The sequence below is a fragment of the Pituophis catenifer genome, unplaced genomic scaffold, assembly GCF_029215685.1.
Source record: "Pituophis catenifer annectens isolate HBS135680 unplaced genomic scaffold, rPitCat1.0.hap2 SCAF_5, whole genome shotgun sequence".
Taxonomy (NCBI): domain Eukaryota; kingdom Metazoa; phylum Chordata; class Lepidosauria; order Squamata; family Colubridae; genus Pituophis; species Pituophis catenifer.
Window position 1 is genome coordinate 95,584,512 of NW_027256885.1, and position 107,461 is coordinate 95,691,972.

The 107,461-nt window shown below is 41.5% G+C and overlaps 1 protein-coding gene across 1 annotated transcript; it reads right to left on the minus strand.

Moving 5' to 3' along the window:
* Positions 1-11,113: 11,113 nt before the first annotated feature.
* LOC139317742 (vomeronasal type-2 receptor 26-like) lies at positions 11,114-88,689 on the minus strand. Its single transcript, XM_070944810.1, has 4 exons — positions 88,461-88,689; positions 85,681-85,796; positions 16,486-16,612; positions 11,114-12,009 (listed from the first exon to the last, which is right to left on the minus strand). The coding sequence occupies exons 1-4, from the start codon at positions 88,687-88,689 to the stop codon at positions 11,114-11,116; spliced, it is 1,368 nt and encodes a 455-aa protein (XP_070800911.1).
* Positions 88,690-107,461: the final 18,772 nt, after the last annotated feature.

Sequence of the window (107,461 nt, forward strand, 5' to 3'; positions counted from 1 at the left end):
GCTGTACGGGACCCCTCCTTATGTGTGACGGCTGAACTGGCTGGATCAAGATGCAGTGGAAGACTGAATGTGTTTTCCCCAATAATTGAGGCAATTTTAACCACACCGTGATGGGGTTAATCACCTTCACAATAGGAAATGGTCCAATGAATTTAGGGCCAAGTTTCCTACAGGGGACAGATAACTTTAGGTATTTGGTAAAAAGGAAAACCATCTGCCCTGATTGACATTCAAACATCCATATCACTGGACAACCAGGGCATGGGTTTTTTGTTTTTTGTTTTTTTTGAGATGTTTTGTTTTCAAGAGATCAGTCAGCAGGAGAGCTACTTGGGCAAAGGACAGGATGAACTGGTGATAGAAATTAGAGAACCCAAAAAAACTCTGTAGCTGTTTACGAGTTTTTGGGGCTTGCCAGTCGAAAGCTGCCTTTACCTTCGAGGATCCATTTCAACACCCTTAGGTGAGATACAGAATCCAAGATAATCCAGCCATGGCCGGTGGAATTCACATTTTGGAAATTTTACGTATAAGTGCACTGCTAGTAGCTTTTTTAGGACCTGACACACTAGGGAGACATGTTCCTCCATTGTCCTGGTATATATCAAAATATCGACTAGGTAGGCAAGCACTCCTTTGTATAAATGTTCATGCAACACCTCATTGATGAGCTGCATGAACACAGCTGAAGCTTCCTGGAGGCCAAAGGGCATATCTCTGAGCTGATAGATGCCCAGGGGGCAATTAAAGGCTGTTTTCCATTCATTCCCTGCTCATATTCTTATCTGGTAATACACCTCCCTTAGATCTAATTTAGTAAAAACATGGCCCTCTGCCAACCGGGCCAATATATCCTTCATCAACGGGAGAGGATATAAGTGCTCTATTCAGACCGTGTTAATCCCTTGGAAGTCAAAATAAAGGTGTAGGCCCCCATCTTTCTTTTCTCAGCAGGACCTTGCTGACTGAATGAATCTCCTTTTTAGATGTTTTTCTATGTACACCCTGATCTCTGTCAGTTCCTGTGGAGTCATAGAATACATTTTGGGCTTGGGTAGTTTAGCCCCAGGGAGGATCTCAATAGCGCAATCCATGGACCATTGAGGTAGGGTGTTACACTCTCATTCGCTAAATACCTCCTTCAGGTCTGCATATACTCTAGGGAATTCTCCATCATCTGTTTATTTAACATGGGGTGGTGCAATACTTTGTCTATCTGGTCTTGGTTTTTGGGGTTTCTCCTCATGGGATGGTGGGTCAGGGCCAATCCCTATCTACAGGTGGCGAGAGCCAACCCCCCCCCCCAACCATATAATTGGCCCCTACTTATCTAACCATGCTAGGCCAAGTAATATCTCCTCCGTAATGCTCGGGATGACGATAAACTTCAGTGTCTCTCAATGTTGCCCTATCTCTGTGACATGCATGGCCGGTTGACCCCCAACAATGATCCCTCCATTTGCTCAAAGTGTATTGGCTTTCCCAATAACCTAAGGCCTACCCCCAAACTGGCGGCTACTGTAGCACTCATCAAACAATGAGTACACCCTGAATCAATCAGGGATGTACAGTTCCATCGAACTGCACAGAATCTTAGCTAGAGGTTCTCCCAAACTCCTGCAAATCCCCAGCAGCCCACCTCTGCATGCACCTTCATAACCAACAGGACTCATAAGATGCCACTTCTGTGTATTGATTATATCTCATCACATGGCAACCAAAGAGATCACCTAGCAGACTCATTTAGCTATTGAAGATGAACCAAGAAAGTATGATTACTGCAAAACACCACACAACAAGAACCCAGGGCAGGATCTTACTCCAAATCACCACTGATTGGAATATACCCAGGAAAAGTTGGCAAAGCAGCATAATATAGTGCTGCCCATACTAATCCTGTGAGTTGATATGGAAGGGTAGAATGGTTGCTTGTTTCAAAAACCACATTGATCTAAAGAATGTGTGGGGGGGGGAGCAGCTCACAGACCTAAGGATCTATCCACTGCTTCAGGCTGCATGGGTTCAAATTATTTCCAAATATTGGAGCAAGATTTGTCCAAAGGCATCAACCCCCACCTTGACTTGCAATAATTCTTGGCTCCAACTGAGAATTATGTTTCAGAAATTTTGTCTGATAGATGCTAACAAATAATTTCACATGCCCATGCAAGGATTTCTCTGGATCGCCTACATCCAGGAGTGCAGGTGGCAATCAAAACAGGGCTACAGAATGATATATTGTCAGAATATTCATGAAGTGGGATAGACATGGAAACAGGTCAGCCAATGTATAGGCATAGCAACTAAGTCAGCCAATGAGGGCTGTTTGGGAGCTGAGACTGGAAGGAGCCTGGCCATGGATCTGTAGTTCCGAGGTCTGTGCTGAAAACTAAACTATTCTGGTCCTGTCTCTCTGCTGAGAATTGAAATTAAAACTAGTCTGCTGTACTCTGCTTGTGTTTTGCTTGTAACTGCTACCATGTTGGAAGAATCTGCTGTTGGAATTGTACTTGCGGCACCGCAGGCGCCAGCAGCAGCTCCTTTAGGAGCGCTAACCCCTGTGATCTCGTAAAGCCGCTAGAGCAGCAAAAATCAGCTGTTCTAGCGGCTCGGAACTTTCCCCTCGGGAGAAGAGAGGAAGGCGAGCAGGCAGGTGTGGGTAGAGCTCCCCAAAACCTCCAGGACTAATCCTGGGGTGCGGAGGGTGAGAGCTCCCCAAGCACCTGAAGAAGCTCCGGATCCGGGACATTTCTGTTTTAACAGGACAAGGTGCCGTGACCACCCCTGCCAACTAAATGAATTTACATCGATTGGATTTTAAAGCAGGCAGAGCAAAGACAGGAGAAATCACAACTGTAAGTACTAAACTTTAACTCTAATAAATTACTACTTCCTTCGGAGTTTGAGATGGGAGAAAGCTTAAAAAAGATGGCGCTGAGTTGCTTAAGGGCGTGAAAATGAAAGTTAAAAGAGAAAGTGCTTGTTAACGCTCATTAACGCTCATTAAAGCTGTTAGTACCTTTTAAAAGACTTTGTTGGAGAATTTTGAGGATTGGAAATTAAAGAATACAATATTGATTATTAAGGACTGAGATTAAGAAGACCTGTTGGTTCTGCTGAGGGGCTGGTGGGAAAGTGCAGTTTGGAGATGGCTGCGAAGCAAATAAAAACTGTTGTGACTAAAAGTGTGGGGATTCCTCCAGCTCAAACATCAAAAATGCAGTCTTTGTTAGCCCCACCAGATACACAAACATTGACACTAGAAGTTCTTCAGGGAGCTTTAAAGAAACTGTCCACTGATTTGGAAGAAAAAAATCACACTCTGTTTTGAGGAAAAAATTAAAGAAGTGTCTGAGGAACTGCTTGAAATTAAAGAAACAATTCAAACCCAAAATGATGCAATAAGAGAAGATATTGTGGAAGCATTTAAGGGACTGGTGAGTCATGTTACATCATTGGAAGAAAAGGTGGATGAAATTGATCAGTTTAATTTGAATGTGGAAGCTAAATTGGGAGAGGCTCAAAACAAGATGGAAAAGGTGGAAGCAGAACTCATAATGACACAATACAGAGTGATGGAATGGGCAGTGAGGGTCAGAGGCTTGAAAGAAAATAACCAGGAAAATCTCAGAGAGATTTTTGCAGAAGCCCTTGCTCAGTTTACTGGAGAATCTAAAGCAGAGTGTGACTGGCAAATAGACAAAATTTATTGTGTTAATTCATGGATTGCCAGACAGAGACAACTACCAAGAGATATTGTGATCTACTTTGTTACAAGGAGAACAAGAAATGGAGTTTTACAAGTTTCTTATAAGAAGAAACTTCAAGTGGCAGGACAGGAGGTTTCAGTAATGAAGGAAATCCCCCCCCCCCAAATGCTGAGATCTTGAAAGGACTATGCATTTTTAGTTGATGAATTTAGAAGGCGTCAGTTGCAGTACAGATGGGAAGCTCCAGCCGGATTAGTGGTCAATTATTTGGGTGAGAGACATTGTCTCAACTCAGTTTGGAAGGCAAGAGATTTTTATACTACCATACTAAAGGCTGGAAACCCACCATCTCCAGAAGTCAGAAGAAGGAAAGAAGCAGGAGAGGCCAGAAAGAGGGAAAAGGAAATTATGCTGGCACAAGCTCAAGGAGGTGTTTTGACTACTCAACAAGAATCATTGCAACTTTCAGAGGAAGTTCAACTTTTGGATTTATTTGAAAAAATGGAAGACCCCAAGGACCAAAGACAAACTTGAGCAGCAACCAGACGTAAAGAACAAGAATTAAAGAAGCCAGATAATAACCCAAGAAATTGCAATTACAAATATGGAAGCTGTGGGAGGAGCTAGACCAAAGAGGAAATTCCAGGAGTACTTCCAGTCGGTGCTCCATAAACTTTCAGGGGCCAAGGATGGCAAATAAATTTTTGACCTGGAATGTTAATGGCTTAAACTCACCACAAAAGAGGAAGAAAATATTTCACTATTTGAAACAGTTTAAAAATGATGTAAGTTGTTTGCAAGAAACACACATTAGAACAAGTGATCAGAAATACCTAATAAATGCTAGACTGGGCAAACATTTTGTTGCATCAGCTCCTGAGAAGAAAAATGGTATAGTTATATACCTAAGAACAGATTTAATGGCTAAATTAATTGAAGTAGATCTACAAGGAAGATATATAATGATTGAGTTATTAATAGAAGGGAAGAAAATACTTTTAATGGGAGTATATGCACCTAATCAACAACAAGAGAAATTTTATAAACTTTTGCATAAAAAATTAATACAAATGGATTACAAATCATGTATAATGATGGGTGATTGGAATGGTGTATTGGACACTAAAAAAGACAAAAAAACTCTTTCGCCGAACATTCAAACACGGGCTAAATTGCCTAAATCTTTTTCTGACATGATGGATGATATGGAGTTGAGAGATATATGGCGTGAACGAAACTTTAAAGAACAGGATTTTACTTTTTTTTCTGATAGGCACCAATCTTTTTCTAGAATTGATTTTATACTAATTACAAATGATTTTCTTTCCAGGGTAAAGAAGACGAAGATATGTCCAAGAACTTTAACAGACCATAATCCGGTGTGGATGGAATTAGAGCTTGGGGAGGGGTCTAGGAGATCTTGGAGATTGAATGAAAACTTATTTCGATATGAGGCAAATGTGATAGAATGTAAAAAGTTAATGAAAGAATTTTTTGTCTTAAATATGCATAAGGGTACACCTGTGGAAATGGTATGGGACCCAAGTAAAGCATATATGAGAGGAGTTTTAATAAGTTTGAATAACTCCTACAGACGTAGACAGGGGAAAAAACGGAGGGAATTGGAAGAGGAAATAAAAAAGGAACAGGCGTTAGTAGATAAACCAGATGACAAGAATATAAAAGAAGCCATTACAATATTGCGAGGACAGTTTAATATGTTGATGTCAGACCAAGTTGCAACAAACTTGCAATATGCTAAACATAATACTTTTTGCAATGCAAATAAACCAGGCAGGTGGTTAGCATGCATGTTAAGGAAAAAACAAAAATCTCGTACAATAGAAAAAATAGAGTATAAAGGTAAAGAGGTATATCAACAGAATATGATTAAAAAAGCATTTCTAGATTTTTATATGAGGTTGTATGCTGGTGATAATATACAAGGTAATGATATAGAGAGATATTTGCAGAAGGAGAATATTCTTGCAATTACTGATGAACAAAGGGAAAGACTGAATGTATTAATAACCACTGAGGAAATTCTTTTGGCAATTAAACAATTAAAAAGTGGAAAGGCTCCTGGCACAGATGGTTTGACAGCAGTGTATTATAAAAATTTTCAATTAGAAATGGTAGAACCTCTTAAGGAGTTATTTGCAAAAATACAACGGGGAGGAGAGGTGCCACCATCCTGGAGAACAGCTTTTATTTCCCTGATTCCGAAAGAAGATCAAGATCATAGTCAACCCAAAAATTACAGACCCATATCATTGCTTAATACAGATTATAAGATCTTTGCAAAAATTTTGGCAAACAGACTAATATCAGTTATGCAATAAGTGATTCATAAAGATCAAACTGGATTTATACAAGGGAGACAAATGAAAAGTAATGTAAGACAAATTGTTAATATACTGGAGTATTTGGGGAAGAACAACCAAGTCCCTGCAGTGCTTATATATTTGGATGCAGAGAAAGCATTTGATCGATTGAACTGGCAGTTTTTAGTGAAAGTAGCACAAAAGATGCAGTTGGGAGAGCATTTCATACAATCTATTAAGGCAATATACCAGAAACAAACAGCACAAATAATAGTTAATGGTAGTCTCACAGAAACTTTTAAAATTGAGAAAGGAACAAGACAGGGATGTCCCTTGTCTCCACTATTGTTTATTTTAACTTTGGAAGTATTGTTGAATAAAATACGGGACTCGGATAACATACAGGGTATTAAGATTAGGCAACATGATTATAGATTACGAGCATTTGCAGATGATTTGGTTGTAACTTTAACCCAACCAGTAAATTCAGTTACAGGTTTAATGGATATAATTAGGCAATATGGTCAAGTGTCAGGGTTTAAAATAAATATAGGGAAAACAAAGATGTTAGTTAAGAATATGCATACAAATCAAAAAGAAGAACTGGAAAGAGTAACAGGATGCGAGATAGTGAAAAAGGTTAAGTACTTAGGAATTTTTATTACAATGTCAAATGGGAAATTATACAAGTATAATTATGAATTGTTATGGCATAAAATACAGATAGAGATGGATAAATGGAAAAAATTACAACTGTCCCTCTTGGAAAGAATAGCAGTAGTTAAAATGAATGTTCTGCCCAAGTTTCTATTTCTCTTTCAAATGATACCAATACTTAAAAAGGATGCAAATTTGGAGGAATGGCAGAAAGGCATCAATAGCTTTGTTTGGGCAGGGAAGAGACCGAGAGTTAAATTAAAAATAATGCAGGATACACGTGAAAGAGGAGGTTTGAAATTGCCCAATCTAAAATTGTATTTGTTGCTTTGTCAGCAATTAGTGACTGGATTAATTTAACAGATGAAAGAATATTGAATATTGAAGGGTATGATTTGCTATATGGCTGGCATGCCTACTTAGTTTATGAGAAGAAGGTGGATAGGACTTTTAAAAGTCACATATTAAGGAATGCTCTCCTGCGTGTTTGGAAAAAATACCAATACAAATTGAATGGCAAGATACCCATGTGGGTAGTACCCAGACATGCGATAGAAAATATAAGTATAGAACAAAGACAGGATGTAATTACTTATAAAGAACTTCTGATTACAGAAAGAAATGTACTACAGTTAAAGCCTCTGAATGTATTAAGAGAGGAAAGGGCAATTCAAACCTGGTTTCAGTATGTACAGCTGCAGAATAGATGGAAAAAAGATCAGAAAATTGGTATTACACAAAGTGAAGAAACTTTGATAAAACAAATTAGGGACCAGAGTCAAATGCACATAAAAAGGTTGTATAATATATTGATAGAAATAGACTCGGAGACAGAGTTAGTTAAAGATTGTATGATAAAATGGGCACAAAATTTTGAGGAACCAATAATGATGGAAACATGGGAAAGGATCTGGGTAAGAAATGTAAAATTTACACAAGCTCAAAATTTGAGAGAAAATTTTTATAAAATGTTTTATAGATGGCATTTGGATCCTAAAAAGTTAGCTTGTATGTACCCAAACTTACAACCCAAATGTTGGAGATGTGGTTGTGTTGATGCTACCTATTTTCATGTTTGGTGGACTTGTAAAAAAGTTAAAGCATTTTGGATAAAAATATGGTGGATTATTCAAAATATTTTTTAAAAAAGGATAAAAATTACTCCACAGTTGTTTTTGTTAGGTATCATTACAGATTGTACGGCTATAGAGACTAATTTGATTTTGAACTAAATAACTGCAGCAAGACTCTTGGTGGTGCAGTACTGGAAGAAGGAAGATTTACCTACTATTCAAGAATGGACATTAAAAGTAGTAAATTTAGCAGAAATGGTGAAAATTTCAGCATAACTAAAGGACCATTCAAACAAGAAATATATGTTAGAATGGAGAAGATGGATTGATTATATTCAAGGCAAATATCGGACTAAAAAATTTCAAATAGCTTACGAATGATCCAAGAGATTTTATAAAGTACTTAAACTTAGTTTAGTAAAAGGGGAGTTAAAAGTTCAAGAGGGGGATAGGAGGCTATAGATAATTAGCTTATGCTAGTTTATGATTGTCAAATGTCATACCCTGTATTTTGCTCTGGGAAGCGGGGGGGGGGGGAGGGGAAGGGGAGGGTTGAAAGGGGAGGAGGGAGGGGGAAGGGGAAATGTTTGTAAAACTTTTAAAACTTTTCAATTAAAAAAAAAGGAATTGTACATTTATTCATGTGTTATGTATATAAAGAGAAGTTAATGAATCCTGCTCCATCAGTTATCTGTGTGTGCTTTCTGGATGTGATTTCTGCAACAAACTCTGACATGTGTGCAGATGAAATAAGGATGGAGAAGTATTGAAAGGGCAATATCTTTTCTGCCACAATATAAAACTTAATAACAGCTCTAGCTCACATTTGGTAGAGTTAGTCATTTGTGAAGTCCCAGTTATGCACTAGACATCTCTTGTTTCCCTTAATTCTTCAGTGAAACATGGGTAACAATGAATTCTATGAAAGAGGATAGGTTGTATGGGTGCAATTTGGTTCAAAGCCTCCTCTTTCTCACTTTCTCCTCTTCCTCCAAGTTTGGTGTTTCTGGACAATGTTGTAGAAATGCTTTGACATTTCTTCTCCTGGGATGTTTTTTCAACTTTCCAATTCGAGATTGCATCTAGGAATTCTGCATTCCAGATCAACATCAACAACTTCATATAAGAACTGCTGTGAGTCCTCCTCCAATTCCTCTTGTGCATTCTCCTCCTCCTCCTCCTTTTCCTTTGTCTTAGTCAAATCTTAAAATAGGTTGTGTGAATCTGAAAACAGTAACTGTGAGAATGACCTTAAGGGTCCTAATGGATGATAATTTAAATACAAGCTAGCAGTGTGTGGCGGCAGTCAAAGAAACTAAATGTTTGTTGTATAAAAAGCTAAATGTTTGTTGTATAAAGAAGCATAAAATTGGTTGCAGGACTTGGGTTTGGTTAATCTAGAGAAAAGGATTAGGGGAGAGATGCTAGAACTATTCCAGTATTCGAGAGTTTGCCACAAAGGGTGTGTGTGTGTGTGTGTGTGTGTGTGTGTGTGTGTGTCAATTTATTTTCCAGCACATTAGAAGGCAGGACAAGAAACAATGGATGGAAACTAATCAAGGAGAGAAGCAACCTGGAATTAAGGAGAAACTTCCTAACAGTGAGAACAATTAACCAGTGGAATAGCTTGCCGACAGCAGTTGCGGGTGTTTCAACACTGGAGTTTTTTAAGAAGAGCCTGGATAGTCAATTGTCTGGAATGGTGTATGATCTCCTGTTTGAGCAGGGAGCTGGACTAGAAGACTTCCAAGGTCTCTTCCAGCACTATGCTGATTGATTGAGATATAAATATTTATGCACAGTTTTGCTGAGCTTTGGCATTTACTACTTATTATGGTTTAATTAGTTGCATCTGTTAAATGATTATATTGGCAAGCAGGTATTATTATGTAGATGTCAGTTTGCTACAATATTTAAATGCAATTCCTAACTCTACAAATAAATTTATTTTTTTGAGCCACGGTGGCACAGTGGTTAGAGTGTAATACTGCAGGCTACTTCTGCTGAGCGCTGGCTACCTGCAATTTGGCAGTTCAAATCTCACCAGGCTCAAGGTTGACTCAATCTTCCATCCTTCCGAGGTGGGTAAAATGAGGACCCAGATTGTTGGGGGCGATATGCTGACTCTATAAACCACTTAGAGTGGGCTGGAAAGCACTGTGAAGTGGTATATAAGTCGAAGTGCTATTGCTATTGGTATTTATATCCTCTTTTCATTCCTCTGAGTTCACTTTTAGTTGTTAACTTATCCCCAAAGTTTTGGGCAGCTTATGATAACAAAAAAGAAGGAAAATGAAAAGAAAGTAAACAGAACAGAAGTAAAATAATAAAACCATAAAATAAACAATGACAAAGGAACACAGGGAAATAATACATCGATATGAAAACCAAAACGATGGATGGGTGGAGAGCAGAGACAAGCAGTGGGAAGTTGGAGTCTGCCATCAATCTACCTCCTGTGTTAAACTCCCATTTGGTCCCAAGCCAATTGGCAGAGTCATGTCTTAAGGCTTTTATGAAACGACAGGAGGGGGTGGGCGGATCTTACCTTACAGGGTTAAAAGGTTCCAAAGGGTAGGTGCTGCAGCAGAGAAGGCTCCTCTTCTGGATCCCGATAATCAGAATTCTTTGAACGGGATCCAAAATAGGTGCTCTCTGCTGGCACAAGCAGGACAGACTTATTCTAACAGGATAAGGCAGTTCATCAGAGAGCCTGGACCTATGCCCTTAAGGACTTTAATGGTCATAACTAACACCTTGAACTGCAGTCAGAAGCACATTGATAGCCAGTGAAGTTTTTGGAACAGAGATGGATCACCCTTGAGGACCCAAAGACTACTGCTGCTGCTGCATTATGCACATGCTAAAGCTTTTGAGCAGATCTCAAGGGTAGCTTCATGTAGATGGAGTAGTCCAGATGAGTGATAACCAGGGCTTGAGTAACAAAGCACAGGGAGTCATGATCCAGGAAAAGTCACAACTGGTGAAGAAACTGGAGCCATGCAAAAGCTCCCGTGCTTACACCTGCCGTCTGTTCTTCAAGCTGGAGTTGTGACTTCAAGAGAACCCCCAGCTTGCAAACTGGATTTGAATAGATAATGCAGAACTAAGGATGAAAAATTCTCACATCCTGCAGCTCCTTGTACCCAAAGCCACTCAGTTTTGCCAGGGTTATATAGGAAACATGGTATAAGAATTGAATTCAAAATGTTATATTTCACAACTGCATATTTTTGGTTTAAAAAACCAAAGAACTAGTTTTCAATCAGTTCTTCAAGATGGTCAGTAGCCCTTTAATTAAGCAAATGAGGATTCTGTCACAATTTAGAGAGGAGCAAGTAAATCAGTTTCATTTCTTTGTCAGATGTTCCTTTCTGTTCAAATCAGGCCTCAGAATAATAATGTAACATTTGGGGGGAAAGATGCAACCCAGTAATCCAGCTGCAGAAGCCAAAATGGAAAAGATCTCCACAGCTACCATATATTTTCCCTTGGTGCTCAGATAGGTGGGAACAAAGGATATCCAGACACTACAAAAGACCAACATGCTGAAGGTGATAAATTTGGCTTCATTAAAGCTGTCGGGTAACTTCCTAGCAAGGAAGGCTACTGAGATGCTGACAGCAGTCAAGAATCCCAAGAAACCAAGAACAGTATAAAACATAGTGGTTGAACCTTCTTTACATTCTAGGACAATTTCTTCAGCCATGGAGTGCATGTCAGAATCTGGGAATGTGGGGGGAATTGCCAACCACACTGTACAAATGGAGAATTGTGTCAAAGAGCATGAAAGAACTATCGCATTGGTCAGCCTTTTCCCCACCCATTTCCTCATTTTGGATCCAGGTTTGGTGGCCATGAAAGCAAGGACCACTATGATTGTTTTCCCCAATATACAAGAAAGAGCTACAGAGAAGATGATGCCAAAAGAAGTTTGTCGCATGAGACATTTCACCTGATCTGGTTGCCCAATGAAGAGCAAAGTGCAGAGGAAGGAGAGGAGGAGAGCAATGAGAAAAATGTAGGTGAGGTTCCGGTTGTTGGCTTTGACAATGGGGGTGTCCCGATGCTTAATGAAGATTCCCAGGACCATAACTGAGATGAAAGAAAAGAAGGAAGTAATAGCTGTCAAGGTAATTCCCGGAGGCTCTTCATGAGACAAAAATGTGATGTGTTTTGGAATGCAAAGGTTGTGAGCTTGGTTTGGGTACTGATCTTCTGAACATGGGAAACAATCATCTGCATCTGGAAAACAAATTATTGCAGTCAAGTGTTTAATGTTATAGACAACAACCCATTACCGAATTAGTCGTCATTTCAGAGATATTTCCTTTCCTGATAATGAGCATTTGAAAATTAACTTCCTTCCTTCCTTCCTTCCTTCCTTCCTTCCTTCCTTCCTTCCTTCCTTCCTTCCTTCCTTCCTTCCCTCCCTCCCTCCCTCCCTCCCTCCCCCCTCCCTCCAACCATCCATCCCTGATACATGACGCCCTGGTGTCCTTGAGATTTTTCTATGCTAACCCCTTTTGCAAGACATATTCAATTGGTCCCATGATTAATGGGCCCAGTGAGGTTGGAAAGTTGTTTCATAGGATCTGCTTTATGGGCTTGCCAAATCCCTCATTGTTACTGGAATAGAAAGGTAGCAGAGGGCTTGGATTGATTTGAATAGGGTCAGGCCCATGCAACTTTTTTCATCCCATTGAACCAGCCATTCTCTGTGCTTCATGGAGGATTTGAGAGAGTTGAAAAGAGTCAAGAGACATCTAGTGCATTGCTGGAGAAAGACGAGGGATGAATCAGAACAATAACAAACTAGAGTCACTATTAAGTGTGTATCATTTTTCAAAAAGGTATTGCTGAACACAAACAATTCATAACTTTGGTTCAGTCTCCCACCTGCCCTTTTTAGAGAAGGTGGTTGAACTGCAGCTCCTGAAGATCCTTGATTAAATGAATTATCTGGATCACTACAGAGCCTGTAGTACAGTGGACTAAAGCACTGTTATTAACAGATTAACATCTGCTGCTTGCAATTACTGCAAGTTCAAATCTCACCAGGCTCAAGGTTGACTCAGCCTTCCATCCTTTCAAAGGTAGGTGAAATGAGGACCCAGATTGTGGGGGCAATAATCTGACTTTGTATAAATATACAAAAGTATGAAGACTATTGCTAAATGCATTGTAAGCCGCCCTGAGTCTCCGGAGAAGGGTGGCATATAAATTAAAGCAAAAAAAAAAAAATATCTGTGTCAGTCAGGTTTCTGGCTTGGATATGAGATGGAAATGGCCTTGGTCATTCTTTTGGATGATCTCTGGAGGGAATGGGTAGGGATAGTATATCCATCCTGGCTCTTCTTGATCATGGTAGGATTTGAGCTGGCTTTGGGAATTGTGAGAGGGAAAAAAATACTTCTGGTCTGGTTCACCTCCTCCCTCTTTGACCAGTTCCAAAGGGAGCAAGAGGTCCAGCCCGCAACACCAACTATGGGGTGCTATATGACTCGGTGCTTTCTCTGTATCTTTTTAGTATCTACATAAAAGTGCTCAGTGACTTCATTTGTCATCACAAATAAAGTGTATCATCAGCATGCTGAGGATACTCAAGTGAATATCTTCCTCTTGGGCAAAGTAACTTGGGCAAAGTAAAGTGCATGTTCTTTCATAGCATTTGGATGTTGTGGGGGATTAGATGAAGAAAACAGGCTTCACCTGAACCCTGGTTATTTTGAGTGGCTATGAGATTGAAGGCTCCTCTATATCCAGGGGTTGGCCATTTTTGTTCTGGATAATATTGCACTGCCCCAGCAGACCTATTGTGTAATTTAGGGATTCCCCATGGACTCATGAGTCCTGCTTGAGGATCAGGTGTCAGTCATGTTTAGAAAAGCCTTCACTGAACTTCACCTTCTAAGCAATAGCACTTAGACTTATATACCACTTCACAGTGCTTTGCAGCTCTCTCTAAGCAGTTTACAGGGTCAGCATATTGCATATCCTTATTTTACCAACCTCAGAAGGATGGAAGTCTGAGTCAACCTTGAGCTGGTGAGAATTGAACTACCAAACTGCTGGCAGTCATCAGTCAGCAGAATTAGCCTGAAATCCTGCATTCTAACCACGTGCTACCACGGCTCTCATGCACCAGTTGTGGCCTTCTCATCCCTACTCTCTCTAACTTGTATCCTGGTCATCTCCCATAGGCAGTGATGGGCTTCAGCCAGTTCAGGATGGTTTGGGTGAACTGATTGTTAAATTGCTGGCTGGCCCAGCCCCTTCCTGCTCCGCTCCTTCCAGGAATCCCCATGCACCCTGTTTTGGCTCCAAGGTAAGTGTAGGGAAGCCTGCTAGGCCCAAAATGGGGCATGGGGGTGCAGCCCATTTTTGCTCCCAGGAGGCTGCAGGTTGGCCTACTAGGCCCAAAATGGGCCACGGGGGCATCCCCAGCCTGTTTTTGTTCCCGGGGGGGGGGGGGTGCAGGAGGCCACGTGCTGCCTGTCACACCTCCCGACCATGCCCACCATGGCCATGCTAACCCAGCCAGTCATTAGGATAGGGAACCGGTTGTTAAATTATTTGAATCCCACCATTGCTCATGTGGATTGTTGCAATGCAATCTATATGGGGCTGTAGCAGAATGCAGCATCACAAACAATATTGTGTACCCCTAGGGTTCCACATATAACACCTCTGCTATACAAACTCCAATTTTTCTCAGTTGCTTTTGTGTCCAATTCAAGGTATTTGCTATTACCTTAAAAATCCTTTTGCTGATTACTTGAGAAACCATCATCCCCACTATATGATCCCATCCCACCTAATCGGGCAGGGAGAGTATATTGCAGATTCTGTCATTTAAGGAATTTTGGCTGGCAGGTCGCAGGTAGAAAGCCTTTTCTGCTGTTGCTCCTGCTCTGTGGAACACCTTACTCTGAGCTGTGAGGTCGGTCCTTGGTCTTCATCAGCATTGGAGTTGAAGACTGATATGCAACCCTGGGTGTCATGAGGGCATTCCTTTCGCCTTAATATTTTAACATTTAATGCTGCAACCCTACTTTTAAATTTTGTTTTTAACTTTATTCTTACTTATATCTTTATACGAAGATATGCTTTTATGCATATAGTCTTGTGAAAAGAAATCAGGGGTGTCATGATAACAGTGTTCCAATATTTGAGGGGATGATGCAAGGAAGAGGTGCTGAATCTATTCTCCAAAGCACCTGAAGGCAGGACAAGAAACAATGGATGGAAACTAATCAAGGAGAGAAACAACCTAGAACTAAGGAGAAATTTCCTGACGGGGATAACAATTAATCCAGTAGGAGCTTCAGCATTGGAAGTTTTTAAGAAGATATTAGATAATCACTTGTCTGAAAAGGTATAGGGTTTCCTGTTTGAGCAGGGATTAGGACTAGAAGACCTCCAAGGTCCCTTCAAACTTTGTTATTCTGTTATACTAACAAATTTATTCATTTATTTAGGAATTTTTTATTGCCGCCTATTCACATATGGCAACTCAAGGCAGCTTACAAGAATATAAAAACCTTATATAAAAACAATAAAATTAATAAAAGAGACAATTTTATAATACATTAATAAAATAATAAAATAAAATAACCCCCACCCCCCAACTCGGTGACAATATATCATACAAACGGGCTGCATCCCACTCTGGGTTCCCCAGACCCGCTGGCAGAACCAGGTCTTCAGTGCCTTCCAGAAGAGTGTTAGAGTGGGGGCCATTCTGATCTCTGGGGGAATGATGTTCCAGAGAGAGGGAGCCACCATGGAGAAGGCCCTTCTTCTGGGTTCCACCAGATGTATCTCCCTAGGGGATGGGACCCACAATATTCCTTTCCTCCCTGCTCTGATGGGTCAGGTAGATGTGATTGGCAAGAGACGGTCCCTCTGATAACCTGGTCCCAAGCCATTAAAGGTTTTAAAGGTGACAACCAGTACCTTGAATTGCACACAAAAGCAGATTGGCAACCAATGCAGCTCCTGCAGGAGAAGTAATACATATGCACATTGAGGTCTGCAGAAAACCATGCAGGCCCTTGAATTTTACACCAACTGGAGCTTCTGGATGCTCTTCAAGGGCAGCCCCATGTTGAGTACATTGCAATAGTCAAGACAGGAAGTGACCAGGGCATGAGTGATAGTGAGTAGGGATTGTTGGTCCAGGAAAGGGCATAACTGGTGCCCAACTCACAGTTGCGCAAAGGCCCTCCTGGCCATGACCACCACTTGCTCTTTGAGGAGGAGTTGCAAGTCCAAAAGAACCTTCAGATTATGCACAGGGTCTGTCTGGAGTAGTGCCACCCCATCCAATTCTCTCTGGGCCAAAGAACCCCAAACCCAGAGCCACTTGGTCTTGCGAGAGTTTAGTTTCAACCCGTTTCTCCCCATCCAGCCCCTAACAGCCTCCAGGCACTGTCAGAGGGAGGACACCGCATCGCTGAACTCACCACGGGCTGAGACATACAGCTGAGTATCATCAGCATATTGAACACAAAAAGATTTATTTTTATGGTCTGGTTTATCTTTCCCAGAGTAAAAAAAGATGGCATGATATTTGAATAGACTCCTAAGTAATCAACATCTCTCCTGTATTAAAGACACATTTGTAAAGAGATGGTAAACTATTGTTTATAATTAAAGAGTAATATAAGGCATCACACAAAATACATAGCAACGAAATCTCTACTTTAGATCTCTTACCTGTCTTGTTTGAAATTTTCCCTTCTGGGCATTTAAGGCAATCATAGCAGCAAAAGGGCTTTCCTTCTATTTTTATTTTGCTCCAACCTGATGAGCATGGAGGATTGCACATAGAAAAGGGTTGTACCTATTGGACATTATGAAAGAAAATTGAGAAATTATTACTTAATGTTTCAGGAATTCTTGCATCTGAAGAATTGGATTTGACTAGTACTTAAGGCATATACAGTGGTACCTTGGAACTCAGCTGCTTTGAAACTCATTGAATTCATTGTTTGGTTGATACTCAATGAAGAAGCTAGAACTTGTTGATATCAGCTACCTTGTGACTCACAACCGTATTTCTTATGAGAACAATTTGTTTGATACTCATCATTTTTGGTACTTGTTGGATGCTTATCCTACGGTTGGGTAGATAATATATAGAAAACTATGTTCTGTAACTTTAACTGCTACAAGATGACTAATTGGCTGTGCTAAGCAGACATAAAAGAAGGCAGGAAGTTCATTCACTTCTGCTCCTGCTATTAGAAGGTTGAACTGCTGAAAGGAACTGTGTCGGTGTTACTGAAGAGAACTGGAATTGTAAGCAAACTATGTTTTTGTGTTGAACCTTGATTATTTAAAGAAGTGTTATCTTTGTTTTGAGAAGCCAAGTTTGTTTTGTTTTACTACAAGTAAAGACTGTTTATTTTCTTACTACATTCAGGGTCTGTGAGTATCTGTGTGTTTTGCTAAGCAACGTATCTATTCGCTGTCTGGTCCGTTGCACCACTTTGCAGAGGGCAGTTTTACCCTCAACACTGGTTATGGGCCCAGTACCAGAGTGTGTGTACCAGTTACAGCAATATGAGAGTTGCGACACACATTATTGCTCCAGACGTTCTGGTACGTATTTAATATCCTGGTGAGGATGGCACAAGGTCAAGCTCCCAATTTATCACTGGTTACCCGGCTGGATGGCACCAACTACAAATCCTGGTCCACCAAGTGCAGTCTCATGTTGCACAAAGAAGGGCTATGGGATGTAGTGCAGAATCCACCAGATGTGACCTCTTGGAATTCTGACGATGCCGAGGATGCCAGGAAGATAGCCGAGTTCCAGAGGAAGAATGAGAGTGCATTGTGTATTATTGGTTTGTCTCTAGACGATACCCAGCTTGTTCACATCAAGGGTGAACAGTCTGCTGCAAGATGCTGGGGCAATTTGAAACATCTTTATGTTCGTGACACTGTGGGGGTGCAAATTAACATTACACGAAGGTTGTTTCACACACAACTCCTTAAGGGTGGTGACATGTTAACACACCTGAATTGCATAAAAAGCATTTTTAGAGAGCTACATCAGAAGGAGGTGGTTTTTTCCGAGCAGCAACAGGTTTATATACTGTTATCATCGCTAGATGAGAGCTACGACGACGTAGTAACATCATTTGAAGTTCTCACACAGCAGGAACTAACTTTGGCCAATGTAACCTCACGGCTACTAGAAGAGGCCAGAAGGAGAGAAGAAAGAAAACAACTAAGGGAAGAACCTGAGTCGATTAATGTAAATGTAAAGGCAAATAACCATGTATATGCTGTAAAACATTGTTTTAATTGTGGCAAGAAGGGTCATATAGCCAGGTTTTGCAGAAGGCTGAAACAAAAAACCATGGCTAAAAATAAAAAACAATGTAATGTAGCTATGTCTGATAAGAAACCGGTTAACCACGATTCGTGGGTTATTGATAGTGGCGCATAGCTATGCATTGTCAGAACACAAAGCTATTTTGTGAAAATGTTGCCTAGTAATAATAAGATTTCTTTAGCAAATGGGTGGAAGCTAAAGGCATGTGGTGAGGGAACGGCAATATGTCCATATGTAAAAGAAAAAATGCATATGTTATATGTTCCAAATCTAAACTTTAATTTGATTTTGGTTAGAGTATTGGTTAAGCTAGGATATACAGTAACGTTTAGAACCAATGATTGTTTAATTGAAAAAGGTGAAACCAAGATTATTGGAAAACTGAAAGATGGTTTATATGTATTATCTAGTAACCATGTTACAAATGTTGTATGCTCAAATGTCAAACCACATGATGAATGTGTTCACTTGCTTCACAGATGTATGGGGCATATCAGTTTTAAGATGTTACAGAAAACTGTAAAATTAGTTGATGGGTTGAAGCTGAAACCATGTAACCAGTATTTAAATTGCAATATTTGTAATCAGCAGAAAAGTAGAACAATCCCTGTTTGACGGGTTTAAAATGAAGAGACCACTGGAAGTGGTATTTGCTGATTTAATAGGGCCAATGAAGGCTAGTTTAGGGGGTGCTTGCTATGTTCTCAGTATAGTTGACCATTATTCCAGGTATGGTTTTTGTTACCTCTTGAAGACTAAGGTAGATACTTTTCGGTATTTTGTTCAATGGATTAAGTTTGTGGAGAGAAAAACAAATCAAAAAATAGTTACCATTGTAACTGACAATGGTACTGAGTTTGTAAACACAAGGTTTAAATCAATGTTTGATAATTTATTTATTTTATTTATTTATTTATTTATTAAATTTTTATACCGCCCCCTCTCCCGAAGGACTCGGGGCGGTGAACAGCCAAAATTAAAAACACACAATACAAATATTAAAATACATTAAAACAGAATTAAATTATCTTAGGCTTCTCCAATTTAAAACCCCGTTACCCATAAAATTCACCAATTAAAAATTTTTTAACCCAGCCCGGCTTGCTGAAATAAAAACGTCTTCAGGGCCCGGCGGAAGGTCCGGAGATCCGGGATTAGTCGTATCCCTGGGGGCAGCTCATTCCAGAGGGCGGGTGCCCCCACAGAGAAGGCTCTTCCCCGGGGGGTCGCCAGCCGACATTGCCTGACAGACGGCACCCTGGTATAATGCTGGTATAAAGCACAAATGTTCAGCTCCATATAGACCACAACATAACTCATATGTTGAAAGGAGAGGACAAACCCTACAAGCAATGATGAGATCAATGTTAGCTGATTCAGGTTTACCAGCTAATTTATGGGGAGAAGCAATTATGTGTGCAAATACACTCTTAAACAGCACCATAAATACAACCGCTAACAAAATTCCATATACCATATGGCATGGAAGGAAGCCAGATTTGAGCTACATACACACATTTGGATCACCTGCATGGGTACATATTCCATCGCAGTTAAGGCGTAAGGGCCAGAGCAGGGCACAACAATTAATATTTGTTGGTTATAATTCAAACCACAGGTCCTACAGATTTTGGGTAAAAGGAACAGCAACGGTAGTTAACAGTGCAAATGCCAGGTTTATGGAGCATGTAGGATGGAATAAATTAGGTAGTGAAAATGAGGTTATCATTGAAACTCAGACTGAAGCTACCAATGAAATGCCAGAGATCCAGAGCGAAGAGGTAGAGAAAGACGTAGTACAAGAATAGGTAACGGTGGAGAGGCAATCTGTAAGTCCTGAACTCCCAAGAAGGTCGAGCAAAGTAACAAGACCACCTGATAGGTATCAGGCAACTACAGTCTATCAAGTAAATAAAGTCCCTACTACATTTAATGAGTTGACCACATTTCCACCTGAAGACCAGAAAGTGTGGAGAGGTGCAATGACTAAAGAACTATAATCTTTGCAGAATTTGAAAGTATATGAGTCTGTAACAATATCATACATGTAAACATACATAATGTATGTTTATCATACATTAGCAATTGGTCTAGACCCGATATTTCTTATAGCGTGAACCAATTAGCTAGATTCAACACAGAACCTACAGAAAGACACTGGCAAGGAGCAAAACATATTCTTAGATATCTGAAATATACCATGCATCATGCATTATATCTACAACCATCAGAAAAATTGCATGTAACCACTTATGCAGATGCTAGTTTCGCAACAGATGTGGATACAAGGAAATCAAACTCAGGAATCACTGTATTTCTGGGAAAATCTTTGATATGGTGGCGTTCAATAAGACAGAAGCATTTAAGTATGTCTACAATGGAAGCAGAGTTTTCTTGTTTATCTTTGTTATGTACGGATTTGATCAGTATTAAACAGCTGATGCTAGATTTAGGAATAGATATACAAGATCCTATAATAGTATACGAAGAAAATCAGGCAGCGATAAAAATGGCGACAAATATAGCTGTAAAGACTAGAACAAAACATCTCAATGTAAGAGAATGTATAATGAACAAGATGATAGAACTTGTATATTGTGCATCAGAAAACAATGTGGCTGATCATTTCACAAAAGCACAGGGAAGTAGGAAACATAGATACACGTGAACAGTATGGTTTAAGATTGTAAATATATTAGTCTACCCAAAGGGGAGAATGTTGGAGGCTTATCCTACGGTTGGGTAGATAATATATAGAAAACTATGTTCTGTAACTTTAACTGCTACAAGATGACTAATTGGCTGTGCTAAGCAGACATAAAGGAAGGCAGGAAGTTCATTCACTTCTGCTCCTGCTATTAGAAGGTTGAACTGCTGAAAGGAACTGTGTCGGTGTTACTGAAGAGAACTGGAATTGTAAGCAAACTATGTTTTTGTGTTGAACCTTGATTATTTGAAGAAGTGTTATCTTTGTTTTGAGAAGCCAAGTTTGGTTTGTTTTACTACAAGTAAAGACTGTTTATTTTCTTACTACATTCAGGGTCTGTGAGTATCTGTGTGTTTTGCTAAGCAACGTATCTATTCGCTGTCTGGTCCGTTGCACCACTTTGCAGAGGGCAGTTTTACCCTCAACACTACTCATCGTGCCTTTCAGAACCAATTAGCAATGACTACCAAGGTCCCACTGTATTAACAAAATATTGTCAAACAGGCCAGAAACACACATTGGGAGAAGCAAGCAGCCTTAGTCATCTTACAAACAACACTTAAGATATGAGAAATGCAACTCTATTGTAAAAACATGATGTTGAGTAAATGTTTACCAATTAAATAAGGACCCAGGCTGGATGGTAGGTTGGCCATGTTGTACGAAGCATACATCCTTAAGTAACCATGTGAGAGAAACTGGTATAATTTAGGAAGTGCAGCCATATTGATTATTTGTAAGAGTCTTTTGTTATTCATATAATCAAGCACTATGTTCTTTGCCACAATTGGTGTGACTGCAAATAGAATCCCCAGAAAGGATTCATTTCTAAAATAAAATTATGCCTCCAAGGATGTTCTATACTGTCTACTTGAAAGAATGTTTAATTGCTTCTTTGGAAGAATCTCCCTTTATAGAAATCTCTCTTCTAATCACTGCAAATTTTTTATGTTGGTTTTTTATTTTAGGGTAATCATGTTCACGAGTCACTTTGAGAAAAGAGTCATTATATGCCTGTAATTCTTGAAAGAACTTTCTGATCATTGAAGCAGTAAGTAAAAATAAAATAAATTATTCACTGTGGTTTGATATTGGTGCAAAAACTACCTGGTTAAACATGGTGGGCCAGATGATCTCCTCTGCAGAAAGAGTAAGGAGATTTTCAGGGGAAGTCACTGGAGCTATGTTTCCAATTTTGATTCAATGAAATGATTGGTTGCGAAAGGTAACCCAGTTGATAACATCAAATCCAGTTGCTAGTTCTCCTCTTTTATCAAAGGAAACCATGTCTCCAGCACTGTTGTTAAATTAAACAGCTTTCAGATACCAATGAAACTAAATGGAAATCATTAAAAGAAATTTAAAACAATTGTTAGCAATGAGCAAGTATGAATGTAGGATCTTTCATAAATTAGGTGTTGTTCTTTTAAGGCAGACCGATCAACAAATATAATATGAGGAATATTTTTTGTTATGGGGTATGGCAACAGAAACTTGAATACCTGCAGGAATTTCCTTCTAAGGCAGAATTAGTCTCTCTCACACTGTCTTCTTTCCTGGGACTAAATTGGCATTTATTTTCTCTTAACAGTCCTTGTAATGACTATTTCTAAAAAGCATTTAGGTATTTAGAATTCCTTTAGTATTCCCTTGCATGTTGGCAGCAATATTATCATCTATGTCAGCTAGACCAATAATATTGACTCTTAATGACACCCTGGTTACTTGCTGTTGTTCACAAGGTCTGGTGTACTAAAATATTGTGAGCATTTGCTTTATGAAGAGCCAACAAAAAATTTCTGTGGTCTGTATATTGATCACTCTTCAATCCTTTCTTTTTCTCTTATGTATCTCATACTCTTCTCTTCACTGTGGAAGCAAAATGGAGGACCCCAAGCAAATAATCAAGACTCACTGCACCTCAATGTCCTTCCTTCCTTCCTTCCTTCCTTCCTTCCTTCCTTCCTTCCTTCCTTCCTTCCTTCCTTCCTCCCTCTCTCCCTCCCTCTCTTCCTCCCTCCCTCCCCCCTTCCTTCCACATCTCATAATCTTCTCCTGACTATGGAATCAAAACTCAGAATCCAAGCAAATAATCAAAGATCATTACAGTATTCATTGTTAAGTTAGGACACTGAAAAAACATCCATTCAGAAATTAGTGGAAGGAACTTCTGCAGAGAACTTATATTTCAAAAAGGAGGGCAAAAATGATTCATAAGCAATTATATAATAGATCTCAAGTTACTTCCAGCTCTTCTGTTATTTAAACAGAACAATGGTTTTAGAAGAAGCATTTGCATCATAAGATTAAGAGGTTCCTTGTGGAATGTTTTGATAGAACTATCACAAACCACTGTGGGATACAAGGACACATTCCTTATATCCTATTAAACAGTTCCATTCATTTGGAAACTGATTTACCCCACACTCCTTCCAAAACTTCTCTTGAATTAACATTTGACATTGCCACCTTCTCATTGTGCATTGTTGCACCCCATGTTTAGTGTTATCCGGAATTATTATTTGAAGTTCTGACATATCACTTATGAGTTAGTTCAGCTTCAGAATGCTCTTATTAGCTATACAATTCCAAAATCCTAGCTGAACATTTTCATTTCATTTCATTTCATTTTATTAGATTTGTATACCGCCCTACTCCCGAAGGACTCAGGGCGGTGAACAGCCATAAAATAAAACATATAGATACAAAATTTAAAATAGAGATAAAACTAATTAAATAAATTTGGCTGAACCATTTTAAAACCCCAATAAATTAAAACCAAATTTAAAATTCCATTTAAAAAGAGGAAAAGTTTATTTATATAACTGGCCCTTACATAAAGGGGTATTTACATTTACATTCATGTCGTTTTTACCTGCCACGACTGTTGACTGAGTTCCCAAGCATTTCGTCTTTTTCTGCTCTTAGATGAAAGCATGGCTTGTAGAGCATGGGCCACTGCATAGACAGCATTGTAAATGCTATAACTTTGCCCAGTTATACTAGATTCAATCACAGATTCAGGAAGGGTCTCCAGTGACTCCTCACCAGTGCATTGATTGTCATTGTTTTCATCTAACCCAGCATTTGAGAAAGAACATTCAAATGCATTTTCCCAAAACACTCTTGTCAAACTGTCTTCTTCTGAAGAAGAAGGCTTTCTCATCTGAGTAAATTTCTTAAACCCTAATATTTCCTTTGAAGAAACTGCCAATGATAGGGCACCGTGGATGAAATCCATGCCCCTGTATCTTTGAAAGGGGATTGATGTGAATTCCATCTGTGCTGGCATGACCCAAACTTTATCTTTTCTCTTCATTTGCATGTCTTCATATTCTGAAATAAATGGAAACATTCTAAAAACAGCCATGTCCTGACTTTCACCATATATGATTACAACATTGGCAGTACTTTTCATAATAGTCTTATACAGCAAAATATAACCATTAAGTTGAATTTCAACATCATTCGTAACGGATTCCTTTGGCATTTCTTCCATGAAATCAAAACAAATGCCTTTCTTAGAAAATATATGAAGTCTATTCTGTATGAACCTCTTCCCATTTTCAGGGTTCTGGACAATGAGCCCAATCCATTTCCACTGGAAGTGAAGCAACAATTGGACCAGCCCCATAATTTGAAGGTCTTCATTTGGAAATAATTGACAGAAAAAAGCAGCTTGTATGTTGTCATCTATCTCTGCAGTTGAACCATACATGAGCTAAAAAAAGAGAAGAAATTAGAGTATATACTTCCAAATCACTTTTGTCTAATTTTAGGATCTTATTTAAATATTAATGTTCTCCAGGAAAGGACAGAATTGATCACTATTTGCATATTCCAATATAAATTCTATGATAATTGTTTAGGCTTTTTTTAAATAAACAAAGCTCCAGAAATGTAAGAACTTCAAGAATGAATATGGACCTCTGGATTATGCTATGCTTACACATGTTTCCATGACATGATTTACCCCGTAGATTAGATATACGTAACTTTCTAGCATTTTGAATCATTCCTCTCTATTCTACCCTGGATGAAAAAGATTTTGATGTTTAGCTTGATTGTGATTTTAACTATATGAGGCGATGTTATCCCTTTGTTTTGAATGTTTCTGACACTAATAGATTCATAAAGATAAAAGTTTGGAATAGAAATTAAACTAAATCAAATTAGAAATACTGTATTTAGATTTGAGTCCTTTCTTTATGGGATGGCTCTTACCTGTGGGATCTTATATATACTCAGAATGTTTGACATGAACTGACCAATGAAAGCATTATGTCCTGCAATCACAGATATTACATTGTCCTTGAGGTCACATTTGTAGTTTGGGATGAACCTTCCTTTTGTAGTGAGAAGCTCCAAGGTAGCCAGATAAATTCATCTTGCCAGGAAATAGCTATTGGAGATATGGATACCGAGGGTGATGTTAGGCAAGATCCTGGAATTCTTATTGATTTCTTTGATTGCAAATTCCAAAGCCAAGATGTGCTGGTAGTTTTGCATATTAAACCTGAAGTGAGTTTTAGAACAACAAACAAATCTGGAATTGGCTGCATTCTAATTGTATCACACAAATTTAGATTGTGCATAGCATGAACACTGGTAAAGGTGGATGCACTAGAGTCAAACAAACCATTTGTTTAAAATATTCAAGGAAGAGGTCAAAGCAATATAACAATCCATATGCATTCAGGCAGCCCAATTGCAAAATGCCATAAACATCAATAATCAGTGTTTTTTTTTTCTTCTTAATTTGGAGGTCTATATTTAATTTTACTTCCTACCCCAATTTTCTACTTTCCTTATTCAATACACTGGAAATTTCTGATGAATATTGGATATAATATATGCATGTAGGACTAACTGCAATCATGCATACCTTAACATATCGCTGATATGAAGCAATGCTCTTCAGCAATTTATTTCATTTGAACTTCATCAAGTTATAGCCATATGAAAAAAGTGTATAAAAATTAAACTGATACCTGCTAGAATGGTACCAAAGCCATAGAAATAAAAACACATTGGAAAATAACTTGTGTAAGAGATGGAAATTGAAGCAATATTATTGAGAAATAATAGTGCAGGATAGGCAATTTAACATTCATCCTCCATCCTAATTTAAACATGTCACAGCTTTAACTATTTTCTGTATTTGCATTACTGAAAAACAGGAATTCCATACATTAAATCACCAAACAGTTCATCTGATGGATTTCTTCTGAATGTTACTTCATCAGATATCATGTAAATTTGAAAAGAAATGCCCGCAATGACCAAATCTTCTGAATGATATCGCTTGTGCTTAATAAAAGGCTGATTTCCTACAGAACATTTAGCAAGGGTTGTATCAGCTTCTACATAGAAGGACAATATTGCTACAGATGCAAAGAATAATATCATTTTGTAGAGCCATTTTTCTCTGAGCCATCTGTTCACTCCATGAGTATTAGGCATTTGAAATAGGACAGCCTGAGATACAGTGTTCCATGAGGCTGCTTTAAAGTAGAGGTTTACTTTTTTAAAAATCAGAATGACAAGACTTTGTCCTCTAGCTGTACCCTTGGAGAAAGAGGAAAATTGCATTTTTGTTGCTGTTGAAATACATTGCTTTTAATATTTTCTCTAACTCCTTAGAGATTGAAAATAAGAATGCATAATTGATCATGATCGTAGAGAACTAGACATGCTCAGGTGAACAAACCAACTTGTGATACACAGGGTATTGTAACCTGCAATTAAGGACCAAATAATAGTGATGGGGGACAGAAAGAACTAAATGAGAAATGTAAAAAGTTTTGTTCTCCAGGATCTGCAGTTGGCTTCCAACTGAGAAAACAACTGGATTCAAATGAAAATTTCAGTCATGATTAATTAAACAACAAATTAAACTGCATTAAATGAAATTTGGATCTCCATGTTAAGAAGCATCTTTCTCTTCAGATATTCTAAAAATAATACAATTAATCAAAATACTAGTATTGTCTGAATTTTGTTTGATATGCCTGTTGGTCAATAATGTGCTTATTTGTGTATTATAATATTATAATACTTATAATATTAGCATTAGCACTGCATACATAATTCTACAATGCAGATTTTCCCTTTTAATTTGATTTAATTTGATTTATATGCCGCCCTTCTCCGGAGACTCAGGGCGGCTTACAATGCTTTAAGCAATAGCCTTCATTCTTTTGTATATTTTATACAAAGTCAGCTTATTGCCCCCACAAACTGGGTCCTCATTTCACCTACCTTAGAAAGGATGGAAGGCTGAGTCAACCTTGAGCCTTGGAGAGATTCGAACCAGCAGAAATTGCAGGCAGCTGTGTTAATAACAGGGTGCACTAAACCCTTGTACTATCAAGGCTCTTTTGGGGAAATCAGTAACAGAAGTAGGATAACTTCTACTTCTTGGCACATTTGGGGCATTTCTTCCTCTTCTATATGGGTCTTTGATTGAAGCCCAATTTCTTTCTTATTTTCTTTCCTTCCTTCCTTTCCTTCCTTCCTTCCTTCCTTCCTTCCTTCCTTCCGAGAGAGACCCATACACTTTATGTGTATATACATACACATAAATATAAATGTACTATACATACATAGATTTTTTTCCAAACTTTGCTGTTTCAGTAAAAGAGAGTATTTGTAACTGAGGGTTGAACTGTCTGGACCTTAGTACTCTCTGAGCTTGATTGTTTTCTTGAAGATTTTTCATTGGATTAGTAGATAACATCATCTGTACCACAAAGGAGTGGGGTTTGCTCTCATTGTATCTAGTGGCTTTCCTGTCATGGTTCCTGTCATGGATCTTCATGGTTCCTTGATTAAGCTGTTGTTTAATGTTAGCTTGTTTGACTGCCTTATTAGTTTCTTGACTGGACTTGTTTACTTGATTGTTGATCTTTCTGTTGATTGCTGATAAAGAGGTATTTTGAACTTTTTGTTTTCTTTTTGGCTTTTTGATTGTCTCTTTTGAATGAGATATAGTTGCTGTTACCTCTATAACCATTTTTGGACTTGCTTGGTCTCTGATTCTCAGTTGAAATTGGTTTCCCATTTGAACCTATGGTTAAGTCATTCCATGTATTCTGACATGGAAATCAGCATGGAAATTAAGGCACATCTATCATGTCTTCTGATGATGATTGCTAGTTGGTGTTCATGGATGTGATCTACTAGTCTTCTGACTTTTGACCTACACAGGGCCTGTTACAGTCCTTACACTATATGTTGTATATACTATATGTTTTATTTCTACTCTGGGACAGCTGGGTCTTTTGATTTACTTTGGATACTTTAGAGGGCTTTAATTGGCTTATACGCTTCAGTAAATCCATGTGGTTTCCCCTTTGCTGTATATTATTTACTCTTGTAAATAATTGTATGTTGTGTTAGTTATTTGTTTTATGAAATTTTCATTGACAAGTAGATAATATTATGGAAATGTCAAAACTGCTGAAAGATTTAAATCCCTAATCCTAAAAATACTTCAACATATATCCCCGGTGGGCACATTTCTACGAGGGGGACCCCCCCCGTCATGGTGATGACAGAAAAGAAAAGACTAACAGTGGTCAAGGTGAGTCCCAGTGGCTCATTGTAAGACAAGAAGGTTATTTCTTTTGGAATGCATAGAGTTTTAGCCTTGTTTGGATATCAATCTTCTGGACATTGGAAGCAATCAACTGCATCTGGAAAAAGAAAAGTTGATGGCCAATTTCAAGAAATAGTCATGAGGCAGAACTGAATGTTAATTAAGGGGATTGATTTATTCCTAATTGAGCAATGCCTGTTTGCATTTAGTTCCTGACTATAAATGTGCCAGATGTTAAGAAATTTACAGACTTCTGGTGGCACTGCAGGCATTGGCGGCAGCTCCCTTTGGAGTGCTAACCCCCGTGATCTCGTAAAGCCGCTAGAGCAGCAAAAATCAGCTGTTCTAGCGGCTCGGAACTTTCCCCTCAGGAGAAGAGAGGAAGGCGAGCAGGCAGGTGTGGGTAGAGCTCCCCAAGACCTCCAGGATCAATCCTGGGGTGCAGAGGGTGAGAGCTCTCCAAGCACCTGAAGAAGCTCCGGATCCGGGACGTGTCTGTTTTTTTAACAGAACAAGGTGCCGCGACCACCCCTGCGAACTAAATGAATTTACATCGATTGGTTTGAAAGCAGGCAGAACAAGACAGGAGAAATCACAATTGCAAGTACTCAACTTTAACTCTAATAAACTACCACTTCCTTCGGAGCTTGAGATGGGAGAAAGTTTAAAAAAGATGGCGCTGAGTTGCTTAAGGGCGTGAAACCGAAAGTTAAAAGAGAAAGTGCTTGTTAATGCTCATTAACGCTCATTAACGCTGTCAGTACCTCTTAAAAGACTTTTTTGGGGATTTTTGAGGATTGGAAATTAAAGAATACAATATTGACTTATCAATAAGCCATAATAATTATTAAGGACTGAGATTAAGAAGATCTGTTGGTTCTGCTAAGTGGCTGGTGGGAAAGTGCAGTTTGGAGATGGCTGCGAAGCAAATAAAAACTGTTGTGACTAAAAGTGCGGGGACTTCTCCAGCTCAAACATCAAAAATGCAGTCTTTGTTAGCCCCACCAGACACACAAACACTGACACTAGAAGTTCTTCAGGGAGCTTTAAAGAAACTGTCTACTGATTTGTCTACTGATTTGGAAGAAAAAATCACACTCTGTTTTGAGGAAAAAAATAAAGGAGTGTCTGAGGAATTACTTGAAATTAAAGAAACAATTCAAACCCAAAATGATGCAATAAGAGAAGATATTGTGGAAGCATTTAAGGGACTGGTGGGTCATGTTACATCATTGGAAGAAAGGTTGTATGAAATTGATCAGTTTAATTTGAATGTGGAAGCTAAATTGGGAGAGGCTCAAAACAAGATGGAAAAGGCGGAAGCAGAACTCATAATGACACAATACAGAGCGATGGAATGGGCAGTGAGGGTTAGAGACTTGAAAGAAAATAACCAGGAAAATCTCAGAGAGATTTTTGCAGAAGCCCTTGCTCAGTTTACTGGAGAGTCTAAAACAGAGTGTGACTGGCAAATAGACAAAATTTATTGCGTTAATTCATGGATTGCCAGACAGAGACAACTACCAAGAGATATTGTGATTTACTTTGTTACAAGGAGAACAAGAAATGGAGTTTTACAAGTCTCTTATAAGAAGAAACTTCAAGTGGCAGGACAGGAGGTTTCAGTAATGAAGGAAATTCCCCGCAAAATGTTGAGATCTCGAAAGGACTATGCATTTTTAATTGATGAACTTAGAAGGCGTCAGTTACAGTACAGATGGGAAGCTCCAGCCAGATTAGTGGTGAATTATTTGGGTGAGAGACATCGTCTCACTTCAGTTTGGAAGGCAAGAGATTTTTACACTACCATACTAAAGGCTGGAAACCCACCATCTCCAGATGTCAAAAGAAGGAAAGAACCAGGAGAGGTCAGAAAGGGGGAAAAGGAAATAATGCAGGCACAAGCTCAAGGAGGTGTTTTGACTACTCAACAAGAATCATTGCAACTTTCAGAGGATGTTCAACTTCTGGATCTATCTGAAAAAATGGAAGACCTCAAGGATCAAAGACAAACTCGAGCAGCAACTAAATGTAAAGAACAAGAATTAAAGAAGCAACAAAGTCAGATAATAACCCAAGAAATTGCAACTACAAATTTGGAAGCTGTGGGAGGAGCTAGACCGAAGAGGAAATTCCAGGAGGACTTCCAGTCGGTGCTCCATAAGCTTTCAGGGCCAAGGATGGCAAATAAATTTTTGACCTGGAATGTTAATGGCCTAAAGTCACCACAAAAGAGAAAGAAAATATTTCACTATTTGAAACAGTTTAAAAATGATGTAATCTGGATTTCCGCTGGCTCCGCGGACGTCGAGGACGGTCTCCATTGACCGCCAGCCACCCGATCTGTCAAAACCGCCCTGACAGCGTTAAACTGCTGTCCGGCGGTTTGAAAAAACTCTCCTTTGGGCAAAGAAGGAGAGGAGAGTCAGAGGGGGTGGGTAGAGCTCCCCGAAAGTCCCTGGATTAATCCCAGGGACTCGGAGGGTTAGAGCTCCCCAGTTTAGCCCTCCCATTGCTCTGGATCGCTGGTGCCTCTGCTAGCCAGAGCCAGACGTCGCGTCCAATTCTGCCGGCAAACAGTGAGTTTTAATGATTTCTAACAAGGCAGACAGAGCGGAAGCAAGAGTGCAAGCCTTAAAAAGAAACAGAGCTTAACTCCGTGAATACATTGTTGCAAACGGAACTTTCCTGAGCTGGAGGCTGGAGAGGAAGCCTTTGTTATGGGCAGAAGGGAAAGTGAAAGTTAAAGGGAAATTGCTTGTTAAGAGTCTTCTGCTTGAAGAGAAAATTGCTGGGGACTGAGAACAGATTGGAGAGAGGATTGTTTATTCTGAAAAACTCTGAAATAAACACTGTAAGACTGTTTATAAGACTTTGTGGCTGTGAAAGGAAAAAACTCATTTTAAAATAAAATGGCTGCTAAACAACTAAAGCCACCAACTTCTAAAGGGGGAGGAGGTTCCCCTGTAGTGACTCAAAAGCAACAACTTCTAGCTGATACACAGTCACAAGACCTTAAAGAATTTATAATGGGTGCCTTGTATAATCAGGCAGAAATGATGAAAGAACTCTCGGAGGAGTTAAAGAAAATTAAAGATGTGGTGGAGGAAAAACATGATGCAATAAGAGATGACATTGTCTTTGCAGTTTCAGGACTGGCTAATCATATGTTAAAGATTGAGGAGAGAGTACGGGAAGTTGATGAAGCTAATTTGGAGCTAGCAATTAAATTAGGAGAGGTTATGATACAAACAGAGAAAGTGGATGATGAAATGGTCATGCTACAATACAGATCAATGGAATTTGCCCTGAGACTGAGAGATTTGAAAGAAAAGAGTGGTGAAAACTTAAAAGATATTTGTTCCAATGCTTTAGCAGAGCAGATTTCAGAAAGGCCAGAGGATGTGGCAATTCAAATGGACAAAATCTATAGGGTTAACTCCTGGCTGGCAAAACAAAAGCAGCTACCAAGAGATGTGGTGATCTATTTCACAACAAGGAGAATTAGAAATGATATTTTGCAAGCTTCTTACAGAAACAAGATTCAAGTGGATGGACAAGAGCTGGTGGTCCTGAAAGAGCTTCCTCCTAAAATGTTAAGAGACAGAAAGCAGTTTGGTTTTTTGGTGAACAAATTAAGAAACCAGCAGCTCCAGTACAGATGGGACGTCCCATTTGGGATAATAGTGACATACGCTGGGCAAAGATATCGCTTAAACACAGTTGGAAAGGCAAAAGATTTTTATGCCAATGTCTTAAAGGCTGGACGGCCACCCTCACCAGGGGGTGCTAGAAAGCAATTGGAAATGATACAACAGGAGAAAGATGGAGGGCAACCACAAACCTATGCTCAAGCTTTAGCTGGAGGAGCTAATTTGGAAGAAGATTTATTGTTGAGTGGGGGTCCACCACCAACCCTTGAGCCATTAAAGATGATAGAGTTGCCAAAAGATCAATGATTGACAAGAGCCACTTACAAACAGCATCTGGCACAACAGCCTCAAGATTCAACCCAACAAGTCCAAAAAACACAAGCAGTGGGAGGAGCTAGGCTGAAGTCCAAAATGGCGGAGGAGGTTCAGCTGATGCTTTCAAAGCTTGGAGGGCCCAGAGATGGCAAATAAATTTTTATCTTGGAATGTCAATGGTTTAAATTCTCCACAAAAAAGAAAGAAAATATTTCACTACTTGAAGCAATTTCAGAATGATGTTATTTGTTTGCAAGAAACGCATATTAAATCCTCAGATCAAAAGTACTTGATAAATTCGAAATTAGGTACACATTTTGTGGCATCAGCACCAGAGAAGAAAAATGGCCTAGTTATATATGTTAAAAGAGGCTTATTGGCCAATTGAGGCTGATACTCAAGGTAGATATATTGCAATTGAATTAACAACACAGAACGGGAAGCTGCTTGTAATTGGAGTATATGCACCTAATCAACAGCAAGACAAATTTTATAAATTTTTACATACTAAAATACTACAATGGGATTATAGATCTTTACTTTTAATGGGTGATTGGAATGGGGTAATAAATACCCAGAAAGATAAAAAAAGTCTTTCCAAGATATCCATGCGTGCCAAGTTGCCTAAATCTTTTTTTGATATTTTGGAGGATATGGAGCTGAGAGATATTTGGAGAGAAAGGAACGTATTGGAAAGTGATTTTACTTTTTTTTCAGATAGGCATCAATCTTTTTCTAGGATTGATTTTATATTAACCACAAATGATCTTTTTTCTAGGGTGAAGAAGACGAAGATATGTCCAAGAACTTTAACTGATCATAGCCCGGTTTGGGTGGAACTAGAACAGGAAAGAGGGGAAAGGAGGTCTTGGAGGTTAAATGAGAATTTATTTAGATATGAAGATAACTTGAGTGAACTTAAAATACAAATGAAAGAATTTTTTGTTAACAATATGAATAAAGGTACCTCGATGGAAATGGTATGGGATGCGAGTAAGGCATATATGAGGGGAACATTAATTTTTCTGAACAATAAATATAGATTAAAACAACAAAACAGACGGAAAGAGATAGAGGAGGAAATTAAAAAGAAAGAACAATTGCTTATAACTAATCCGGGAGACAAAAAGGCAAAAGATATGATAAATATCTTAAGAGAGCAATTTAATATGTTAATGGCTGGGCAAGTAGCAACCAGCATACAATATGCCAGACATAATACATTCTGTAATGCCAATAAACCTGGGAGATGGTTGGCTTACACAATGAGAAAAAAACAAAAATCACGTGTTATAGACAAGATAGAATTTAGAGGTAAGGAGATTTACCAACAGAATTTAATAAAAAAGGCTTTTTTGGAGTTCTATACAAAGCTATATGCTAAAGACTCAATTCAAGATGTTGATATTGATAGATATTTAAAGATAGATATTCCTGAACTAACGCTGGAACAGAGAGAAAGATTGAATCAGCCAATAACTTCCGAGGAAATTGTTGGGGTAATTAAACAATTAAAAATAGGTAAGGCTCCGGGAACAGATGGACTAACAGCTGTTTATTATAAACATTTACAATCAGAAATGCTAGAACCACTTAAAATCTTATTTAATAAAATACAGGTAGGAGGAGGAGTACCACCTTCTTGGAAAACAGCTTTTGTCTCACTAATCCCAAAGGAGGATCAAAATTCCATCAAACCTGAGAATTTTAGGCCAATTTCACTTTTGAATACCGATTATAAGATTTTTGCTAAGATACTAGCTAATAGATTAATGCCAGTTATACAACAAATAATTCATAATGACCAATCAGGATTTATAAAAGGGAGACAAATGAAATATAATGTTAGACAAATTGTAAACCTACTGGAATATTTGGAAAAAAATAATCAAGTCCCTGCAGCGTTTATATTTTTGGATGCAGAGAAAGCATTTGATCGCTTGAACTGGCAATTTTTGTTTAAAATAATAGAGAAAATGCATTTTGGGGAATATTTTACACAATCAATTAGAGCGATATACCAGCAGCAAACAGCACAAATAATAGTTAATGGAGGTTTAACAGAGATTTTTAGAATTGAGAAAGGAACAAGGCAGGGGTGTCCTCTGTCCCCATTGTTGTTTATCTTGACTTTGGAAGTGCTATTGAATAAGATACGTGACTCAGAAAAATTGAAGGGTATAGTAATTAGACATCAAGATTATAGATTAAGAGCATTTGCAGGTGATTTGGTTGTTACCTTATCCCAACCTATAGAGTCGGCTCCATATATATTGGATATTATTGATCAATACGGGAAAGTATCAGGATTTAAAGTTAATTCACATAAGACAAAGATGATAATTAAAAATATGTCTGTATTTGAAAGAGATGAACTAGCAAGAATAATAGGGTTTGAAATAGCTAAAAAGGTTAAATATCTAGGAGTGTATATAGCAGCTTCAAATACAAAATTATACAAAAATAACTATGAGGATCTCTGGCAGAAGGTACAGAAGGATATGGAGAATTGGAAAAAATTACAGTTGTCTTTATTGGGAAGAATTGCAGCAATTAAAATGAATGTGTTACCTAGATTCTATTTAAGGCCTATATACTTAGAAATGCTTTGTTGAGGGTTTGGAAAAAATATCAATATAAGTTAAATTATAAGATACCTGTATGGGCAAATCCAAGACATGCAATAGAAAATATAAGTATAGAACAAAAACAGGAGGTGATTACCTATAAAGAGCTTCTTATTATGGAAAGGGGGGTAATGTATTTGAAATCTTTAGATACATTGAGAGAAGAAGGTATAATTTATACATGGTTTCAGTACGGCCAGCTTCAAGCTAGATGGAAGGAGGATCAAAAAACTGTCTTTGTGCAAAATGAGGAGAATTTGGTAAAACAAATTAGAGATCAAAAACAAATGCATATTAAAAGGCTGTATAATGCTTTATTGGAAATAGACTCTGAGACGGAACTGGTTAAACACTGCATGATTAAATGGGCGCAAAATTTTCAAGAGCCAGTGATGATGGAGACTTGGGAAAAGATTTGGACTAGAAATGTGAAATTTACACAAGCACAAAATTTAAGAGAAAACTTTTATAAAATGTTTTATAGATGGCATTTAGATCCAAAAAAATTATCATGTATGTATCCTAATGTGCAAGCTAAATGTTGGAGATGTGACTGTGATGATGCAACTTATTATCATATATGGTGGACTTGTAGAAAAATCAAAGCATTTTGGATAAAGATTTGGTGGGTGATGCAGAATATTTTTAAAAAAAGACTGAAATTTACTCCGCAGTTGTTTTTACTGGGTATAACTACGGATTGTACAGTTGCAGAGACTAAACTGATTTTGAACTTGATAACAGCAGCAAGATTGTTGATAGCACAACATTGGAAGAAGGATTTTTTGCCTACTATTGATGACTGGATAGTGAAAGTAACTAATTTAGCTGAAATGGCTAAAATTTCAGCATATTTGAAGGATCACACACAAGAAAGGTATATACAGGACTGGAGAAGATGGATTGATTATATTCAAAATAAGTATCAGACTAAAAAATATCAAATAGCTTATGAATGATTTATTTTAACTGTATAAGCGCTATTGTCAGGTTTCGGTTCTGTCTTAAATAAGTTCCATTATCAAGCGCAGAGTCTCTAATAAATCACTTTTTATTAAGAACAGAAATAGCCGACATTCCTGATTCTAATTGCAGCCCAACTGGCCCCTCCTTCCAACCCCCTCCTCTTCCGCTCTCCAACCCCAATGTCCCATTGGCCATCATGCAGATCCATCTCTACCTCCCGGCACGTTCTTTTCACAGGAACGTAGCCCCCACCCTCGTCTCCCAGGAAACACTATCTGTGCATACAAAACTAGGTAAAAGTTCATCTTGTTATGTCAGCACTGGAAGAGAGCCTAATTTGGAACGCTGACATCCGGCCCCTCTCCCTTCACTTCTGCGACATCACCTATCCCATAGGAAAAACACAACAAGATTAGTCTCATCAGCCCCTCCCCGGCTGTGCACCCCCCCCCTCCCGGCTTTCCCGGGTGGTCTGCATGGAATTTTGCTATAAGGCGATCAGCTTGGATGTTTGCGCTCTTCACCCAGGAAGCCTCTGACAATGGGTAACCCTTCCATTTAATTAAGTACTGGAGGCGCCCCCTGTGCCATCTTGAATCAAGAATCCGCTGCACCTCGTAGTGCGTTTGACCCCCAACAACCAGGGGCCCAGGGGGTTCACGTGGAGTTGGCCTTAAAGTAGACCCCACTACAGGTTTTAGAAGGCTACTGTGAAAAACGGGGTGAATTTTCCCCAAAAGCCGTGGCAACTGCAATTGCACTGTAACGGGGTTGATTATTTTTATTATAGGAAATGGTCCTATGAATTTTGGGCCCAATTTCCTGCTCGGGAGTCTAAGTCTCAAGTACTTGGTGGAGAGGTAAACTTTCTCTCCCAGCTGAAATGGTCTTTGGGGAGTTCGGTGCTTGTCTGCTTGGTCCTTATAAGATTGAGCCGCCTTTGCCAGCGCCCTCTTAATATTTTCCCAAGTTTGTCTCAACATTGCCATCCAGTCGGTCAAACTGACTGAGGAAGGGGGCTCCCTCGGGTATTCTGGCATGGGAACAAAATCCATGCCACTCACTATTTTGAACGGGGTTAGCCCCGTGCTGCTGTGGACAGCATTATTATATGCAACCTCCGCAAAAGATAGGAGGTCTGCCCAATTGGACTGCTGGTAGTCGACGTAGCATCTTAAATATTGTTCTATCATAGCGTTCAGTCTTTCTGCCCCCCCATTGGTGCTCGGGTGAAATGCTGAGCTGAGTCCTTGGGATGAACCTATGGATCGTAGAAACTCCCTCCAGAACTTTGCTGTGAACTGGACCCCTCTGTCGGAAATGATTCTCCTGGGGACTCCATGTAGGCGGTAAATGTGTTTCAGGAACAGTTTGGATAACTGACGGGCTGAAGGCAGTCCACTACAAGGAATGAAGTGTGCCTGTTTGGAGAATAAGTCTATTACAGTCCAGATCACTGTATTTCCACTGCTCCTTGGTAGGTCTACTATAAAGTCCATTGCAATCTCCTCCCATGGTCTTGTTGGCTCAGCTACTGGTTGCAACAATCCAGGCGGGCACCCTGGCCTTGTCTTCATCGTGGCACAAATGGTGCAGCTTTTTACATAACTGTCTACGTCCTTTCTCATATGTGGCCACCAGAACTGCCTTCGTACTAGGTGCAGAGTCTTTAGGAACCCGAAGTGTCCTGCTGGTTTAACATCGTGGCTCCTCTTGAGAATCAGGATGCGTAAACTCTGTGGGACATAGAGCTTTGTCCCCCTCCATGCTAGTTCATCTCTTTTTGTCAAGAGATGTTGATTGTCCCGATACCAGGGGTCTGTCAGCGTTTCATTTTTTAATTTCGCAGTTAAGTCACTTGCAAGTTGGCCTTGCTGGTCACGTCGTTGCCGTCTGGTGACCACTTGGGCCGCAGCTTGGGTGGAGGGGATGATGGCATTCACTACCTGCTCCCGCTCACTGTTGTATTGGGGCATCCGGGAGAGGGCATCAGCCAGGAAATTTCTCCCACCTGGGATGTGCTTAAGCTCGAAATTGAAACGATTGAAGTATTGTGCCCACCGCACTTGCCTGGGCGACAGTTTTCGTGGGGTTTTTAGGGCCTCTAGGTTTTTATGATCAGTCCAGACTTCAAATGGTTTCTGGCCTCCCTCTAGAAGGTGCCGCCAGGTCAACAAGGCCCACCTTACTGCAAACGCTTCCTTCTCCCACGCCGCCCATCGCCTCTCCGTATCGGTGAGTTTGTGGGAGGTGTAGGCGCAGGGTTGTAGATCACCTTGGTTGTTCTTTTGGAGTAACACGGCTCCTACTGCCACATCACTTGCGTCTGCTTGGATGACAAAAGGCTGTTCCGGATCCGGGTGTTTTAAGACAGGTTCTTTCGCGAACAGTCCTTTTAGCGTCTCAAATGCCTGTTGGCAGGTCAGGTCCCACTGTAGGGGTTGTCCCGGGCGAGGTTTCATCGCTGGGCTTCCTGTCTTTAGGAGGTCCGTCAAAGGTTTGGCAATCTTCGCGAACGAGGGGATGAATTGTCTGTAGAAATTCGCAAAGCCTAGAAAACTTTGCAATTGTCTGCGGGTGCGAGGGGGCTGCCATTGTAGAACTGATTGGACCTTGGCTGGGTCCATCTCTATCCCCTCATTTGATACTCGGTAGCCCAGGTAGTCTAGCCGTGATTGGTGGAAATCGCATTTTGGCAGTTTGACATATAGGTTTGCCCGTAGCAGTTTTTTCAGTACTTGGCGGACGAGGGGTATGTGTTCGTCTATGGTCTCCGTGTAGATAAGAATATCATCCAGGTAGACGAGGACCCCTTTGTAAAGGTGTTCATGTAAGACTTCGTTTATTAACTGCATGAATACTGCCGGGGCTCCTTGCAATCCAAAAGGCATTACTTTAAACTGGAAACTACCCAGGGGGCAGTTGAATGCTGTTTTCCATTCATCTCCTGCCTTTATGCGTACTCGGTAATAAGCTTCTCGAAGGTCTAGTTTGGTGAAAACCTTCCCTTTAGCTAGGTGGGCTAACATGTCTTTCATGAGGGGGAGGGGGTACAAGTTGTGTACGCAAACAGCGTTGATATTTCGAAAGTCGACCACCAGTCTCATGGAGCCGTCCTTTTTCTCTTTAAACATGACCAGCGCCGCTACCCTTGGTTTCACTGGCTCAATAAATCCCCTTTGTAAGTTTTTGTCTATGTAGTCCCGCATTTCCTGCATTTCTCGGGGCGTCATGGCATACATTTTAGGTTTGGGTAGTTTCGCTCCTGGGATAATCTCGATGGCACAATCGGTCTCGCGGTGGGGGGGCAGAATGTCACACTCGGCCTCGCTGAATACCCCTGCAAGGTCTTGGTACTCCCTTGGGATCTGGTTTGCGTTACAAGCGGTGGTGGGTGCGGCTGCCAATTGCTTTGCTGCACCTTCTGGGAGGGACCCTTGTGTTGGTGGTGTTTTCTTCTGTAGTGGAGGTTTCAGCGTGGGAGGGAATTCTTCTGGTCGGGGCGGCAGGGGTTGCTATCCTCAGCCTGCGGGTTCCCTCTTGCCACCAAATGATTGGGCCCCATTTGTCGAGCCATGAGAGTCCCAATATGACTGGTTCTGTCATCTTGGGGGCTATTATGAAGCGGATCGTTTTCCAGTGATCTGCTAGTTCCAGTCTCACGGGTTCAGTCAAGTGTGTGGCGTACGTTCCTCCCACTAGGGACCCATCAACTTGCTCGAAGCGAATTGGTTGTTTGAGCTGTTTAGCTCGGATTCCCAATTTTAGAACTGTGGGTAGGTTGATTAGGCACCGTGTGCTACCCGAGTCTATTAGGGCTTGGAAAGTCTCTTGGGCCCCTGTTTTGGGGGCTGTTAGGCGTATGGGGAAAAGAAAAGGATGGACGGGTCCACTCACCATCGGGTCATCCTCGCCTTCGTCTTCCATGTCATAGGGTTCGGGGAACTGATCTCCCTCATCTGGGATTCCTCTGGTTTCGGTCAGATGAGCGAAAAACTCAGGGATTTGGGGAGCTTCCTGCGGTACGTGGGCCCTCGTTCCGGTCGTGCTTTGGGCGGTGGAGCTGGTCCCGGTCTAGGCGTTCCACATCTTGCTGCTATGTGGCCGCTTCCCCCACATCTGTAGCATTTCAGTGGGCTCCGTGGGGCAGTTGGTCTGTAGGAGGGCTGTGATGTTGGGGTTTCTCGTCTGTTGAGTGGCCCCTGGTCTGGTCGGCCTCTCTCCTTTCCCTCTGGTGGTTTTGACGTGTCACTCGCCCGCAGCCCTCTGTCAACTTTTATCGCTACCCGGAACCATTCAGCGAGTCGGTTTGGGATGTCACGATAGGCAGTCACTTGGGAAATTCTTTTATCTAGGCTTGTTCTAAAAAAATACACCAGCAATCGCTCTGGTAGGGGAGGCAGTGTCCCAATGACTCTCCTGAATTCACGGATATGCTCTCTGATAGGCTTCCCCCTCTGCATTAGGTTTCTGAGCTCGTCTTCCACATAGGGGTCCTCCTCCTCCTCCTCATAACGGGCTCTCAATAGTTGCAAGAACCCATCCACATTTTGTAGCTGGGGGGCCCTGTATTTGTAGAGTGATGCTGACCACCTCTTTGCTTCTCCCTCCAGCCCTTCCGAGATGGCATTCACTAGGGCTCTGGGGAAAGGGTAGAGGTGTCCGAACCGCTCTATGTATATCTCAGCTGAATCGAGGAATTGGGCGAGGTTGTCTGGGTCACCATCGAACTTCCCTCTGAACTGGGGTGGCTCCTCCCTCTCTGCCCTCTCCTCTCTGTGCTGAGCTCTGGAGGGCCAGCCTTGGTGTTGATAGTCCTCTGCCTCGTCTCTCATCCTGGGGTGGGGAGGTGCTGCCTTGTCTGGGCTTCGCTGCCATTCCCATCCCCAGCTCGCCCTTCCCAATTCACTTAGGGGTTTTTCTTTATCTTTTACCTTTGTATTTTCCAAGTTGGCTGGAATCACGACCGCTTCTGCTCCTCCCGTTTCTTGAAGCAGGCTTTCCTCCGAGAGCTTGGCTTCAGCCATAGTCCGTCTGCCCAGATGTCTGGGAGGGAACGGGATGATTTAAACTCAGCCAGCCTGGATTTGGAGGAGAGTTGGGCTGTCTGTCAGGTTTCGGTTCTGTCTTAAATAAGTTCCATTATCAAGCGCAGAGTCTCTAATAAATCACTTTTTATTAAGAACAGAAATAGCCGACATTCCTGATTCTAATTGCAGCCCAACTGGCCCCTCCTTCCAACCCCCTCCTCTTCCGCTCTCCAACCCCAATGTCCCATTGGCCATCATGCAGATCCATCTCTACCTCCCGGCACGTTCTTTTCACAGGAATGTAGCCCCCACCCTCGTCTCCCAGGAAACACTATCTGTGCATACAAAACTAGGTAAAAGTTCATCTTGTTATGTCAGCACTGGAAGAGAGCCTAATTTGGAACGCTGACATCTATATAAGTGATATTAGAAGTATTATGTCTAAGAAGTAGGATTTTATCTATGGGGGGTTAAGAATTTTTTTAGGGGGTGTTAGTTTAATGGTTGGTTAAGCAATTTAGTTTATTGTTAAAAGTTAATAGAAATACCTTGTGTTCTGCTCTGGGAAGTCGGGGAGGGGGAGGGGGGGTTGGGTGGGAGGGTTGTGGGGAAATTGTGTTTGTTTCACTAATAAAACTTTTTCAATAAAAAAAAATGATGTAATCTGTTTGCAAGAAACACATATTAGAAAAAGTGATCAGAAATACCTAATAAATGCTAGATTGGGCAAACACTTTGTTGCATCAGCTCCTGAGAAGAAAAATTGTATAGTTATATACCTAAGAACAGATTTAATGGCTAAATTAATTGAAGCAGATCCACAAGGAAGATATATAATGATTGAACTATTAATAGAAGGGAAGAAAATACTTTTAGTGGGAGTATATGCACCTAACCAACAACAAGAGAAATTTTATAAACTTTTGCATAAAAAATTAATACAAATGGATTACAAATCATGCATAATGATGGGTGATTGGAATGGTGTATTGGATACCAAAAAAGACAAAAAGACTCTTTTGCCAAATGTTCAAACACAGGCTAAATTGCCTAAATCCTTTTTTGACATGATGGATGATATGGAGTTGAGAGATATATGGCGTGAACGAAACTTTAAAGAACAGGATTTTACTTTTTTTTCTGATAGGCACCAATCTTTTTCTAGAATTGATTTTATACTAATTACAAATGATTTTCTTTCCAGGGTAAAGAAGATGAAGATATGTCCAAGAACTTTAATAGACCATAATCCGGTGTGGATGGAATTAGAGCTTGGGGAGGGGTCTAGGAGACTGAATGAAAACTTGTTTTGATATGAGGCAAATGTGATAGAATGTACAAATTTAATGAAAGATTTTTTTGTTTTAAATATGCATAAGGGTACACCTGTGGAAATGATATGGGATGCAAGTAAAGCATATATGAGAGGAGTTTTAATAAATTTGAACAATTCTTACAGACGTAGACAGGGGAAAAAATGGAGGGAATTGGAAGAGGAAATAAAAAAGAAGGAACAGGCATTAATGGATAAACCAGATGACAAGAATATAAAAGAAACCATTACAATATTGCAAGGACAGTTTAATATGTTGATGTCAGATCAAGTTGCAACGAACTTGCAATATGCTAAACATAATACTTTTTGTAACACAAATAAACCAGGCAGGTGGTTAGCATATATGTTAAGGAAAAAACAAAAATCTCGTACAATAGAAAAAATAGAGTATAAAGGTAAAGAGGTATATCAACAGAATATGATTAAGAAAGCATTTTTAGATTTTTATACGAGGTTATATGCTGGTGATAATATACAAGGTAATGATATAGAGAGATATTTGCAGAAGGAAAATATCCTTGCAATTACTGATGAACAAAGGGAAAGACTGAATGTATTAATAACCACTGAGGAAATTCTTTTGGCAATTAAACAATTAAAAAGTGGAAAGGCTCCTGGCACAGATGGTTTGACAGCAGTGTATTATAAAAATTTTCAATTAGAAATGGTAGAACCTCTTAAGGAGTTATTTGTTAAAATACAACGGGGAGGAGAAGTGCCACCACCCTGGAGAACAGCTTTTATTTCCCTGATTCCGAAAGAAGATCAAGATCATAGTCAACCCAAAAATTACAGACCCATATCATTGCTTAATACAGATTATAAGATCTTTGCAAAAATTTTGGCAAATAGATTAATGTCAGTTATGCAACAAGTGATTCATAAAGATCAAACTGGATTTATACAAGGGAGACAAATGAAAAGCAATATAAGACAAATTGTTAATATTCTGGAGTATTTGGGAAGAACAACCAAGTCCCTGCAGTACTTATGTTTTTGGATGCAGAGAAAACGTTTGATCGATTGAATTGGCAGTTTTTAGTGAAAGTAGCACAAAAGATGCAGTTGGGAGAGCATTTTATACAATCTATTATGGCAATGTACCAGAAACAGACAGCACAAATAATAGTTAATGGTAGTCTCACAGAAATCTTTAAAATTGAGAAAGGAACAAGACAGGGATGTCCCTTGTCTCCACTACTGTTTATATGTGGATAACATACAGGGTATTAAGATTAGGCAACATGATTATAGACTACGAGCATTTGCAGATGATTTGGTTGTAACTTTAACCCAACCAGTAAATTCAGTTACAGGTTTGATGGAGATAATTAGGCAATATGGTCAAGTGTCAGGGTTTAAAATAAATATAGGGAAAACAAAGATGATAGCTAAGAATATGAATACAAATCAAAAAGAAGAAATGGAAAGAGTAACAGGATGCGAGATAGTGAAAAAGGTTAAGTACTTAGGAATTTTTATTACAATGTCAAATGGGAAATTATACAAGTATAATTATGAATTGTTATGGCATAAAATACAGATAGAGATGGATAAATGGAAAAAATTACAACTGTCCCTCTTGGGAAGAATAGCAGTAGTTAAAATGAATGTTCTGCCCAAGTTTCTATTTCTTTTTCAAATGATACCAATACTTAAAAAGGATGCAAATCTGGAGGAATGGCAGAGAGGCATTAACAATTTTTTGGGTAGGGAAGAGACCGAGAGTTAAATTAAAAATAATTCAGGATACACGTGAAAGAGGAGGTTTGAAATTGCCCAATCTAAAATTGTACTATGAAGCAGCTGTTTTGTCAGCAATTGGTGATTGGATTAATTTAACAGATGAAAGAATACTGAATATTGAAGGGTATGATTTGCTTTATGGTTGGCATGCCTACTTAGTCTATGAGAAGAAGGTGGATAGGACTTTTAAAAGTCACATATTAAGGAATGCCCTCCTGCATGTTTGGAAAAAATACCAATATAAATTGAATGGTAAGATACCCATGTGGGTAGTACCCAGACATGCGATAGAAAATATAAGCATAGAACAAAGACAGGATGTAACTACTTATAAAGAACTTCTGATTACAGAAAGAAATGTACTACAGTTAAAGCCTCTGAATGTACTAAGAGAGGAAAGGGCAATTCAAACCTGGTTTCAGTATGTACAGCTGCAGAATAGATGGAAAAAAGATCAGAAAATTGGTATTATACAAAGTGAAGAAAATTTGATAAAACAAATTAGGGACCAGACAGAGTTAGTTAAAGATTGTATGATAAAATGGGCACAAAATTTTGAGGAACCAATAATGATGGAAACATGGGAAAGGATCTGGGTAAGAAATGTAAAATTTACACAAGCTCAAAATTTGAGAGAAAATTTTTATAAAATGTTTTATAGATGGCATTTGGATCCTAAAAAGTTAGCTTGTATGTACCCAAACTTGCAACCCAAATGTTGGAGATGTGATTGTGTTGATGCTACCTATTTTCATGTTTGGTGGACTTGTAAAAAAGCTAAAGCATTTTGGATAAAAATATGGTGGATTATTCAAAATATCTTTAAAAAAAGGATAAAGTTTACTCCACAGTTGTTTTTGTTAGGTATCATTACAGATTGTACGGCTATAGAGACTAAGTTGATTCTGAACTTAATAACTGCAGCAAGACTTTTGGTGGCGCAGTACTGGAAGAAGGAAGATTTACCTACTATTCAAGAATGGACATTAAAAGTAGTAAATTTAGCAGAAATGGCGAAAATTTCAGCATATCTGAAGGACCAATCAAATGAGAAATATATGTTAGAATGGAAAAGATGGATTGATTATATTCAAGGCAAATATCGGACTAAAAAATTTCAAATAGCTTATGAATGATCAAAGAGATTTTATAAAGTACTTAAATTTAGTTTAGTAAAAGGGGAGTTAAAAGTTCAAGAGGGGGATAGGAGACTATAGATAATTAGCTTATGTTAGCTTATGATTGTCAAATGTTATACCCTGTATTTTGCTCTGGGAAGTGGGGGGGGGGGAGGGAGGGGAAGGGGAGGGTTGGAAGGGGAGGAAGGAGGGGGAAGGGGAAATGTTTGTAAAAATTTTTAAAACTTTTCAATAAAAAAAAAGAAATTTACATATTACTTGGCAGTAATTCTCCTATTATAAAATCTAATAATGATTCAAATAAGAATCTTATATCATGGTGCTTATATTGGTGCTTTCTGAGCTTGATTGTTTTCTTCCAGATGTTTCATTATGCAAAATAGGCAACATCATCAGTGTCAGTCCTAGAGTAGCACTGATGATGTTACTGAGTTTGGGTAATGAAATGTCTACAAGAAAACAACCAAGTTTAGAGACCACCAATGACTCCTATTTCAACCCTGACCTGCAGATATTCTTCATTATTAGAATATTTTATCATTTAAACTTTTTTTTGGAAATAATGAAAAGCAAAAATATGGTTCCATTAGGAGGAGGAAAATGTATACTATGTGGTATATTATTATTTAATGGGATTAAACTCCTAAATTCAGCAACTGCAATCCAGTTCTATTCCTTTCCTTTTATACACATACTGTATATACTAACACAGGAGGGATGCGGTGGCTCAGTGGCTAAGACACTGAGCTTGTTGATCGAAAGTTTGGCAGTTCAGCAGTTTGAATCCCTAGTGCCGCCTTATGGGGTGAGCTCCCATTACTTGTCCCAGCTCCAACCTAGCAGTTCGAAAGCACGTAAAAAATACAAGTAGAAAAATAGGGACCACCTTTGGTGGGAAGGTAACAATGTTCCATGCGCTTTTGGCATTTAGTCATGCTGGCCACATGACCATGGAGACATCTTCGGACAGCGCTGGCTCTTCGGCTTTGAAACGGAGATGAGCACCGTCCCCTAGAGTCGGGAATGACTAGCACATATATGCGAGGGGAACATTTACCTTTACCTTATACTAACATAAGCTCCTTTATCTTGGAAAACAACATTTTAGCATCAATTAGAAGCCATAGTTGGGAACAATCTAGAACAAATGAGATTGGAAGTTTATTTTTCGATTCTCTGAAATATTCTTTCACTTTTGTTATTTATAAAGCAATATCATTGAATAGAAGCTATTTGTAGTTTAAATATTAGCATTTTGAACCATGTTTAAGAAGACTGAATAGTCTTGCACTGGACCACTCTTACCCTTCTGGTTTGAAATTTTCCCTTTTGCACATGGAAGGCAATCATAACAGCAAAATGGCTTCCCTTCTATTTTCATCTTTCTGTATCCTGGATAGCAATTGTCATTGCATACAGAAAGCAGCTGAACCTATCAAGAAGTGAAAGCAGGGTTTATTACAAGGCATGCATTTTTCTTCATAATATTCTATCTCAGTATGGATTTTACTTTTACATAATAAATGTTGGATGTGGATGTTCCAAAATCTCCTTGATTTAGAGAAATTATAGTGAATTACAGGTAATGAGAGATAGATTCAAAGGTGAAGGTGGGTAACCTAAGAATTGGAGAGGTGAAGATAGCATCATTTGGCCAGGCCAAAGTCAAGATCCAGAAGAAATTAGTTAGAAATCGAGATGTATATATTTTCTTTGAGTTTCAATTTCTTTCTTTCCTTTTGCCCCCAAAACGACCAAGGGTTCTGTTTCAACTAGGGTTAACATGATCATTGATATGGGATTCCTGATCTCTTTTTGCTTCCCAGCAATATCAGACAAGTAAACACCATGTAGGATACGACCACATTTAATGTGAGAGTCCAGTCAAAAGCATAAACTATCTGGGTTCATTTTCCGATGAAAGAGACATAAGTCCAACTTCAAACTGAAGACCCATTGACTCTTATCTTGGGCCAAATTGTCTTGGCAGTAATAAGATCACATTCTTGTTCATAGATAGCACAAAATAAACTTTTAGTACTTTTGAACCTCATCTTTGTTCCTGACTTCTTGCCCCTGACAGCTAGTTACCGTTCTCTGATGGTCATATCTTTCAAGTATTGATGGAAAAAAAGAAAATTATCAGCAACAATTTTATCCTTCTTTACTGTCTTGATACTTGGTACTCTTTACGTACTGATAGATGGTCTGCAGTGTCAGGGTGGCAATTAATCCCATTCTGCTTTTGGGTAATTGCACCTTGATTTATAGAAGTGGATCGAGACTTTTCCCTTGAAGCATACTTTAAGAAAATAAACCCGAAGATATATCTTCTAAGAAAAACTCATTTATTTGTTATAAAAAAAATAAAACATCTTACTATCTAAAATAGATTACATCTTGGCAACGTTTTCCCGGCCACCTTTCCTGGCCGGAGAACAAAGAAAAATTAGAAGAAAGTGAAAGAATGTAGACATGCGCAGATAGCTTAGAGATAAGAACTTGGCAAGCTACGGTAAGTCTGAAAGTCCAAAAATAAGAGCTCATCTGGTAAATACAAAAAAGCAGTGACATGCAGAAGACATGCAGAGGACATTAACATTAGAAAACAAACCAACAGCAACTTTATAAAGAAGATGAAGGATCAGGATATTTCAGTGGCTATTTTGATAAATCAATCAGTTCAAATGACTGAATTATTTCCAAGTGTTTGGAAAGAAGGACTCTGAAGATAAGCAAGAAAAAAAAAGATAGACCCCAGTAGATGTTAATGATTTTCAGAGAACTAAAAAAAGAACTCAATACTTTGAAAGAAGAACGAGTCAATCTCCTGGATCTAATAGAGATGGCTTTCCAGATACAATGATTAGCAAAATGGAAACTGTGAAAATCAGGATAGACTATTAAAGGAAAGGGAAGACTAGAAAAGAAAAACTATGTTTCACAAGGCTGAAGAAAAATAGGAAGACAACAGATTAGCTGAAAGGAAGAGATCAAAGCAATTTCTTGAATATCTGTGGAGTGATGAGTTATTATATCAGAATGGTGAGCATATATCCATATAATGATTGTTGTTTCAACAATAATAACATTCTATAAACATGACTCCTCCTTTAAAATTAAAATAACTTCAAATTGAATGGAATCTGGAAATACAATTTGAATCAAATCAGTGTCACTGTTTATTAATTAGTTAAGGATTTTCCAGAAAGTACCCTGTTGTATTATGGAACGTCTGCAGCATATGCAATAGTCGTTAAACTGCATCCTTTAAATTCAGCCTACCTTGAAATCCTAGCAAAAACAGACAGCAGCAATTGAATTAAGTTACTGTTGAAATCTATATTGATGAAAACAAGATGGGAAGGGAAAGAAAGTGCACAGTTTGAAATCTGAGCAGGAAATACCTGGTTAAACATGGCAGGCCAGATGATGTCCTCTGTAGATATGACAACTAGCTTATCCGGACAATTGGTTGGGTCGATCTTTCCAACTTTGACTTTAACAAAGCTCTTGTTTGGGAAGGTGACCCAGTTGATAATATCAAATCCAGTGTTCAAGTCTCCATTTTCATTAAAGGAGACTTGCTGTCCTGCAGTGTTATTAAAAGAGATGGTTTTCAAATAGTGGTGGAGCTAAACAGAAGCAATGGCAGAAAATTAATGGGAAAAAAGGAAGGAAGGATAGCAGTATAATTAAGTTGTAGGTCATCCATTTAATATAACTGGACACATCAATAGATGATCACACCCTCTTATCTTTTTTGGTGACCTCAATCTACCTCTTATTAATTGGACCATAAACAACTGAACCCATACATGCAATCCTGTACAATTCTCAGCCCCTGTGGAGCCGCCAATGCTTCACCGGGCGCAAACGAACATGCACAGATGAAAAGGAGGATTCGTTCCAAAACCCGGTTTAATGGAGGCAACACAGCAGCGTACAGTAGAGACTGAGCTGCTAAGCAAAACAAGGTCAGAGATGCCCTAGCTCTCTGCCTGTACTGTTTTATAGGGCGTGGATACAGTTAACTATCATTAGGCAGGCAATGATTTCTCACAACTGTCACAATCAAAGCTGCCACTTGTTCCGTTCATGCTCATCGCAGGCATAGGACATCATTCCCCTCCACACTATTATCTCTTCAGCAGCTGATTTACGTTCCCATTCCACCCCCCCCCTCTTCTTGCCTTCCATCCATCACCCACTATTAGTGTACATGGTGTCCTAACGCAACACCCCCCTCCATCGTGTTTTGTTGCTGGAATCCGTCAGTATTCTCCGGATCCCCTTCATGGTCTTCAATACCATCCATCAAGGTGATGTGTTGTCGAGGGGCTTTTGAAACTCGACAACAGTACTGTTACTAATCTGGGACTGGATCAACTAGTAACTAACAATACTAGACTCAACAACTGCCTTTTTCTCATCATCTGCAACAGTTTAAACTCCATTTATGGTTTACAAATAAAAGAACCTTTTTCCAACAATGCCCTCAGCATGATTGACTTTTGTCTCAATATATGTCCTTACAAAGATTATCATAATGATGGGATCCCCAAATATAACTTTAAAAAAGCCAACTATGATCTCATAAACACCAACCTCTCATCTCTTGATTGGCAAATTCTGTTCATTGGCTGTAATACTGCCAAAGACTATTTTAACATTTTTTTGCTCAAAATCAAAAGAGTCATTAAACTATATGTACCAATACCAGAAAAAAACAAATTTCCCATAACAATAAGGAAGCTTCAAACAAACAAAAAAAAAATCTCTTTGGTGAAAAAACAAAACTGGCTATATAGTTAACTTTAAAAGCCATTACAAAACCTTATGCTGCCAGAATCAATTACCACACTAAACAAGAGGAAAACCTTCTACGAAAGGTGCACTAAATCTACCCGCGCCTTCTATAATTTTGTGAACAACAAACTTAAACACTCGAGATCCATCCCACCCCTAAAAAGGCCTAACGGTAAAGACTGTAATGGTGAAGCCGTTAAAGCCAACCTCCTTAACACTTTCTTCGGTTCAGTCTTTGTAAACAGCAATGGCTCATGCCCCACATTTCCTAGTCGTACCACAACTAATTGCAACGATCAACTACATATCAATTTTACAAAAGATAACGTTGAAAAGGCACTATGCAACCTAAAACCATGTCTATCTATTGGACCTGATGGATTACATACCTACTTCTTAAAAGAACTTTCCACTACCATAGCAGAACCTCTAAGCATAATCTATGAAAAATCTTTCAGGACCAGCTCCTTGCCCAACCTATGGTCAATAGCCACCGTCATCCCTATCTTCAAAAAGGGTGACCCCAGATTAGCTGAAAATTACAGACCAATCTTTTTATGTTGCATCAGCTGCAAAGTCATGGAATCAATCATAAACCAATCCATTACCCTCCACTTAGAGACAAACAACCTACTCTCTAACAAACAATTTGGTTTCAAGAAAAAATTATCCTGTAATCTGCAACTCCTACACTGCAAAAAACATATGGAGTACACAACTCAATCAGGGCAAAGCAATAGACACAATTTACATAGACTTTTGTAAAGCCTTTGGTTCAGTGGTACACGACAAACTACTTCTAAAACTAAAATCTTATAGCATTTCTGGATCCCTGCATAAGTGGATAGCTGCATTCCTATCAAACAGGCAACAAGTACTCAAAATCGGGAGTGCCCTATCAAACCCTGCATCTGTTAACAGAAGTGTCTCCCAAAGCAGCATTCTAGGACCAACACTCTTCATACTATACATAATGACCTTTGCACTCATATTATAAGCAACTGCATTTTCTTCGCTAATGATGTAAAACTATTCAACACCACCGACAATGCTGCTAAGAGACCTTGACTATGTGTCAGAATGGTCAAACAATTGGCAACTCCAAATCTCAACCAACAAATTGGCAAAAAGAAAAAAAAAAAGCAGAACCCAAAATATAGCTGGGCGAATACGACCTCATAGACAACCGTCACTCTGTCCAGGACCTTGGAGCACACATCTTTAATAATCTAAGTGCCAGAGCTCACTGTAACAGCATCACAAAAAAGGAATTAAGAGTTGTTATTTGTTGATATTTAATAAGGTATAAATTAGAGGAGGAAACAGTGAAAGAGAACATGGTAAGCTGGGCAAGAAATATAGGTCACAATATAGAGTTGGATAGATGGGACAAGCTATGGGCAGAAAATTATAAGATGACACTGTCGATTCCATACAAAGAAAATTTATACAAGATATTTTATAGATGGCACCTTCCTCCGGCACGTTTGGCTAAAATGTTTCCAAACACATCACCAATGTGTTGGAAGTGCAAGACACAAATGGGGACATATTACCATCTCTGGTGGTCTTGCAGGAAGGCACAACGCTACTGGCAAGAGATTAAGAGAATAATCGAAGAAACAACGAGGCAAAGTGTAGAAATGAAACCAGAATTCTTTCTATTTGGAATGACTACACCACAGTGTACCAAGGAGATAAAATATCTTACCATCCACATATTGACAGCGGCACGTATAGTGTACGCTCAGAATTGGAAATCCGAGATAATACCAACAGAAGAAAAAATAATAACAAAAATAAATGAATGCGCAGAGATGGATAGGCTCACAAAAGAGCTCCAAGATAAAGAGAACACTGACTTTTATTTAGTTTGGCAAAAATGGTACACATGGTTAGAAAGAAGGATAGGGCCAACAACATAGGACATTAGGACAACATAACTCAAGAATTGTAGAAATAGATACATGAGATGAGCCATAGGATTGTATAAATAAATGGTTAATATGTTTGTAGAAAGATACTGCTGAACTTCAATGAATATATTAAGGTATAAGCAAGTGAATTTGTAAATAGTATGATTAAGGAAAATTGGTTAAATGGACATTAATCACCGATGCGAAGGTTTTCTAGAAGTTAGTCGATTGACTCTTTGTTAATGTATAAGTGTTTACATGTATTTGTGTTTTACGTTTGTTTATGTTAATAATTTTTTTTTTTTTTAAAAAAAAGAAATTTTGGGTTTAGACAATTTAGAACTACTCTGCCTTCGGTCTGACCTAAACATAGTACACAAAATTATCTGCTACAATGTCCTAACTGTCAATGACTACTTCAGCTTCAACCACAACAATACACGAACACACAATAGATACAAACTTAAGGTAAACTGTTTCAAACTCGATTGCAGAAAATATGACTTCAGCAACAGTGGTCAATGCCTGGAATGCACTACCTGATTCTTTGGTTTCATCCCCTAACCCCCATAACTTTAACATTAGACTGTCTACTATTGACCTCACCCCATTCCTAAGAGGTCTGTAAGGGGTGTGCATAAGTGCACCAATGTTCCTACCGCCCCTGTCCTATTGTCCCCATTTATTCCTATCCATTTCCTGTATTCATAATCACGTTTATACTTATATCTGTTATTTATTATTTATTTATTATTATTTAAATTATTATTATTATTATTTAAATTTGTATACCGCCCTTCTCCCGAAGGACTCAGTTATCTTATACATGCTTGACAAAATAAATAAAATAGAATAAAATAAAAATAAATTTTATTCCTCCAACACTCATCCTGGTTTCTTCTCTGCCACAGAGGTTTGAAGCTCTGACAACCACACAGATTCTGCAGCATCTAAAACCTTTCCTCCACATTATCTATTCACCATTGCAAAAAATTTTAAATCTTGGAAAGATGAGGAAAATGGAGAGATAGGAGACTTAAAATCTTTATTCCAGTGTTCTCATTGTTCTGCAGCTCATGGAATTACAGAGAGAACTGCAATGGGAAATGTTCATTCATTCTCTAATTACCTGCCATGCTTTTTGAATCAGAAATGTTTCTCTCCCGACTTCTCTTGTTCTGTGTTTCAACGTGGGGGAAAGCATGGCTTGTAAAGCATGTGCCACAGCATAGACTGCATTATAGATGCTATAACTCTGCCCAGTCAGGGTGGTGTCAAACACAGACTTAGGTACATTCTCAAACTTCTCTTCTCCAGTGCACAGCTTCCCAGTGTCTTCATCTAAATTATCTTTAGGAAAAGAACATTCAAAAACCTGTTCCCAAAACACTCTAAATAAATGCTCTTCCTCTACTGAAGTTGGCTTTATCATCTGAAGGAATTTATTGAATCCAGGGATCTCATTGGAAGAAACTTCAAAAGTTATAGCACCATGGAAAGCATCCATATTCAACATTTTGAGAAGGGAAACTGATGTAAACTCCATCTGAGCTGGCATTATCCAAACTTTATCTTTTCTCTTGACTGGTACCTCTATTAATTCTTCAAAATAGGGCAACAATGCAATAGTGAAAGTGTAATGGTTTTCATAATATATGATAATCACGTTGGCAGTGCTCTTCATGAAAGTCACATATATTTTATGGAAATCATTCATTATAGTTTCAACATAATTGGTAAATGTTGGCTGGACCGTCTCTTCCATGAAGTCAAAGCAGATACCTTTCTCAGAAAACAAAGTAACAGCATTTTCTATTAATTGTTCACCACTCTTTTCAACTTGGAAATTCAGTCCAATCCATGTCCACTGTAAATGCATCAGCAGCTGGAGAAGACCGACAATCTCTTGGTCACCATTTGGGAAAAATCGATGATAGAAAACACCTTGTGTCCCGCCCTCTATCGCTGGAGAAGATCCATAAATGAGCTAAACATGGGAGAAAGAGGGAACACTGTTTTCCAAAATGAAATATTCATTCTTATTTTTGAAAATTCTATTCTTAATTTATTTATTTTTGTTGCAAATATTGAAAGATATCTATTCACGTTCAGAAAGAATTTGCAGAATTTTTATGCAACAGCTGTTAATGTAGTATATGTTCAAAGGCAGAGTCATCAGAAATGCAATAATTAATTCAGGAAATTTTTACCACAGGCTTTCAGGTCTAAAGCTTCTAGCTAAGCTAACTAAAAAAGGAAACCCATAACTACATTTCACTAGTTTTCTCCTCATAGGAAATGGAAGAAGTTTGAAGAAATAAAAATCATGATATCTTTATCTTATGCAGATAAGATAGGATGAGTAATTGAATAATATAGTTCTTGAAGAATATAAACTATGTACCACATCCCCCTTCCAGCTTTGCTTCATTTTTACCTCAAATCTTTAAGCATCCTGATATGAATGCATACCAATATGGATGCTTATATGGATATAATTTGCAATCTAACAAGTACTGAACAGGCACAATCATTTAACCCCTTCTTTTTTAATTGTTTCATTTTTTTGTGTGTGTAATATGCCTCCTAGTACTCATTGTATCCTATCTGAATTTCAGAAACAAGTAAACTACAGATCAGAAGTAGAAAATATACAGCTCCCTAGCAACCAACATTGTCAACCAACATATTTCAGTGGTTTGAAATACAACTAGTGCTAAACCTTTGGATGCATTCCTCATATTCAGAATTTGGCAGATGCAAAAATAGTATCTTATGCTTTAAAGCAATGGTGGGTTTCAAATTTTTTTACTACCGGTTCTGTGGGTGTGGCTTTGTTGGCGTGGCATGGCTTTGTGGGCGTGTATTTGTGGGTGTGGCAGGGGGAGGATATTGTAAAATGTCCATTTCCACCCAACTCCAGGGGAAGGATACTGCAAAAAAAGAGCCTTGGTAGTACAGTGGTCTAAAGCACCCTGTTATTAAGAACAGCTGCCTGCAATTACTGCAGGTTCGAATCTCGCCAAGGCTCAAGGTTGACTCAGCCTTCCATCCTTTCTAAGGTAGGTAAATTGAGGACCCAGTTGTGGGGGCAATAAGCTGACTTTGTATAAATATACAAAAGAATGAAGGCTATTGCTTAGCACATTGTAAGCCGCCCTGAGTCTCCGGAGAAGGGCGGCATATAAATCAAATTAAAAAAAAAAATCCCCATTTCCTCCCAATAAGCTGGGACTTGGGAGGCAGAGAATGGATGGGGGCGGGGCCAGTCAGAGGTGGTATTTACCAGTTCTCCGAACTACTCAAAATTTCTGCTACTGGTTCTCCAGAACTGGTCAGAACCTGCTGAAACCCACCTCTGCTTTGAAGTGATTTAATGCTATCACATTCAAGTTGATAGAGAAACCCTGATAAAACATTCTAGCGGATGAAACTGCCCATGTCTACCTGGGATTTAATAATCTATTGATTACTCTAATTTCAGGAGGAGGAGGAGAGGAAGAAATATATAATAATTATAATAACACTTATAACACTGTATTTAGCAAATATTAGCAAATATTAGCAACATATGCAATAAGTATTATAGTAACTCAGTCAGCTAATTATCTTTTACTTCAAGTAGTTTTCCTAGATACTTCATGCATTTTACAGTATAGTGAAAGAGCTATGTTTGGATAAGTTATAAGGTAAAATAAATAGAACATTTTATTTGAATTTCTGTGAAATTATGATTCACTTGTAGCACATCACTACATTATTTTGTCATCATGAAAAATTCATGGAGAGGAAGGAAGGAAGGAAGGAAGGAAGGAAGGAAGGAAGGAAGGAAGGAAGGAAGGAAGGAAGGAAACCCTACACCACTTCAGACAAATGGTTATCCAACATCTTCTTAAAAACTTCCAGTGTTGGAGAATTCACAACTTCTGGAGGCAAGTTGTTCCACTGATTAATTGTTTTCACTGTCAGGAAATTTCTCCTTAGTTCTAAGTTGCTTCTGTCCTTGATTAGTTTCCACCCATTGCTTCTTGTTCTACCCTCAGGTGCTTTGGAGAATATTAACAGTTAGCTACAAAGAGTGATATGATAGTAGAGCACTGATGATTCATTTAAACAGTAAGAAAATGGAAAAAATCACTGAGGTGACAGCTGTCATAAGTGTGTTTGTGTGAAGTATTTATTTGCCCAGTTAGAAATGTCAGCGTAATTGATCTATATTGGTTTAGGAATGAAGAAACTAATAGCAAGAAACAGAATAAATAATTGTTGCTGCAAGTAATACCAGTAATCAGCTATGCCCTATTCAAGAGAGAGATATGGTTTAAGATATACTACTGTTAAGAAGTTAAAGTCTTTACACAATCTCATCAACCAGGTCTTCAGATGGGTGCCTTGTGAAAGCAACTGGATCCGATACCATGTAGAATTGAGATAGTATCCCAGCCGTTATGAAATCCCACGGCGGAAAATACTTATGCTTAATAAGGGGAGGTTTCCCCACATTGCATGCTTTAGTACAAAGAATAAGGCATGTAATTCCTGACAGCAACACTGACAATATTTTCATTACTGCCATGGAAAATACCATGAACCAGATCCACCTGCAACATAAGAGAGAAAAAAACCTCTCACTAATTAGACTAGCCTGTATAAATATCCTTTCCTAAAAAGCAAATTTTTGCAGCTGTAGCATTTTGGTCACACATTTAATAGCACATTTCAATCCTGAGCTGTTCTTTCATGTTTCCCCTTGGAATTCCTCAAGGATTTGAGAAGCAGCTACTGTACTTAGATTATTTGGGTAATTACAGGTAAATCAAGGGGCAGTCAGTGATGCTCCTCAGAGATTTTGAGTAGAAATGAGAATGAAGATATTTATGGTCTGGGAAAAGATGCTCATAACTGAAAATTTTATAGGAGCTAGAGAGGGGAAAAAAAGAAAATGCAAATCAACAAATGCTAGTTTTGTAGCTGTAAAGATTTAATTCTTTGGAACAATAGAACTACCCAATTTTCCCCTGTTAGGAAACACATTAATGTGTGATTTTTACAAACCTCCCCCCAAAAAAACGGACCCATCCAAAAGACCCAAAAAGAAATAGGATCCCAATCATATTTTTTATTATTTTGAGAGGTCTTTAAGCACTTTCCTTATTGCATTTGTGATTTAATTTTATCATGACATTCCTTTTTAATATTCCCAATGAGAGTACATGGGAACAGTCCATAATGCCAAGTAATAAACAAGCAAATAATCAAATAAAAAGAAATTTCATTGTAGACAAGTTTTTAATTAACCCACCTTTATCGAGTGAATCAATTTCAGAAGAGAAGTTCTTAATAATAAGAGGGCCCTATTTTTGAACGCTGTATTGCAAAATAAATAATAAATAGTAAAAATATCACTTGGTTCTTTTCACTCATTTCAAATGATTTTTAATCCATATCCTCAAAATCAAAATGATTTGAGCCATATTTTTTTCACGTTTGATGACTGACATGAGCCTCCACCTGCTCAAACCAATCAATTATCCACCATTGATATTTTGTAGCCCTGCAAACAAATCTTTTTGATTACAAAAGAGGGGAAATGGGAAATCATCTTTCCCCTTTAATTGTGAAATCTAATTGGTGCTGCAATTTTTCCCCTTTTTATCATACACAAAAACAAAACTTGAATCAAATTCTTTTTAATAAAGCAAAGGAGGACAATAATGATCACTGGAATTTACTTACCTTTGCTTTTTTCCTATACTACCGTGTTTCCCAGAAACTAAGACATCTCCGGATAATAAGCCCGTTTGGGCTCTCAAGGGCATGCACTAAAATAAGACCCCCTGAAAATAAGCCCCCCCAAAATACTTAGATGATGTGTGGGGGGGAAGTGAGGGGGAACATCAGAGCTGCTGCCGCCCAAGATCAGCAGGCTAGATTCGGTGAGCCAGACGCACTGCTCCCAGTCGGGAGAAGAAGAGAGGCAGGAGGCACTGCGAGAGCACCCATTTCTCACGTTCTTCTCCTCCTGGGCAGCGGCAGCATGTTCAGCTCCCCGAATCTGGCTTGCCAATCTCAGTTGGTGATGGGGAGTGGCAGGTGGGGAAGGGTGGGGTGGAGTGGCGGAGAAGCAAGAATTCTGACACTCGTCCAAACCCCAGATTTCCTGTTTTCCCTGCAGGCTGTTCAAGGGGAAGATGATTGAGCCAGTCAGTGGCTTTTGCAATCCAAGCCAGCACTTCTTCTCCTGCTCCCCTTTCCTCCCCCCAGAGTGGTGTGTAACTTGAGAACTAGCACCTTGGATTCTCTCTTTTAAACTCTTCCCAGCCGCCCTTTTGTTCTCTGCTTCAGTTCCAGGAGCTGCAGCCAACCCCCATCCCACCCCATCCCTGGATGGGGGAGGGCTTGGGAGAACTTTGGCAAGGCTCGCCGGGCAACCATCAGGACAGAGACCATCACCCTGGCCCCCTTAGCCATTTTGAGAGCAGCCATGCAAGCCCAACCCAGCCCAGTCTAGCCAGCCTCCTTGTGTTGTGACCCATCAGCGGCCTGTGCAGCTAGTAGCTGATTCTGACAGCGAGGAGGCTTGTGTGGTGCTGTGCCAGCAGCCTGTGCAGCTGGCACTCGAGTCAGACAATGAGGAAGCTGGAGAAGATGTGGTGCCAGAGGCGGGGATTCAGCCAGGGCCTTCAGAACCTCCAGAAGCTCCCATAAGTGAAGAGGAAGAAGAGGAGGAGCCCCTTCTCGATGCATGAGCGCGCAGAGCTGCCATAAGGCAGGAGTGGCTCCTCAGGAGGAGGTCTTCTTGAGAGTAAGGCTTGGGGCTTGTCACAAGTAAATGCCTTATTCTTTATTATGTAAATAGTACATGACCAGGATATCAGGGGTTAACTTATTCTTCACTACTTAATATATTCATATTTAACCACTCCCATATCTAGCTCCACCCCATGTATATATAAGGAGCTGTATGCATTCCTTCTGCGCTTCTATCTGTGATTATTCAGTGAATATAGAATGCCTTCTGTAAATAAACAGTGCTTTATTTGAATATCTAATTCTTAATTCATTTATTGAGTCTGATCCTGAAAATATCGTAACAATCTGGTAGCAGAGGATGGTTGAATTGACTCAATAAAACTTTAAATATGTCTGAGAGAGAAAACTCCAGAAACAAAAGAGAAAGGCCCAACACCAGGGCATACAGCAAAGAAATGGAAGCAGATCAAGAAATAATCGATGAGTCCACGAATGCAATATCGAGAGAATCTGAAGACTGCACTACTGACAACGAAGAAATAATGGATGAAACTGATGACCAAGAAGAAAACGAAATAGAAAACAACGAACTCAGGTCAAAGATACTAAAACTCTTAAAAAGCCAAAAGAACGATGAAAATCTCATCGCGAACCTCCAAGACATATTAAAAAACAACGGAGCAGCGAGAGAGAAGCACATCGTTACGGATAAATGTAAAGACTCAAAAACGGTGAGCGATCTGCCTGCAGATAAAAATACAGCGAAAAAGAAAACTAACAGTCCCGCGCAAAATTTCGAATGGCAGCCATCTTGGTTTCAACAGACCCCTAAGATGAGCGAAGCAGAGCCAATCAGAAAGCAGGATTCAAAATATCTGGCGCGAAAAGCCTTACTCGATGCAAGAAATGAAAGGGAGAAAATTTACACCTCAGAAGAATCAGACACAGAAATCGAAGAAGCTTCAATAGATATGCGGGTAAAGTCAGCAATGAAAACGCTCTTTGCAGCATTTGGACCAAAATTGAAAATCACTAAAGAATCAACGAAAAGACAAGCAAGCAAGCAAACATCTCAGTATCTACCCGCTTCTATCCAAACGACGAGAGCACCGACGCCTGAACCCAGAGAGCTCTGCAGATACCACCCCACACCACAGACGATCCCAGGGACCAGCGTCCTCAATGAAAGAAAGCAAGCACCTGCTACCACCAGGACTCCCAAGATCGAGCCGGAGACCGATTCCTCGGAGGAAGAGCAATGCGGGGGAGCTGCAGCAGCGAGAACCTCTCACGACGGCTTCAGGAGCGAAATGAACAACGCGCATGTGCAAGACTACGTGGACAGCTTCGGAGGACATGAGGAACGGAGAGAACCATTCAGACTCGTTGCAAGCATACCCACGCCATTTTGCAACTTTCAACATTTACAAGATCACGGACTACCCCCAGTTGTAAGTAATGGATCCAACAATATTGGGAATTTGCCCAATGACTTCCCAAAACTGAGAATAGATGGTATTAATTTGCAAGAATGGTGTCAGCAGCTCCAGGTTGTCTTTCTAAAAGAAAACTTATTATTTTTTATTACTAACCCCCCAAAAAGACCTTGGACTCTAAAATTGGACTGCCTACACCATAGAGCATTTTTCTTATTAATTTCCAGTATATCTCCTGCCATGTACCACAGTATTAAGCGAAATTTGACTGTCTCAGAAATTATTCAATGCATGTTTAAATTGTTTCACAGTGAAAGTGTAGCCACTACAACAAGAATGTCTAAAGATTTCTTCTCAGCTAGGATAAAGCCAGGGGTTACCATAAGTGAACATTTAATATCTTTAAACAAAATTAGAGCAGAACTGCATTTAAGAGGGGAGATAATTTCAGATCAAACAATGAAGAGTGTTATCATTAACTCACTAGACCCATCGTGGGATAACTATATATCTCATTTAGACACAATCAATTTAGGATATTTATCCATAGAAAATCTATCTAATAAGCTAATAGCTGAAGATAATTCAAGGAGGAGTCGTTGTAACAATCACATGGAACATAAACAATATAAGAGGGTAGCATTTCAAGAAAGATATCATGAACCAATTGGATGCCACAACTGTGGATCCAAGGAACATAATAGGAGAGATTGTCCTAAACTCCTCAGAGATAGACAAAAATCAGACCATAGAAATAGATACCACAACAGACAGTCATCAATTGATAGACATAGATATAGAAGTCCACCCAACTATAGAGAACATAGAGGGGGCAGGGATAATTCAAAGGATAGAAGGTCTGGTTCACTGAATGGGTTAAACAAACATGACAACACTAACATACAACAGACAGAGGACAACGATTGGCTTATCGATTCTGGAGCAACTAATCACACTACAAATAATAAAAATATATTATCTTCATTTGTAGAAGATAAATTTGTAATTAAAGTAGCTAATCAAGAAAAGGTCCAAGTCATAGGTAGAGGGAATATAACCTTACCTGGCCTAGGAAAAATAGAGGGGGTATTGTTAATACCTGAAATACCTCATAACATACTTAGTGCAATAAAACTAAGCAGAGATTCTGACATAAATATTGTGTTCTCAAAAGGAAAAGCAACATTAGAGAAAAACAGAATAAGCATAGGTACTGTGGTTATTAAAGGAGGTCTACCTTATTTAATGACAAAAGAGAGATGGTTACACAACATTGATTCCAACATGGAAGATAACAATGACATAGATAATGGAGACAATAGTAATAGTGACAATGAGGAACATGAGATAATTCATAATCACAAAGACACACCCAATGACAAAAAACCTAAAATTGGTAAACCAATTCATGATGAGTGTGCTCATGTCTTACATAGGAAATTAGGACATGCCAGTTTTCCTGTAGTACAAAAGATGACTGAACATGCTGAAGATGTTAAAATAAAAAATTGTAAAAACTATTTGGAATGCTCAGTATGTAAATCTACAAAACTCAAAACTAGTCCCAAACCCAGAAAGTCAACAAGATCAACCAACAAAATTTTTGACTTGGTACACATGGATCTAGTTGGTCCATTAACACCATCAATCACATATAGAAAACGTTATTTTCTAACCATTGTGGATGACTATAGTCGTTATGGGTTTGTCTATACACTAAAGCACAAAGATGAAACTTTTCAGAAATTTAAGGAGTTTTACAAACGTGTAGAAACGCAACATAATATTAGAATAAAACAAATTATGACAGATAGGGGATGTGAATTCATGTCAAAAGAATTCTCCCAATGGCTAAAAGACAAAGGGATGTTACACTACACATCTAGCCCTTTCTCTGCATTCCAAAATGGAGTGGTAGAGAGAAAGAACTCAACATTACAAACCATGATTAGATGCACATTAGAAGATGCTGGCTTAGGTAAACAATTCTGGTCAGAAGCTTTACAATATTCCAATTATACACAAAATAGAACTTGGTCCAGCATTGTAAACAAGACACCATATGAAGTAATGTATAGTAGGAAACCCAAAATAGCACACATGCACATATTTGGAGTCACTGCAGACGTACACATACCTAAGCAATTGAGACGTAAAGGTGAGAACGTATCCAGAAGACTCAGGTTCATGGGATACGAAACAGGTACAAAAGGGTACAGATTTATCGATAATAATAACAAATTTATAGTTTCCAGAACGACTGTATTCCATGAACAGGCCAACTGGTCTAAAATACATCTTAATGAAATATTCCCAAACACTAATACAGACACTAAACATCAAGAAAAAAAGACTAGAGAAGAATACAATCACAACTCACATAAAAACAAAATCAAAACATGGACAAACAGTCAACACAAAATAAAGACAGATTCATTAACAAAAAAGGAAGCAAGGTATTTACATGACAATGATAGTAAACCAGAAAGAATGATCAGAAGTAACAGAAATCAAGTGCCAAACAAATACAAAGATTATGTAATGTATATGGATGGAGAAACATTAACACCAAACACATATGAGGAAGTGTTAAAACTTCCCCCCGAAGAAAAGAAAAAGTGGGAATCAGCCATGACTAAAGAGATGGATAGTTTACGAGAATTAAATGTATTCACACCTACACCTGCACCTAAAGATAAAATTGTTATTGGCACCAGGTGGATATATAAAATCAAAAACTTAGAGGGAGGCAACACCTTATACAAAGCTAGACTAGTTGCACAAGGTTATGCACAAAAATATCCCGAGGATTACACAGACACATACTCTCCCACAGTAAGAACTGAGAGCGTTAAAACGGCTCTGGTTATAGCATCAGCACTTAACCTTGATGTATTCCAATACGACATACAGACTGCATACCTACATGCAAAATTAGATAAAGAAATATATGTAAGAGCACCTCATAGTCAATACACAAACAAAAATGAAACGTGGTTGCTAAACAAAAGTTTATACGGGTTGAAACAATCTGGCAAACGATGGTATGAATGTTTAGTCAAAGTACTCAAAACTATGAATTTCAATGCTACTACTGCTGATAACTGTTTCTTTGTCAAAAAAGAGGGTGATTCTCTAGAATTTGTGTTAATTTATGTGGATGATATTTTGTATATAGGTAAACATAAAGAAAGGAGAGAGACATTTGTAACAAAACTAAATGAACATTTCTCTTTGAAATCATTAGGTAAGGTAAATAAGTATCTTGGAGTTCAAATCAGTAAAACAAAAAGGGGATTCAAACTTTCTCAAAGAGATAAGATTATAGAACTTCTGAACAAATGTAACTTAAATAATGCTAAGCCATGTGACACTCCCATGCAAACTGATTTCTTGAGGAACACAGATGAGTCATCCCCTGAATTTAAAGATAATACACTTTACAGATCAGTCATCGGTTCCCTTCTATATATTTCCAATTGGACTAGACCTGATATTGCTTTGCCTCTCAACTTGTTGTCTAGGCACGTCAGCAAACCATTATTATATCATTGGGAAGCTGTCAAAAGAATATTAAGATATTTAAAGAATAGTTTAGACTTCTGTTTATTATTGGAACCCAATAATGTCAAAGAGCCCATCCTCACATGTTATGCCGATGCGGATTGGGCTGGCGATACCACATGTAGAAAAAGCACATCTGGCTATATATTTTTCCTTAACGATTGTCCAGTTTACTGGTATACTGGTAAACAAGATTTAGTAGCCACCTCAACGACTGAGGCAGAATATGTTTGTCTGTCTAAAGCCTCAAATAACCTCATATGGTTTAATGACTTATTATCAAACACTTGGAAGAAACCTCCATTACCATTTATCATGCATGAAGATAACAAGGCTGCTATTGAAATATCTAGATCTGATGCTATTGGACAAAGGTCCAGACATATAGATATAAAATTCAAACATGTGAGGCAGTTATCTCAGGATGGATTTATTAAAGCAGTTCATTGCGAAACATCAGAGCAAATAGCTGACATATTGACAAAGCCTTTGCCTTCTAAGCAGCATAAATACTTGACTTCTAAGTTACAAGTTTTATATTGTTCTGAATCTGAATGTAATTGTTGTAATATATCGAATCGGCATTTAGAGGGGGATTTGTCACAAGTAAATGCCTTATTCTTTATTATGTAAATAGTACATGACCAGGATATCAGGGGTTAACTTATTCTTCACTACTTAATATATTCATATTTAACCACTCCCATATCTAGCTCCACCCCATGTATATATAAGGAGCTGTATGCATTCCTTCTGCGCTTCTATCTGTGATTATTCAGTGAATATAGAATGCCTTCTGTAAATAAACAGTGCTTTATTTGAATATCTAATTCTTAATTCATTTATTGAGTCTGATCCTGAAAATATCGTAACAGGGCTAATTGGCCACTTCCCTAGCCTATTTAAGGAAGGACGACAACTGAGGCAATTTACAGGAAACAACTTTGTCCATATTCCTTCGCGTCTTGATTCCAGAAACGTTTGATTCGGCTCTTGTTTCTCTCTTGTCAGTTTTTCCTGCAAATTGCTTCTTGGCATTCTGCCAACCACAGTAAGATTATGGTTATCTGAAATACTGTGTCTCAGAACTGAGTTATTATTCTTTGGGTTCTTGTTGGCTGTTAATGAAGTTAAATTAACAGCCCTTGTTCAGAAAAGACTGATTTAAACTGTACTTGTGTTCAAACAACTACTAAGAAAGCTCATTAGTAGTCCTTAATTAGTAAATTAAGGTTTGTACGGACTTTGTGTGTGCTGGTTCTTTGGGGTCCGTAGCTGAGGCAGAAAACCTTGGTTGGCAGTCGGGGAAGTGGGGTGGGGGGAGAGAAGGTCCAAGAAGACCCCTGGACTGCCCCGCCATGCTTCTCCTGCCCCCTCACCCTCTTTTCACACATTGCCTCAGTCTGCAGAGAAGACTCAGGGGAGTTGCCATGCCCCCGATCTCCCACAATCCTTTCCCTGAAAGCCAATCATGTGGAGCTTCCCATGGGATGCCGCGGAGCCCGGCAGATTTGTCCAGAGAGGTGCTGGCCAATGTCAGCCGCAGCCAAGTCTGAGAAGACATGTGTTGTTGGGCTTTGCCCCCCATGCCAGGTGAGCCCCGCAATGCAAAGAAAGGATTGACAGAGCAAAATCCAGCTTCTTCTCTCTGCTGTAGTGGGGCATTACGATTCCGCCTTGGTATATTTGCGGCACAAGGCAGCCCTCATTTCCTGCCGCTTGGGACTCGGAGCGGTAAACAGCATCTGGTTTGGGGAGTAGCCAGATTTTGCTCTCCATTGCGGATGCCAAGTTGGCCCCCTGCAAGCTCTAGTCTCTCGAGGAGCCCGACCAAAGTTTCCCACGCTGCTTCAGGGAGCTCCTCAAGAGATGAGAGCTTGCAGGGGTCTGATCTAGCATCTGCAATGGAGAGCAAAATACGGCTGCTCCCCAAACCAGATGCTGTTTACCGCTTGGCGCAAATATACTGAGGCGAATGCTGATGCTGCGCAAGTTCAAGTAGTGCTTCACTCCCGCACTTCTTCCGGCCCTTGTTGGTGCTCCGCGCACCTCAGTCTCGCAGGGAGACACTTGACTTCCTCTCAGCCCCAAGACACTGGCTGGCCCATGAGATGAGAGAGAGAGAGAATCAGAGAGAGAATGTAAGAGAGAGAATGAGAGAGAGAGAGAAAAAGACACAGAGAGAATGAGAGAGAGAGAATCAGGATGAGACGGAGAGAGAAAGAGACAGAGAATGAAAGAGAGAAAAAGAGACAGAATGAAAGAGACAGAATGAGAGGGAGAATGAGAGAGAGAGAGAGAGAAAGAGACAGAGAATCAGAGAGAGAGAGAGAGAGAGAGAATGAGAGAGAATGAGAGACAGAGAAAGAGAGAATGAAAGAGAGAATGAAAGAGAGAGAATCAGAGAGAGAATCAGAGAGAGAATCAGAGAGAGAATCAGAGAGAGAATCAGAGAGAGAATCAGAGAGAGAGAAACAAAATGAAAGAGAATCAAGAGAGAGAGAATCAGAATAAGAGAGAGGGGGGAGAGAAAGAATGAGAGAGAAAGAGTGGGGGGAGAGAGAAAGAGAGAATGAGAGAGAAAGAGTGGGAGAGAGAAGGGAGAGAGAGAGGGGGGGAGAGAGAGGGAGGAGGGAGAGTGCCTGAAGGACCCCATCCCATCACTGAGAGTTCAGGCGCTTCAGCAAGCAGTGTGTTGGATTCGTATTAGTGGTCCACAAAATTTAAAATTATGAACTTGGTGGTCCCTGAGATCCAAAAGGTTGGGGACCCTTGATCTAGAAGGTCTTTCACTTCGTAGTGCTGTTCCCCATCTACATTTCTGAGTGGAGTTGGCTGTATGGGACCCCCTCTTATGTGTGATGGCCCAACTGGCCTGATCAAGTTGCAGTGGAAGACTGGATGCATTTTCCCCAATAATTGAGGCAATTTTAACTGCACCTGAATGGGGTTAATCATCTTCACAATAGGAAATGGTCCAATGAATTTAGAGCCAAGTTTTCTACAGGGCACAGATAACTTTAGGTATTTGGTAGAAAGGAAAACCATCTGCCCTACAAAGAAATGTGTTTGTGGCCTTTGCTTTTTGTCTGCCTGCTGGGTGAGCTAAGGCCTTGGGATGACCCTATAATGTTTATAAAATTCTGCCAGAAGCGAAGTGTAAACTTCACCCCCCGGTCTGATATTATCCTTTTGGGTACCCCATGGAGCCAATAGATGTGAATGATAAACGGTTTGACCAATTGTTTAGCGGACGGGAGGCCGCTACATGCTACAAAATGACCCTGTTTAGAAAACTGGCCTATGACCACCCATATCACTTTGTTACCCTGGCTGTCCGCTAGGTCCACAATGAAGTCCATTGCTATCTGTTTGTCAGCATTTCACGCTGCACTTACTCCAATGCTGACATAAGAAGAAGAAGTGGAGGCACTTGGAAAGAGACAATTGACCCTTCACCTACTTATTTTCACTGGAGAGAATATCACCTAGGAGATGGGATGGGAGGGGAGAAATTCCTTTGAGGGGAGCAGTAGATTAGGGGCAGAGTGACCAAGAAGACGGCCAATGAGTATAGAGGAGTGGGGAAAGGAAAAGGAGGGTTTGCCTGAGGAAGCCAGACTTGGCTGCAATGAGTCGGAGATAGAATGTACGTGCTTAATAAATTAGAGTTTCTTTTCAAAGACTTTGTTTGAAATGCAATTTATTCAAGACGACTTCGAAACCTGACACTGTTCCCATGGGCGTACAGGATCTGCCACAGGTTGTAATAGTCTGGGAGGGCGCCCTGGCCTGGTTTTCATGGTCGTGCAGATGACACAGTTGCCTACGTACTCCTTTACGTCCTTCTTCATATGGGGCCACCAGAACTGGCGATTGGTTAAATGCAATGTTTTGAGGAACCCAAAATGTCCGGCTGAGCGGACATCGTGACATCATCGTAACACTAGCAAATGGACAGCACTGGGTACATATATTTTGGTTCCCTTCAAGACAAGACTGTCTCTCTGAGTCAATAACAGGTGATTCTCTTGGTACCACTGATCTGCTTGGAAGGCTGCCTGGATGGTGCTGGGTATGTCCTTGATTTGGGCTCGTGCATGGGGTGTGGTATAAATATATATATTTATACAGCTTCAACAATATCTTAATCACTTCTAAATAAGCAGTAAATCTAATTAATTCTTAATACAATATAATTTCTGATTTTTTAGTTAAATTCCAAAATGACAATTAAAAATGTTCCAATTATTATTGTTTCCATAGTTACAGTTAAAGATATTCCAAATATTCTCATATATTAAACTTATTTATGTTTCTAAATCTTATTTCAATTCATTTATAAATCAAGGTAATTATCCATTGCCTTATACTTAATTTAAAAATTAATTTTCAGTTTAATTTCCAATATTTTAATTAATTTCATTATTACAATTAAATACATTCCAAGTATTACAATCTCAACTGTTGCATTTTCTAAAATTCATTGTATCTATAAATCTTACTTCATTTTTTATTCTAAATGTATACAGCGTTTTTCTCTTTTCCCTTTCCATCAATTATTTCTTTCTCCCTTTCTCCCATTTTCTTTTTTTTTTCTTTTCTTCTTTTTTCCCCATCTTTTTTTCTCCATTTTAAAATCCTGGACTCTTCTTTTTCCCCTGTATTTCCCCTTACTCTTCATCCCTTTTTCCTCTTTCTTATTTTTCCACTGTTAATCCCAGTGTAATCATTTAAGGGTTTTTTTGTTTTTCCTATTCCCCCTTTTTTCTCTCCTTGTCTCTTTCCACCCTCTCTAATTTTATCATTGTTAATCCCAATATAATCATTAAAGTTCACCTCTACTGCTAAACGTATCTCTTTTCTCCCAGTTCTCCTCTCCTTTTCATTATTACTACCCACATGATCATTTAATTTTTCATAATCAATATATTTTTCTTTGTCTTTATCTTTATCTTCAGTCTTACTCTCTTGCTTCTCATTCATAGTCACGGCGAGACAGTTGGGAAATAGCAGGCCTGATGAGCCTCACAAAATCCCGATGTCAGCGTTCCAAATTATGTTCTCCTCCAGAGCTGACATGAATGAAAGAAGGGAGAAGCTTTGCTTTAATGCTGAGATGAACTTTTACCTAGTTCCCTGCTCTTTAGTAGATAGCGTTACCTGGGCGACAGAGGGAGGGGGGAAATGCCTGTGAAAAGAAAGTGCTTGGGACGAAGAGATGGATCTGCACGATGGCCAATGAGACATTGGGGTTGAAGAATGGAAAGGGAGGGTTTTGGAAGGAGGTGCCAGTTTTGGCTGCACAAAGAGTTCAGGGATGTCATTCTCCTATTCCTAAATAAAAAAAAGACTCATTAGAGACCTTGAGAATGAAGTTTATTTAAGATAGCAACGAAACCTGACACCCGGGCTGACAAGCTGCTGTTGAGGGGTCTTCGGACCAGATCTGTCCTGTGGGGATGGAGAAGAAGGAGAGGCACTTCGGATGACCAAGAGGAACAGGAAGGTTCCTTGGAGGTCAGAGGAAACTCTTTGACTCGGCAGCGGTGTGTGTGTGTGTGTGTGGGGACATTGCAGCCGTCATTAAGCTGGGGCAACCAGACTAAGTTTTGAGCAGGAGCAGTGATTTGGTTGGAGCACTGAAGCCGGGTGAGTGATTGCTAGCTCATAGGCAAAAAAGAAAGATTTTTAAATTTGTTCAAGGTGCTCCAGTGAAATAACAGCGGCTAACGGGCATAGGGGCAAAAAAGGAAGAAGAGGAAAGCAGAAGTTTAAAGTGGCAAAGCCTGAAAAGAAAATTATTTTTGGAATAAAATGTGTGGAGATAATTAATTAAAAAATTAGAAGAAACAAAAGCCCATAATAGCTATGAAGAGGATTGTAAAGAATTTAAAAAGATCTCTGTTGATTGTTGAAGAAAGAACAAAGAGAAACTTAAAATTAAAGCCCTGTAATAGGAGATTTTTTTTAAAAAAAAAAGAAGAAGGAGAAGAAGGAGAAGGAGAGGGAGAAGGAGAAGAAGAAGAAGAAGAAGAAGAAGAAGAAGAAGAAGAAGAAGAAGAAGAAGAAGAAGAAGAAGAAGAAGAAGAAGAAGAAGAAGAAGAAGAAGAAGAAGAAGAAGAAGAATTTTGGAATTTGGATTCGGATTCTCAATTGACTTGGGGAAATACACCATAAAAAAGAAGAAGAGAAAAATTGGCAAAGATTGGTAATGTGGATCTTAAACAAAATGGATACCTTTTAGGCTGTTGTTTGGAATTGTGGATTGGAGTGAGACATCTATAGGTGGAAAAAGAACATTACAACATTGAACTTTTATTTTGAAGACAAGAGAAGGCCTTTTGTAGTGATAAGAATAGTGGGAACTTTTAAGGAGGGTTTGTTTGTCTGCAAGCTGCCCAACTTTGATAATCAAAGAAGGTGGATTACAACGAAACTTAAAATTAGAATAACAACAACCCAGAAACAATAAAATGGTGCAGGAACTTATTGAAATGATTAAAATGATGCATATATCACTGAAAACAGAATTAAATGAAATGATTATAATGCTGCATGGGAAACTTAAACCTGATGAACCAGAAATCACGTTAGAACACACTCAAGTGGACAAAGAAAGGCTTCCAGTTTCTTATGGTCTGTCCAGACCTCAAAGGCCAACCCTCCCACTTCTAATAAGTGCCGCCACGTTAACAAGGCCCACTGGACTGCAAACGCTTCCTTTTCCCATATGGGCCAACTACGTTCAGTCTCGGTCAATTTCTTGGAGGTATAGGCACATGCTGGAGGACCCCATCATTTTTCATCTGTAAGAGAACAGCGGCTCCCGCCATGTTGCTTGCATCAGTCTGGACTACAAATGCTTTGTCTGTTTCTGGGTGTTTAAGCACTGGCTCGTTTGCAAACAGGGCTTTCAATCGCTCAAACACCCACTGACATTCAATAGTCCATACCATCGGACAACCAGGGCATGGTTCTTTTTTAGTTTTTTGAGATGTTTTGTTTTCAAGAGATCAGTCAGCAGGAGAGCTACTTGGGCAAAGGATGGGATGAACTGGTGATAGAAATTAGAGAACCCAAAAAAACTCTGTAGCTGTTTTCCATTTGTCCCCTGCCCGTATTCTTATTCGGTAATACACCTCCCTGAGATCTAATTTAGTGAAAACACTGCCCTGCTCCAATCCTTCATCAATGGGATAGGATATAAGTGTTCTATACAGACTGCATTAAAGTCTCGGAAGTCAACACAAAGGTGTAGCCCCCGTCTTTCTTTTTGTGGAATAGGAAGGGTGCCGCCACCCGGGACCTTGCTGGCTGAATGAATCCCTTTTTAAGATTTTTTTCTATGTACGCCTTCATCTCTGTCAGTTCCTGTGGGGTCATAGAATACATTTTGGGCTTGCGTAGTTTAGTCCTGGGGAGGATCTCAATAGTGCAATCTGTGGACTGGTGAGGAGGTAGGGTGTTACACTCTCGTTCGCTAAACACCTCCTTCTGGTCTGCATATACTCTAGGGAATTCTCCATCATCCGTTGTTTTAACATGGGGTGGTGTGATACTTCGCCTGTCCCTATCTGGTCTTGGTTTTAGGGCCAATCCCTATTGGCAGGTGGCAAGAGCCAACCCCCCCCCCCCACCATATCATTGGGCCCCACTTATCTAACCATGATAGGTCAAGTACTATCTCCTCCGTAATGCTCGGGACCACGATAAACCTCTGTCTCTCGATGTTGCCCTATCTCCAGTATCACCCTCTCTGTGACATGCGTGGCCAACAATGACCCATCAATTTGCTCAAAGTGTATTGGCTTTCCCAATGACCTAAGGCCTACCCCCAAACTGGCGGCTACTCATAGCACTCATTAAACAACTAGTACACCCTGAATCAATCAGGGCTGTACAATTCCTTCGTTTGCTTGCCTCTACCACCATCGGTATGACAAATGGTTTGACAGGTCTACATACCATTGGATTAGAGTCTCCTTCCTCATTGCTTCTACTGGCCTCAGGGGTGTCAACTGTACCACTAAACTCAGTAGTGGGGGTGCTTGCCTGGCTCTCCCCCCATGATTTCTTTGGCCCATCCTTGATGGTCTTCCTAGCCGTTCCCTTCTTTGTGCTGGATGAATTACTGGACTCCTTTGGAGAGTTGTCAGAGCAGTCAGCAGCCCTGTACCCCTGCCGCCCATACCAGAAACACATGATCAGCACTTGACTGATGGCGGCTTCCCAGGCCCAGGGAGAGGGGTCATTACGGATGGCAGGGGGCCCTGTGGCACATGGCTTTTGGTCCAGGTTGGAGATGGCAATTGACTTTGTCCTCAGGCTTCCCACTCTCTTTTTATTCTGTCCTCCCTGAATTCCACATCAAGTTCCACTGTGGCCTGGAACCATGCTGGCAATTTTGGGGGCAGTCCTTGGCATATACAAGTGCAGTGTAGAGCACAGTCAAGGCCGACCTTGAAGTGATGCACAATCAGCCACTCTGACCAACCCCGGACCTTGCCAGCTAGGTGATGGAATTCCCTGATGTATTCTCGTACAGGCCTCCCCCATTGTTTAACTGCGAGCAGTTCACCCTCCGCTTCCTGGATCCTTGTACTGTCCTTTAATCTCTCTTGCAACGCTGCTAAGAACAGACCAACGTCGCCCAGTTCAGCAGCATGTTCCCCTTAGAGGTTTGCCACCCTATCAGCGGTCTCTCCATTCATTACTGATGCCACCACCATTATCATGTCCCAATTGGACGTGTATAAATGGCCGTAACATTTGGTGGTTTAACACTTGGCCCAGGAAAATGGCTATTTCTCTGGGCTGCCCTTGAATGTGGCCAGCACTGGCCAGCACTGGTGGTGGATCCCAACTTCCCAATGTTCCATGGCCTACATGGCCTAGGGGGGAGTAGTTCTCATATCCTGGTGTCCTCTCCCACAGCATGCACTGACCTCCGGGGAACTGACGTGTCTGGTAACTACCCAGCCTGGGTGGCCATCAGTCTGTCCCTGCCGGCTTCTCCTGGGGTTCATACAAGAGGTCTCTGCTGGGAACCTAAAACCCACTGGCCACCCCTCCTGGCCATTGGGGTCCATGTGGTGGGTGGCCTGTTGAAGCCTGGTCCTGCCATCCACTGCCACATCCTGGCTCATGAAACCCCATTGCCCCGAACATCTCCTGCAGCACGTCTATGGTCTGGCTGCTGACTGCAGTGGAGTAGCTCCAATCATCATCTGATATCCTCCTTTCCCACCACTGGGCACTTACAGGGTAAGTGGAAAAACAGATGGCAGAGTGGCCCAGACCCCACTCCCCACTGGGCACTGGTGGCCTTTGTCCAGCCTCTGACTCCCCATGCTCCACAGGAAGCTCCCTTGTGCTGGAGTGGTCTTTGGGTCTAATGTCCAGGGATGCCTCCCCTGCCAGGTCTAGTATGGCATTCAGTACAGTGAGTTCGGTTGCCACTGAAGAATCCTCCAAATCAGCTGCCTCTAACCTCGACACTGTACCTTCAGCCATGGTAATGAGCTCTGTCAAACTGTCAGGTTCCGCAGAAAAAAACCCAGCCAAACGATGTTTAGCTTTGAAGCTTTTATCTTCTCTGGCACTCACTGACCATCCAAGTAATAAACAATGCAAAGAAAGGATTGACAGAGCTAACATCCTTTCTTTGCATTGTTTTTTACTTGGATGGTCAGTGAGTGCTGACTCACTGGTGCTCCCCACCACCTTTAAACAGTTCCTGCCACCACACCCCCTCTACTACCCACCTGCTCTGTCACCCAGTGCTCCTGGGAGTGCTGAGACACTCTGAGTCGTCTCACAGTTGTAAATTGTGCTCCTGAGACATGCTTACTGTTGAAGATATTCTGAGGCAGTTCTGGAGGCCCTGCAAAGGGCATGACAATGTCCAGCTGTTTGCCTCCCCTGGGATTGGCCCCTGATGACCTTTTCTCCCCCCCCCCGCCCAAATGATGGCTCCAAACTGAGCACATTGGAGCTGACACTATGATTGTTAGAGGCAGCGGCCTGAGCTGCACCAGGAGAGCAGCTGATCGGCACTCCGGCACCAGTCCCCCTCCCGGGGGCCAAGGTTTTGAGGTCCTGCATCTCAAAAATAATAAGACCCCTGATAATAAGGCCAAGACCATATTTTTGGGGGTCAAAAGAAAATAGGACCCTGTCTTATTTTCAGGGAAACATGGTAGTACTGCGTTGACCTCATGGAGAAATAAATTGGAGCATATGATAATATGCAGATACTAAAATAACTTTAGGGAGTTCATTTATTTATAAATGTTAAATCCTTCCTTCCTTCCTTCCTTCCTTCCTTCCTTCCTTCCTTCCTTCCTTCCTTCCTTCCTTCCTAACATTCCACTTCTCTTCCAGCTCTATGCTGATTGATTGAGATATAAATATTTATGCACAGTTTTGCTGAGCTTTGGCATTTACTACTTATTATGGTTTAATTAGTTGCATCTGTTAAATGAAAATTATATTGGCAAGCAGGTATTATTATGTAGATGTCACTTTGCTACAATATTTAAATGCAATTCCTAATCCTACAAATAAATACATTTATTGAGCCACGGTGGCACAGTGATTAGAGTGTAATACTGCAGGCTATTTCTGCTGAGTGCTGGCTACCTGCAATTTGGCAGTTCAAATCTCACCAAGCTCAAGGTTGACTCAACCTTCCATCTTTCTGAGGTGGGTAAAATGAGGACCCAGATTGTTGGGGGCGATATGCTGACTCTATAAACCACTTAGAGAGGGCTGGAAAGCACTGTCAAGTGGTATATAAGTCTAAGTGCTATTGCTATTGGTATTTATATCCTCTTTTCATTCCTCTGAGTTCACTTTTAGTTATTAACTTATCCCCAAAGTTTTTCTGTGATCTATATATTTCTCACCCATTTCCTCTTTTCCCCCTTATTTTTGGGCTATTATTATTTTTTAAAGTAGAACAAAATGAGAAAAGAAGTTCAAACTTTATCACATTTCCTCCTCCTTACCTTCCCCCTCCCTCCTTACCTTTATTTTTCTCATTAGTATGTCACACCTCAGGTTCCTATGGTCTCTCTCTTCTGTGACAGCTTTCAATATATCTTACGGCAGGTGTACTTTTCTATTTCTCACAAAAATCCACCTAGACTTACTTACTGGCTTACTTATTTACTTACTGATTTATTACATTTATTTGCCACCTATCTTGCTGTGGGCCTATTCTAGGCAGCTTACGATAATGAAACAGAAGGAAAATGAAAAGAATGTAAACAGAACAGAAGTAAAATAATAAAACTATAAAATAAACAATGACAAAGGAACACAGGGAAATAATACATCGATATGAAAACCAAAAAGATGGATGGGTGGAGAGCAGAGACAAGCAGTGGGAAGTTGGAGTCTGCCATTAATCTACCTCATGTGTTAAACTCCCATTTGATCCCAAAGCCAATTGGCAGAATCATGTCTTAAGGTTTTTGTGAAAGGACAGGAGGGTGTGGGTGGATCTTACCTTACAGGTTTAAAAGGTTCCAAAGGGTAGGTGCTGCAGCAGAGAAGGTTCCTCTTCTGGATCCCGATAATCAGAGATCTTTGAACATCGGGATCCAAAATAGGCACTCTCTGCTGGCACAAGCAGGACAGACTTGTCCTAACAGGATAAGGAAGTTCATCAGAGAGCCTGGACCTATGCCCTTAAGGACTTTAATGGTCATAACCAACACCTTGAACTGCAGTCAGAAGCACATTGGTAGCCAGTGAAGTTTTTGGAACAGAGTTGGATCACCCTTGAGGACCCAAAGACTACTGCTGCTGCTGCATTATGCACATGCTAAAGCTTTTGAGCAGATCTCAAGGGTAGCTTCATGTAGATGGAGTAGTCCAGATGAGTGATAACCAGGGCTTGAGTAACAAAGCACAGGGAGTCATGATCCAGGAAAAGTCACAACTGGTGAAGAAACTGGAGCCATGCAAAAGCTCCCGTGCTTACACCTGCCGTCTGTTCTTCAAGCTGGAGTTGTGACTTCAAGAGAACCCCCAGCTTGCAAACTGGATTTGAATAGATAATGCAGAACTAAGGATGAAAAATTCTCACATCCTGCAGCTCCTTGTACCCAAAGCCACTCAGTTTTGCCAGGGTTATATAGGAAACATGGTATAAGAATTGCATTCAAAATGTTATATTTCACAACTGCATATTTTTGGTTTAAAAAACCAAAGAACTAGTTTTCAATCAGTTCTTCAAGATGGTCAGTAGCCCTTTAATTAAGCAAATGAGGATTCTGTCACAATTTAGAGAGGAGCAAGTAAATCAGTTTCATTTCTTTGTCAGATGTTCCTTTCTGTTCAAATCAGGCCTCAGAATAATAATGTAACATTTGGGGGGAAAGTGCAACCCAGTAATCCAGCTGCAGAAGCCAAAATGGAAAAGATCTCCACAGCTACCATGTATCTTCCCTTGGTGCTCAGATAGGTGGGAACAAAGGATATCCAGACACTACAAAAGACCAACATGCTGAAGGTGATAAATTTGGCTTCATTAAAGCTGTCAGGTAACTTCCTAGCTAGGAAGGCTACTGAGAAGCTGAAAGCAGTCAAGAATCCCAAGAAACCAAGAACAATATAAAACATAGTGGTTGAACCTTCTTTACATTCTAGGACAATTTCTTCAGCCATGGAGTGCATGTCAGAATCTGGGAATGGGGGGGGGATTGCCAACCACACTGCACAAATGGAGAATTGTGTCAAAGAGCATGAAAGAACTATCACATTGGCCAGCCTTTTCCCCACCCATTTCCTCATTTTGGATCCGGGCTTGGTGGCCATGAAAGCAAGGACCACTATGATTGTTTTCCCCAATATACAAGAAAGAGCTACAGAGAAGATGATGCCAAAAGAAGTTTGTCACATGAGACATTTTACTTGATCTGGTTGCCCAATGAAGAGCAAAGTGCAGAGGAAGGAGAGGAGGAGAGCAATGAGAAGAATGTAGGTGAGGTTCCGGTTGTTGGCTTTGACAATGGGGGTGTCCTGATGCTTAATGAAGATTCCCAGGACCATAACTGAGATTAAAGAAAAGAAGGAAGCAATAGCTGTCAGGTTAATTCCCAGAGACTCCTCATGAGACAAAAATGTGATGTGTTTTGGAATGCAAAGGTTGTGAGCTTTGTTTGGGTACTGATCTTCTGAACATGGGAAACAGTCATCTGCATCTGGAAAATAAATTATTGCAGTCAAGTGTTTAATGTTATAGACAACAACCTATTACCGAATTAGTCATCATTTCAGAGATATTTCCTTTCCTGACAGTGAGCATTTGAAAATTAACCTCCTTCCTTCCTTCCTTCCTTCCTTCCTTCCTTCCTTCCTTCCTTCCTTCCTTCCTTCCTCCCTCCCTCCCTCCCTCCCTCCCTCCCTCCCTCCCTGATACATGAAGCCCTGGTGTCCTTGAGATTTTTCTATGCTAACCCCTTTTGCAAGACATATTCAATTGGTCCAGCTCCAGTGAGGTTGGGGAGTTGTTTCATAGAATCTGCTTTATGGGCCTGCCAAATCCCTCACTATTACTGGAATAGAGAGTTAGCAGAGAGCTTGGATAGAATTGAATAGGGTCAGGCCCATGTAACTTTTTTCATCCCATTGAACCAGCCATTCTCTATACTTCATGGAGGATTTGAGAGAGTTGAAAAGAGTCAAGAGACATCTAGAGCATTGCTGGAGAAAGATGAGGGATGAATAAGAACAATAACAAGCTAGAGTCACTATTAAGTGTGTATCCTTTTTCAAAAAGGTATTGCTGAACACAAACAATTCATAACTTTGGTTCAGTCTCCCACCTGCCCTTTTTAGAGAAGGTGGTTGAGCTGCAGCTCCAGAAGATCCTTGATTAAATGAATTATCTGGATCTGTTTCAGTCAGGCTTCTGGCTTGGATATGGGATGGAAATGGCCTTGGTCATTCTTTTGGATGATCCCTGGAGGGAATGGGTAGGGATAGTATGTCCATCTTTCATATAAATATTGAACAGGAGTGGAGAGAGTATGTAAAAACCTGTAAAGTGTCCAGATTCACTTAATTCAGATGATGGTATACAGTAGAAATGTAATGAATACATAAAGAAATTAATAATCTAAATTTAAATTATTGTTTGTTTCCCAAAACACACTATCAAGAAATTATGCCTGCTGAACTGAGGTCTCTCCTTTGCCATTTATTTTAAATCTTTCTGAACGGCAATTCCCAAAATGATAGTAGTTTTATTCCACCCAATCTTGAAATCTCTTTACTTTCATAGAAACCATAGATGAAAAGATTTATTTTTATGGTTTATATTTCCCAAAGTAAAAAAAAAAAAGATGTCATGATATTTGAATAGACTCCTAAGTAATCAACATCTCTCCAGAATTATTGATAAATGAATTATGATAAATGAATTATGGACAAATTTGTAAAGAGATGGTAAACTACGGTTTATAATTAAAGAGTAATATAACACATTGCACAAAATACTTAGCAGTGGAATCTCTGCTTTAGATCTCTTACCTGTCTTGTTTGAAATTTTCCCTTCTGGACATTTAAGGCAATCATAGCAGCAAAAGGGCTTTCCTTCTATTTTTATTTTGCTCCAACCTGATGAGCATGGAGGATTACACATAGAAAAGGGCTGTATCTATTGGACATTAAGAAGGAAAATTGAGAAATTTTTACGTAACGTTTCAGGAATTCTTGCATCTGAAGAATTGGAGTTGACTAGTATTTAAGGCATATACAGTGGTACCTTGGAATTCAGCTGCTCTGAAACTCACTGAATTCATCATTTGTTTGGTACTCAATGCACAAGCTGAAACTTGTTGATGTTGGCTACCTTGTGACTCACAACCTTATTCCTTATGAGAAAAAAATGTTGTTTACTCATCATTTTTGGTACTTCCCGGTACCCTCCCAGTACCCTCCCGGTACCTGGTTTACTCATTGCACCTCCCAGAACCAATTAACAATGACTACAGAGGTATCACTGTATTAACAAAATATTGTCAAACAGGCCAGAAACACAATTGGGAGAAGCAAGCAGCCTTAGTCATCTTACAAACAACACTTAAGATATGAGAAATGCAACTCTATTGCAAAAATATGATGTTGGGTAAATGTTTACCAATTAAATAAGTACACAGGCTTGGGTTGGCTATGTTGTACGAAGCATACATCCTTAGGTAACCATGTGACAGAAAGTGGTATAATTTAGGAAGTGCAGCCATATTGGTTATTTTTTTAAGACTCTTTTGTTATTTGTATAATCAAGCAAGATGTCCTTTGCCACAATTGGTGAAATGACGAAGAGAATCCTCAGAAAGGATTCGTTTCTAAAATGAAATTATGTCTTAATGGCTCCAAGGATCTTCTATATTGTCTACTTGAAAGGATGTTTAATTGCTTCTTTGGAAGAACTGTGGAATACTTCCATAACCAGAAGAACCTTGTATTTAAAAATTTGAAGTTCTAAGTGGAAATCATTCTTGCACTATAACATTATAAAAGAATGTATATCACAATGAAAAGTCTATCTTTGAATCTGATGGAAAATTAGATTTCCAGTATTGGTTCCATGCATTGCATTGATAGCTTTACTTGGTGATTTACATTATGTTAACTAGGTATTTCCAATTTAAAACTCCAAACAATTTTCAGACAGATATTTTACAATAACATGATTCATGGCATATTTATAAATAGTAGATATTTTACCCTTTGGCTTATCAAGCAATATCTTCTTACCTTTACTTTGTTATTTTACTTCTCTTACGCTACTTTCGCTTATATATTTTTTCTAAAAAGTGATATGGTATCTGGGTTAGTTATCCAATCATCACATCTTAATTAAATATTTCTAATGGGTTTGTGTTGTGGAGGTTAATAAATCAATAAACCGTGAACCTCTATCTCTATGAAACTCTGCTTAAACAAATGAGCCTCTGAAGCAGCCTACAGCAAATGTTTTTATTTACACAATAAAAACATAATAATATGTATACAATTAATAAACAGCACTAAATTACTATTATAAATTATACTGTCAGCTATCTATCTATATACATATCTATTCTCTCTAATCTATGCTATCTATGAATATTCTTCCTCAGAAGAAATACCACTTTATACCACAGAACTGCTCTTCTAACGGACTTCCAGACTTCTCACAGTTATCTAAAGGAATATCCTAGAATACAATACAATACTATACAGAAGCGCAAACTGAACAGCAAGGTGAAGAGCAAACTGAAGAGCCAGGGTTTCTGTTAAGAATCACCTTTTTTACTGTTAACTGTGACAGTTAGGGGAGGGCCCTGGAGATTCAAACATAATAGCTGCCCTCTGATTGGCCCACGCATCTGTACATTCCAAAAGCCATCAATAGGCACAGCTATAGAGAAATAATTTTTCTCTAACAGTTTGGAATCTAGTTTTCTCTAAGGTCCATGGTAATTTCTGTTAGTGTCGAATCTGATTTGACCAAATCAAATCATTACCCTGAAAGATATATGTAGTCTCCCCATCTGGAAATGTTTTACCTTTGAGGCAGATTAAGTTGCAAACCATTCTATTGCCAACCCTGAAGCTGACCTGCCCATGGCCATTTTAATGCTTCAGCATTGCCACACTGGAGATGAGGGATAGGGTGGGGGGAATAGAGATAGCTGGTGTTTTATAGCCAAAATAAAATACTTTCCCCTGGGAACCAAGAACATTCTAACACCTGACCAGAGAGAGGAGGAGCGACGTTACCAGGTGACCGGACGGCACCTTGATTGGATCATGTGACTGATTAGGGAAGGGAAAAAACTTTTACTTTTAATTAGGTGAAAACCACAGGAACCTTCAGAGTTGGTTTTCACCAGAGTTGTGCCAATAAAGCTTTTTCTTTGAGGAATCTACTTGCCTCGTAGTTTTGTTTGCTATGGGTGTATTATTTGGAACCCTGACATCTATATTCAAATATGCTATGAAAATTCAACCATCCCAGGTCACCATTTTAGAATCATTTATTTCTTCAGTTTTAACATAAATGAACCACTCGGTTCAAAGACAGAACACTTGTAGAAATATGTGTAAATAATGAATTACCATTTGAATAACATGGCATCAATTCAGGGTCCAAGAGCCTTTTCTGCCATGACCCCCACACTCTGGAACATTGTTCTCCTTGAGAGAAGAACCACAACATTCTTTTGGTCCCTTAAAGGGAATCAAAACCTCACTCTGCCGATTGACCTGGAGCTCCAGTGGCAGTGTTCCATGTTGAAGGTGGTTAGTAGACTAGGAAGAAAATGCTGCCTCTGCCCCTTTGTATACTGATTATCTAATTTTAGTTAACTTTTAATTTTTACTCTTTTGTATATTTGCTTTTATGATGTTGTCAGTCACCCAGAGTAGTCTGATGATGAGATGAGTGGCATGTAAATTTAATTAATAAATGAATTTGATCAACGCAAAAAAAAAAAAAAAGGAAATTAGTGCAGAATATTGTTGAACATGGTGGGCTAGATAATATTCTCTGCAGAAATATATCAGTGCAATTTTAAAGCCTGATACAGATCCCCATATTTTGTAGAAGCTATCCCCGAGTAAGAGGTTAGATAACCATATTCTTTTCAGTATATGCTTTTTATACTGTAATAAAATGCCTATAGTTTTTAATATAATATTAAACATTGAAGAATGTTTTTTTAAAAAATGATATATTTTAATCTTTCCTGAAAATGTTTATATTTTTTCTTTTTTTTTAAGACTCAGAAAAATCAGGAGGATGAGAAAAAAGGCTGCATTCTCTTGTTATAGAATGACAATTATCTTATTCCCCCTAACACATTCAGTTCAAGTCAGTTTTTATATTGGGTTTTTAATTTATTATTATTCAGCTCTTTTTTTCCCTACAAAATTAAGCTAGAATGGTTTCATCAATGCAAAACAGAAAAAAAAAACCCAGGATGGAAACACAACTTTGGTTAATTTATGCTTTACTGCTACCTGTCAGGTTTCACTGCTATCTTAAATAAACTTCATTCTCAAACGCAAGGTCTCTGATGAATCTTTTCTTTATTTAAGAATAGAAAGAACGACATCCCTGAACTCTTTGTGCAGCCAAAACTGGCACCTCCTTCCAAAACCCTCCCTTTCCGTTCTTCAACCCCAATGTCTCATTGGCCATCGTGCAGATCCATCTCTCTGTCCCAAGCACTTTCTATTCACAGGAATTCCCCCCTCCCTCTATCACCCAGGTAACGCTATCTACTAAAGAGCAGGAGACTAGGTAAAAGTTCATCTCAGCATTAAAGCAAAGCTTCTCCCTCTCTCATTCATGTCAGCGCTGGAGGAGATCATAAATTGGAACGCTGACATCCGGCCCCTCTCCCTTCACTTCTCCGACGTAACCTGCACCATAGGAAAAAAAACATAACAAGATAAGTATCATTATCCCCTCCTTGGCTGCGAACCCCCCCTCCCGGCTTGCCCGGGTGGTCTGCATGGAATTTTGCTATAAGGCGGTCAGCTTGGATGTTTGAGCTCTTCACCCAGGAAGCCTCTGACAACGGGCAGCCCTTCCATTTAATTAAGTACTGGAGGCACCCCCTGTGCCATCTTGAGTCAAGAATTCACTGCACTTCGTAGTGAGTTTGGCCCCCAACAACCAGGGGCCCAGGGGGTTCACGTGGCGTCGGCCTTAAAGTAGACCCCACTACAGGTTTCAGAAGGCTACTGTGAAAAACGGGGTGAATCTTCCCCAAAAGCCGTGGCAACTGCAGTTGTACTGTAATGGGGTTGATTATTTTTACTATAGGGAACGGTCCTATAAATTTCGGGCCCAATTTCTTGCTCGGGAGTCTAAGTCTCAAGTACTTGGTGGAAAGGTAGACTTTCTCTCCCAGCTGAAATGGTCTTTGGGGAGTTTGGTGCTTGTCTGCCTGTTTCTTATAAGATTGCGCCGCCTTGGCCAGCGCCCTCTTAACATTCTCCCAAGTTTCTCTCAACATTGCCATCCAGTCAGTCAAGCTGACTGAGGAAGGGGGCTCCCTCGGGTACTCTGGCATGGGAACAAAATCCATACCACTCACTACTTTGAACGGGGTTAGCCCTGTGCTGCTGTGGACAGCATTATTATATGCGACCTCCGCAAAAGATAGGAGGTCTGCCCAATTGGACTGCTGGTAGTCGACGTAGCATCTTAAATACTGTTCTATCATAGCGTTCAGTCTTTCTACCCCCCCCCATTGGTGCTCGGGTGAAATGCTGAGCTGAGCCCTTGGGATGACCCTATGGATCGTAGGAACTCCCTCCAGAACTTTGCTGTGAACTGGACCCCTCGGTCGGAGATGATTCTCCTGGGGACTCCATGCAGGTGGTAGATGTGTTTCAGGAACAGTTTGGATAACTGGTGGGCTGAGGGCAGTCCGCTGCAAGGAATGAAGTGTGCCTGTTTGGAGAATAAGTCTATTACAGTCCAGATCACTGTATTCCCACTACTCCTCAGTAGGCCTACTATAAAGTCCATCGCAATCTCCTCCCATGGTCTTGTCGGTTCAGCTACTGGTTGCAACAATCCAGGCGGGCACCCTGGTCTTGTCTTCATCGTGGCGCAAATGGTGCAGCTTTTTACATAACTGCCTACATCCTTTCTCATGTGGGGCCACCAGAACTGCCTTCGTACTAGGTGCAGAGTCTTTAGGAACCCGAAGTGTCCCGCTGGTTTAACGTCGTGGCTCCTCTTGAGAATCAGGGTGCGTAAAGTCTGTGGGACATAGAGCTTTGTCCCCTTCCATGCTAGGTCATCTCTTTTTGTCAAGAGATGTTGATTGTCTCGGAACCAGGGGTCTGTCAGCGTTTCATTTTTTAATTTTGCAGTTAAGTCACTTGCAAGTTGGCCCTGCTGGTCACGTTGTTGCCGTCTGGTGATCACTTGAGCCGCTGCTTGGGTGGAGGGGATGATGGCATTCACTACCTGCTCCCGCTCACTGTTGTATTGGGGCATCCGGGAGAGGGCGTCAGCCAGGAAATTTCTCCCTCCTGGGATGTGCTTAAGCTCGAAATTGAAACAATTGAAGTATTGAGCCCACCAGACTTGCCTGGGCGACAGTTTCCGTGGGGTTTTTAGGGCCTCCAGGTTTTTATGATCAGTCCAGACTTCAAACAGTTTCTGGCCTCCCTCTAGTAGGTGCCGCCAGGTCAACAACGCCCATCTTACTGCGAATGCTTCCTTCTCCCACGCCGCCCATTGCCTCTCCGTGTCAGTGAGTTTGCGGGAGGTGTAGGCGCAGGGTTGTAGATCACCTTGGCTGTTCTTTTGGAGTAACACGGCTCCTACTGCCACATCACTTGCATCTGCTTGGATGACAAAAGGCTGTTCAGGATCAGGGTGTTTTAAGACAGGTTCTTTTGCAAACATCTCTTTTAGCGTCTCGAATGCCTGTTGGCAGGTCAGATCCCACTGTAGGGGTTGACCCGGGTGGGGTTTCGTTGTTGGGCTTCCTGTCTTTAGGAGGTCCATCAAAGGTTTGGCAATTCTCGCGAACGAGGGGATGAATTGTCTGTAAAAGTTTGCAAAGCCTAGGAAGCTTTGCAGTTGTCTGCGGGTGCAAGGGGGCTGCCATTGTAGAACTGATTGGACCTTGGCTGGGTCCATTTCTATCCCCTCATTTGATACTCGGTAGCCTAGGTAGTCTAGCCGTGATTGGTGGAAATCGCATTTTGACAGTTTGACATACAGGTTTGCCCTCAGCAGTTTTTTCAGTACTTGGCGGACGAGGGGTATATGTTCGTCTATGGTCTCCGTGTAGATGAGAATATCGTCCAGGTAGACGAGGACCCCTTTGTAAAGGTGCTCATGTAGGACTTCATTTATCAACTGCATGAACACTGCTGGGGCTCCTTGCAATCCAAAGGGCATTACCTTGAACTGGAAACTACCCAGGGGGCAGTTGAATGCTGTTTTCCATTCATCTCCTGCCCTTATGCGTACTCGGTAATAAGCTTCTCGAAGGTCTAGTTTGGTGAAAACTTTTCCTTTAGCTAGGTGGGCTAGCATGTCCTTCATGAGGGGGAGGGGGTATAAGTTGTGTACGCAAACGGTGTTGATACTTCGAAAATCGACCACCAGTCTCATAGAGCTGTCCTTTTTCTCTTTAAACATGACCGGCGCCGCTACCCTTGGTTTTACTGGCTCAATAAATCCCCTTCGTAAGTTCTTGTCTATGTAGTCCCGCATTTCCTGCATTTCATGGGGTGTCATGGCATACATTTTAGGTTTGGGTAGTTTCGCTCCTGGGATAATCTCGATGGCACAATCGGTCTCGCGGTGGGAGGGGTAGAATGTCACACTCGGCCTCACTGAATACCTCTGCAAGGTCTTGGTACTCCCCTGGGATCTGATCTGTATTACAAGCGCTGGCGGGTGCGGCTGCCAATTTCTTCACTGTACCTTCTGGGAGGGACCCTTGTGTTGGCGGTGTTTTCTTCTGCAGTGGCGGGCAGCTTTGGGGTCCCAGCGTGGGAGGGAATTCTCCTGGTCGGGGAGGTAGGGGTTGGGGGCCCTTTGCTATCCTCAGCCTGCGGGTCCCCTCTTGCCACCAAATGATTGGGCCCCATTTGTCCAACCATGAGAGTCCCAATATGACCGGGTCTGTCATCTTGGGGGCTGTTATGAAGTGGATCGTTTCCCAGTGATCTGCTAGTTCCAGTCTCACGGGTTCAGTCAAGTGTGTGGCGTACGCTCCCCCCACTAGGGACCCATCAACTTGCTCAAAGCGAATTGGTTGTTTGAGCTTTTTAGCTCGGATCCCCAATTTTAGAACTGTGGGTAGGTTAATTAGGCACCTTGTGCTACCAGAGTCTATTAGGGCTTGGAAAGTCCCTTGGGCCCCTGTTTTGGGGGCTGTTAGGCGTATGGGGAAAAGAAAAGGATGGACGGGTCCACTCACCATCGGGTTGTCCTCGCCTTCGTCCTCCGTGTCATAGGGTTCGGGGGACTGATCTCCCTCCTCTGGGATTCCTCTGGTTTCGGTCAGGTGAGCGAAAAACTCCGGGCTTTGGGGAGCTTTCCGTGGTACATGGGTGGTGCATTTGGGCCCTCGTTCCGGTCATGCTTTGGGCGGTGGAGCTGGTCCCGGTCTAGGGGTTCCACATCTTGCTGCTACGTGGCCACTCCCCCCACATCTGTAGCATTTCAGTGGGTTCCGTGGGGCGGCTGGCCTCTGGGTGGGCTGTGATGTTGGGGTTTCTCGTCTGTTGGGTGGTCCCTGGTCTGGTTGGCCTCTCTCCTTTCCATCTGGTGGTTTCAACATGTCGTTAGCCCGCAGCCCTCTGTCGACTTTTATCGCTACCCGGAACCATTCGGAGAGTCGGTTTGGGATGTCCCGATAGGCAGTCACTTGGGAAATTCTCTTATCTAGGCTTGTTCTAAAAAAATACACCAGCAATCGCTCTGGTGAAACGACGTATCTGGATCCGTTCCAGTCGGGCTTCAGGCCCGGGTACAGCACGGAAACGGCATTGGTCGCATTGGTTGATGATCTCTGGAGGGCTCGGGACAGGGGGTGCTCCTCTGTCCTGGTCCTGTTAGATCTCTCAGCGGCTTTTGATACCATCGACCATGGTATCATGCTGCACTGGTTGGAAGAGTTGGGGGTGGGAGGCACTGTGTTGCGGTGGTTCTCCTCCTTTCTCTCTGACCGGTCGCAGTCTGTGTTGACAGGGGGACAGAGGTCGACCCCGAGGCCCCTCATATGTGGGGTGCCGCAAGGGTCGGTCCTCTCGCCTCTCCTGTTCAACATTTATGTGAAGCCGCTGGGCGAGATCATCCGTGGTTTCGGGGTGGAGTACCATCAGTACGCTGACGACACCCAGCTGTACATCTCCACCCCGGATCACCCCAACGATGCCCTTGAAGTGATGTCCCGGTGCCTGGAGGCCGTATGGATCTGGATGGGGAGGAACAGGCTCAGGCTCAACCCATCCAAGACTGAGTGGCTGTCCCGATATAGTCAGTTGACTCCATCACTGACTATTGGGGGCGAATCATTGGCCCCCACGGAGAGGGCTCGCAACTTGGGCGTCCTCCTGGATTCACGGCTGTCTTTAGAAGAGCACTTGATGGCCGTGACCGGGAGGATTTTTCATCAGGTTCACCTGATTCGCCAGTTGCGTCCCTTTCTGGATTGGGACTCGTTACGCATGGTCACTCATGCCCTTGTCACCTCCCGCCTGGACTATTGCAACGCTCTCTACATGGGGCTCCCCTTGAGGAGCACCCGGAGGCTCCAACTGGCGCAGAGTGCGGCCGCGCGGGTGGTAATGGGAGCGACATGGCGTTCCCATGTAACACCCCTCCTGCGCGAGCTGCACTGGCTCCCGGTGGTCTTCCGGGTGCGATTCAAGGTTCTGGTTACCACCTTTAAAGTGCTCCATGGCTTAGGACCCGGGTACTTGCGGGACCGCCTACTACCACCAATAGCCTCCCACCGGCCGGTACGCTCCCATAGAGAGGGGCTCCTCCGGGTGCCGTCAGCCAAACAATGCCGACTGGCGGCCCCCAGGGGGAGAGCCTTCTCTGTGGGGGCACCTACTATCTGGAACGAGCTCCCCCCAGAGATACGGAGGATCCCGGATCTGCGCACCTTCCGCCACGCCTTAAAGACCTTACTATTTCACCAGGCCGGCCTGGCCTAATTTTCCCCCTCTTTTATAAAAGATTTTTAAAATTTTAAATATCTTTTAGTATTTTATATATTCAATTTTAAATTGGTTTTAAAAGTTTGAGGTTTTAAATTTGTCGGGGCCAAAATTATTTAATTTGATTTTATTCTATTTTTTTAAATTTTGTATTGTATGTCTTTTTATTGTTTGGCTGTGCACCGCCCTGAGTCCTTCGGGAGTAGGGCGGTATAGAAATCTAATAAAATGAAAAATGAAATGAAAATGAAATGGTAGGGGAGGCAGTGTCCCAATGACTCTCCTGAATTCACGGATATGCTCTCTGAAAGGCTTCCCCTTCTGCATTAGGTTTCTGAGCTCGTCTTCCACATAGGGGTCCTCTTCCTCCTCCTCATAACGGGCTCTCAATAGTTGCAAGAACCCGTCTGTATCTTGCAGCTGGGGGGCCCTGTTTTTGTAGAGGGATGCTGACCACCTCTTTGCTTCTCCCTCCAACCCTTCCGAGATAGCATTCACTAGGGCTCTAGGGAAATGGTAGAGGTGTCCAAAACGCTCTATGTATATCTCAGCTGAATCGAGGAATTGGGCGAGATTATCTGGGTCACCATTGAACTTCCCTCTGAACTGGGGTGGTTCCTCCCTCTCTGCCCTCTCCTTTCTGTGCTGAGCTCTGTAGGGCCAGCCTTGGTGTTGATAGTCCTCTGCCTCGTCTCTCATCCTGGGGTGGGGAGGTACTGCCTCATCTAGGCTTCGCTGCTTGCTGGGAGGGGGGGAACCCATGGATGCGTTGTTGGGCTCCTCCTCCTTCTGCTGTGGAGGGGGGAAGGGCTGCGCTTTGGCCTACGGCCTCTTGGATCAACAGCCCAGACTGGTTCTCTCTTTTCTTTGGGTCTGCAAGATGGCCCCTCCCCCTGAAGGGTGGCACGGTCAAATTTCTCTTTCAACTCATCTATGGGGCTTTCGAGTGGCTTCCTTAGAATTTCTTGGTGCTTAGTTTGTTTTCTGGGTTGCTCCCATTCCCATAGCCAGTTCACCCTTCCCAATTCACTTAGGGGTTTCCCTTTATCTTTCACGTTTGGAAAGGGAAATTCAGCCTCGGAGGCTTTTGGCACAGTCCCCGGGTACTTATCTGGCTCTCGTTTCTTGGCTTGAAGTTCTGCCGAGGGGGAAGGCGGGGAGAGTTGAGCCTTCGTACTTTCCAAGCTGGCTGGGATCACGGCCGGTTCTCCTCCCGTTGCTTGAAGCAGACTTTCCTCCGAGAGCTTGGCTTCAGCCATAGTGTCCGGAGATAACCTCCAGTCCGACCACACGTCTGGGAGGGAGCGGGATGATTTAAAATCAGCCAGCCTGGCTTTGGAGGAGTTTTGGCTGTCTGTCAGGTTTTGCTGCTATCTTAAATAAACTTCATTCTCAAACGCAAGGTCTCTGATGAATCTTTTCTTTATTTAAGAATAGAAAGAATGACATCCCTGAACTCTTTGTGCAGCCAAAACTGGCACCTCCTTCTAAAACCCTCCCTTTCCATTCTTCAACCCCAATGTCTCATTGGCCATCGTGCAGATCCATCTCTCCGTCCCAAGCACTTTCTATTCACAGGAATTCCCCCCTCCCTCTATCACCCAGGTAACGCTATCTACTAAAGAGCAGGAGACTAGGTAAAAGTTCATCTCAGCATTAAAGCAAAGCTTCTCCCTCTCTCATTCATGTCAGCGCTGGAGGAGATCATAAATTGGAACGCTGACACTACCTTTGTAAAGAAATACAGGCCTTTCATCTATGTATTGCATTTTTTAAAAATGTTGCAAACATGTTCAGTAATTGTAACTCTGGGGATGAATCAAAACTTCCTCAATGGCTTTAGCATCTCTTTTTCTCATATGGAGATTCAGTGAACACAAATCTTAGCATTGATGGAGAATTAGGGAGATGGTGGGGAAATAGAGAGCCTCTTGTACCCAGCAGTCCTTATAACTGCATTTACTGCATCATCATCTTCGTTTAACAACCCCATCATCCCTTGCGGGGTGGAGTCTGGGCAACTGAATGGAGTGTTAGCAGAGTGTTTACTGGCCAGATGCCCTTCCTGATGCCAATGCAGAGTTTTCAGCGGATATATTCTCATTGTGTCCAGAGAGAGAAATATCTGCCTCTACCTAGTATCGAACTCACCTCTAGGCCACCACACCACTCCTAACTGCATTTACTGCATGATGCTAATTAAATGAAGCTGACTTCATAATAGGAGTGTTTGGTGTCTGGCAGAAGTGGGTTTTAGCAGGTTCTGACCAGTTCTGGAGAACCGGTAGTGGAAATTTTGAGTAGTTCAGAGAACTGGTAGTAAAAATTCTGACTGGCCCGGCCCCTATCTATTCTCTGCCTCCCAAGTAACAGCTGATTGGGAGGAAATGGGGATTTTGCAGTAACCTTTCCCTGGATTGGGGAGGGAATGGAGATTTTACAGTATCTTTCCCCTGCCATGCCAACCAAGCCACTCCCACCAAGCCACGCCCACAGAACCAGTAGTAAAAAAATTTGAAACCCACCAATGGTGTCTGGGAAGGAAAACTGTTAATATACTTCTATCTGTTACACAGAGGATGTCGCAGATTGCAATTTTTAGGAAGCTGTGTGTTACTAAAGCATGCCACTTTACATAGTGTTGCTATTTGAGGTCCTGCTTCTAAAACTCCAACACTCTCAGAAATCATGTAAACTCTGGGACAGAGTTTTTCCTTATATTTTGTAAATCCCCCTTGATAGAAATCTCTCTTCTAATCAATGCAAACGTTTTGCATTGGTTTTTTATTTTAGGGTAATCATGTTCACGAGTCACTTTGAGAAAAGAGTCATTATATGCCTGTAATTCCTGAAAGAACTTTCTGAACATTGAAGCAGCAACTATAAATAAAGTAAATTATTCACCATTGTTTGATATTGGTGCAAAAACTACCTGGTTAAACATGGTGGGCCAGATGATCTCCTCTGCAGAAAGAGTAAGGAGATTTTCAGGGGGAGTCACTGGAGCTATGTTTCCAATTTTGATTCGATGAAATGATTGGTTGGGGAAGGTGACCCAATTGATAACATCAAATCCAGTTGCTAGTTCTCCTCTTTCATCAAAGGAAACCATGTCTCCAGCATTATTGTTAAAAGAAACAGCTTTCAGATACCAATGGAACTAAATGGAAATCATTAAAAAAAAAATATAACAATTGGAAGTAGTGAGCAAGTATGAATGTAGGATCTTTCATACATTAGGTGTTTTTTTTTAAAGCAGACCAAACAGCAAACATAATATGAGGAATATTTATTGTTATGGGGTATGATAACAGAAACTTGAATACCTTCAGGAATTTCCTTCTAAGGCAGAATTAGTCTCTCTCTCACTCTCTCTTCTTTCCTGGGACTAAATTGGCATTTACTTTCTCTTAACAGTCCTTCTTGTTAGATCAGGCGCAGGGAAAGAAGACGTGACCAGCTCGATACATTTAGTAAGTTTATTGCAACAGTAATAAGACTGGCGCTGCGCTGCCGGAGCTCTCCTTATATTCACTCCGGCAGACGCACCGCCCCTAAGACAGCTATTCAAACTTCCCGTCCGAGGCTGGCAGCCAATCCTGATGGGTGTCCTTATAAGGACATAACACTCCTCCCCCCTAGTTCTTAGTCTGTCCATCAAGCACGTAATCACGCAGGTACGCGGGGCGTCGCGAAGTCCTAGATGACCTGCGCAGTCCCATTCTGGTTTGGCCGTCTTTGTGGACGGAGGGAGCTCCTGCGTCTCCCGGTCCCCTCCCGGGAACCGGGCAGGATCCGGCCGTCGAGTGCGTGGGCTGGGTTCCCACGCCTCCGGCCGGGTCTTGGACCTCCGCCCGCTGGCGATGCTGGTCTTCTTCTCCGCCTGGGCTGTGGATTTCCTGTCGCTGGCTGTCGTCGCCCGGTATGGAACTGCTGAACCCTGGTAAGTCACTAATGTCCCATTTGTCTTTTACCGGTTCGGTGGTGGCTGGTTCCGGTCAGGGGTTCGGGTCTCGTGGCTCCCTCTAGTTCTGATCCGGGTGTCCCTCGGTTGAGGCCGGTGCCCTCCCTTGGTGACTGCCGGGATGTGGTGGCTCTTGTCCGACCTCGCCGGGGTGATGCTGGCCTCCTCCGCAGGGGTGGTGTAGGCCCTCTCTGCTGGGGCGGCGTTCCCCGGGTGGTCGATGACGTTTGCTGCCGTTTTGCTGGAGTTGGCCATCCCTGTTGGGTTGGTGCAGGCCTCCCTCGCGGGGGTGGTGTCGGCCCTCCTCGCAGGGTTGGTTTGCATCTTGTCTGGGGTGTGTTTGGTCTGCTTGGTAGGGTTGGTGTAGGTCTCCCTTCCCAGTGGGTTGGGTGCCGACCTTGCTGGGGCGATGTAGAGCTCCCTCTGTGGTCGGGTACCGGTCTACTGGCTCCTTTCGGTGGGGGTCTCCCTTCTCGGGGTGTTTTTGGCCGCCCTCCCCGGGGTGCTGCGGGGTGCCCCCCATGGATGGTCCCCGGTCTACTTGCGCTGCATCTCGATCAGTGCTCACTCTGGGTGGCGGTCCTACCTCGTCGGGGTGTTTCCGGCCTACCCTGTCTGGCTGAGGCAGGCCTACCTCGTCGGGGTGTTGCAGGCCTACCTCGTCGGGGTGTTGCAGGCCTACCTCATCGGGTTGGTTTCCTTCCACTCCCTTCCACCTTTTCCGGAGCTGGTTGATGTGACGTCTACAGACCTGTCCATCTTCCAGCTCTACCCGATAGGACTTCGGGCCAGTTGTGCTCTCGATCTTCCCTTTCAGCCATTTCGGAGAGCCGTGAAAATTCAAAGCAAAGACCGGGTCTCCTATGGCGAAGGTGCGAAGTTGGCGGCTGGCGGTTGCGGGTACCTCTGAGTCATATTGAGGGTGCAGTCTGTCCAGTGGTGACCGGAGTCTTCTGCCCATCAACAGCTCCGCCGGGCATTTTCTTGTGGTGGCATGTGGAGTGATGTGTTGGGTGAGGAGGAAGTTATCAATCCGCTCTTGCCAATCACCCATGCCCATTTTGGTGAGCGCTTCCTTGGTGAGCCTCACCATCCGTTCCGCCTGCCCATTTCCCGCCGGCCTGTATGGTGCTGAGAGGGCATGGCGGATGCCCAGTCCGGCCAGGAATGCCTCCATGGCCAAGGACGTGAGTTGGGGCCCGTTATCGGAAACCAACATGTCCGGCAGTCCATGGGTGGCGAAGAGTCGGCGTAGAGCCCGGATCGTCGCTTCTGTTGTGGTAGATGCCATGGGTACCACCTCGAGCCACTTGGAGAAGGCGTCAATGACGATGAGTAGGTGGCGCCCCTGCATCGGACCCGCGAAGTCGATGTGGATCCTCGACCAGGGGCTGCTGGGGGTCTCCCACTTCGTCGGTTTGGCTTGGGGTGGCGCTGAACGTACTTCTTGGCACGGGTCACATCTGGAGACCCATTCCTTGATGTCTCTGTCCAGTGATGGCCACCAGACGTAACTCCATGCCAGGGCTTTCATGCGGACGATGCCGGGGTGCCCGTTGTGCAACGTTTCTAGCGTTCTTCGTTGCAGAGTGCTGGGAATCAGCACTCTGTCTCCCCATAGCAAACAGCCTCTCATGGCGGACAGCTCCTTTTGCTTTCTGGTGAAGGGGCTGAATTTCTCCTCTGCCTTCTCTGTCGGCCACCCTCTGAGGATCCAGGACTTGACTTGGCGGAGTGTGGGGTCCTTTTGTGTGTGGACGGCCACATCTGCCGATGTGACTGGGCAGCTGTTGTCGTTGTCGATGTGGAAGAGGTCGAGCGTGGGAGCTGGGTCTTCCACTGGGACTTTTGATGGGCATCTGCTCAGCGCGTCGGCGTTCCCAATGGACGTGCCTGGCTGGTGCACCAGTCTGTATAAGTAGCCAGCTAGGAAGATGGCCCATCTTGTCATCCGTGGGGACATGAAGGTCGGGGTTGGTTGGTCGCCTGCAAGGAGCCCCAGCAGCGGCTTGTGGTCGGTCACTATGGTGAAGCTCCTCCCGTAGACGTACTCGTGGAATCGTCTGACTCCTGCGACGATAGCTAGAGCCTCTTTGTCCAGCTGGCTGTAATTGCGTTCCGCGCTGGACATTGTCTTGGAGAAGTATGCTATAGGGGCCTCTGAGCCATTCGGTAGTTCAAGGCTGAGTACTGCTCCCACCCCGTATGGTGATGTGTCGCAGGTGAGCTTGATTGGGAGCATCTCATTGTATTGTATGAGGACGCTTTTGGATGTTAAAAGTCCTTTGATGGCCCGGAATGCTGCTTCCTCCTCTTGGTCCCACTTCCAGGAAGCCGCTTTCCCCAGTAGGCGGTGGAGTGGCTCAGCAATCGTAGCTTTCTGTTTGAGGAATATGGCATAGAAGTTAAGCAATCCAAGGAATGCCTGAAGCTCTGTTTTGTTTTTTTGGCTGGGAGCTTCATGGATAGCTTTAACTTTTGATTTGGTGGGGTGGATGCCTGTGCCATCTATGAGATAGCCCAGGAACTCGACCTCCTGGACCCCTAAGATGCATTTATCTCTCCTGACTCTCAAACCCTTGGCCTTGAAGTGCTGCAGGACAAGCCTGAGTCTTTCAAGGAGTTGGGCTTTGGAATCTCTGGAGATTAGTACATCATTGAAGTACGGCACCACCCCTGAAACGCCTTGAAGAAGGCATTCCATCATTGATTGAAAAATTCCTGGGGCAGCGCTGACTCCAAATTGGAGACGGTTACATTTGAATGCCCCCCTGTGAGTAACGATCGTTTGGGCCTCCGCCGTTTTTTCGTCCACTGGCAGCTGCTGGTAAGCCTGGGCCAGGTCCAGTTTGGCAAAAATTGAGCCAGTCCCTAGGGAATGCAGCAGATGCTGCACCACTGGGACTGGGTATGCGCTCTGCGGCAACGCCTTATTGATTGTACACTTATAGTCGGCGCAGATGTGCACAGATCCATCATGCTTCATTGGGGTCACAATGGGGGTTTCCCATGAAGCATGATCTATAGGTTCCAGAACGCCTTGGGCGATCAGCTTATCTAGCTGAGCATCTACTTTAGGCCGCAAGGCAAATGGAACCCGGCAGGGCTTCAGCCTAATTGGGGTGATTCCCTTGTCCAGATTAAAGGAGATTGGCTTTCCCACAAATCTACCAAGCTTACCATTGAAGACTTCCTGGAACTCTTCGATGAGGTTGTCGAGTTCGTCCTTCTGAATCTGGTGGATGCCTCCGATTGATAGCCCTAGTGGTTTGAACCACTCCACTCCCAGCAGGTTCAGGCGGCTGTGTTCCACGACTGTGATGGGAAGGTTGCCTTGGAATTGCTTGAACTCGATGCGGAGCGTGGTTCTGCCCAGGACACCGATGGGATTCCCGCTGAAGTCCACTAGCCTCGACCGCAAGGGCTTCAACTGGTTCTTCTCACAGGCTGGCTTCAGGCATTTCAGTTGCTGCCAGTCCATAATGGAATAGATGGAGCCTGAATCTACTTCCATTGTGCACGGTGACCCCTCTGCCAGCAGTGTCACATTGAATTTAGTGGCACCGTCATCGCTTGTGTGAGCGATTGTGGTTTGGTGCACTGTTCCGCGGCGAGGGTATTCCTCGTCTCCGTGCCTGGACTGGAACGAGGACCATTTGGATGTCCTCTAGGTATCTTTGCGATTTTCGCGGAATCTTGGCCTGGGTGGTTCGGGAGCTGGATCTGCTGCTCTGCAGGCCTCGGCTATGTGTCCCCTCTTCAAGCAGCGGTGGCAGGTTGCGTCCCTCCATCTGCAGTTTGCTCTGGGGTGGTCACCTTTGCAGCTGCCGCAGCGTTCCCCCCAGTCGCCATGTTGGGGATTTTCCCGCCTGGGGGGCGGGAAACCTTGTGTACGGCCATTTCCTCATCAGATTCGGATGGCGTGGCGGAGTCATCTGAGGAGTTTGGGCCCGCCTTGTGGATCTTGTGGATCCCCCTCGCCTTCACCATTGCGGCAGCCGCTTTCTCGGAAGTCTCAGCGGCTGTGGCTTCTTCAAGGACTTCCTTGAGTGGGATCCTCTTGCAGCTCAGGAACTTCTTCTCAAGACCCACATCCCGCATCCCGAAGACGATGCGGTCTTGGATGGCGTTATCAACGTTGTCAAATTCGCAGTTGGCAGCGATTTGACGAAGTGCGGCCATGAACTCCTTGATGGATTCGCCTTCCCGTTGGTTTCTCTGCTGGAAGGTGAATCTGTTTGCAATCGGGGTGCCTGTGGGTGCATAGTGTTCCTGTAGGACTTCCTGCAGGTCACTCCAGGACATCTCCTCAATATCTCTGGGTGCCACGAGGTCGATGGCCATCTCTAGAACATCAGAACTGCAGTGGGCCAGGAACAGGGCTCTCTTGCGCTCGTCGTCGAGGTTTTGGTAGCCGTTTCCTCGGAGGAATTGCCGGAATCTGACCATATACAACCTCCATTTCTCTCTTGCCGGGTCGAACGGGCTCAGCGAAGCGATCGGTGCTTGCGGGGTTGCCATTCCGTAGGGTGCCACGGTTGGGTGACTTCAGCTCATTTAAGGCGATCGTGCCACGCGTCTTGCTCAGGTTCTCTTCTCTAGTCCTTCGTCGCCAGTGTTAGATCAGGCGCAGGGAAAGAAGACGTGACCAGCTCTATACATTTAGTAAGTTTATTGCAACAGTAATAAGACTGGCGCTGCGCTGCTGGAGCTCTCCTTATATTCACTCTGGCAGACGAACCCCCCCTAAGACAGCTATTCAAACTTCCCGCCCGAGGCTGGCAGCCAATCCGGATGGGTGTCCTTATAAGGACATAACACTTCTAATGACTTTTGCATCCTTTCTAAAAAACATTTGGGTATTTAGAATTCCTTTAGTATTCCCATGCATCTTGGAAGTAATATTATCATCTATGTCAATTGGACCAATAATGTTGACTCTTAATGGCACCCTGGTTACTTGCTGTTGCTCACAAGCTCTGGTGTACTAAAATATTGTGAGCATTTGATCTATGAAGAACCAACAAAAAAATTGTTGTGGTCTGTCTATCGATCACTCTTCAGTGCCATTGTTTCTTTTTTTCTTATGTATCTCATACTCTTCTCTTCACTGTGGAATCAAAATGCAGGACCCCAAGCAAATAATCAAGACTCACTGCAGCTCAATGCCCTTCCTTCCTTCCTCCCTCCCTCCCTCCCTCCCTCCCTCTCATAATCTTCTCCTCACTGTGGAATCAAAACTCAGAACCCAAGCAAATAAGCAAAGATAATTAAAGTATTAATTCTTAACCTAGGACACTGACAAAATTCCACCCAGAAACTAGTGGAGGGAACTTCTGCAGAAAGCTTATATTTCAAAAAGGAAGGCAAAATATGCATGCATATCTATTCATAAGTAATTACATAATAGATCTCAAGTTACTTCCACCTCTTTTCTTATTTAAAGAGAAAAATGGTCTTACTTAGAAGAAGAATTTGCATCATAAATTCAGCGGTTCCTAGTGGAATGTTTTGATGGAACTATCACAAACCACTGTGGGATACAGGGATACATTCCTTATATCTTAATAAACAGTCCCATTCATTTGGAAACTGATTTACCCCACACTCCTTCCAAAACTTCTCTTGAATTAACCTTTGACATTGCTTCCTTCTCATTGTGCATTGTTGTATCCCGTGTTTAATGTTATCCGGAATTATTATTTGAAGTTCTGACATATCACATATGAGTTAATTCAGCTTCAGAATGCTCTTATTAGTTATACAACTCCAGAATACTAGTTTTAACACTGAACATTTATATGACTGGCCCTTACATAAAGGGATATTTTTATTCATGTCATTTTTACCTGCCACGACTGTTGACAGTTCCCAAGCATTTCCTCTTTTTCTGCTCTTAGATGAAAGCATGGCTTGTAGAGCATGGGCCACTGCATAGACAGCATTGTAAATGCTATAACTTTGCCCAGTTATACTAGATTCAATCACAGATTCAGGAAGAGTCTCCAGTGACTCCTCACCAGTGCATTGATTGTCACTGTTCTCATCTAATCCAGCATTTGGGAAAGAACATTCAAATGCATTTTCCCAAAACACTCTTGTCAAACTGTCCTCTTCTTCTGAAGAAGGCTTTCTCATTTGAGTAAATTTCTTAAACCCTAATATTTCCTTTGAGAAAACTGCCAAGGATAGTGCACCGTGGATGAAATCCAGGCTTCTGTATCTTTGAAATGGGATTGATGTGAATTCCATCTGTGCTGGCATGACCCAAACTTTATCTTTTCTCTTCATTGGCATGTCTTCATATTCTGAAGCAAATGGCAACATTCTAAGAACAGCCATGTCCTCATTTTCACCATATGTGATTACAACATTGGTAGTACTTCTCATAATAGCCTTATACAGCAAAACAAAATAATTAAATTGAATTTCAATATCTTTGGCAACAGATTCCATTGGCATTTCTTCCATGAAATCAAAACAGATGCCTTTCTTAGAAAATATATGAAGCCTATTCTGTATCAACCTTTTCCCCCTTTCAGAGTTTGAGACAATGAGCCCAATCCATTTCCACTGGAAGTGAAGCAACAATTGGACCAGCCCCATAATTTGAAGGTCTTCATTTGGAAATAATTGATGGAAGAAAGCAGCTTGAATGTTGTCATCTATCTCTGCAGTTGTACCATATATGAGCTAAGAAAAAGAAAAAATTAGAGTATATACTGTTACGAGTAAATGCCTAACTGTGTATACACCATTGCATAGACTGACCCACTGACCCCTCCTCCCTCACTTAGCCCTTCCCATGACCCCTCCTTACCTTGACTCCACCTCCTCCATATATAAGGCTGTGCACAGAAGTCCAGGACCAGTTCCAAATGAGTACCTAAAAAGAAAGAAATGGAGTAAATAAATACATTGAACTCCAAGCCTATCGTGTCTGTGATTATTGGGCAAGATCCTTGGAAAACTTACTTCTCAATATGGTATCAGAGGACGGTTATGCCCAATAAACAGAACCAAAATCGGAAATGGAAGGAAGGATGAACACAAGGTCCACCACCAGGCTGATGGCAGAGTTGGGGGAACCTGAAGGTGCCACCGCCAGAATCCCAACTGCCTTGGAGATGGAGGAACTGGACCAAACAAACAGAAGCGTGAGGCCAAAAGAAAGTGCAGCCAGGCACGCCAGAGACAGATCACCCGAGAGAGATGAACTAAAGGACATCATACAGAAAATGATAGATGCCTCCATAAGCAAGGATGAACTCATCGCGAAGCTCCGGGACCTTCTAGATGACCAGGGAGCAGCGATGAGCCCCCAGGAGCAAGACCACGAGGCTGCCAGACCGGTAAGACAGAGATACCCCCTGGCAGAGACCCAAGACCCAAGCGGTTCCATTTTCGCGCCATGCTCCCGGCGGCCATCTTGGGATGGCCACCAACCAATAGGGAGTCAGGATTCAAATCCAATGGCGCGAAATGAAAGAAACCCCAGAACAAATGGAGGAACAGCCAAAGGCACCCCAGAAGGGACACACCAAGGCATCTGGAGCTCGCCTCCCGAGCTCAAAGCCAGAAAGACACCCGGGGCCCCAGCAGCCGTGATAGGCCCTGCACGCAACCCCTTCACGCCAGCCACGCACCTCAGAGACACCGCCGCGAACCGAGGGGGCTACGGGGGGGGCATCGATGATAGCACACACCCCCAGATACTCCACACAATGACCAACCCCCACGAAGACAACCGCAGGGCACCAACTACGCTTGAATCATGCAGATGGCAGGACTCGAACCCAGCACCCGCAGCACCAAGCATAAGAGGCCCGAGGGGAAGAGGCCACACCAGCTACTCAACCCCCATGTGGCCTCCGCCCGGCCTACTCACGTGCCCAGGGACCAGCAATCAAGGATCGGGGCCCACCGCAGCCGCCACGCCGCAGAACCCCAGAAGTCCTCGACTTATGACCGCCTCGCCTCCTCGACTCTCTCCAGCCTCCTGCATGGATCCGGATGCCCAGTGATGGATGCCTGCCTCCAGAGATGAAGCCGGACACCCCAGGAGTGAGATGGGACCCCCAACTGGAGGCCTAGGCCGAGGCCTAAGAGCAGCAACAGCCAGCTACTCTCCCATCGGCTACAGAAGCAAAATGGGCCTCGCACATGCTCAGTCGGCTCCTGCAAGAAGAGAAGGAGAGAACATAAATCCAAGTCTGTACAGAGCTGCAAACTGCATACCCAAGCCATATTGTGAGTTCCCTCACCTGAGACACCATGGGCAGCAACAGACTGTGAGTAATTCATCACACAACTCAGGGAATTTACCAGCTAACTTTCCCACTCTTAAATTAGATGGATCAAACCTCATGCAGTGGAATCACCAACTCCAGGTTTTATTTTTAAAAGAGGATCTACTGTTTTTAGTTGATGACCCCCCCACAAAACCTTGGACTTTAGAAACAGATTGCTTGCATCACAGGGCTTACTATTTAATTATAGCAAGTATCCCACCAGGTGTATACCCCAGCCTAAGCCATTATCTGACTGTGTCTGAGATACAGCAGAGAATATTTAATCTGTTCTATAGTAAAAGCGCTGCCACCACAGCAAGGATATCCAGGGAATTCCACTCTGCCAGGCATAAAGCAGGGACTCCCATGGGCGAACACATACTGAACCTGAATGCCACAAGAACTGAACTGATACAAAGGGGGGAGGATATATGTGGGAATGCGGGTTCAGCTGGATACTCTCTAAAGGGCCCTATTTTGTTCTCTCTTTGTTCAGAACATAGACTGTATTTGCAAAGATAAGAGACATCTTCTTGCGGAATATTCCTGAGAAGTGAGGTAATCAGATAACAGGAGATGGGCCTCTCGCCTGGCAGTAACTGGCACCAAATAACCAGAGTTAAGTTTTGTTTTTGCACCTTAAGTATCGCTTTCCTAGAAATCACGTGATTTACTGTAATAGGTAGAATGTGAAACTTATATGGAGAATATATGGATGTTTTTCTATCTCTTGTATGTAATATGAGATGTGTAGCCATAATAACGCCTTCTGATGACGCTGTATTTTGATAACTAATAAAAGAGATGGCAGGCTTTTGTTCTCTGCTCCATCATCCCGAGAAACACCTGTCCTTGTGCTTTCTCTAATCTGGACCATACATGAGGAGCCCACCAGGATGAATACAACATCTGGTGACCCCGACGTGATAACCCTGGTGGCTATATGTCTCTTGGCATCCTCATACTCATTCGGCTGGAAGAAGCCTCTGCAAACCAGGGCCGGTCGTCTGCGGACGAAGCACCCTCCCATAAATCGTGAGTATGGGGGCAGAATTGCCAAGTACCCCGACATGATAACCCTTGAGGCTATACGTCTCTTGGAACTCCTGTTCTCACCGCCTGGAATGAGGCTGCGCACCCGATTTTGCCTGAAACACGGCGATAATCATTCGTGAGAAAAGGAGAAGGTCTTTCCAAGCTACAGACAGAGCATCTGAAGAGCTTGGTGAGATATCCAAGACTAATATTATTGTTTTTAAAAGATAACGGGAAAGTCCTGCCTGTGATAAAAAAGAATCTGATTTACCTTCTAAAATACTTTTGGCAAACAGAAAAGGGCTCTTTAAAAGTGAATATGTGGAAGCAGATGGTAACATGCCTCCACAAACCTCCCCAGCCCTGAAAAAATTTTTGCACTCTGGAGATTAGTTATAGAGTGTTTAATGATACATTAAAAAAAAAAAAGAAAGAAAAGCCTTCAGGACACTGTTAATAGTTCCTTTTCAGACTTTGTTGAGAGATTGCTCTCGCGTTAAATCACCCACGCAGACGCACGGCATGAAATTAAACATCAGCTCATTCTGAAGGAGTCAGTTACACCCCCACTAAGCAGAATTTAAAGAAACAGTTAGACAAAAAGAAGGGGGATGGAATATAGAATAAATTCTTGAATTGCTTTCAGTCTGTCTACCGGCTGCAACTTTGCACGTTTATTTGGCAGTTATGATTAAAGTGTGTCAGGATATAGGAACATCGTATAAAACTAATTTGTTAGCACTGCCTTATCATCAGGCAGCAAAACCTCAAGGAAAAGTGTAAAAATCCAAAAAGTGGGGGCATGTCTGTAACATCTAGCCCTCAAAACCCTGGTTATCATCGTATAGATGACATTTTAATTGGAGCACAAAAAATACAACCTAATTGGCTTTTTGAAAATACAAAATGATTTATGTGTAAATGAATTGCACATTGCCCCAGAGAAAATACAGCTGTACACTCCTTATCTGTATGTGCAATCTCTTTCTGCTCCGGCTTTTAAAGTTACCCAAAGTTAAATTTGCAACAATTACTGGGTACTATTAATTGGGACTGCTCATATTTTTCTTTACCTATGCATTTACTTAGCCCATTATTTGAGTTATTGACCAAAAGAAAAAGCCAGGAGATTTAATTCTGTTTTAGAACAGCAAAAAGTACATTGCTTTATTTGTCTCATTACCATCTAAAAATGTTTTACCTTTTATTTAAGCTATTGCTGAAATTATAACCTTAGGGCGTACGCCAGACTGTTGAAGAAATGGAACTGATCTAATAAATATTATTCTTTCTATCTCAAAATCTGACTTTCACTTTTATCTTCAGAATAATTCATCTCTTCAGTGTGCTCTAACTGACTATGTAGGCTGTATTTCATATCATTTGCCTAAAGATCCTAGGTTTACTTGCTTAATGATTTCCTCCAGAGGAGCCATTGCTTACAAGGATACTCATGACGACATCTGGAAAGAATCTTACACTAATTATCTGAGACTATCTTAGCTTTCACACTTTTTCTCAACAAGCTTTTAATTTGATCTCTGACTCTCAGTATGTTTCTCAGGCTGAAAAAAATAAATTGTTTATTGTTCTTCCCACCCGGGGTTTAGCAGGAAATAAAATTAGAGCCTGTCTAAATGGGAAGACTCAGATAATTTGAACTGATCAACTTGAAGTGATTTCTGTTAAAAATATTTTGTTGATGTGCATCTATAATGATAGTGTGTGGAATTGTATGTGGTTGAAATAATTTTAATTATGATATTTTTGGCTGGCCAGCAAAAATTGACTGGGCTTGAACTTGAAACTGTGGAAAACCGGACAGTGGTTATGGGCCCATGTCACCTTTTGTGATTATGACTCCTGCCTGTGTTTTTCACTGTTTTGCGAATAAACTAGTTCATTGAAATAATTTGAATGACTGAGTCGCATGAAGGATGTATTATACAAAAGGTCTGATTGCAGTACAGATGTGAATGGGTGTGTATTGGATTGCATGAAATGTAATTTTGTGTATAAGCACCTTTATTGTCTGTTTTAAAAAAAATTTCCTTTCCCTCACCCCCTCCTTTTTTTCCCTGGGAGATGAGAGGCACGAAAGAGGGGGGGGGGCTACGGTTTTTCTGTTCTTTTAACCATTTTTTTTCTCTCAGAGAACCAGCCAGAGAAAGGCGGGAGTGAAAGGGTGATATCTGATACCTGCCTTTGCAGAGCACTGTCTTGGCTCAGAATGCAATATCTTCTTTTTCCTTCTGGAAATTTTTGACGTTTCAAATACTTTCATACCCAATTCTATTTCAGAGTATTGACTCAAAATACTCCTTAATGTTTTTATGTCTGCGTGCATTTTGCATACTTAACAGATGGCATGTTTGTTCTTTGTTTGTCTGTTGTTTATTTGTTTGTTTGTTTGTCAGCAGCATAAACTGCTGCCATTTTTAGGAATTATCACAGAGATGAGTTAGAAATTACAATATGTAGACAGAGAGATAAAATACATAGGACATTTAATTAATGAAAGAAGATAACACCTGAAGAGTTGAGGAAATTTTTAGGATTGACTGGATATTGTAGGCTGTGAATAGATAATTGTGCTATTTTGAATAAAGACTGGTATGCAAAGAACCCAGTGTTACAGGGAATGTAAGAGAGAGTTAGTGAAGGAAAGCAGAAAGTTGACTTTTGGAAGTATGCTTGTTTACAAGGAGATTTAGAAGGAAGTATCAGATATTGGTGCAGAGAAGGGGTTGAATTGTTTATAGATGGGAAGATGTAAGAGAAGAAGTTGGTTTGCGCAGACTTGGGCTGGCTTGGAAGTCAGAATGGCAATGGGAGAAGGACTTGAATGTTTAGTGTTATAAGGAGATTTGTTTATTGGAAGGTTATAGATGTTGTGGGTAGCGGAGACAGAGATTGGAAGAGGGAAATGACAAAGCTGCAACTTTGCTCATGGTTATATCTTCCATCACACCATGGGACAGTCATGCCTATTTTAATCAAAATAAAAAGCATTAGCGAAACAATTTGGTCTCACGGCAGCTGAAGCGACTGCCATCATACAACAATGTCGTCCTACCTGTAGTCAACAAGCTCATTCTATCCCTATGGGTGTAAAACCTAGAGGACTCAAAGCTTGTGAAATCTGGCAAAATGGATGTAACTCAGTATCCATCCTTTGCCCCATGGAAATATTTGCATGTTTCCGTGGACACTTATTCAGGATTTATTATTGGCATTCCCAAAAAGGGGAGAAGCAACCAAACATGTAATAAATCATTGTATTCGGACTTCTGCATCGATGGGACGCCCAATTGAACTTAAAACTGACAATGGACCTGCGTGCACCAGTACTGCCTTTGCAGACTTTTGTAACAAGTGGTCCATCACACACAAATTTGGCTTATAAAAATGAAAGAGGAAAAATGCCTCGGCCTCCCAGCCATGCAAAACAAACTCAATCTTTGTTTATATACTTTGAACTTCCTTAACCTGACTGGACAGCCTCCCACATCGGCTGCGACCCGTCATTTTTCTGCTTATCCATCAGCTGCCCTAAAACCAAAGGTCTATTTCCACCAACTACCTGATCCTGCATGGAGAGGGCCTGCTGACCTTATTACCTGGAGCCATGGATATGCTGCTGTCCAGGACAATGATCGCATCATTTGGATCCCCAGAAGACACGTAAGACCATTTCATTTACAACAAAAAGAAGGAGAAACCCCTGGTGCTGAGATTTAAGGAGAAAACAGCCTTGCTGAGTCCTCCTGGCAACAGACACTCAACGCACGGTGGTGACCATCAGCTTTGCAGGACTACACCGGAAGCTAGTCCCCTGAGCACAGCGGGAGATTCATTCAGGAGGAAACTACCTTCACATTGTACATATACATTTTAACACTTTCTTACACATACTAATGTTAGTAGAATTGTTTTTCTAATTTTGCTAGTAATTTTGTTTCACACGTATAAGTGACTATGATTTGTTTGTGGCTTTGGACATTGTTAACTTTGGGACTCTCAAGTGACCATGTAAGGAACATCAAATCCCCACATACATACACTTCAAGTCAAGTACGCTCCCGCCACAAACGCATTGTCTATGCACAAGGTCCTTACTTTCTACCTAAGTCTACTCCAACACCTAAGGTTCCCATATTGACATTTCCAGCTGAGGGGGGAATGAATAAGGACAATGGGCCTCTGCATTGTTGCAGAGATTATATCTCATGGATTCTGGAATTAAGTCACGATCTTGCATCTATTGCCCCTACATCTCATGATTCTTCATGTCAGCAGCATCTATATTCAATCATGATGGGACAGTAATAAAAGACATTCAAATAGCTGCTAATCGGACAAACTCCACTACTCCTATTTCTCAAACCACACCCACCACTGACACTGGGTGGCTCATTAAAAACTCAAGATATCCAGAGACATCTTGCCCAATCTCGGGTGGCAATGAACTATCGGGATCTTCATTTATTAAATAACTGGACAGTACATATGTTCAACGAGACTATCAAGGTGCTGAAGCTGATGAACAAAGAACTGGCTGAAATCAGGGAGGTAGTCTTACAAAACCGATATGCCTTAGATATTATATATCTGATTATCAGTATAACATCACTCACACCATAGAACATATGGAAAACTTGATCAAAAAACAATCCCTTATCATCCAATGGATCTGGCGCCATTGACATCTGGGCTGCTCTTTGGTCATGGCTCCCGGATGGTTCTTAGTTGAAATCAATTATGCCAACTATTGTATCTATAATTGTACTGCTTGTTTTGCTTTATTGCTGTATCCAATGTCTCCCCTCCCTTCTGCAAATGTGCAAAGGTTTTATTCCCTCCAATAGGAAGGACGTCCTGAAAAGTGAAACCAAAGCCCTTCTGGAACTGGAGGAATAAATCAGGTGTGGTCAGAGAAGGTGTCGGGACTTGCAAGATAAGGCTTCCAAGATAACTCAGAGGTTACAAACTCCTGACATGTGGTTTTCTTGGGTGCCTGAAACCGGATGGATTTACAATTTGTGTGAGCGATTTGTGGAAATGTATAACTGGAATACAACTCAGAAACTTGATGGCCTACCTCGCTTGACATCTCCTGGCCACTTTTCCACTAACTTTGTTCACCGTAATAAAAGGATGGGTGAGCTAAAAACATTTGCAGAAACCAGATGGCTGAAGAACATATTGTCTACTGTACTCATGATCATTGCTTTGCTTATGTTTGTATGTATCCAATGTATTTCTGCTTTATTTGCTATGATAACAAACATATTTGCCAAGTGTTAACAAAAACATCATAATAACAACACAGCTGAGACCTGCTGCAAAAAACAAAAACAGAGGAAATGTGGGAATGCGGGTTCAGCTGGATACTCTCTAAAGGGCCCTATTTTGTTCTCTCTTTGTTCAGAACATAGACTGTATTTGCAAAGATAAGAGACATCTTCTTGCGGAACATTCCTGAGAAGTGAGGTAATCAGATAACAGGAGATGGGCCTCTCGCCTGGTAGTAACTGGCACCAAATAACCAGAGTTAAGTTTTGTTTTTGCACCTTAAGTATCGCTTTCCTAGAAATCACGTGATTTACTGTAATAGGTAGAATGTGAAACTTATATGGAGAATATATGGATGTTTTTCTATCTCTTGTATGTAATATGAGATGTGTAGCCATAATAACGCCTTCTGATGACGCTGTATTTTGATAACTAATAAAAGAGATGGCAGGCTTTTGTTCTCTGCTCCATCATCCCGAGAAACACCTGTCCTTGTGCTTTCTCTAATCTGGACCATACATGAGGAGCCCACCAGGATGAATGCAACAGATATATCCGAAGAGAGCATGAAGAGCATTGTCATCAACTCCCTGGACTCCAGCTGGGACAATTTTATAATGCAGCTGGATAGTATAGGCTTAGGCCACCTCACACTCGAGTCACTGACAAATAGGATAATAGCAGAAGATAGCTTAAGGAGGGACCGCTCCATCAGCCGCAGGGACAGCAGGCCAACTAAGAAAGTTGAGTTCCAAACCAGGAACCTAGACTACCCAGAATGCTTCACTTGTGGCTCAAAGAACCACTACAAACGGGATTGCCCAAAAAACTCAAGGGGAAGGGACCACACCTACCAAAGGGAAAGGGAAGGCAGGAAGCCGGGGCTCCCCGATAGATCCCCATCAGACAACAGATACAGGTGCAGAGACTCCCCCGACCCAAGGAACAGAAGGGGAAGTAGGGACAGCTCTAGGGAGAGCCGACCAGGGTCCATGTATGGGATCGGGGAGAACACACACACACACTCACAAACCAGAGAAGGAGAAGCATGGCTCATCGACTCGGGAGCCACCAACCACACAACTCATGACATAAAGATACTGACCTCATTCACAGAGGAAAACTACCACATTAAGGTGGCCAATCAAAACAAGGTCCTAGTGACAGGGAGAGGAAACACGTTCATAAGCGGAATAGGCAAAGTAGAGGGGGTATTACTCATACCCGAAATACCCCACAACATTTTAGCACCGCTTAAACTGAGCAAGGACATGGGCATAGAGACCACCTTCAAAGAGGGAGAAGCCTACCTGACCAGAGACAGGGAAAGCATCGGCAAAATAGTCATTAATGGAGGGCTAACATACCTCCACCCTAAAAAGAATAACCAGACCCAAGTTATCACCCAACTAGAAAACACTGAGAATAAAGTCAACACACATGTTG

Coding starts and splice junctions, on each gene's coding strand:
- LOC139317742 (XM_070944810.1), bottom strand. CDS start 88,689: ATGGCTGAAGCCAAGCTCTCGGAGGAAAGTCTGCTTCAAGCAACGGGA. Junction 85,797..88,460: donor AGATAAAGGGAAACCCCTAA/GTGAATTGGGAA, acceptor TACCACGGAAAG/CTCCCCAAAGCCCGGAGTTT. Junction 16,613..85,680: donor AAGGCGAGGACAACCCGATG/GTGAGTGGACCC, acceptor AATGTCCAATAG/GTACAACCCTTTTCTATGTG.